The following is a 118,848-nucleotide window of genomic DNA, read 5'->3' on the forward strand; positions in this document are numbered from 1 at the left end:
TGCCTGCAGTAACGTAAGTGGGAGGGCTTCAATCACACTGTCTCCACCCAACTGTGACAATGTCTATCTGCAGCACACTGCTCTCACCCACCTGAATAGATGGAAACAACTTTCTCCAAAAATGTTCAAAAATTGTAAGACTTGCGCAATGATGAAATGAGGCACAAAGAGCAGTGATTATCCTTGCCTTGTGCCGTGAGAAGGTAAAACATTTCAATGAAGAAGCTAAAAGGCATGAATATAATATATGTGCCGTGAGAAGGTAAAACATTTCAATGAAGAAGCTAAAAGGCATGAATATAATAAGGATTACGATGAAAAAAAAAAATGAATATGGAAATAATAACTCACAAGCAAAGCTGTTCTCTACACGGGAGATGAGATGGAAGTAGATTCTATATCGCTTCTTACCTCATGGCTCAATGTGCCATCCTGCTGCATTTCTCTCTACCCAACCGTATCCTAATCCTCAGGCTCTGCCAGCAGAGGGGCAGCCTCCAACAAAAACAATAACCGCAAACTGCGGAAAAATGACTTGGGGTCAATGGGAGCTGCCTGACAGGTGAAATAGAAGGACGATAGAAGTTGTGAAGCACAAGAAAAGAGCAAGAAAGTGGAGGAGAAAAGCAAAATGAGAAGAACTAATGACGGTTGGAGAAAGCTGGGTATAGAGGGCAAAGGGTCCGAAAGAGTGAATATGGGGTCAGGTGATTCAGCAGCAAGTAGAAAATCACTCAATCTCTTCATCTGCTTTCTTTCTGTCTCTATATCTCTGTAGCACCCTCTGTGGTGTTATTATCATCAAGCTGCCTCTCTTTTTTTCCTCACCCTCCCTCCTTCTCCTAACATGTGGGGATGAGATTTTTTTTTTCTTTGTTCAGAAAAAAAACTAAAAAACCCTTAAACTACAGTATCAGACAGAATCTGTCATTTATGTTCAGACATGACAGTCACATTGTCATTTTACATTATTATTTTCATGCGAAGTATCCCATCCTCTTCCAGATGGTCCAATCACCACTAAGCTTCCCTAAACGCACTAGCCAATGGGAGTTAAGTGCACTGACCGCCGTAACCTTTTTAGACTTTAAATACAGCACGAGAACATCAACCGTTTCCCTGCACACTACTGAGGGACAGTCGCAGATCAACACAGAGGGGCCAGGATGTGTCTACTCACTTCTGCTGTGTTTTCTGTGACGACAAAACTCAGGGAAGTTGCTTTCTGGATGCTGTGAGCAAAGAAACAGATCCAATACATGCTTTTTAAAAACATTTTGGTGCTGGTAGTGACTGAACAAACTAAATTCTCTGTGTTAAATGGTGAGCTTTAAAGTGTCTGGAGCTGAGTAAGTAAGGGTGGATGTTTATCTCCGCAATCCAGTCTTTATGGTAAGCTAGGCTAATCACCACATTGATCATGGGGACAGAATGTGGTGGTGATCCTTTCGCTGAACTCCAGGAAAATAAATAAAAAAGTTCATTCTTTTTATGAACTAAGGTTGAACTATGCCCTTTAGGTGGAATTTTAGCCAAGTTGGAAAAATCTGTATATATTATGAACACTAATTAACATGTAAATATGCCCAGAAAACTGTCAATTTAAAAATTGTTTACAAGTTCATTCATTCAAAATTGCATTTCTCACTGTGAAATTGTTTTAAAAGCATAAGAAAGTCTGACATTTGCCCTTCCTAATCTGCTATTCCAAAGTCATGACGAGAAAAAGATGCATTTATATTTCATAGCTCGCTCAAAAATATTCTTCAGCCAAAGTTTAATCAGTCTTAATGTAAAGATACCAAGCACTCTAAAGGGAGTTAGGGGTGATTTAAAGACAAGATGAGAGTGACAGTAAATGTCTGATCTTTGCATGCAGAAGAGTAATTATAAATATCAGGGAAAGGCAGAGAGATGGAGAGTGGATAAAACAGAAAGGAAATGAGAAAAGAAAGAGAAAAAGAAAGGCTTGACGAACAACACCCCGGGTTTTGCCACTTGCCGGTGATCCTCGGAAGAATTCAAGGAGTAGAGGTGATTTATTGTCTCTATCTTAACTAACACAGGGCTTGTTTTATCCGCTCCTCTCACAGTGCAGCTATTGGGAATCAGACTCCCATTACAGAACCACTCGTGATTAAAAACCAGATGAAACAGATAATCATAGCCACTGTCGGCTCAGGGTAAGTCCCAGTGAGAGCACTCGTGTTTGCCTTTATCCTTCTTGTCTTGTGTTATTTGGCTTTTGAAACATTTGTTTTTTATTCTGTAACCACTCAACTGATCCAGCAGCTTTCTCAAAATGTCAATTAAATACAGTCACAACAGTTCAGAAATCGCAGTATGTAGACAAAATGAAAGAGTATCGATCAGAACTGGTGTTTGTATGAAGGTATTTTACCGTCCTGAGAGGGTTATTACGATTACAGGTCAGACCCAGGTGGAAAATTGACAAAAGCTACAAGTGCACGTCAATACTGAAATCAAAATGAAAGCGACATAAATTATGTAAGGTGTTTTCTTTCCCATTAACTCTGGAGACCTTGATATCAGTCTGGTCCTAAGTAAAACATTTCAACAACTGTTTAGACACCCATCAAATCTTGTACAGAAACCCTGGTCCCCAGAGAATGAATCCTACCACCACAGACTGAAATAGCTCCTCAAGTATTTAATTTAGCTCAGTGACTCTCAAAGAACAGGACCGGTTTTAGGTCCAAAACAAAAAAAACAAAACACCAAAATTCATATTTTGCACCTGTAGATTGCACATGACAGTGTTTCTGTCACACCTTGATAAATATTGCAGTTATCATAATGATGTACTCACTCATCATTTCCAAGAAAGGAAGTCTCCCACCATACAAGCTTCCTTGATCGCACTTCAGAAGAGACAGTGATGGAGGACTTCTTTGGGCGTGTGTCCTCGAAAGGTTTACCGCCACTGGGAGCTGTCAGAGGAGTCAGGACTTGATCAGAGCTGACTGATGTGAGGTCAGTGCTCTGGTCAAATGAGGTCCAAGAAGAGTCAGAGGAGGCAGAGGGGCTGGTGTCCAGCCTCTCCACTCGCAATATTAGGTCCATTGTGCAAGGACGACAATGGACAGAACAGGAAGATGAAGGGTATAAAAGTGGAGATTGGAGTAGAGTGAACAAGAGAAAATATGGCAAGACTTGGATGAAGATGAGTAAGAAGATAAATGTGTTGATGAAAGGCGAGCGGAAGGAAGAAAACACTTCCAAATTAGATAAATGAATGGACAGAGACATACCAGTCCACTCCTATTGGCCAAAAGCTTCTCACTCTCTTCTCTTTGGTCTAAGTTAAATACTGAGGAGAGTGAGTAGGTGAACTGAAAGGCAAAAGACCAATCAAAGGGAACATTAGACAAAAGAGACGCCGATATGGATGTGAAGGCAGGAAAAAGAAAACCCCTCAGGGACTAAAGAAGAAATGAGACATACAGATCTAAGAGTGGGAACACAGGAACTTGCGGCGCAGGCGGCGGACACGAACAAAAGAACAGCCGCATTCAGGTGAAAGGTGCAGCCAGCAGCACTTACGAGGTGATAGCTCACATCTCATTACATCCCATTTTTCCCCCACAACAATTGAATCATGCGGTAAGTTGATAGAGACGGCGCGGGGTGGGAAATCGATTCGAGATGCATGGAGAGGCTTGAACTGGTGGCTTCTGCGGCTACATGATAGCAGCGGGCAAGAGAGTGCCGTCTTGGGTTGCACTGATAAGCGGTTCATTACAAGAAGTCTGACCATGTCCAAATACAATTAAGGTGCACCACTAAAACCCATTAGAAGTGTGATATGGGGAGGTTAGCCACTGTCCCATAGGTGCAAGAGTAAACTAAGAGCATAGTTCCGCAGACAGCAGGTATAGAATACAGCAGGAAAAACGAATCTGAAATCTTTCTAATGCTCTGATACATGGCCAACTCCTCAAAATCTTGTCACATATAAGGATCCTTGTGTTGTATTAATGCTTTCATGACATGCAGGTGTGCAGCAAATAGGTTAAAGTGCATCCGAATCTTGCAAGACAACTTGCAATACATGATGTAGCATATTTTCTAAATCTTAAGGCGGTTTGGCTCGTAGAATCTGAAGGTAAAGTTTGGATAAGTAGCATGTGCTATAAGGTATAAAACATTATTACCTGAATAGCATAAAAAGAATGCAAGCTTTAGAAGAGAAGAAAGGGCTAAGATAAAGTTTCTCAGCCTTCAGATATGATTGAAATATGAAATATGTCAAGCCCAGCTAACCTTTAAGCTAAGCTAAAAGGTTCTACTGATACGGTCGTCTAACTCCGGGCAAGAAAGTGAGCCGATGAAATAGTCCAACTATTGCTACAACAGTTTTACTGGCAGGCAAAATCCTTGTTCTTGTACAGCATGGTTTTGAAATCATCTGGTACTTTTGTTCAAGGAGAAGAAACTTAAAGTCTTGAGCATGCATTAAATTAACTACAGATGTGGGTGTTTTACCTGTCAGATTAAAGACAGGGTGAAAAGTCCACATACCAAGTCTTTTAACATCTCACTTCAAATGCTGGTGCTGCAAGAGGGACCCCTCAGGATGGTAACCCTTGTGGCCTCAAACTCCTTGACTGAATAGCTACGAATACTCCAGACTCTGCAGTAATAAATGATGTATAACTGTTCCCACGACAACTTTCAAGAAAATCTCTCGATGCAGAGGTGATTCGGGACAACCAGTTATAAAAGGCCCCGATTCGGAAAACATGCCAAAAGCATCCCAACTCTTCTTAGAACAAGTACTAGAAAACAGATATTGTCAACAAATGACCAGATAATAGATAACACATTTGCTCTGCCAGTAGTCAAGTTTTCATATAAATGAGCCACAGTAAATTAAAGCATTAATTTAAAGAAGTCTAAGTCATACTACAAGAGCCATGTTGACAAAGTCTGCAGGTTCAAACCGTTAAACTGTGGCAACAAGACTATCAGGTAGCACGTTTCAATCTTCTACAGTCTGGAGACATGCAAAGGTTGATGATAAAACGCTCTTGTCTGCGCTTAACTTTTAATTGAGAACTCCGTCCAGATTCATTTGCATGCTTCCATAATTTATCTTACAGCGAACAGCACAAAAGGCAGGGCATGGTAAAAGAATGAACAGGGAGCAACCAAGATAGCACAATGAAACACAAAAAGAAAGGCAGAGTCATGGTGCCTTATGTAAATAAGCTGACAAGGTTTAGAAAAAGGTCTTTATTTAAACTATGAACAGGGCTAAAAGGAGAGAGATTATGCTGAACAAAAGCAAGAAAGCTCTGATATGTTATGCAAAAAACATGTGATTGAATTATCAGATTGCTCCAATGGCATGCAGAGAAAAATAAATAACATACCGATCAACAGATCCTTTTTATTTATTTACACTTTCAAAAATGTCATGTGTCTGCTTTATCTACAGCTGAAACGTATGCAAAAACAAAATGCATAGAGATTGTGCAGTTATTGTACAGTTAATGAACTGGTCTATTGCAATATAAAACAATATTTCACTTACTAACTACTTGTAACTTTAGACTATCTTCAGAACAAAATAGAAATTTATTATCCGAGATATTGTGGTGATATGTTGCAGACAATCGCAGGTGGCTAGAACAGGAGAAAGAGTCAAATAAAACGTTGACACTTATTTTCCCCTCAGGCATGCGCAAGACGACATCAAACACAGGACAAACAGAAGAAGAAGGAAAATCTTCCATGAACACAACACATCCTATAGATTTAATTCTAGAGAAAAATCAGGAGGAAAAACGGCTTTCCTGGACAAAGTTCTTGAAAAGTTAGTAGATTAAAATCGCTCAGCAAAAGCATCAAAGCATCTCCAGGAAAGGAAGAGCAAGTCCTGCTGTAGCTTTAGAGCGATCATATCCGGAAGGTCAGTGGCAGCGCTGCAACTGAAGCGCTTACAGGAAGACACTTCTTAGATGGGGGCAAACCTGCATAAAATGCACTCAAGCGCATACAAAATGAGTTGATTGGACATGCACTTTTTTTTTTTTAATTAAATCTGTGTCCATTTCCCCTCAAAGAACAGGACTCAAGATTGCACAACTGCGGCTATGAGGTGCAGCAAAGTCAGAGCAGGAGGGAAAAAAAAGTGGGTTTTGCCAAAAAGCACAGATTGCGCCTGCTTCATAGCCATTTTATTTTGGCCAGAGAACTTTCCAGCCTTAGCCTGGTCTTAAAAACATATGCCAGGTAATAAAAAAAAAAGCCACAATGAGGGCTTGCAGCAGCTGCGTCCCAAGATTTCAGTCTGAAACGAAAAGGTCAGCATGCCTTGCAGTAGCACACCGAAGCAAAGCAGTGCACATGCAAGGTGGTACCACAAACAAATAGAGGGCGGGTGAGGGTTAGTGGGATGAATGAAGCAAAGGGTTCCACAAGAAAGTTAAAGCAGGAATGGCAGTCCAGGGAAACACAATACAGCCGGGGAAAGTAGCGATTTCTTCGTCTAAACAGGTCAGTCTAGACAAGGCGAAGGGGTTTAGGTAAGGGAAGCAAGGGATGCAAACACAATTGCCCATGTCCCCTTCAGTAAGCCGGCCTCGGTTGTTTCATGCTGTAGTGGGCCTCTGATGCCGACACATATGCAGACTCTGGAAAAAAATCCTCATGGAACTCGGCCAGAAACCTGAGAGAGAGGGCGGGAAAGGGAGAGGGCGGGAATAGGAGGTACAAAAAAAAAAAAACAGAAATGTCGTGAGATATTCAAACTATTCAACATAAGCCGTCTGTCACATGACAAACACCACGAAGCAAAAAAACTATGACAGGAAAGCAAATGTCACGTCCCAGTTCATGCCAACTTCTGGTTTTCCTAGACATCCCAGGCTCATTCCACATAAATCCTAGACCCCTTTGCCCTCTGCCTGGAGTGTACGTTTCAGAGACAAAGCCCCCTCGTCCATCCCTATAGCATCACCACACAACCAATCACTACAACAGAAAGACAGAGAATGACCGACCAACAGTCAGAGAGGGAAAGAGTGAAAAATCCCCCCCCCCTCCTCCCATCTAATCAGTAGCGGGGAAAAACTAATCCGGAATCTTCTTAGTATCCGCTACTCGGCCAAATCCTCTAAATCTTGCCATCTCATCTTAGCTCCACCGGCCTTCCTAATCTCAATGCAAACAAATTATCCTCATCAGAGGAGAATTTAAGAACGCTTCGACAACGAATAACAAACAAGACAACCTAATGGGAGAATAAAAGTTTAAAGAACCCCACCAAGAGTGGATAAAAGGTGAGCAAGTTGGCTATTTAAAAGTTTACTTAAGTCTAATTCTACACTATAAAAGACAGAAACCTGATTGCGTAATAGTCATAAAAAGCAATAAATGTGTTTCACTAGGTATTTGTTAATCAGAACATATTTTGGGGGGGGGGGGGGGCTTCTCTGGTGCCAGAAATTCAGGCTTGTGCCAATCTTTATTGCTGCTGGATCAGTAATAACACAAGGCAAGCCGCTTTACGCATACACATTGTAAATCAGCGTAACGTGCGCATACACATGTGCACACACCCACACTTAATCATAATCATTCTTGCGGAGAAAGGGAGAGTGAGAGATAAACTGTGGCCAGATCCCAGAATGCACTGCACGTCAGTCTCCGCAACATCAATCAGATTTTGCCCGCTCTGCACAATCTGCCACAAGGCTCATTTCACTTGTTTGTTTTTTTTAAAGAAAGAATAAAGTATGTCCCAAAAGAAACTGGTGTTTTAGTTGGTGACCAGTGTCCTGCCGAGTTTCAATCGCAGTGAACATATTAGAGACCTAGAGGACATGGCAGCGTTTTCAGTATTGAAAACGATCAATCCTGTCTGAACGACTTATAGTTCATTGCGGAGGAGATTGAAACTGCAGAAGTAATTTACTTTTAAGCACTTCACTCTTTGCAACCAAGTTATTGTCCGTGCCATTTCATGGAAATAATGTCCTTTGAAAAGAAACGCACCAGTGATTTGCAAGTGCACCGCCACTGAAGTGAACCTTCTGCCTATGCTTACCCGACTACTGATGCTGCATGAGATGCTGTGCCAAGTGTAATTGGTAGTGCTTGAGGTATTGGTATTTAATTTACAGAGTGTTGTGGTCACATGCTGACAATGACATTTCTGAGCCTTTCTGTACGGCCATGAGACAAAAAAAGAAATCCGGTCAAGGCGATGCATCACGTACTTAGTTGAATGCTGTAATCCCTTCATGCTGCACACCACTCTCTTCCCACCAGATCCCACAAACTGACACAGAGCTCTAGCTATTTTCAGAGGACCACCTCAGGACTTTTGTGGCACCGGGTATTGAGCACACATTTTTGTATTTAGAAACATGCTTTGGCACAGTTGTGTAATAGGAGGTAGAGTTGGCTTTCACACCGGTTTGTTCCCGTGCCCACTCCACGGTGAGTTCAGCTGTTGCTCAACAGCACTGCTTGTTGGCAGAAGGCGGTACTGTGTGCGTTTGATTAGAGAATGAGAGGACCTAAATCCCTCAGGTTTGGGAGCGGCTGAACTGAAGATCGCTAGGGAGGATTTAAAGATTAGACTCCCGCGCTTGTGTAACGCCCACTCATCTGCCTCCCTCTAACACATGGTCTTTCTTTATCACTCCTCCTCTCCCTCCCCATTTGCTGACTGACTGGGTCATTTTGGCGTACCAATAATGTCTCGACAGTTTTTGCAGTTTTTGTTTTGCGATGCTGAACGAACAAGCGTCGGCGTACTGTGCATGCTGTATAAAGTGTATTTCTCAAAGGTGTACTTCCACATTCTGCACCTCTCTCCTTGTAAAATTAAATCTTCTTGCAGCTACTCTGAGACTTTAATGCTTAGCTGGCATAGACCCCAGTTAATGGACCATGCTGGTTATTAGCAAGGTGAATTTTAACCCAAAGTACTTCCTATTTCCTGTGTCTCATTTTTTTAATGATTTATTTAAATGATTGTACTTGCACAGTTCCTATCCACCTGACAGCAAAGGAGGAGGGGATTGGATTTCAATTTTACAGTTGAATGTTTTAATGAAGAAACTATAAGCCTTCAGGCCTGAGTGACTCCAAAACTGGTACTCATCTGCAGAGCGCAGAGAAAAAAAAAAATTGAAATCAGTACCGTGACTCCTTAACATCTTTTAATCATACTGGTCCTGCATTACCTCTGGAGAGTGACTTCTTATGCATGACTCAGATTTGATTTGAGAACAATAACTGATTACCTGAGAAAGAGTTCGAGGTGTTTGATCAGAGCTCGAAGATTCCTCTCAGGGATCTGCATTTTCCCCAGGATCTCAGGAAGCTTCACTGGAGGAAAAAGGAAGTATAGAGGTGTTAATTTTATGCCAGTGGGACAAGAATACTGAGAGAAATGCGACTTGAAAGCGAGAAACCTACCAAAGAGCCGTAAGAGGTGCTGTGATCCGTACAGGTAGGAGGGTGGAGGAGGCTGGTCAGTCAGAGGGTAGTTATCAGGAGTCAGCTTCCAGCTCAAAACCTGGTCGACAGCAGAGAGGTATTAAGATATTAAGCGGAAACCCTTAATCCTAGTTTCACTCACTTGTGAGTAAAAATTCTATGGGTTTACTTTGCTTGGCTTTATAAAATGCTTCACAAGTCTGACACAACTCAGCGCTCACATACTTAGCTTATCTTACTACAGTGAGGGAGGCCATTTACGTAACTATCCTTGTGTCCTTGTCTGAGACATTCATTTCCTTTCCTAGTAATAGCATGCCCATCACACAGTTTCATCACCTCATTAAGCTCATTGTTTCTCCGGCTCTCCAGGCCATAGAATGGCCCGCTTCGCTCTTTGCTTGGCGTCAAGGGCAACGGGGAAGATGAGCCACTGTGGACTGGGGTTTCTGAGTGGAAAAACAGAAACAAAACCAAAAATTGATTCTTTTTCTATTTGTAGTGTATTTAAATTAGGGAAAAAAAGTGTTAAGAGGACTGTTCTTTACACTTGAGAGAGGAACTAAGTAGGATACCACCACCTACTGGGCTAAACTGGTTATTACAACGACTATTAAGACTGCTTTAATGATTTATAATTTTATGACTAAGTGGTACTATGTTTAATATTTTAACAGGCTGACAACTTACTTCTATCAAGATTGAGGAACAGCTTCGGCTGTGATGAGGCGTCGATGATGCGACGTTTGAGCTGCGGGGATGCTGTGGCGCTGCCTCCACCTGGATCATCACATTTATTGTATTTATAGGTGGCAAGTCACATCAATTTTCAAGTGTGCTTCAGAGAATATAGAAAATAAGTAACTAAGCTACATAAAAATGCCTTTATATACAATATACAGACACTCAATTTCAGAATTTCATTACCTCCACTACTTCCTTCAGCTGTCCGGTCACCCCCAGACGTGCTCCTGGTGGTGCGCCTGAGCGACTGCGACTGATAGGAGATGCAGTCCATATCGGGGTGGCGCCGCCGCTTTGGGGTGGGGGCTGGAGCAGTAGGTGTGGTGGCAGAGATGTCGCTCAATGCCGGCTGGCTGTCTGTGGACTGAGGGGTAGGGGGGTTGTGTCCCGGTGGGCTCGGGCTGCGCTCCCGTTGGGTGCTTTAAAAGACAAATGAATGGAAAAGGGCTTAAAGCTTAATGGAAGCACGCAGCAGTTAAACACAGCTTACGGTGTTACTGATACAGCACTTGTGGTGTGATTTATCAGGATAAACTTACTGGCTGGAGCAGGGGGAGCCTTCATTCATTGCCAGAATGAGCCTGGAGGAGCTGACCTTTTTGAATTGAGCTTGTTCGCATGGGTAGAGGAGGATCATGGGTAAGGTGAAGTCAAAAGTGATCCTCAGGCCGTCGACCATTTCCTTACACAGTTCCTCACTTAAAATAGAAAATTGAGTGGAATTACCAATAGATCATAACAATCTGCAACTGTGAACTTGTTGTCTTCATGACAACAATGTATTCCACTATTCATCTTTTTAAGTGTATGAAGACGCACCTCTTCTCTGGAGGGATTGGCTGTGGACTGCTGCTCTGCGTGGCATTCTGCTGACGCCTGTACCGCTCATTGGCCATGAATGCTTTGTTGATAGCAAAGTGCTTGACGTAGGACTCCAGGATGTGCACGACATTTGTTTGACAAGGAACCGTCACAAGCTGGGAGAAAGAGAATCAACAAGGAATGCACACACACACATTTTGTTTATATGTTTGTCCAATTCCGAACTGCAACAAACTGCTTGTTTCGTGTTGGATGTACCTTCTTCCTCTTGTTAATGTAGAAGCAGTCATCTTCCAGTTTCTTCTTCAGAATATCCGGGATGCTGATGTCGACATGAACAACCTTCTCCTCACATTCCCTCTTTATATTAATGTCTGGCTCAACCCTCTGAAAAGGAAACAATAGACATCTTCAGGAGCGTGGCCCACAGTGGATAGTGAAAGAGTCTACACACCACTGTCACCAGCAAAAAATAGAAATGTTGCATGTTTCATTTAAAAAATACAATACTGAAGCAACAACACTGAAGAAAGAGAGAGAGAGAGAGGAAAAAACCTGACTGCGTAAGTGTGCACACCCCTGAAATAGGCTTTGATTTTATTACAGTACTCTTTGCAAAAACGTTCCAGATCTGCCAAATTGTGATCGGGCCTCTCCAGGTCCCCCCTCAGATTTTCAGGTCTTGGCTCTTACCGAGCCATTCCGAAACATTTAACTTTTTTTTTTGGTTTTTTGCTGAAGCCATTCTTATGCCAATTTTGAATGCATGCTTTAGATCTTGGTCATGCTCCCACCTCCATGCTTCTCTGTGGATATGACATTCTTTTGCTGAGGTGAACTTTTTATCATTTAATCCTGGCTCCAATCATGATTCACCTTTCGACTGAGTCCTGGGAGACTGGATACACGTTTTTGCAAAGTTTACCCGGGTTTGGAAGTGATTTTTAGTCAGAAACCTGTCCCATAGCCCAGAAAGTTGAGCAATACAGGAGAGTTGTCACCTGTAAGGAGCAACCAGTACTTGCCAGAGAGAGCTGCTGCTCCTTTACTGCTGTTTCCGGCCTCTCGATATCCTCCCTGACCAGTTTTGTCTCAGTCTTCTTGTCAACTCTGGAGGGACGTCCAGATCTTGATAATGTCACTGTTGTGCCATATTTTCTCCACTTGTTGATGACTCCCTTCACTGTGTTCCATGATATATCTAAGGCCTTGGAAATTTTTTTGTAGCCCTCACCTGAGCGATACCTTTCAACAATGAGATCCCGCTGATGTTTTGTAAGCTCTTTGTGACGCATGCCTCTTGTAGTAGCATGTAACCAAGATATCCTACAAGAACAGCTGAGATGTATTTGGAGTTAGTTACTTCAACTGAAGACAGGTGTGTACGATATCACATGAGCTTGAGGGGTTGATTCTGAACACAGCCCATAGCCGAGTAAAAAAGGGTGTGCACACTTGACGATTCTTGGATCCACTTTACCATTTTATTAATATCCTCAGAGAAAGCGCTGTCTCCACTATTTGAAGATTCAGGGTCAGTATCGTCCCCGTCGCTGCTCTCTGAAGTTGAAATCAAACCTAGAGATGAGAAAACACACAGGGCTTAACTTGACTGCTGAGTTGGACTGGGAGCAGGAGACAAGGACACAGAGAGGTCTCTCACAAGCATCATCGCTGTCGTCCTCCTTGGGTAGAGTCTTCACAGAAGATTTAGTACCAGACTGACGACGCCGCCTCTTCGCCCATCCCTTTCTCTTCCTACCCCCAAAAAGAAAATAAACGTTACGTGGATAAGTGTTGTCTATAGTCATGACAAGCACATGGAAAGACCAAATGAAAAATTTAGCTGTGTAACAATTAACCAAAAATAGTGTCCATTAACTTCTGGTGTGAACATCATATTAAGAATATGAACAGGTGTATGCTTGCTATAAAATAATTACATTAAAACAATTTAATATACTAGCTTTTATCTTTTTATTTATTTTTTTATAGTTAAATTAGACTAATAAAGCTGCCAGGTAGAGTGAACTCTTGGACTGTGCCCAATTAATGAACCTGGAGAGATGTCTGGGGCAGATTTTCACTCCTGCAACCAATCAGTTAATTGATGAAGTGCACCTGAATGAACATTTCATTAAAGCCTATCAGTAGCATTTGCCTGATTCTAAACTTCCCAACTCCCAAGTATAGGAAAAGAGTAATTTAACTGTATCACCTGACATTTTTATCATTACTTCCAAGAATGGCTATAGTGTGAACTTACATGCGACCGAGAGCTTTGCAAGCCAGCTTACGTTGCAATTTACGGTTTTCCTCAGTGTCCCTTAGGACATGATCCTCTGCAGCCCAGCGGTCCCAGCTACACAAACACAGAGGCACGGATTATAGCATCAAGAGGATATCTGACACAACAATAAACTACACGAGCATAAATCAGTTGGTGAGGGAGACTCTTTGATCATTTCCTGTTGATCAAAGCAAACAAAAATAAAGTTACCTTCTGTTCCAACCATTGAAATGAATCAAGTACTTAGGAACTCGTCTTCCATGTTCACCTGTAGCTATCAAGACATCAAGGACCTGTAATGAGAACATACACCAGTAAGTAAAGTCTTCCTTAACTCACAGTTTAGCTGATTGAGTCTATAGTCTTAATTTTATCCTTCCATCGGTAGCAAGTGTGAGTTACTTTTATAAATATTTATTTTTATTTAACATGATTTTAGTAGAAACAAAATAGCAACTCGGTCTGTATCAGTGTATTACTAATGGAAAGCCAATGACAGCCTCGTGAAATATGAAATAAAATAGCACGAATAAACTTTAAATTACACAATAGCTATTGCAACATTAATTTAGTAACATTTACCTTTATTTACGGCGTAGAAAACCCACAAACATGTACTTTCACAGCAGTCAATGCTAACTGCTAGCTATGCTAGCTTTATGTAAACATACTCTGGATAGCTCATTTAGCGTTAGCTTGTGCTAGCAGCGCGCGACAACAACACCGCGCACAATAAAACAATACTCATACTCCGTTACTCACTTATGTCTCCGTCTTCTTGAAACACCAAACGTGCTATCTTATTGTTTCTATATAAAACTTAGATTACAGCGACTCTACAATGGTTAGCGTTGTGCAAGTTAGCAGGCCTGGTGTTAAGGTGCGTTTGTTTATTACGTAGGGCGATGACAATAAATCGAGTTGGACAATAGACGTAACCGCCGAGCTCTTACCTTACTGTTGTATATAAGTGTTTTGTTTTGGTTTTTTTTTATCGTTAATTTATATTAGGATAATGTGTGCATTAGCTTGAATTGGACATGGCTGAAAATCCACATCAAGCAAACTGGTAACGTTCAAACAAAATCTAAGTAAACTCGAATTTTTAAATCATGACTTTCAGCAACGAACGTGTAAATCAAACGTACCCGGAAATCACGAAGGAAAGACAAGAATAACAAATTAACAGGTAACGTTGTTTTTCTTGTGTCCCAAGTGGCCTTCACAGCCATTCATAGTCCCACATCTTACAGAAACAATCCTGCTTCCCCTCTATGAATGCATATTGTGTGCACAATTTCAAAAAATGAAAGGCTAGCTTGGATGAAACGTTACCTTAGCGTCATACAACACTTTAGCCTTGGTGGGGTCTGGTTCAAAGCACAGGACTCGTTCTCCTTTGTGAAACTGATATTTAATTCCCCGCGAATTCATTTGTTCATGGCGACGTGTGAGAGAGGGGGCATCGATCTGAACCTAATATACTCCTTAACCCTTTCCTTGCCAGACCCTTTCCTGTGAGGGGTCTCCAAAACAGACTGTGGAAGGATGGCGCTGTTGTGGGATAATGCAAGCTTCCTGGTGATGCCTTCAAGGACTCTTTGTAATATCCCCGTGTCAAGGCTACGTGGTTCTGGGTAAGTTGCACACTCACTGTAGTTGCATGCAGTCGAATCGACCAATGCCAAGTGGAATAAACGGTAGGTTAGAAAATAATATTTTTTTTCCACGCACGTTACTTACAAAACTACGCTTAACGAAATTAAGCACCGCGCACGCAACTTCAGTGAATCGTCACATTTTCTAACTGAGCATTTCAGTTAACAGTGAAGGCAGCATGAAAAACCGCAATTTGATCATTGGAACTGATCTTTCACGGACACCGTAGTAAGGGTGCAGTTTTTTAAAATGGCCAATAGATGTCAGTATATAAGCATAAAACTTATTTGTGGCAGTTTTAAATAATTTTAAAGAAACACATGCGTTGACATTAATGGCGTGGACTTTAATCGATTTGTACATATTTATATTCACATCCATATGAATAACTGGTCCCATAAAGGATAAGATCTCTAAGATTTATCTTATTTTTTTTATTTTATTTTTTTATTTTTACCTTATTTATGATGCTTGAGTACTAGAGAGGAAGGTGCCGGAGTCAAATTCCTTGTATGTGTCATACTTGGCCAATAAAGCTGATTCTGATTCTGATTCTGATTCTGATTCTGATTCTGATCTCAATAAGCCGAGAGTCCATTTGTTTTCATTCATAAAACATGAAAATAACCTCTGGGTAATATATTGCCCCATTGCAAACAACCCAAACTACTACTTGGTTGTTTTGGTTTTCACAATTTTCCTTTTCCTTGAGGCAAAATATAGAAAGAGAACATTCACCGTGTCTACAATAATCTAATATTCCTCTACTGGAACAATATGGTGGTTCTTAAATAGTACAGTATGGGTATGGTAACGTGCAACCAGAAACATGTGAAATCCTCTGTTGCACTTACATTGCTCTGGGGTACAAACGCTGTGTGAATGTGTGTGTAAATTTGCTGACATATTCAATCAAAGTCAGATTTTAATCACGCAGAGATATGTTGTTTATATTTAGTAGTATTGCAGCTGGATGAATATTTTACTTTCTATAACTTAACAATAAAAACCAGACCTAGTCTCTATTGTTTCACGTGTTATATGAGGGTTTTAATTAGATTTCTTTTGTTCCCTGACCTTGTAGCCTTCTCACTCAGGCCTACATCTTGCACAATGAAATGCACACTGATCCCCGGCACAGGAAGCCGTGTCTCTGCAGCTGTTGCTGAATCCGCGCTCATTTTGCTTAAAATGGTTTCAGACAACGCTGCCGTACTATTGTATACCAAATATGGACAGTGTGTTTGTAACACTCGGCATGACTGGCTCAAGTGTAGCATTGCTGATTTACTCGGCTTCCCTTTGACCCTGAATGCATCTGATACATTTTGACAGTCATGTCAAATGACTTTCCATGGCTATGCATTAGTAACCAGATTGTTTAAATGAATCTGGAAGGCGGCAAAATGAAAAGTCAAGGTCTATTCTTTCTAAATGTGTCATATGGCATATCTTATGTATCTCTTTTCAGTGGTGCATATTACTTCTGGCCCCAAAATGCAGGCACTCTTTAGTCTTTTCTTCTCAACAGCTGCAGTGTTTTCTTCTAATTCAGTGTTTTCAGTCTGCGTCTCATTCTTCTTCTGCCACTTGCACTGTTTTTAGAAGGGTCAGATCTATCTCAGCTGTTATCATGTCGTGCTGTGTTGTGTGTATGTGCGAGTGTGTCACGCAGCGCGGCTTCATAAGCTCCTTTATCAGCCGACCGGCACCCTCCTCTCCAGACTCCTGCTGTGTCTTTTCATTTTCCCCATACTTTCACACACTGGGCCACACATGCTCCTGCTCTTTCTCCACGCACACCGTGTAAATGCAGTGAAATGGCTGAAAACCTCTGTGAGCATCTGTGTAAACAAGTACCTTCCATGCAGCTTCATGCACAGGTGTGTGCAGAAAGGCTATTAATCCCACGGCTAGATTATTGTTTAGCTAATAATAGCACACAGCAGGGTTCACTGATAGGCCTATTATTTCCAGACAGTGGTGGATTAATAGGAGAGCAGGATTAATACTCCTATTTTCATCCCTGGCTAAATCATGTCTGTCTCTACGCATGACCTTCTGCCTGTCTGATTATTGTGGCTATACTTGGCTAATTATCCTCATGAAAATGTGCTTCCTAATTATAGAAACTCATCTCATCCATGTCTGTGTTGTTAATGCGATCTCACTGAGGAGGAAATTAGACTTCTCTGGGTGGACTTTGGCGGATGAAGTCAGGGATCAACCACTGATAATCATCTGGAGGTGACACAGCTGTAGTAGTTTGCTTTGCAGAGTTTAAATTAGTAACTACAGAGACTGTTGTGTTTAGTAATCAGAAAATATAGCGTGCTGGCATTCATCTAAAGTTTTTTGAACCCCACCCCCTCAACACTCTCGCTCCACTCCAGTATAGGAATGACCACATGAACACAGCAGGGGAAAGAGAGACGTGCTACTTCTCCACTTTGCAGCCAAATGCAACACTTTCCAGCTCCTCATCACCTTTAATGGAACAACACTGAACGCGTGCGTTACAACTGTAGCTTTAGAAGGACATACTGAGCAGCGCCGATGTGAGATTCACAATACGGAGACATGTCAGCCGCTCAAGGACTTCTCAACAGCGTCTTCTCCTGCTCATCTCCTGCCTCAAAAGCCATAAACAAACGCAGACTACGGCAGACCCGTAGCCTGGACCCTGCTATCATAAGACATTGTGGCACTGGGACCGATGGAGCGAGCGGCGCGCTGTTTCCTGGAGCGGCGACTCCGGGCGCAGGTGCGTCTCCGGAGCGCCCGGCTCCGAAACCGGCTTTACGCACCAAGATCCCCACACTCAAGGAACCCATAACCCCTTCCATCTCCTCTCCTTCGATACCCCTGGATGTTTCTCCATCCTCCAACTTCCACTTCGACTATGACATAGTGAAGCGTGCCAAAAGGAATACAGCCGGGGATATACCGTTTTTGGTGAGGGCACCCGGCGCGGCGCCGTCCGGAAGCACCGGCACGCTGTTCTCTCCGCGGAGGTGGCTCCAGAGGAAGGTGCAGCCGTCCAGCTCTCACTCCTACGTCGTGTGGAAGTCAGAGGTAAATTGTGCTTTGCGTTTTCTTTTTCTGTGGTTTTAATGCGCAAAGACATGGAAGGCATTTGATGCCAGAATGCAGTCTTCACAAATAAACAAAAAAACTGTTTTCAACTTACATGAATGTAGATGATGATGCATGATGATGCTATAGGCATCCAACTCCATCTCTTGATTTAAACTACATTATAGCAAGTCAATATAACACCTAAACGGCACTCTTTCTCATGGTTATTTCTTCTAGAAGCACAATGATGACGCACTGTTAAAAGTTATTTCTAAGTCTTTGTATATTGAGCTGGACATCAGGACCTGAGGTGTGATGAAAGTAGCAGATTTATGGGTTCTGAAGAGGGAACGTTGACCTGAGACTGACCTGAGCACCTGGAAGCCACACAGTATCAAACCAGTGAGAGCATTGCAGCCTATAAACAGCACTTTTCTTAGTCTGGCCCAAGGGCTCGTGGGCAATTAAATGGGGGATGAGTCCACCTCTCCCTCCTGGATTTCTTTTTTCTTTTAACCCGGCTGGTCACTACTGCATTTCCACTTCTTGTGAGTCCTGTGAGAGTCACATCTTGTGCTTGTGGAGATTCTAAGGGTTAAATTATTGCAACAAAATGTGCAGTGAAGTAAACATGGAGTAGTTTTCACCACTACTGTTGTCATAATTGGATTCGTTGGAGTTTGGTGTTCATATAGACTTGTAAATGAGCAGCCCACATATGAAATCCTTACCAAAGCATACTTGAGAGAATTATTTTTCGTGTGTATGTGGGTGGGGCTGGGCTTTATAGTCTGCATAGTTGGCACCATTCCACATGCACTGGTGGAAAGGTATGATAATTTTCCAGCTTCTTTTGAGGGTCCTTTCTCTGCGTAAGTAGCATTTTGCTTGAATTTAGCACTGATCTGTTAGTGCGTGTGTGTGTACGTGCAGCAGCGCGTGTTTGTGCTGATGCAAGGGTCTTAAGGACACATGGCCGAGGACTCGGTTCTCACGACTGGATGCGGTCACAGGGTCAGAGCCGTGCGGCCCTCAAACAGCTCTCCCATCATTCCCTATTACGAGGAACAGCTCCAGCTTCACTCTCCGTTTCACTTTCTTGAAGACTTTCTTTCTCTCACACACACACACACACACACGGGCACGCATCCACACTCTGTTTTCCTCCCTCACGTCCTATCTGAGATGTCTACGAGCCCTCACTCAGCAGAGTTTCCCACCGCTGTAACTCAATTTTCCATGCTGCCCCCCCGATACGGCCCACCAAGGCAAGCATGAGGCCATCAGTATGGAGTCATTAGTGCAATCTGGACCATGAAGTTATTGCACCTCAGAGTGTTTGTAAAAATACAGAGCCAAGAAGTGTTACTGGTCTGCTGGGATGTGTCACACACTGTTGGGTGTGAAGTAAAAGCCTGAAATGACGTGTAAACAAAGACATTATGTTAAGAATGTAGCAGAATGTACACTGATTTGGATCGGTAGCTGTTTTTTCCCCCCCTCCAAAATCGAATGAAAGAAACTGAAATGATCTGTTTTTCCGCAGATGGCACATGCATGGTCAGTTCAGGAAAAAGAACGTCCTCTCCTGCTACGAGCAGGAGGTGTCAGATACAGTTGAGATCCACAATCCGGCATTGTTTTCAGCTCTGACGGAGCCCGCTCTCTCACTCCTGATGAATGATCTCAAGTGTCTATTCATCAGAAGGAGCCAAATCAGAGGGATAGCAAGGGAATGAGTGGGCACTCTTTATCCCTGGCTTTAATCACTTGTATTTTTCTCTTTGCTGGGAAAAAAATAGCAGACATTTAGTGGTTTCTGTTAGTCAAGGAACTGTGAAACAGCGATACAAGCTTTAGAAATATGTTGCTTCTTAATTTCCACAGCAGCCAGCTCCTATGAACACATAGGGTGTACCAGTTCTGCTTACTGAAGTTTTTCGTTGCTTCATCATGTAAATAGTCCCATCGTTACATTTATTTTAAAGACGTGAGGGTCTAGACCGAAATGTCACAAATTTCAGATCGTGGGCTAATAAAAATCATAGTAAAACTACTTTTGAAATGTTTCTGAACAAGACCTGGGTCTCAAAATAAAAGAGACAGCCGCCATTTGTCCGGAACTACTGCAAAACAAACAGACAGGATTCGAATGTAGGAGCGAGTCCAAGCATTTGTTCAGCTCGAGATCACGCTTTAAATCATTTGCATGTGCAAGACGGAAAAGTGTGGCTATAGGAGAACCCGTGCAGATCTGGTCTGGTGCTATGCCTTTTTAAGGAGGGAGATATAGAGGCAGAGTGAGAAAGAGTAGAAGGGATAAACAGAGACAAAGTGCAGATGTAAGGTTTATACAAAAAGCAATGTCTGACAGTTATATTGGCCTTGATTGCTTTATAGCTGCTTTTTTGTTTCCACGGGCAGGTTGTGGATGTTGAAAGGACAGTGATGCAGGGAAAGTACATTTTGTGTTCTTGAGGAGTGATTGGCTCCAAAGCTGAGCATCATATCAGCTCCTGCGTGTTCTTGCAAAACAGCACGAGCATAAAAACAGTGTCGGTTTTTATGGGCGACGTCGACACAGTGGATTCTGTAACTTCAGCGCGTGAAACATAAACTGAGCCTACACAGTGCCTCGCCTTCTCATACCATACTTTGCTCGTGTATGTTGCGCACACAAAGCCTCAGAGAGGAAACAGTGGTCCGCTAATTTAATCCTGGTTGTTTATGGGGCGCCAGAATGTTGACATTGCGCAGTCTATTTTTAGACCCACTTACCCTAATGCTTTAAAAGAGTGATGAAAATGGTTCCAAAATGAAATCCCCAACATTGAAAAAAGCGGCTACTACATGATTGATTTAGAGCTATTTAGCAACGGGCCTTTGAGGTCAGAGTTTCGTTTTCCGGTGCCGCATTCATTAGTAACCACAGAAAAAATGTTACGCCCACAACTGCAGACTGAGATACAAACACATAGCAGAGTTCTGAGTGTCTGAGAGTCTGCTTTTTGTATCCTAATCAAGTAAGACAATCAAAAGTAATCACAAACTTTGCTCTTAAGGCTGTAAGTGTGGAATTAGCACAAAAATATACACAATTATAGGTGGTTAAATCGATCAAAGCCCAATTTCCTATGGTTGACACTTGGTTTTGACAACTTGAGAATTCCCATTTGGAAATGCTACAAGAATGGAAATATGAAAGTGTCTTTTAAAGTGCGTTCAAAAATAATTTGGGGTCACAGATGTGGCCAAATGGAAAAAGAAATAAAATATGCGAAGTGAAGAAACAAACTCAGTTTCCTTGTTTGTTAGTGTGTCGTTGTATTTTACCCCTTGAGCCTTTTCTGGACCACAACATTTAAAAATTACGATTGCTTGCATTCTCTGAAGCTTGATTTGTGTATATGCACCAAAACTCTGCTACGTCAAAGTTTCTCAAGAGGTGGAGGAACACACTTTTAGAAACACTAAACAGCCAATTGCTTGATTTAGTAGGATCATTAAATCGGCCTTGATTTTCTTTTTGCTGTTGGCTCTGTTTGGCGATGCCGTGGCTCTGTTTGGCAGTGCCGGCTGCACTTTTGGTCTGCAGCTTCAGGGTCAAACCAATGTCATTCTGGAGGCTGATGCATTGAGAGCCAGTCCACCACAGGGCTAACACAAAGAGGCAAACAACGACGAGAGCAAACGCATACAGCCCAGTTGTGCATAGACAACTTTATAGTGATAATAATGTCATTTGCTGAGTGAAATTTTCTCAAGAGGTGGTAAGTGTTGCGTTTAGCTGAGGTTTTTGCCACCTGCCAAAGTGGTGCATTGAGCATTTACCGTGGTTTGCTGCAAGGTGATTGGCTCTGAGGCTCATGAACCAAGCCAGATCTCTGTGGTTGGGAAAGCCCCATCGCAGAGTGGCTGACTGGGCCGTCAACTCTAGAACCACACCGAGATGTTTATGTTGTCTTGTTGAATGCACCTATGATGGGTGGTTTCCTGTTGAGAGTAAAAAACAAATATATATTTCTGCAATTCTTATTCATTCCTGTTACAAAATAAAATCGTTAAGTTGTTAAGTTACATGGAAGAACTGCTTATTTAATCTAATGTCCACTCACCTTGACCAAAATAAGGTAGATGCTTCAGTTAACAATCAGCTTCAGTGAAGCTAAAATAAAATCATGTGCTTCCAACAACCGATGGAGGACGAGTGAAAACCTTTCCTTTAAAGGAAACATTTACAACATCTCTCTAATGTTAACAATTAAACACAACTATCACCAGGAGCCCAGATTGACTCGAGACAGTTTGTTGGCGATGCGGCAGAATTTCCCCGTGAAACATCACTGTGATGTGTTTTTATAGAATCCCCCCTCAAAGTATGTGAAATATCTAATGAAAAACATTCGTGCTGCATGTTTTCTGAAGCATTTCAGTAAGAACTGCTGCACATGATTGCAATTGCTCACGCTGTGAACCATGCAGGCTGAGGAGTTGACACCGGTCATGGCTCTGTGCCAGGAGTCAGCGGTCCTTTTTTTCTTTCTCTCTTTTTTTTTAAGTGGTACACGCTGAACAACAATAACACATGGTTTTAGGATTTGAGGGAAATGATAAAGCAAAGCCTCTAATCAGGAACTGGAGGAGAGCTTTTGAACTTAATGGTGTAAACTATCATAGTCTGCTCCAAGATCAATAAAAGGCTAGTCATATTCCCAAAAGGAATGTTTGGGGTATCACCAAAGCATATTTAACCATATTCAACCATATTACTTAGCTCAGCAGCTCTACTGAAAACCTAAACTAAAAAAGCAACGTGGTGATGACACAGACATCCATTTATTAGCCACTGATACAGTATATTTGAAACGTAGACATGTAGCATCCCCTGAGCGAACACATTTTTTCTTGGACACGATCTGAGAAACAGAGAGGCTTGAACTTGTGAACCTGACTGCTATCCGTTTTGCCTTTCCTCCCTAAGTTCCCTCAAAATTATGAGGCTGCGTCGGAGGAACAAGACCTCGGTGCTTGGGCATCTTTGGAATGCTAAAAAAATAGTGTACATGCAAAAACTAAATTCACACAACTCTGGGCAGTTGAGATTTTAGCGCCAGTGGATCGGAGTGTAAATCAAGGAGTCAAATAGGGGATGTCATCACACTGTTGCAAGAGCCTCCATCAAAACACTGAAGCTGTGATGAAATACAGGTTGATTTTCTTGGCTCGCTGCTGCGGGCTCTGGAACAGTTCACAGTCGTGTTACAGCCACAGACTGATCTCACAGCATCTTGAATCGGGGTTAAAGGACTTACTGTGTGTCAGATGTTTTTTGTTTATATTGGATTTAAAGACGGTCTCCACACAGAAAAATATGCTTTACATATGAGATAAGATAAGAATGAGTGACACATGTGGCCATAGCACGAGTTACAATATTTAGATTGGTAGGATGGCTGCAGACTAAACTACGTACATTTCAGCTCAAACTGAATAAAAATTCTTCTCAATCAGAATGACCAAACTGCTTTTTAACCAGTTAACAGTTGAAACCTTTTCATGATATGATCAGTAGAAACAGTCAACCATGTAAACCACTTAACCTGATTACTTTCTGTCTGTGTTACTTATGTACCTGCCCTCTGTTGTACGTAAATGCATGGGGAGATACAGTCAATGGCGGCTTTTTAGCAGATCCAGTATGTTGAATCATACGGCGACGCGATGAGTCAGTGAGAGAGATCACTTTGATTGGCTGCTCAGATTAGAGGACCCGTGCAAGAGAAACAGTAAATAAGAGGACGAAGCTGAGAGGGCACACACAGGAGGCTCTTATCGGAACACTCAGATCCACAAATGACACGATCATCTAAAATTAATTAAATATAGACCAGCTGATTGGCATGATTGAGGAGAGCCCAGCTCTATGCAATGGTATGTAACTCTTCCCAGCTCTCTAGCCTCCCATCTAATAATAGTAGTAGTGTAATAGTCTCTTCCAATTTCCTCTTTTCAATTGACAAATGCATACTACTGCCACCTCTTATTAAGAGTTCATTCTTTTGCACACAGGTGCATACTGTATATGCCATGCTGACCATTGTAGTCTTTGTGATGTGTTCAAGTGCAATTTTTTGGTCCCTTTACATGCAACACGAGGCAATGTCACGGTTGGTCTAAGTTGTCACTTGTTCTTTGGTGTCGGTTTTGTGTGTCCACATCTTAAGGAAGACGAAATGAAATGCTTACTACCAGTCTGCATTAAATCCCATTCCATCTTCAATCATGGCTTGCATCAGAATGAGTTACATCTGATGAAACTATGAGTTTCTGCAGAATGAACTAAGGCGGCCGTCAAGAATATTCCTGGTTATGATATAGAAGACTTCTGCAGCTTGTTTTCATACAGTTCCCCCCATGGGAGAAGCTCTGGATGTATGCATGTCCGTCTGCGAAGGAGCTGTAGTTTGATTAGGACCCCTATTAAGTTTAATGGGCCTGGTTGTAAACATCCTGCACCAGGCTGTTGTGAGTATTCAAGTGAGATAATAGCAATCCTGTAGAACATTTCAGCTTTTCCAGCAAAATCCTCGCTCACGGCTGACATTGCAGGATGGATCTCGTAAAATCGCTCTTTGTGATTTTCTTGTTTTTGGCAAATGTTGAATCTTTCCTAATCGGGAACGGGATAGGAAGATAAAAGCGAGTGACTCAAAGTTTCCCATGCGTGGGGTTTGTGAAGCTAATAAATGACCGTCCAAGTAGTTGTGATAGCTTAACAAAGCACGATCGCTCCAAACAAACGGGACACCAGAGGAGACGGCTGATCGCCTCTGTCTCGCTACAATGTTAAGCCGGGTTTAAACTTTGTGAGGGGTTATGGCGAGAGGGAAATACAGTTTTAAGATTTAAAATAAAAAAATAAATAAAAATGCTCAGATATAGATCAAACAAGTACAGATTAAAATAAAAGGAAAAATAAAATAAAAAATAAAAATCAGCCTCCTTTAATTTTCTGCACGGAAACCTGATACCTCACGGGGCAATTTTTTGACAAGTTTCCATGATATTCCGTTGAGAAGAACCATATGAAACTGCGGCCCTCGCTTGGCAGTGTTTTGGTTGAGCAATCTCACGTCTCCTTTGGGATGTTTTCTCAACAATGAAGGAAAAGCGAGCAGCTTGAAATAGAGACGGCTGAAAAGTAAACATTAATTTCCGTGGCCAGAATCTCTCTGTCTGTTGCCGATTAAACCTCTCCTTCAGTGAGAAAAGCTACAGTGTTGAGTTACTTTTTTTGTGTGCGTGCATGTGCTTTCTTGTGTGTGGGAGAGAATCCTGAAGGTACCGGGTGGATGATCTAATTGTGCGCTTTCGGGACTGTAGGCAAAAATGTCTCGTCCCAAGAGTGTTCCGTGTGTGCATGTATAACAATGACCTACATGTCCACTAATGTCCTTGCTAATGTGGTTTGTCATGGGCCAGAGGGGACGCATGGATGAGATCCTCTCGCATATGCCATGGTGTGTTAAGTTTACAACTTCCCATTTATGTATTCATCTCAATCAGCATAAACTCTGGTGATATGATACTCGCACAGGGTCAAAACATGTCACAACATTTCAAACCACACCCGCTCTGTGTCTGATCATGGAACGGTTACAGAAAGATAGACGGTATAAGTTTCAGGAGTTCCAAGTAAGAAAAGTGCTGCACTGCGGCAACTTTTTATACTAGCCTGTTGGGCTTTTTAACATCTTCGGGGACTGACTTGCCTTTGGAGCCAGCCTTTAGTGGCCATTCAAGGAACTGCAGTTTTTGGCACTTGCAATAAAATACATGCTCTGGGGTCATGTGTCTCTGAGCGTTCCTTCACCACAATTTGGCAGCTATTTTTGTAAATGTTGCCTTTGCAGTGGAATAAAAAGTCTTGTCGTCTTTTAAGATTATCTAACAGCCCTTAAAGGGTGAAGTTCCAGTCACATAAACACTTAAAAGTCTTGCTGTTGACCAACAGTAAGCCAGCTAAACAATCCTGTCAACTGCACGGATGGAGAGCCAAAATGAAAGACGCTTTCACAGCCAATAAACTGTGCTGGATGCGTTCACTCTTCCCTGCTGGAATGTAAACTGCTCCTCAAAAGGGAAATGGTCAGTAAACAGTTGCGCGACAGGATTGATGAGTGGTGACAGATTTGATTATTCAAATCTGTTGTTTGAGTAAACCATGTCCCTTCAGCAACCCCTAATGAGCTTGCTAACAGAGCCAATAAGCTGTGTCATGTTCCAGGTGACCAGGCCTTCATTGTGACTTATAGCAACTTGGGTCTTACTATGGTATGGCACTAGGTATGCTTCTATCTATATGAACTTTGTACCTGGGAAATACCTGAAAATTAGCCTGGAAGTCAACCAGAAGCTTTTCTCCATCCACAAAATATTTGTCGTTCTGTTGTGAATCGATGACCCCCGGCCAATCAAATAGTTTGGGCACAACAGCGCCGTAGTCGTGCGCGTCATCCAAGCGCCGTGGAGTTAAATTTGTTTACAATTGGTTGTAATTGTAAACAAATCTATCCAAATTGCGTACAGAGCAATTTTTTTTTCTCTGTATCCGTTGAAGCTTGCCCCATAACGAAATCATAAACATAAACTTGGCAAAAACTAAAGGAAACAAACATCTTCTAACTTCAAATAAAGAGATGATACATGACAGACGAAACATCTGTCTCTGTGGACCTAGGAAGAGACTAACCCTCCACAGTTATTAAATGAAATATAAAAGATGGGGGGTTTTGGTTTGAATTGACAGTGACAGCACAGATTTATTCCATTTACGCTGCAAAATGATCAACCACAGGAATGTGCACGCACGCATTTGGTGCAAGTGCACATGTACACACAACGCACTGACTCACCGTTTGACGCTATTTTGAAAGTTTGGCACAAAAACAATCGCCATTTTTGGAACCTTTTTGCAACAACCCTACATTTTTTACCTTCTACATCTACTGGCTTGTTTACAGCCAGTCCACTCTCTTCTTACCCCATATGGCTTTTTTTGCAGTGATGTCACCCCGTTCCCAGATCTCAGCAATTACTTTGGTGAGCGCAATGTCATCCTGACCCAAAGAGCCAATGGCCAGACTACTAAAATGAGCTTTTTGGCCCTTGAATTTCTGCCAAGCGTGAGACTCAATCAGCTTGATTCTGCAGTCATTAATGCAGACATTGTGTCTTATATTAAAGAATAAGCCTGATATTTTGCTCAGAGTGGTGGATATATGTTGACTGTCTGCTTCATAAGGCATATCAAAAGGATACTGCATGTTCATATCCTGTCCCGCTGCTGAAAAATGAGCCCAAAGACATAAAATCCAATTTTGTTTTTTTGATTTTATCGAGCTCGGCTTTTTATCTGAACGTTGGACCGTGGGACTCGCTTTTGAAAACACCAAGTTCATGTTTGGATCGCTCTTACAAAGTCAGCCTCTTTCACTCTGGATGGTTTCCTTTACTCTCTCTCCTGTCTCTTCTGTGTATTTTAATTACTCGTATGTGCTGCAGAGTGTTTGACCTCAGTGTCACGCCTCCCTTTGCATGCCTGTTTATGAGATAAAACAGTATTGTGCTGTGTTTGGTGAGGATTAACTTAATGTTCCTACTCACACATGCAGGGTTTGGGCTACTCTGAGGGTTTGCGAATGAATACCTGTGCATGCATGTGTGAGTAGGTATGTGTGATTTCACTGTGCAGACTTTAGGATTGGAGAAGCTGTGCATTGTGCTTGCTTCTCTTGTGCGTGTGTCTCTTTCAGCGGAGGGGTTTAGGGAATTATTTATTTGGAATTCCAGGTCAGAGCTTCACGCCGAGGCCCTGGGGCTTCTACTGACAGAGGGCGGGCTACTAACTGAGTGACCCCCAACTTCCTCCCTTTTTTTGCCTGGTTTTATTTGTCTTCTCAGACGCTCACTCCCACCCATTCCTCCTCGCTTTATTGACTCACTTTTATAGACTCATTGCAAGCCGCTTTCCCTCTAATCTTGGGTTTTATGCTAAATGCAGCAACTAAAGCAAAACGATGAGCTCACACCCGCTCCGGTTTACTTTTAAGAAAGCAAGAACCAAGCTGGGATCGCAGCCTGAGTTTGTTGGACAGGTCCGACTTCGTCCTTCCAAAGACTACACACAAAGCATGTCGCAATTTGTTCTCTGACTTGATGGTTGCTTTGAACCATTCTGCCTGAGGAGCTGAGTGCAGCCAAATCAGTGTCCTCTTTTATACATCTGTGCAAAACTCCCCCTTTAAATAGAGCAGTTTATGTAGTTTCCACTTTCTGTCTCAAAAGCTAGCTGGCACAAAACTGTGACATACAAGCACCACATTTTTAAAGTTCTGATGATTAGTTTATCTACTGTGAGACACCAGAAACTGCTCATCCTTTAATTTGAATTCTCCAGCAGCAGCTCACACCAAAACATTCACTTCAGAGTGAGCCGTTTTCTTTCCAGCATCTTATCGCCGCTGCTCTTTCCACACTCCTCTCGTCCGGCCCTGTCAGGAGTCACCGTTATCTGCTGGGAGTTAACTCAAACAATTGGCTGAACACAATTGGAAAGCTCAGTTGCGTAACTAAACTAATGCATGCAGAGGAGAGACATTCACGATGCTGCAAAATGATCAGTTAAGTGCATCCGTCTGCTGCAAGTTTCTTTTGAGGGTCAGTAGGTTAGTAGGGTGCACGGATTAGAAGTGAAGTCATGCTAAGGCAGATGCTCAAATGACACCTACACAGATACTCTATACTTCCTGATGAATCTCTTTTTTTAACTGCCTGTCTCACCGGACCCTATGAAAGCAAATCCTTGTCACCCAAGGATACTAATCGATGACTCTAACCCCTGAAAAGCAAAGTGATTTAAACCAGAAGACCCTGTATCCCCCCCTCTCTCTCAACTCCTCGCGCCGCCCCCACAAATCTGTCAGACGGTAAGGAAGCAAAACAGAATGAGACAGCAGGCATTTACACAGCCGGAGCTCTGTGGCTATAAATAGAGAAATAGCTCAGCGGAGGAATGGCTCCGCACACTCAAGTTCCAGGAGAGGCGTTTTGGCTGCAGGTGTGTGTGGAGGACTGGTCAGCTCGTGCTCCAGTTAAACGGTGATGTGTGCCACCCTAAAGTTAGCGCAGCTTTCCTTGTGCAAAGTTTGCGGCAACAATGTGAGGAAAGGTATGCTTAAACTAGTGACGCGTTAGCTTATCAGGGAGGCATTATAACGACAACACTGAGGGAGAATCGGTATCATAGAGCCTACTGCCATCTAGTGGACACTTTTATTAAAACGCTATACAAATGCCAAACAGATTACAAACCTTGAGGTTCTACTTACTTGAGGTTGATGGGATTTGGTAGAAACAGCTGGAGGATCTGTTCGTACGTTTGCAATGAAAGCAGTTAAAATATGAAATGAAGCAGTTAAAAAACACAGATGTGCATTGCATTCACCAAAAGAAGAAAAAACAGAGACCTCGTCTGAAGTTCCTCAGGTTTGATCACGTATCTTTCTAATAATTATGTGTGTGACTTTACCAGTCGCGTGTGTCTGTGTGCAGCTGGTCATACATCTCTTATCATCCTTCCACGACTTTAAAAGAACACACATATAGTTTATATAGTTTATAAGCGTTCCTTGGGACTCATTGGTCATTTGTAAAATGAATATAACTAGTTTAGCAGGACTTAAATACGTCTGTACTCCTACTGAAACAAATGCATGAACTGGCTGTATCTAAGCTTTAACACAACATGCTTCCTACATTAGAGCAAAGGGTGGGTTTTCTTTAGGTGCTCCAGCTTCCTCCCACAGTTTCTTGCTGGGATAGGCTACAGCAACCCTTGCAACCCTCCAACACATAAGTGGTTATAGTTAATAAACGGATGAATGAATTTCCTAGATGAGATCAAATTTCCCAGCTTCATCCTCAGCTGTAGCCTTTACATGTAAAGCTACCAAAGATTTTGTGTCGCTGCAGCTGTAAATGAAATGTAGAGAGTTGTTCTGTCAGCAGAGGGTGCCAGTAAGCTTCTTATGAATCTGGAGGAACTTGACTCCCTCGCGCAAACATATGCGTGCACAAATGATGAATCGCAGCAAAAATGTGGGTGGGCTGCTCCATGGCCAGTCACAGCTGCACACATCTGTCTCCTCGGCCTCTCCGTGTCATAAGTATCTTGCAAAAACATTACAATAGCCGATACCAGCTGCGGTCGGGGGATGTTTCACAGAGCTGGGGCCAAATAAAACTATTTAAAATGCGTCGCAGAAAAACCCAACAATTTGATCCCAGTTCCTGAAACGTGTTAACTTCATAAGAATATTTTACAGCCCTTAAACCTTTAAACCTTTTGTGGATATAGATACACTTTACTTTACCTGTTAAAAGCTGCAGGGTATTTATATAATCAACAACCACCTACTTACTGTTAAAGCTATTTAACTAATAAAATATTCTGGTAAATGTGGGCTGGTATTGTTATTATTACACAGCTGACTCGTATTCTCTTAAGACATTGCAGTGGAGTTGTTTGTACTGTCACCAGCACCCACATGTCCACGCACACACTCGCACACACAAACATAACAATGTGTGTTTGTACTGCTTTAGCAGGGAACAGCATCACTTCCAAGCAGAGATCATATTCTCTCCTGCAGCGTAATGTTCCCAGAACATCCACGTGTGTGTCTTTGAGAAAGGGGGAGTGTGTGCGTGTGGGTGTGTGTGTGCTATATTACTTTTTGAGAACCAGCAGTCCTCCAGAAAATTCCCAAACTGTCTGCCTACTTTTTAGACGTGGAGAGAAGGATTTTGAATTTGAGCAAAATGAAGATCAAGCCTGCAATTAACCAACTTTTCCAAATAAACAAACTGTCCCTTTGCTATTGTGTGTGAGTGATTGCTCTAGCACATGAGAAAGTTCATGCTGATGATGCAGCCTAGGAAGAGATTTGGCGTCAAGTAGGTCTTTCCTGGAAGAAATCCACTGGTGCAGGAAGTGATGCGTTTTACATTTTCATCTGCAGAAACAGAGGTTTGTTCGAGATAAACAGCAGAATAAGAGAGTGGTTAAGAAAACAAAGCTTAGTAATATGCGTCATTCATCTTTTCTTCTTGTATCCTCTCACTCTCCTCACTTCATCACTCTGTCTATTTTATTGCCCCATTGTCAGTGTGCATCACCTCTCAGCCTCATTACTCACCTGAATAGAAAGCAGATGCGTTGTCTTTTAGTTTCACAGCTCACCTGCCTGTTCTTGTCTCTCAGTCTTAAACACTTGGACACACCAATCCAAAGAAATTGCGTCAATGAAGGCCCTCACCTCACCTCACCTGTGTCTGTGCCAAAACGTTAATCTTGGACGCGCTGCAAAGACTACAGCCAACTGTCAACTAGCACCTACTGCAGAAGGTTCTGCACGGGTGTGAGAGGATATAGTCTCCATACAAGCAGGTGGCAGTAGTCTGCAGTCTTCTCCTGGACTATGCTGTTCACTTGGTCTACATTCTGAAAATATTTGCATTGCAGAACGTTCAGATGACAGCCCAAGAGATGAAGATAAAAAAACAAAACAAGGCAATGCATCTGTTTGTGCACTCCCCCGTTTGCTTTCTTTCATCTCTTCCATTTGTCTTCTTGTGTGCTGGTTTGCTTAGCTGAACGGGCAATCAGAGTCTTGTACCAAAGCTTTCAACTGCTCATCCAACACACTCCAACAAACCAAGACGGCGATTTTCCAGCGGTTGGGCTGTCAGTCCCAGTTTTGGCAGTGTGCCGTGTTAGCAATACACCGATCGCTTTTGGTGGCTTTTCAGCCGATTCAACATGTTTAATCCTCGGCAGAACGAGTTGGTGAGGGAGAAGTTGACCAGTTGACAGTGTTTTGCTCCTCTGTGGACCAGGCTTGTTCCAGTGCAGCCCACAGATACTTGATCAGTTTGGGATGTAGTGAATTTGGAGGCCAGGTCAACTTCTTGTGCTGTTCTTCGTGTTTTTTGAGTTGTTCCTAAACCATTTTTGTGTGTGTGCCTTTGTCAGGCTGCATCCTGCTGAGGATGGCTGGTCCCATCATGGAGTGTTATTGATATGGAGTGGTGGGTGCCTGGTCTGGTCTAGGTGGGTGGTACATGTCTAAGTAACATCCACATGAATGAATGCCAGGTCCAAAAGTTTCCCAGCAGAACATTCTTATTTACTTCTTCTGTCAGTGGTTTTAATGTTGTGGCCGATTGGTGTATCTGACAGCTGGCTGTTGACTTTAGTCTCTGTATGCTGAAATGCAACCCATTGGTCAAGACACAGGGGAGTGAGTCACAGTCGGACATCTGTGTCGGTAGATCTTTGACATTTGTTTGGTGTTTCCATACTTTAAAAAGACAAGGGTCTGACTAGCAGCAACAGCAAAACTTTAAATCATCAGCAGCTGGGCATCTGCCAGTGGCTGACCCTTGGCTTAGTGTGTCACATCCCTTAAAGACTAACCCTGAAAAAATGTAATGGATGGCCGTTGCAGGACAGATTCCTGTTAGCACATGAGACACACACTGGGAAGAATCAATGGGGGCTGATGTGACAATAAAAGGAGACAAATCATTTCAGAAAGGTAAACTGTCTCCTCCAGTCAGTAGGTGAGATGATTGTGTTTTTATAATACTAACCTTTAGGTGTGTCAGTCTGCTGCTTCCCGCTGAGAGATGCAATTTGCCATAATTTGACCTAATTGGAGGAGGTTTTGCCATCACAGAGGTGCCCAGTTTAACGTGAGAGCGTGGGAAAAGGAGACTTTAGCTGGAGCACAGATATGAAGCACGTCCAGAGATCTGGAGGGATAGAGTAAAAGCAGAGGGTGAGAAAGAGAAAGGCCAAGAGAACGAGGGGGCTGTGGAGGGATGAGGTGAACACACTCGCAAAACACACACACACCTGGGTTGGATTAGCTCGGGCTAGCAGGGAGGCTGCGTGTTAATGGAGATTTAATAGCCTCTGAAATGACTTACCGCAGTCATTCAGCATGTGTGTGTGCAGATGTGCGCTTGTATTTTATTATTATTTTTTTTAAACGTTTCCCGGCATGCTTTTTGGGTTTATGAAGTTATTAAAATTTTCCATTTTGCTTTCTGTTGACAGTGGAGACGTTCAGCTAGTGAAGAAGCCAACATGCTGGGCAATCAAAACAACACAAAATTGGTGTTTAGATTTGCTTCATAGGCTCTGTTTATGGAATTGAGAGGGGGAATCTCCACTGGACTCATCATCACTACATTCCGACTGATGCTGGATCTTTGAGGCTTATGGTTTTGCGAAAGATTATCTCCGCGGGCCACTGTGCAGTCAAACTGTGACGTTTATTGTCTGTAAAAATGGCGGCTCTTTTTAAAACCTTCTGCTCCTTATCTGAGTGTGTTACTTTACTATTTCAAAAGTCAGGTTTTCATGCTCGCCGCCCCTTGAAAACAATTTCTTTTGAATAACGTATAAAGTTACTCCATTGATCTCTATAGATATGTGCCTTTTAAAGGGATAGTTGTGTTTCTTAGAAGTATAGTTTTTTAAAGCACTTATCCATAGTCAATGTACTGCATTACTTACAGTAGATGGCTGTTATATTCTTTAATGACACCAGGGTCCATTGACAAAAACAGTAATTTTAGCTCTCAGGACATGGTAGTTCCTGGTCTAGCAAACTTGTTCAAACTTCGATTTCAAAGACTCACATTTGCACAGCAAAACTGTATAAACCAACCGATGCAGAAGTCAGCAAGCAATTCTTGTGTTCTGCAATGTGAAATTACTGTTTTTGTCAGTGGAGTCTGGTGTCTTTCAAGAGATCAACATATTTGGCTCCAGTCTGCCTCGGAAAAAGCTGGATCCAAAACCAAACTGTAAGTGTGCCAACTGTACACTGAATATAGATAAGTACCTCATCCAACCCCACTCCGAGGAAACTGAACTATCCCTTTAATTTGAAAACACAACATATATTAGGAAAAGCATCTGAGAAGAATTCTCCGTGCACAAAGTTATGCGCCACGAAGACTGCCGTCTGCATAACATATTACACCGTGTACAAACTGCACATAACCTGTTCCTGTTTTGCTCTTCTTCCATTTTATTATTCGAGGATTTCTAAATGTAACTCTGCAGACTCTCCCCTTCCTGACAGTGAGGGTCTGTCTGTTGCCGCGGCAACGACTCGGTGATGTAAACAGTGGCGCTGACCCTGGCTGTAGGAGTGAGAACAAAGACAGCATCTTTCTCCAGCGTAAGCATTAAGAGATAGTTTATATGTCCAAAGGCTCTGACGCAGTCCCTGCCAGGTCTCTGCAACGGAAAAAATCAGGCGCCAGAAGTTTGGCTGAAATTATAAAATGAATAGAAAACAGCAATAAAGATGTTGATAAGTGCGGGACGTCATATACCTTAGACATCCTTCATACCTATCCTGACATTATGGCAGCTTAATGTTATGCACAGGAGTGATTGAGAGTGGTACTTACAGGAAACATTTACATTTCTGAGAAACTCTGCAGCACATGATGGCAGTGATGTCCATGCAAAATATGATACATCTGTACTATACGTCCTCTACGGTAACTCATAAAACACTGTAGACATCATCTTCAGTTGGAAAAAAATCACCATGACTATTACTTTTCTTTAACTTTTATTCACCATGAATGGGTAACAACAATGTTTTAAATACGGAGGCTCAATTTTGAACTCCATAAAGAAAATTGAGAAATTAAGAATGATTCGTGATGACGTGCTTTTCCTTGACTTAAAGTCAGTTTTTGAACATATGTAATTTTAAAAATGTATATGTTACTCAATGATGGAAAGTAACTTTAGTACACTGTCCCTAACTACAATTTCAAGTATTTTGAATGGGTGTTATTTGTTATCAGTGCAGCATTGCCATGAACAAATCTTGTTTTATATTCATGTGACAGACATAAACCCACTAAAAAGTCATCTTTCCTCTTTGAAACATGTATAAAATCCTTCCAATAAACTTTTGAATGGCAACCAATAGCTGAAGTCTCGTTAACAACCTGGCAACCATTGACTTGCTGATAGTGGACAAGTACTCCCTCTCCAGCACGAGCACACACACAACAGAAGGAGTGTGCTTTGAGCTACATATCAGCTGGACAGGTTAGAACAGGCAATCGCTTATTTCTTGGTTAGAATGACCCAACAGGGGGAATAACTAGTGCAAGCCCATGTGTATGTATGTGTGTGTGACATGATACGAGGTGGTGGGAGTGTGGGTGGAGCCAACAGGGGAGTTGAGCTCGGATTCCTGCTGCATTCCAGACACAGAAAATGGGATGGGATGGATCCGTCAACCTCCCCCCACCACCACCACCTCATGTCTTTCTTCCATTTCATTCTTCCTCTCGTTCTACGCCTCCACCCAAACACACAAGTCTGCCTGCTGAAGCTCATGTTAAACCACATGACAATACTGTCTGGGAAATTAAAAACCTCCTCAGGACACAAAAAAAACCGTCCTGTGTGTGCTTAAAAATCTTGAGTTTATGCGGCTCGTCCAAACTGAAATGTTTCAGTGGTCCAATCGGGAATCAGACAAAGTAAATGTTTAAAGTGATTGTAGACAAGTTCTATTGGATGAGTTCTTTTAGGACAAATTGTTAAAGTGGCTGGACAGTTTACAAGTGGAGCATACCAAGCGCGGCAAGAGTAATGGGAAAAACCCTTAGATTTTAAAGTTTGAAAGTTTCTGTCTTGTAGGTGAAGAGTTTTGTTATTTTTGAAGAATCACACATACATTAAATACTAAAACCAATTATGGAGTAATCACGCTATACTGTCGTTTCAGCCAAATATATTTTATCCATCTATGCCTCTGAGCTCCATTTCCCGCTGCTGTAAATGCATTCTGCAGCTGAAAATAGTCCATAACACTTTTTTGTTGAAGTAATATTTGCTAAATTGCCTAGCTGTTTTAAGGAAGTCCTTTTTTAAACTAACATCTGTGGCTAATTGTTAAACATTCATATCTTAAAGAATGAACAATGATAATAGCTCAAGTATCATATACTGGGTGACACCTCAACCTTTGCCGACGTGCTAACGCTTAAAACATGCATAAAATAGACAGTTTTGACACTGAAAATCATTTTATGATCTAATAAGCCTTTCTCAAGCGCCCTCTTTCATCCTTCAAGCATCTATTTCAGTGCAACGCTTTGGATGCCATCCAGGACACTGTCTATATCTATATCTGGTGAGACAACACGTCATATTACGTTGGCTGTTAGCTGTAAAGGGCTCCCACAGTTCAGGACTTCTACATACCTGCAGAAGGAAGAGCTTTAGAGCTGCTATTGATTCCCATTTCATCACTGAAAAGACACTCCACTAATATTACACTGAGACATAGGCTGTCTCGTATAAATTATAGGTGGGGATTATAGCATGGAGATGATACCTGCAATGGATGTTTCTTTGTCTTTCTTAGTACTTGTGCCAGAATTTTACCTTAAACCAGAGTCCTCTGTTGAACTTGTCATTTTTCTGCAAATCTTCCCTCAACCATATCTTTGGCAAAGTCTGATAATTTGCTGACAGTAAGCAGTGTCGCTTCACAGATATGCGTGTTGCATATTTGGACGAATCAACAGTTTTGCCTTCCACCCATATTATCAGCAGAAGGTTAAAAAGAGCCGCCGGCGTCGGTGCGCGGAGCATTCCTAGAAGGCCGCTGTGTTTATGCTGCAGACTAAATATTTATACCTTGAGCTGAGAAGAAGCGAGGCTGCTCATTCTGACACCGGTAAAGGTTTGATATGATTCAGGCCAGGTGACTTACATGATGCATAAATCACGCGCATCCGCATTCATTCGCTGTGGTGTGGATACAGCTATACAAACACAGAAGATATCTGCAGGTTCTATAAGCACCCATACATAGCAGTAAAAAAAATACTAAGATTGGAAAAATCGTAGGAATCTAACTACACACAAACAGGCACATTCTCATAAACATAGATGAACGGTATGTCCTCGTAGTCACTTGTGCTCATTTGTTTTGGGTATAAAGGTTCATCTGAGTTCATAGTCCACTGAAGGAAGGACCAAAGTAAGATTCATGTTCTAAAAATGTATGCGTTAGAGCGTTAAATGAAAGAAGGATTGTCAGTAGGATCGAGGTGAACTGGGGTAAAGGGTGGGATGTTCCAAAACCCCAACCCCTAAAGAGAGCGGAAAGAAACACGAGTTCAAATCCAAAGAAAGAAAAAGGAAGGCGTGGCGGAGAAACAGATATGACTCCAGGGAGGAAGAGGGAAAAAAGGGCAGAGGTTCAAGGAAATATTTTTATCCCAACGAGCCTTCAGATCTCGCGTCTGCACAATACTACATTTTCTGCTGCGGCTGACCTTATTGCATTATTATGAGTACAAAAAAATGCTGTGTCCTGTGCTTGCACCAAGCAACACCTGACACCTGCAAAATTCATGAGGCGAGGTTGATTTGCATGGGAAACAAGTGCAATGGTGACCAGATCGAGCTGATTATCATAGAAAACAAGAGAAGCCACGTATGTTACTCTCAGCCATTCAGTTCCCAATTGTTTACGCTTCTGTATGTAGTGCATTTGTGATTTAATTCCAATTGGAATTAAAAAAACACTAGACAAACAGCTGGAAACACTAAGCAGAATGATTTGCATGCAAGCAGGTGAATGGCGCTCACGTCATCAAGGTACACTGATCAGTTGCTGTGAATTTATGCAGAATTACCCCAAACTGATGACAGTACTCTCCACTTATATTTCCTAATATAGAGGCGTTGGCTGACGAGGTCATTTAGCAACTATTGACAAATGTTTGAGTCCATTGTGTAAAAGGGATTTTAAATGTTTTCCTATTAGAGTGTTAAAGCTTAATTCGTAATCTCCACTGAGACGTTAATTACATCTGCTCCCACTAACATTAGCATTAGTGGGTAAAAGCTTCTAGTAGGCCCTTTCAAGAGGAAATTTTCTTCATTCCTTCGTTTGGTCTCCGTGCATTAAAGATAACGCTATAGTTGGTTTTCTTAGCTTAGCACAAGCATTTAAAATAAGATGAAAAACAGGTAGTTTTGATTAGTTTTGAGGCTTATTTCTTAGCTCCAGGCAGTTTCAGGGCAGCTAGACACCAGGAAATTACTGCTTACTGATGTTAAACTGCTCTGAAATAAAAACTAAAATTGCAAAATGTGTGTAATCCCAGTTTTGATCCAGGACTTTAAAAAACAGACAATTATGTAGCCTCCACCAAAGATCCACCGACGCGCAATGATTCTTACGCAGTTTCTGGCGTTTCCTCGTTGGTAGATGAGCCTGGGTCAATTTCAAACCAGCAGGAGAGTCTTATATGTGTGAGTTTAACTGAAACAAGCTCAAACACAGTACCAGAATGGTTCTCTAACACCCATAATGGCAGATTCATACACACAAATGCCACACACCCGTCAGTCACTGAACATTTTATTGTAGTATTCAAGCTATTCCAAACCCTCCTCTCGGGTGCGTCCCTGGAGATTCGCTCCCCGGGGAGACTCTCGTCAATGGCTGTTGCTTCAGTTTACTCAAGAGGAGGTCTAAACCCTCCACGTCAGGCAGAACTGTGTCAGCGAAACGATAGAAGACACAGTGAAAAGGAGTTTTTTTTGTTGTTGTGAATCTCTTGACGTCTCCTAGCGGGCGTGAAGCAGGTGTTTTCTTAAGTACTGCCATCCTTCATTAAAGAAAAATGTCTGAATTTGTGGGAAAGAAAGAGAAGATAAACGGGGCTTGGCTCTAGGTACATTTCGCAATCAGATACAGGAATGTTTTCTTCTTTTTAAGCTTGCAAGATATTTTGACCCACTGTTGTGTTGTTTTCAGAATATCTGCACATCTTAGATATATTTAAGAAATATTAAGTATCCAAGACAACCCTATCATTTCTTTTATTCTGAAACTAAGCTCATGTTGATGTCACATCGCTGTCCTATGATGACCCAGACGCTTGTGCTGTGGTGCTATGGCAACAAGTCTGGGTTATTTTCTGTGTGCCTGCGAAATGCGTCGCACAGGACAAAAATACAGAAATCCCAGCAATTATTTTCCCACGGTGTTGTTGCCATGTTTTCTCAGCAGTTCAGCTTCATAAGCAGATCACGTTACTGGGTCTGAGATGCACCGTTAGACTACATTAGCACGTCATAATAAACGCTGACATGTGGTTATATTAACACATTCTACGCATACGCACTATCTCGGAAATACACACGTCCTTGTTATTGTGCTGTCCGACACAGCGGGCAAGCTCAGACGCCATGGCAACTGCTGTGGCAGAAAACATTAAGGAGGCGTGGGAGGCGGAGGACGGTGTGTTTGTGTGTGCGTGTGCACGTGCGCATTAAGGTGGAGGAGCTGTATCTGAAAGACAAGGTGTCCGTATGTGGGGAAGCAGCCTTTATTATACGGACAATGATGCCATTCAGGGGCCCTTGAGGAGCAAACAAACTCATTATATGAAAAAAATATACATATATATAAACTGAAAACACACAGCACCAATATAAAACTAATTATGCTACTTTTACATGCAGTTTTATTGAAATTTAATGTATTATTCAATTATACCTGTGATCATCGGATGCCTATAGGTATAAATAGAAAAAAAATTAATTGCTTAAGTATTAGGACGTCTGTGGCCCTATCTTTAAAACTGCTTATGCTAATAATGTGAATTTGATTTATTATCTTTGCGGCAATTCATTTTATGTCGGTGGCAATTGGTGATACAAATCAAAAATAAGGAGAAATTCATTATTTATCTGCAAAACCCACTTACAAGATCTTTACCTGCAACATGAGTCAAATCATTCAAGATGCAACTGAGAAACTCCTGAGGAGCAAACTGGTGGTTACACCTAGGTGGACAGCTAGCCCTGTGTTGGATCTAATACTAATGATATTACATTGTCAGGTGACTTTAACTGTATTGTGTAGTAATGAAAGGAAATCAAAGGATTTAAACATTACAAAAGCAAAGACGTGTGCATGCTCCATTAATGTCTCCAACACCTAACCAACATTACTTAGAGAGTGACAGGAGGAAAGCTGCCCACCAACCAGTCGGGCAAACACGCTGACAGAAGCAGAAAGATGGATGGATGGATGGATGGATAGAAGGGTGGGAGGTCAGATCAGCAGATGTTTACATCAGCAAAGACACAGATAAACATATCCAGAGATGAGTGAGGAGATTGAGACGCAGGCGCCCCGCTAACAAAAAGACATATATATATATATATATATATATATTTTTTTTTTTTCTTTCTGCAATGACGTCATTAAAGTCAGGCAATGACAACACCCTGGCTCAGAGGTATGCCCGCTGACATGAATAACACCCGCACCCACACACTGAAACATTCAGAAACACGTGCTGGATTCCATTTGTCTTTAGAACAAAAAAAAAAAACACGTTTGCACTTTGACCCGTCAACTTGCTCTGACATTGACGTATAGAAGTGTTTTTTTGTGGCATTTTCTTAAGTGAAAACCAAGGTGCATGAAAGGCTCTTTGCAACCCCTGCATGAATCTCTTCACTCAAGGTGTAGTCCTGGCCTTAAATGAACTTTTGAAAGGTTATTACATGTGGAGCAATCCATCAGTCCACTTGCCTGGTGACAGAGTCAACAATACTGGATTTCAAAAGAGAAACTTTCAAGTGGGATAAGATCGTTCATTCACAGTCTTTAATCTGTGTACAAATAGGAAAGATTAACTTGTTAACATTAGGATTTCTCATGGAATACCAAGAATGTTTGGAAAATATGGAATACGCCAACGCAGATTCAGGAAAACAAAAGCATTTCTAATAACACAGTGGATGTTGGCACGTGATAGCGAAGATGTTCTGAGAGCGAGGTGAAATGAAATCTGCTATGGACGAACAAGAGTCAAACTACGACTAGAAAGCGTATGAGAAAATTGGACACCCAAAAATCTGCAAGTCAAATTGCTCTCTGAGTGTCTAGTGTCTAATTATAGCCCCATTCTGAGCGCCCAAGTGGTCCTTTGTCAGGTGTAGAGTTGTCAGACAGAGTCGGGTCCGTGTCGTTGATTAAACAGACCCAGCCCCAGCCCGCAGGTGTGGCTTTAGTCATGTGGGATGGAAGTGCGACCCAAGTTTGACTCAGGATCATTCCATATTTTGTTTCTACACTGCTACATTTGTTTGACAGCTTTTATTACTTTTCAGATACAACATGTTAATGATTAAACCAGTGGTTTCCAATCTTTGTGGCTTCTGATTCTCAGTCAAGAAAACAGTCATTTTTAAACCTCTCACATGGTTTTAATTTTGATAAATGTTTGCAAATATTCAAATGATTTTGCAGAAAATAAACAGATAAACCCTCATTGCCCCTCAGATTTAATATAAAACTATGCACTGATGCTTCGGTATTTATTATATAATGATCAATCAACCAAAGGGACCTGCAAATACTTTCATGCAAGACTTGCAATGTAATTTATGCTTTAACTGACGTAAAGGATGTAAATACATCTTCCACCTCTGTATATACACAGGAAATGTGCTTAAAGGTCATGTAAAACTCCACAAATATGTTGAAAATTCAAATATGCACCAAAGAATAAGGTCTAAACATTGCTATTCGCAGTTGTTTGGTCACTCTCTGCTTTATTTAATGAGCCAATTTGCAGAGATGCCCGTGTCTACCAGTTGCTTTTCAGATAAACTGATAAACTGCACAATGCCATCCATCAGTAATTCTACACTAGATAAAGTATGCTGGTGGGGAGTGTTTCTAAATGTATCCCGTTGCATTTTATATTTCTCTATTTCCTCTATATTTCAAGCAGAGCAGTCCTGACCCACCAGCCGCTTTAAGCATGGTCTAATGGAGGTGGTATGGAGATGAAAGCTATATAGCAACGCAGGCCTAGTACCCCAAATTCTTTACTTAACACCCCTGCCTGCCCCTTCTCTCCCCTTTTCTCTGTCTATAGGCCCTCAGGATGGAGTATGGAGATTTAGGACAAGTGGGCTGGCCTGTTGATAGAAGCATCCAGATTGAATCCAGACCCATGCCGTCGTCACTTTGTGTGCGTGCATGTGTGTGTGTGTGTGTCCTTCGTTTGGTAGCTGTTGAGTGATGGGTTCCTCTAAAAAAACATCTTTTCTGCGAGACAAAGGCCGTCTCCGGAGTTCGATTGCGGTCTAAGATCTCTTAACACAGGCATAATTTGTTAGTTTGTTTGCGTGGCTCAGCTATTTACCTCCCAAGTGCAGGGGTGAACCCACGCTGCTGGAAAAGCACTGTCTTCTTCTTCTCTCTCTCTCTCTTTTTTACACACACATGCATTCCCCAGTTCTGAGGTCATCCCCCAGAGCTGCTTTGTGCAGCTCCTGCTGTAAATTCGTTTATATGTGCCCAGTTTTTACCACCAACCCCCCGCCTCACCCTCTCCCCTTACTCTTACTCTTGGCTGTTTTTGAAACCAAGGTCAAAGTTCAACATCTGAAAGAAAGAGGGATAAAAGACCACTAGTTAATAAGCAGGCATACAAGTGCAACTTTTTAATTTAGATTTTTAATCAGCACAGACTTTTTTTTTCGGTAATTTGATCAGCTTTGTCTAATTTGATTCTTTCAAGTCAAATCCTTTTCCTGAGGGGCACCCTCTGCAACATCCTCTGCACCCAAATCTTCAATTCAAATAAGGGTTAACTCCACCGTCAATACGAAAACCATTTTGAAAGTGTGCAGAAAAGCAACACAGACCATCAACATGATTGATTGTTGTTACTCCTCTGCTCCACCTCTGGCCGTGCAGTGGCATTGCAAGTGTCCCCAGTGGGTGCATGGGTTTCATTGTCTGAAGCAGTCACACCTGAGTGGGTGTACATAGGAGTCACCACTCTTCTGTCAAGGCATGTCGCCTATTCTTGCCTTTTTTTTAAGTCACTTTGTTGAGATAAACCCTTTACTTATGTAAAATACTGTCCCAACTCTATGTCGAGGCCCACGAAACATATGCTGTCTTTAAATGGAACTCATGGGCTTGCGGATGTGTTTTTTTTTGTTCTTTGCGTGTCAGGGAACCACACAAGTTGTGATCATCATGTGTGTGGCTATACATAAGCGGTTGATCAGGTTCCTGAATTTTATGGATTTCACAACTTGTGTACGTGACCATTTTAGTGTTACTGTAGTAGCTATTTCAAATGTAGGGGAATCCATTCTTGCTTGTCTTCAAAGATTACACAGTATTGCAGAGGCTGTTTGTTGCTTATTGTGCGATCGGAAAGGACATCCTACAACTTACCAGCATTACTAGAGGAAAAGGCCATGCCTCTCCCAGCGCACCACCATGGAGAAAAATACCAAGGAAGTCAAGTTTTGTGTCCTAAAATACACATTTGTCCAATAAGAGCATGTTGTGGTCTAAGATTGTGAAAAAGCATAGTCAGAAAGAACACAACCCAAAACTTCATAACGTGACATCATAACATTATCTCTCTCCACAACTTAACTTATAAATTTATCTTTCATTTGACCAACATCATATGCTCCAGATGTTTAGTTACACTGGACCATCTGGGAAGTTGGCCTCGGTAACAGTTTGGAAAGGAAAGGCTCTTGGCAGGTGATTGGATGAAGCATCTCTGGGTTAACTCCCTCTATATAGTAGTTAGAAGAATCAATACAGGAAGATTAGCGCATAAATGCCAAAGAAGTGGCCAACGTCAAACCTAACCATGCACTAAATTTTTGGGTAGTCCCTCACTGGAACCTCGTTGGTCTACCTTTGTGTATCAGCCAGAAAATGCGTAGCTTGAATTCTTGCAAGATGGATTAAGACAACATTAGCAGTGGTGCTGTGAAAAAATAAGATTGTAACAGTAGCTGATCACCATCAGTGTGACAAAACAAGGGAGCGTAATGAGCAATCCCTTTGTTTATTGATTTTGGATTGATACAGGGGTTACATGATCGGCACGTAGTAAAGCGGAGAATTCATGTAGGTATTTGGAACAAGTGGTAGATCACATACTCAGAATAAGCCTTCCAGCTGTTTATGAGCGATAATGACATTCCTGACCCTCGGCACAGATTTCAGCCAGCATCCTCTGAGTGCAAGGCGAGATCGCGTCCATGATGCAAGACAAATACCTCCGTGTTGCGACATCTATTTTGCGAGTGTTTAATAAACAGATCGAAAGCTCTCGCAGGATTTTTCTCTGTCATTTACTGGATCGTCTTAAAGCACTTTAACAGAATACTTTCCACTGGATGGAGTGATTTCACAACTCAGGCATTCAGCTTTTGGAGGCAGGGTGCTGTACATCGTGACTGAATGATGTAAACATCGCAGCTCGCCTTTACCATACAGCCCTGGGATTATAGGTTGGCCTCATGTGGTGCCTGTAAAAAATAATATAGTAATCTCAAGATGTTCATTTAAATGAGGGGATTTCAGCAAAATGGCTCCAAGGTATTCACGGTGTTTCGTTGTTTAAGAAAATATGTGCACAGAAATTGTGATCGAGATCTAAATCGCTGTAAACACTCTTCACTGTCACTTCTCTTGCCCAAAAATCCAAGCTGCTTTTTCTCCAGATTGACATTTAATAGCAGGGATGTGATGTATCAACACAAACGATCCAGGCCAAATTCAACAGTGGAAAATCCAGCTTTGAAATTGATATACGGTCGTACGGGGCCTCATTTCAGCATCATTTTAACAGTTTCAAGATGATACGAGGAGTGACGGCCCGCTCCAGGGATGTGCAGAGTCGAGGCTTGCTTTGCAGTGGCCTTCACAAACAATTTAGTCGTGCTCTAACATGCAGAAGGAGTTGGCCCCTGCCAAATGAAACATGCTCTATCCATACATTAATGTCTGTCTGTTTCTCCTCTTGTTGCGTCTCTTACCTTGAGCTCTCTCCCCTTCCGCCTCCCCTCCCTCTAATCACAGGCTCTGTGCATGTTTGTGAGCCATGGGACCATCGAGACACCATTTTAGGAGACAACAGGCTCCTCCTACAGGACCTTAAAACACAGCTTACAGCTAACCTCACCACTGAACTTCTCTGTTTTTAAAGAGGAAAAAAAATAGGTTTTACGTCAGAAACCGCTTACGGCACATAGTCAAGGCTGATCGATGCGTGTTTATTGCGTCATGCACCGAAGTCCCTCACCACTGGAACATTTGTTTTGCTAAATTCCACAGTGCAGAACCTTTGTCTCCCACTAATGGCAGTCTGAGTAATCACGCATACACTGCTGACATATCTACAAGTTCCTTTTTTTTATCTGGAGCAGCAGAAACTTTGGTTGGACTCTTCCAATATTCTGTTTTATTCATTCATAGAACCCAAGTTACATCTGTAACACTTCCCCTACCCTAAGTTACTATTCTCTGTTGTTCGGGTTGCTTCCTTCCCTTGTTACAAACACTCACTTCGAGTTGACTTGAGATGCATCACTACCAACGTAATGTCACCACAGACACCAGATTTAAAACTCTAGTATACTTTGAAATGCTGAATTTAACTGCGATCTCAGTAACCATTATGTAAACCATTTTAGCAAGGGGTTTTAATGTAAAGGATGTCCTTCGATATGTCAAAGTTCTGCACTAACACTTTCACGCTACTATACTTGATGATAAATCCACAGTGTGACTTTAAGTCTTATTTATTTTTTTAGGACATCTATGTGGTAACTTTATCAGAGGAAAAAAAGGCAAAATATTTGGACTAGCCTTTGCTTTCTGATAGTGAGTCATTTGTTTAGTCATTTTTATTCATTTTAAATACCAAATTACTTGCAGCTGCCGATTATGTAACTGCACCGAAAATTGAGTGTGCAAACAAGAAAAAAAAAAAAATAACATGATTGCGTTTTCCTCCTGTTTTCTTGGAATTTTTTTCCTCATTCCAAACACATGTAAGTCAGGAGATCTGAATGCAGATAGAAATGTGTGTGTGTGTGTGTGTGTGTGTGTGTGTACCTCTGCTATGCATGCCAAGATATGTCCCGGCTCCTCTGTGACTGCAGCCATCTAACAGTGGACAAACGGTTAAATAGTCCAACTCCCCAAATTTAATTAAAACGCCACCTTCTGTTCCCATTTCAGTGAATCCAGAAAGATCATTTTGTTTTCTCTACTCACCAAACACACCTCAAAAGTTAAGATTTGCAAAGTAATTTAGCCAGAATCTGATAAGCAGCAACCCATTCTCCACAAGAACAGGTTTTCTTACCCTTGTAACTTTATAACACTGCTGTGTTTTGATGATGCCTGCGCGAGATACATACCACTGTATAGTTCGGCACCTAGTTTATGGCTGAGTCAGTCACCAGGAGTTTATCTGTTATCTCTAACTTACGTTTAAAGTAAGTGTTCCTTTTAACTTCTCGGCATTCTTTGAATGGTCACGCCTCTACATGATAAGCAGAGAGGAATCCAGTTTATTTTTCTCGCTCGCCTACTCATTCCCACCTTCTGTATATAAAATTAAAGAACCTGCTATGTTTATCTAGAAAACCACTCCAGATAGTTTCCATTAAATCTCACTGTGTATGCATAAGTCCAGCGTGTATTTTTTAGTCACCATCTCCTTGATAAAAGTGGGTTGTACTCTATTTGTTTTGCATTACTTCTGTTGTTTTTTTGTTTTGTTTTTTTTTTGAGGTTGGATGTAAGTGGAGTCTTTTGACACGGATTGCCCAACGCTGGTTCCACATCAAGTGTTACACAAACCGAGGCAAGTCAGTCCGTCCTGTTTATTCTCTCCCAGTGGTGGACTGGCCTTTCATGGTCGCTCTTAAGAGCATATTTGAACTGGGGAATGCTCATAAATTAAAAATTACTACAGATTTTTACTATGGAAGCAGTTGATCACAGTTCTGCGGTTAGACTGGTAAATTCTCTCCATGGTGATTTATTTCCTGTGGTAATCAGCCTTAAAGCAAGCTATTTGTCACTGCTGGAAGAAATTGTGGATATCCAAGATATTACCTTCCGAGAAACCAGGATAAATGGGTTTGTTTTTTTAGGTATTTCCAATAAGGATGGCAGAAATGACTCAACTCTCGATAGATTTAGTGCTTCTAAGCAGCCCCTCGAAGGCCTGTTTTGTTCTTTTTCTTCTTCATGTGGCCTTCAGATTAGCTCAAGAACAGTGCGTAGAGAGCTTCATGGAATGGGTTTCCATGGCCGAGCAGCTGCATCCAAGCCACACATCACCAAGTGCAATGCAAAGCGTCGGATGCAGTGGTGTAAAGCATGCCACCACTAGACTCCAGAGCAGTGGAGACGCGTTCTCTGGAGTGATGAATCGCGCTTCTCTATCCGGCAATCTGATGGACGAATCTGGGTTTGGCTTTTGCCAGAAGAACCGTACTTGTCTGACTGCATTGTGCCAAATGTGAAGTTTGGTGGAGAGGGGATTATGGTATAGGGTTGTTTTTCAGGAGCTGGGCTTGGGCCCCCTAGTTCCACTGAAAAAAAACTCTGATGCTTCAGCGTACCAAGAGATTTTGGACAATTCCGTGCTCCCAACTTTGTGGGAACAGTTTGGGGATGGCCCCTTCCTGTTCCAACATGACTGCGCACCAGTGCACAAAGCAAGGTCCATAAAGACATGGACGAGCTAGTTTGGTGTGGAAGAACTTGACTGGCCTGCAGATGTAGAGTCATGACCTCAACCCGATAGAAACACCTTTGGGATGAATTAGAGCGAAGACTGCGAGCCAGGCCTTCTTGTCTAACATCAGGGTCTGACCTCACAAATGCGCTTCTGGAAGAATGGTCAAAAATTTTCATAAACACACGCCTTCCCAGAAGAGTTGAAGCTGTTATAGCGGCAAAGGGTGGGCCGACGTCATATAAAGCCCTACGGATTAAGAATGGGATGTCACTTAAGTTCATATGCGAGTAAAAGGCAGATGGGCGAACACTTTTGGCAATATAGTGTCTATTTATTGGTTTCCCATAAGCTCAGTCATCGTCTTGTCACCTCTTAGATGGCAGTAATTTAACACACTTTTATCAAAATGAGTGTAAAACTGCTGCTTTAAAAGGACTGTATTCATATGGATTCCTAATGCAAATGAAGTATTACATTTCACTACATTTCCTGTCTGTCTCTGTGTGTAATTCATGTGACTGCGTACTATTTTCTCCTGACCTACTGCAATAACTGTTATAGATCCGTCCCAAAAACATGACACAAACTAAGACCTCCCTGTATGGGGTTTCTTCAGTCTAATCATATCAACCGTGGAGCTCCACTTGTGGGTCACTGACATGAAAACATTTGAGCAGCCCTGCTGTTGATAATCAAAGCTTCTTCCACTGCTGGTCCTCCTCCTCCTCCTTCAGCGCCCCGCCCACCCCTCTCTAGCGCCCTTTCGTTCACTGTCACTCGCCTAGAGACACTTTAAAGAAGATCAGGAGTAGGTTACTATGCCTTCAAAATAAAAGCATGTATTTATCAACCATAATAAGAGGCACTCTGATCAAAATACAGCTGTTATATATTAAATAGAACAGCATGCTTAAGTATTCAGTTCACTCATCCAAGTGTAATATTATAATTTTGTATTAATACAATTTGGTCATCAAGATTCTTATAATGGGATGTGGGGAAAACCAAGCTGTTTAAGGCTAACATCTAGTTTGTTGTGGGATAACCCAGAGCTGTGTGAATTATGTTAGTCACATTTATAGATAACAGTCCTATCTCTTGAGAATGTCTCAAGTAATATAACGTTTGTAGGAGTTTTTCCCCACTAAAATACTTTGTGCGTGACAAAACATTTTATTTTGAAAATCTACACCGGAAAACGATGTCCGAGTGGTGCCGACTTAACGGTGGCCTCTCTGCCTCTCCGCGTTTTGCTTCAGCATCTGTCTTCACCAGAGTCCACGGGGCGCGCAGTATGGATCGGTTACGCATTACGCGCTATGGTGTCCTTTCTGGCACAGATGGGTTTCTGGCGCACGTTTCTGACTGGTGTAGAGACATCAGCTCTTAGAAGAGACTCTGCTGTGATCTACAGTTAAAGTAAATTGTTTCTGATTAGTGTAGAAATAGGAGAAGACACATTCGTGGAGACTTTTTCTTCTGCGGTCCGTTCAGAGGCGCACACGGACGCGTTTATATTTTTGGACATAGGATATAATTTATTGCAAAGCTTTTTTTTTTTTTTTTTTTTGGGTGTTTACTTTATGTGGATACTTTTGCGGGACGATGGGAGACTCCGTGTTCCTCGACAGGCAAAATTCCTACCTTGTAAGTACTCGGTTTATTAGTTATGAATTGATTAAAATCACTTGAACGTGCACTGACGATGCTTGAGGGCTTGACTGTTTGCCAGTACGCACGGTGTGTTTTAGCGCTTCTGTGAGAAACGGAAAGAGAAGATGTTTATTTCCTGCATGAATGTGACAGATTCTGAAGCCTCTGTCTCTGTGTAAAAGGTTTCTTTTTTTTTTTTTTCACTTTAGTGAGCAATTATCATTGTATCCCCAGGAAGTAAAAACCTAATTTTCATTGTAATTTGGGATTATTTGCAGAAGATGCATACGGTATTTTTATGATTGTAACAAATTAAGTCTTTTCTTGTGAAACATCAGTGACAAACAGAAGCAGAAATTTGAAACTGAGCAGAGCACAGGGGGCCTCAACATGCAAAAACTTCCTGTGACTGAACGTTTTAAATGACATGTGGTGCACAGAGCAGTGCCACACAAGACCACACGTTTCCTGGTTTTGAAGAAAATATTGTTGCCTTGAAAGCGACACGGCAAAGTCAGAAACCTGTGGCTGACAGACTGTAGAGAGCCACAGGTGTTGTGTTTGACACTCTACACCTCAAAGCTCAGTGGAGAGATGAAGGCAAAACACACAGATATGGGTCAAGGCCGTGAGGAACGCTGTGGGTTCTGATGAGAACTGCACCATCAAAATAAAACCCTCAGCATTTTGCAGCTCATATTTGACTACTGGGCATATTCCTGACAAAGACTGGAAAGTACTGTGGAGGTACAACGTGTTCCTTGCTGAACAGGTTCATTGAAATGTGGGTTTTGAGCTGGTATTTGCAATAAATACAGATTTAAAAATGCACACATGCCAGTATTTTATCAGCAACCCTTTCTCTCTCCCTCCATCCCCTCCTTCTGTTTCCATCTCTCCCCCTTCTCCCCCTCCTCTCCAGTGGTGAGGAATCCTCTGCTGACTGCTCCAGCGGTCTGTCTGCTCTTTATGAGCAATGTTTCTGTGGCTGGAAGCCCTCATAAAGCAACACGCATTGATTGGAAAACAATACAATTTTCTTTGGCTCAGCTGGCACCATGCTGCGGTCTGGATTAGAGCTTTGTAGCAGGGCTATGTGGTGTGAAAGCCGTTGCCACACGGCCCACAGTAATGAATCTAAAATGCATCCAACAATTCTGATGAAGCTTTAGTGCACTGACCAAATTGTTTTTGATCTAATGCTCCACCATGTCATCTTTTGAGAGACATGGAATCTAATGTGTCTTACTTGGTTACTGAGAAGCTGGCCTCCATTTGAATCTAATAATACATTGTGGGAAATCATACGGAAAGCCATTACATTGGCTTATCTGATTGGACTTGGAGCAAAACTAAGTGCACTAGATGCCCTTATAGGATCTGTAAATTAATTCAGAAATGTTGTCCCCATTTAAAATCGAATTTGATTTAAGATACAAGCATCTGAAATGCGTTTTCTTATCTGGATGTCGAGCATTACCCTCGGGGTTTGGGTGATTGGCTCAGACATACCGACGGTTGTGCCACTTGAGGTTGTAGTATCTAGGTGTAAGTTTCTTCCCTGTTCTGCCTGAGGGTCGGCCCTAGGACGGAACAGGAAGCTGGGCTTCTTCTTTTTGGAATTCAGCAGACCACTCCTTCACCGTGCTGTAATAAGCGGCACCCTCCCCCAGTGTTTCCACCATGGACCTCCTTGAGTGATAAGCCCTTGAGACCGAGATAGCAGGTGACTGTACGAAGCCCAGTGTTATCCATTTCTTCAGCTGTGACTTTTCAACTCCCTGAAAAAGAAATGTCACAAAAGTTACTAACTTCAAACCTTTTGCGTAGTTAGAGTTTTGAACTTCATGTGCATTCAGCGAAACTTCTCTCCTCCTACCTTACCCGCCCAAATTTACAGTGCGTGCCTTAAGCCAAATAAACAAGAGGTTTTGTGTCTCATGTAGAAATTTAGAAATTTAAAATTGAAGTACGTTATTATTTTCTTGACTGATCATACAATGAGTCATTGGGTTCACAAAGGTTACATATTCTCTTTGTTTAATCCAGCTAACAGTTCCTAACCCTAAAAGATATGGCGATAAACAGCAAATATTGACACCTTTAAAGCAGAGGCGAACAAAGTTCTTGTCAATTCTGCTTGAAAAATTATGTAAACAAATGACAACCTGACACGTAACTAGTTGTGGATTCCTTTACCGTTGCTCATTGCTTCTGGTCTGCGTCACCAGCTCAATGTTTAGTCAGCATTCTCGTGATTATGGCAGGAAATGTGTCAGTATGCTGTAGATTTTCGGCTTTACCTCGAGACAGCGTTGCAGTTCTTTGATTTTTTCAGTTCTAAATCGGAGGAGTGCATGGATTTGTTGGGGTCAGATGAGCACTTCTGGCAACTTTTCAGACGATGCTCTACACTTGGTGAGCAAGCTGTAAAAACACCAGTAAAGTAATCCGACAAAGCGAGTCTGGAGTGCGGCACACCAGCTTTGCCAAGTTGTAAAAGTGAATATAGTTTGTATTGGAAAATGTGTCTAAACTGTTTATTTTGGGAAGGCTTTATAAGGTAAGAAATTCATTCAGACAGCATCTATTGATTGTAAACATATTAAATCTTTCCACTTGAAACCTTAAACCATCGCTTTATTCCAAAAAGCAGCTGGTAAAGACATAAGAGTTATGTCCTGACGATGCATCACAATCAAATAGTGCGTGTTCAGCCAGGCTGCGCTTCGTCGCTTCATAAATCCTCACCACTTACTTGAACTCGGTATGAGAAGGACTCTAAAATATGACAAATTTTTGCATTCGCGTTAATGGAGGATCATGCCCCTTAGAGCTGCTCTTCATCCACTGATGATAAACAAATGTGGGTTTTCGTCATACATGCCAGAGTAGATAAATATTTCAGATTCTAGGTTACCAGACTGGAAGCACACCATGGGATGGAGCCAGAAAGCGAGTGAGAGAGATACGTAACAGCACCTCACGGTTGCCAGTGCGTAAACGTTTAATCCCCCCTTGAGGCAGCCGTGCATTTGTTCCACTTGTACTGACGTGCGATGCGTTCTCCTTATGGCGTCAAGGCATTGTACTAATGGAATACCATCAGGGATAACATTTAACAGTCTGGATTGATCACTCGGCTCGTGCCTTGGAAGGAATTCGTTCTGCAGTATTGCAGATTACAGGTTTATATGGATTATTAGAATGACACACAGGCAACCCTTTTAGTCAACGTAAGCAATATTCATCACCTGCAAAGACCCTAAATATGTCAAGATTCCTATTGGAGTCATTCATCTGACTGCTCGTATGTCTTTTCATTCTAGCAAGACTCTAAAAACCAAAAAATGTTTAGCAGCAGGTTGAGATTACACAAGATGCTCCTGAATGCATTTCACATATGTTCAACGTAAGAAGGCCATTGCTTAAAAATGCGCGTCTGGTGTTCTTGTCTCTGCAATGGCCAACAAAAGCTCTTGGCTAAATCCTCTCTGTAGCCACACTCACCTGCATGCAATTGAACCTTCTGAATAAAAGAATCCCCCTCGCCCCCGCCGGCCGAGCGGCTAAACTGTTTATTCGCTGCAGCTTTTGCACATGTGCTATTTACTCATTTGTTTAGCAACCAAACAAATTCTGATTCTTCCCATTAGGTCGGGTGGGAAATTTAAGTCATGTACGGCACGAGAGCATTATCACTTGATCCAAACGGACGCTAATCATATTTGGAAGAAAGTGGTTTTTATTTAGCTGGGGTTTTTCCTCTTGAATTGATTATTCCTTCACCTGCAACAAAAGTGGGTTTTACCCTTATTTCTAAGCTGAGGTCATGTGCACCATGAAGGACTGCATTGTCTGGATGTCACATCGCGACAACAGATAAATGAATGAACAAGGAAGCTTTAGAAGATGAGTTTGAGCTAATACTGGAAAGCGGCCAGATAGCGCCGATGCTTTGCCAATAGTCAAATAATGATCGTCTTTGTCTTGAAACCTCGGTTTGTGCTCACAAGTGTTGGCAAATGGTTACAAGTTGTACACCTTAGTCATTCAAATGAAGGATCTGTTTAGGAATCCAGTGCAGGCTGTGGTTTTAGGGCTGGAAAAGACAAAACGTTGAGTCTCAAGGACCTTGAGGAAGAAATGGATTTTTAATCAGCCCAAACTACCCTAAAAAGAAAATTGGTGCCCTTGCTGTGTTTGAGATGGAAGCAGACAGAGAGCAACACAAAGCAAGTATTGATGGAATGATTGATTACCCTCCTCCGCTATCGCTTGTTTCATCGTCAGCTCTATCGCTTTTGTGAGTTTAAATGTTGAACGCAAACATTTTCCGCACACTATCCTCTTACCTGCTGATGTGTGACCTTGTTCTACTGCAGTAGGTGTGTTTGTTTTGCTCCCCTGCCACTCCCAGTACAAACAGTCCTGGCAGAAATAGCCACAAAGCCTCCACTCTTGATGTTTAACAGAAGGTTTTACATAGTGAATGGATTATTATTCATTTAAAGTCGTATCCAGAAGAGAATATTTGGGAATGCCCTTCCTTGGTATTGTAGTGAGTGTCACGAACAGCTGTGCGCGTGCACGTTTGTGTGCGCACGAGTTGTAGCAAACATCCTTGCGGTTCTGTTGTCATCAGTGCAGTTTATTTACATTGATCACAAGTTTTCCAAGGCACACACTGACCCAGGAGGTTAACTTGGCAGGAGTGGACGTTTTGTTCACATGAAGGAATGAGCACGTTTTTGCTTTCAATAACCTGTCCGTCAATTTTCAGGCTGGGGGGAACTTTCAGAGTGGGTGCTTTCCATAAAATATGCATCACATATGCCACTGCAGTGGCGTGCATTCAATAACCTGGCACTTTTCATGCTTTGGTGTTGCGTGAGTTGCACCGTTCCAGCATGGCAGGAAGAGAAGCCACAAAGGCAGAAACTGCCTCTGCGCGTTCCTCAGTCGTCACATTTGGCTCGTCATGACAACACCGTTCGTCCCCCGTTTTTCTTTCTAGACCCTGTCAGGGAGAGGCACTTGTTTTATTATCAACAGCGAAGGAGAAGTCCGCCCTCTTCAAGACTTGTCTTTTTATGGAGACGGCCGAAGGCTGGGGGGGGGGGGGGGGGGGGACAGAGCAGAGGAGAAACTTCTGGCAAGATCTGATCCACTGTTTGTGGAGGCAGATGTGCTTCCAGAGACAGGAGTCTGTCTCTGAGCCTGAAGAAAATAAGCGTTTGCATGTTTTAAGGAGCTTGATTTACAGCTGACGCTCTTGCCCTGCTTTCTTCTTTAGTTCATCCAGAGGTGTTTCTTTCCTCAGGCAGATTTCAGGGAGTTGGTCAGTAGGCTCTAAAAAAAGGGTTTGACATGTTTCCTGGCTGTTAGTGTAAGAACCAAGAAGGCATGATGTCAATCACCGTGTTGCTGTGTGAACTGAAGTCTTACATCATGGGTCGGGAATTTAAAGGACCATAACAGCATGTTTTCCTACATTTGCCTGCGCCGCAAAAATGATGTAATAAACTGGAATCAAGACAGAACTGATTGTAACGGGTTTTAAGAAGCGCTTCAAAGCAGATGCTAAATAATAAGAACAGATTGTGCTGTCCTGTAGAGAAATCCCCTGCTCATAATTTTAACACCTCACACAGCTGTTGCTCCCCAGATGACCCTAGCAACGCGGCCGTGCCAAATGTAGCCAAAGCTGTTAAATCTCAGCAGGATATATTTCACCGCTTCACACATTTTTCAGTCAGTAACCCGTCTATTTGCATAGCAGCCCGATGAGGATAAGTCTGCAGTCAGAAATGTCTCGCCGAAGAGATTCATAGAAGTCTTAAAGGTCAGGTTAGTATCACTGTAGAATGACGACATCAAGCATCAAGTCGTCGGTTTAGCAGCGTCAGGGTGCCTCTGAAGGTCACGGAGCCCAGGGAAAGTATGTGTTTTTGCTCTAACAAGGTGCATATGGTTTCCTTTACATGTAAGCTGTGGCATATACTGCATGACCTCAGAGTGGACATAATAAATAAAATAATCCATGAGATACAGTACACTAATGAAGGTTGGCTAATTATCATTCATATGGACTGATGAGAGCGGATGCGTTGGCTGCTCCTTCATCGCTTCATTAGCTTTCCTCAGTTACTCTTTGTTTGTCTCCATATAAGATAAATTGTCCCCTTCAACAGCAACTTATTATAATTTGGATTCTGGGAAATGCAGTTCATTTAGCAGCTGCTAAAAACCTAACTATTAAATACAGCTTATATCCACACAAATTAAGGGAATTGTGGATCATATAGCAGAGGAAGGTCATGTTTCAAGGTTTGTTTTGTGCTGATCATCCTCACTGCAGTCGTGTTTCCATATCATTCTGATGTTGTTTCGGAGAACAGTTTTGAAATGTTGCAAAAAGGATTTAAAAGCTCGAGCTAGGTCTGGTTGTTAGATAAAAACCTTTTGTGTTGTAGTTACAAGGCTGTATTAAAATCAGTCAACCCGGCCATTGTGACTGGGTTTTTCTCTTTTTAATGAGGGAAGTTGCAATTATGCTTTTGATGTCGGCTAGTATTGTCCAGAGATAAAGAAAAATAAATGGAGTGATTTTTATGCACGCGATGTTTGGCTCCATACACGAATGAGAGATTCTTCATCTGCAGATGCTGAAGCAGCTGATTAGTCACAAGTCTCTATGCTGTGTATGTTTCTATCTCCCATTAAGTGCATTTAATATTTTAAGTCAAAAGCCACATTTAAGCAAGTGTAAAAAAAATGCAGTATTTCAAAATGTGCTTGGAAACGGTCTATGGAAACACAACTTCTGAAAGAGAACTTTAACGTGAAACTCTCCAACAAATTCCTACTAAACTATTTCCTCAATTGTGTGGAGAAAGGACAATTGCACTGTTCTGAAAGTTGGCTCACAATGCTCCCTGCTCAGTTCAAGAAACAAAGCCGAGCTAATGCCGTGGAAAGATGTGCAAATAACCTTTAGAGGCACACACGCACACACACACCTTGTGCCAACGATGCCTCCGTGACACCAACACCGCATTCACAAACTAGCTCTTCTAGTTTGGTGGACTATAGGTCAGGTAGTTATGACACCGTAAGGACTGAGGCCCCCAAATAATGATGTAATAGGAAACTTGCATTGGAATTATCATTCTTTGCAAACTGGTTTGCTTTCGTTTGCATGTATTATGTTAAGTTTCTATGTAGAGCCGAGGGTGACACTAGTCTGTTACTGCCATTCACCCACCTCTGACAAGAATGTATACTGTGGTGTGAAAGTTTTGAAGCACAGTGAGGCAGCAGATAAACAGGGTCAGATTATATAGATAGCACAATGCAGCATATGTTGAAGGATGTGGTTTTTGGAGCCAGCCCATCGAGATACTTTTAAAAATGAGCGTCAACAAGTGTTGAAAAAGCAGCATATTTAGAGAATGAACCTCAATCTCTTTGCTGCCAGATGATCGTCTACGTGACTTGCCCTCATGCACTCACTCAACTGATCATCAGTGATTTTGTTCGCTAAGTATGTAGAGCAAAAAAAAACAAACAAGAAAAATACTGTGACATGTGGAATTAGAATGAATCAGACTGGATGATAGACAGGAAAGACAGATTTTCAGCCAGGTAACACCTCAGAGACTCGACGGTGGAAATATTCCAAGTCAGGCGAGGAGAAACGCAGACGATGCCAGGGATAAGGCAGGTTTTAGAGACAAATATAACACCCACATTTGGTGCATCGGAGATGCCGCATGCTTGCAGTGGGTGTGTGCATCTGTCGTGTTTGGCATGCGGGGACAAATGACAGCCACCTGTGATGTGTGTGCCCATGCATTTAACTTGTGTGCGGGCCGGTTAGAAGGGCGACCCAGGAGTTCAAGGGGCCTTTTGCTAAGACTGGATTAGCCGCTCTCAAGGCGGCCACTGGAATGTGAGGTTAAACACGTCTGTTGTTGCAGTGCGCGTTCAAACATCACACACACGTCCATTCCAGCTCACTCATTTACCTTCCGACCTATTACTCCATTAATGCACTTCCACTCCGCCTTGGCTCCTTCCTCTCTCTTTTCTCCCTGGGAGTTTAGCTGAAATTGGATTTTGAGAAACCAGCGCCAGTGTCACGAGGAAGTAATTGTCTATTTTTATCACTTACATTACTGTGTGGATACAAATGAAGATTAATTGTGTTTCCATTGTTGGGAAAAGTGCAAAAGAAGCTTTGATTTTGCTCTTTTCAAAACAAAAATGCACACAGAATATACAGTACAAATTGACTACAAATAGTTGAGTGGAGACGTGCTTACTGATGGATAAGTGGATAAATTGCTCAATCAGGAAGTGTTGGTTCGTGTCGGACCTTCGCATGGCTGCATCTTTTCTCATTCATGTGCTCGCAGTCGGTCACTTATGTCAGTGATACTTTGTCTTACGGTAAAATTCAAAACACGTTTGGCATCCAGGTCCTGAATTTTTCTTTACATGCTCGAGTAATCTTCTTGTAAACAAAGTATTAATGACAACACAGCCATTGTGAGTTTACCCCGTCTGGCCCTGAAGGTGATATTTAAGACAAATAACACTCCCATGTTTGTGGTGAGGAAAAGAACAGAACAACCAGGCTGCTAAAGGTAAAGAAAGGTTTTTGGTTTCCTTTTTATCTCCTCGCAATCTGGTTTGAAGGTCGAAGTCATGCTGGACAAGGAAACGCAGTCAGCAGCAAATGTTCCAGGAACCACCATCTCCATTTCATTTAGTCCTTTTCCCATGTCTTTTTAGCTTGCGGAGCAATGACACTGGATAAGAATTATTAGCGTGAGTTGGTCAGAAAAAGTAAAGAAGATAAAGGGAAAGATAATAATATTTCTAGGAATTTTAAAGAAAACATATGAAATCCAGCCACCCCTCCTCACCACAATAACAGTCCCATATTTGTCCGTGTTCTTGCTTTATCTCGTCTGCAAGAGGCCGCGGAGCAACTTTTTTGGAGCGGATCTTATTTAAAACCATGCGGTAAATGCTTTGTTGATCTAGTTTCTCACCTCTCACCACTAATCAAACCTACACTAAACAGACCCAGTGGGAAACACACTTTGGTTGAGCTTGGACGCCTATCACAGAGCAGTGCCAGTGGGAAGGTGATAAGTAGTTTACCGTGTTCATTAAACAGCCCATTAGCACTTATCAGTCTCTGTTTAAAGTGTTCTACACCTCGTCATTACTGTTAACACTTTATGGCGTTCTTTACTGGCACACATTCATACACACACACACATGTTTCGGTCAGTTGAAGGTTGGCTGGTGCGTAGGGCCGGACGGCAGCTCTGGTGTGCTGTGTTCGTTCTCTTTCCGCCAGGAAATCAATAATAGACTAGCTGACCTGGTGATGACCTGTGTTACACTTGCACAGATGCATGCACAGATAGACACATGTACTGTCACAGCCACTGTGCAGGGAGAACAAAGCATCGCTGGGCTGTGACGGGTGTGGCCTGGGTCTCCAGGAAGTTACACTTGGCTAAAACTTCCTGACTGAAACAAGGCTGATGCTTCTAAATGGTGGATTTAATTGCTTTTGAAGTGTTTTCTCCTTCATGCGTGGTTCATCGCAATTCTGATCATTATGTTAACCAGTCAGTTCAAAGCAGTACTTCTCCAGTTTTGTTTAAAGTGAACTTTTTTTTTTTTTTTTTTAACATTCTTTCTCTGTATTTTAATGGAAACTTCCATCCTTTAGCTTTTTGCACATGGATTTTGTTTCTCAGTGCAGCCAAACATTTTGTGGTTTTAGCTTCAAGTGGACACTGACCCCTAGATCGCAATCGAGATAGATCGCCTTGTGTGAGAATAGCCCAGAATATCTCCTGTTTATTAAGAGGAAGACTGCTGCCTAAAAAGGAACATAGAGGCTGCTTTGCAAATAATTTTCTTGTTTATCCAGACAGACAGATTCCCTGTTGTTCTTGCACAGAAGACCAAACATGGACGCCAATTATAGCTGAGGTGAAATGGTTTAAAGCGTTTAGGGAGAATTATGGGAGCGCCAGTGGTGGTATACAGAACAGCATTATTCATCTGTGCGTAATTGTCCAGTAAACAGACACCAAATGTCCAGTTATCTGCATGAATTTACATATTATTTGACATTTTAGAGTAGTAGAGTAGAATGGATGGACGTATGGAAATATGTCTGAAACCCATTAGTCTTGGTCACAAGAAGCCAAGCAGAATGCTCAGTAGTTGTTTAGCTATCAGTACCCCTGGGGGCTGAAATCTGCTTTGTCTCAGCCTGGTCATACATTCCAGGCAAGTCATGGAAGACTCCAAGTCTCCATCGGAAAACTGCAAAGTCAGTCCGGACTCCACCTCTTCCTGCAGGAAGAGCCCTGGGGTAAAACAAAAAAAAAATGAAAAAACGGGGCCCTGAAGTTGTCTGGGGTCAAAGATAAAGAGGAACACATTGATCACATTGTCCATGAAAACACAAGAAGACCGACATTCACGAGACTGTTTTACGTTTGCAGTTTTTCATGGCGGCAGCTGCGTTAAAGTATTCAAAGCATGTGTGCACATTGCTTTACATACATGGCATTTCCCCACATCTATTCACATGTTGCGTACATGTGCAATCTTCCGAACATACGTGCAACTGCATGCGTAGCTGCTGCACACACACGTTGCATTTAAGCCGTAAACGCTGCCATGTGTTTCATTAAGTGAACACAGCTCTGTCATCTCCATCATCAACATCATCCGGATTCTGAGGAGCAGACCGTAATCCATGCTCTTTAACTATCTCGCAGGATTAACTGGGAGGAGTGGGGTGGGGGCTTGGGGGGTCTGGCACCCACGTGGAAAATAAAGACTCTTATGGAGACTTTATTCTGATCCTACTGTGTTAAATGGACACGGTGGAAGGAGGCATGGAGAGGGAAAACTGAGAGAATTATGAGCTGGCTGTACTTGGAGCAGCTTAGGCTCTTGCCACTGGTGCGAAAAATAAACCAGCTATTCCCAAATAGGATCAGCAAATAATCATGCACACATCCACAAAAATAAAGACTGAGGTGCTAAGTAAATGCACTCACACTCTAATCTGTGAAAAAAGGAGGCGTTTGTGTCTACACGCAGGCTTGAAAACCGCATTTATCAATGTCCTTTTGTTCTGAGAGAAGTTATCTCTAAAGACAGTCGGAACCTCACTTCCTCAAAAGAAAACAAACAAAAAAAACAGATCTTACGAGTAAAAGTTTATTTGCTTAGACGTGTAGGACGTGAGGAAATCATCTCTGGCAAGGAGGAGGCCCGGTCTATGGTTGCAAAACCAACCTTCAACTGAAACCTCTACCGCCAAACCGTGTGAAATCGAGGGGAAAAAAATGTCAGGCTCTTGACAGGACAAAAAAAAAAAAAAGTGTTCAGGAGACGGCAGCTGTTATGAAAATGACAGATTAACAGCACTAGCTGCTCAGAATTAGAAATTAATTGCCAGAAATTCTTTGCACAATTTATCATGTGCCTCTGGAAAACGTAACACTGGTGGTGTGATCGAGTGAAGTCATGCTTTTTTTTTTTTCATTCAGTCATCATTGCTGTCATGTGTCTGACTGGACAGAACGAAGGGTATCAGTTTGCTAGGTTTTGGAATAATCCAGCAGTTGATTGTCAAAAGTTTCTTGGCAGGCTAGAAGGTGTTTACAACGTGTGTTAATGTGCATAAGGAGGAAACCTGAGTAGCCATGACTGCCGGCCTAAGTATCCTGGTATGCTGGATTTTGCTCCTCACAGATGTGGCCAAAAAAAGAAAATGCAAGTTGGGGCCGCGCAATTTGGATTCCTGCTTTACATCTGAGGCCCGACACGTTACAGCTCCTTGGCACACATGCCAGTACTAATCTCTGCATCTATTATTATTTTTATTTATTTATTTATTTTTTTTGAGGACATTCCAGGATTGATGGAGTGATGCATTATTTCTCAGGGAGTGGTTTCTGTGAGGCCTGTGCCCGTGTTTGTGTGCAAGAGATCCTGTTCTCACGGTGCTGGCATAGGAGAACGCTCAGACCGCAACAAGTTCGATGGGAACCTAATGCCCATGGGTCCACTTACGCAACTATTTTGACTGATTGACTTATAAATTGTACACACACATTCAGACACACTATGTACACATTATACGTATTGGTGGTCTGCTTTAATAGAGGCAAATTGAACTAAACAATTATCCTCCAGTCTGTTTATATCAAGTTAAGTCTTGATCTTAACTGCGTATTTATTGAGTCACAGTTTTGCACAAAAGTACATGCATTGGTGCCAGAAATAGATGATAAATTTAGCCAACTCACACGAAGAATTCCATGCATGGGTTTGAATTAAATAAGACTGCACTCTTTGTGCCTCTGGCTCTGTCGCAAGTAAAATATGAGAACGGACCTCGGTTAATCACCAAATTTGGGAATCAATTCACCTTTTTAAGCAAATGTGCCCAAAAGTGCATCAGAGCACTGTTGTGTTTTATGAAGGTTACCTTAATATCTTTGGAGTTTTTGGACTATTAGTCAGACATATCGAGTTACTGTATGTTAACATGGCCTCTGAAACCTGTGATGAAGATTTTTCACTGTGTTCGGACATTTTTCACCCAGTGATTGTGAAAATATCAGGCAGGCTAACTGAGTCCATTAGTTGCGGTCCTATTGCCAAGTGGAAAATAATGATATATGCAGCAAGTAACTAGATTTGAGGACCAGAAGTCTTTGCAGTATTGACCAAGCTTTAGTTGCATGTAGGTAAACTAGCAAAAGAAGCAGATTGCCCTCTCATACCCTGTCAGCGAGCAAGCTAACCTGTCCTTTTTGCAAGCAAATATCACATTTCAGGGCTTAACTTTTAAGCGTGTTTCAATATTTGGTATATTATGCATCATGTATTTTCAGCTCAGGCTAAATAAAGGCTTTAAACTGACACTTATGCATGGCTGGGAAGCCAGTGAAGCATTGTATTCTTGTTACTAGAGAAGGATTATTGAAAAGCAGGGACAAAGAAGCAACTACACACTTGAACACCGAAGAGGGGCTCTATAAATGTCTGTTGTCTCTTTGCACAGAGTTCCCCAGAGTCTGGGATCGCCACTGGTCGTTGGCTCGGTTCTGTTTGGCAGTGGCTAGGTTACAGCCGAGCAATTTTGAGTCTCACATCACTCCATATACACACATGCATGCACGCAGGTCAATGACTGCTGATGGGTCTGACCATCCCCGTCGCCATCGTACCACTATTTCTTTGTCTGCACCTTTACGCTTAATTATGCTAAAACACACATGATCCCCCAGTGCCCCCCTTCTCTCAATGTGCACACAAACGCACGCTCTGTCACTAAAAATGCTCCACTCTTCACGCTGGATTAGTAATGATTAACCAGCTTTATTAGCTCAGCTGGCTAGTTGGGAGAGAAGAGGAGAATTTACTGACTTGTAGGGCATACAGTTGAGATTACACGCAGTGAGATTACACACATTCCTTGGATAGGGCTGCATTTGTGTGTGACCAACAAGGATGTGCTGGAGGGAAAACAACTGGAGGTGAAAACGGGTCAATGGATAATAGATATTGACAAGGATGTAGACGATGGGATTTGCTTCCTTCATTTGAAGACATGTATTAGGGGAGCCAAAAGTTTTAAAGAGGCAAAATATAGGGTAATTTTATCAACTCAGATCTTGCTTCATATGGATCACAGTTGGCAGGAATAAACCCTCATCCGCCTATGAAGCAATTTGTTCGTTTCCCCATATGCAGCTGACAGTTGGTCACTAACAGACGTTCTAGGCTCTTGTTGCTTAGGTAACCCTCTTGTATATTTCCCTGTCCAAATGCTTCCACTGAAACAACCAGAACATAAAAAATACTGCTAGTATATTCTATTACCACTCCATTAGGGTTAGGGTTATTTTCCTGTGATACACATTTGGGAATTTCTGTAGCAATTGCTATGATTGGCCTTAATTGCATCCTGATCAAAGTTTAGACCACTTCAACGTGTTATCCGCATGCTTTCTTGTCACGACAGGTCTAAGACAGGTATTGTGAAGCTCCGCTTACTCAAATTGCGTCTTTGTATACAGAAACAATTGCTCAAATGAGATAAAGTAGGGCAGTGAATTTAAATATCCATTGTTTATAGCCTAGCACAAGCAGTTTGACGGTTTCCCAACACACCTTGCAAACAAATGAGCGCTTTGCAAGGCAAAGTAGCAGTGAGGTCCAATCCTTAGCATCTGAAGAGCAGCTGCACACTCATCTTGGTGCACAGTGTCATTAAAGGCCTTTCTTGCTGAGCAGTGACTCATTAAAATACGACGAAAGAAAGGCCTGAATTGTTGGGGAAATTTAAATGTGCATCTTCGCACTCAAGCTGTGATGTTTCACGTCCCACAATGCTCATGTATACAGAAAGAAGAGTGTAGCATTACGGCATAGAGAGGAGGCTTTTGCCACACATGCAAAAGGCCAAAAAAACAAGCATGACAATTATGTAATTTCACTGTCAGAACCGAGGGAAAGGTTGCAAGCTTGTGTACAAAAAACACAAACCAACACAAAGGTGAAGTAATTGGGGTTATTATGTGTACATTTTCAGGCTGCAAACATGAGTATAATGTTTCCACCATAACCCAGTCTGCCAAAGACAGCTGATAGAGTAACACGCTGACAGATTTTGGATATAATCTGTGGTCAGTCTGCTATCCGCAGATTGGTTTGAGCCAATACCACACACACACTCATACACACACACATTACCTCAGCTTCTCCTTCCACTAACAACTGTAGTGTTGATACAATACCTGATTTCCTTTGCTTTTCCTTATGTAACCATTATGCAAGACCGTAATTCTTCAAGGTCGGCTCTCATTATAGCTGCAGGCTCTTCACATTAATCTGTCTTTAAAATGTTTGAAGTGCACCTCAGGCTTCAGATGTGCTTGCCAGTGATTAGGGGGGAAAATCTGGAGCACACACTCCCAGTTGCTCATTCTTGTCGCCGAGGCAGCAGGGCCTTATTAAATGCAAAGGAAAGACAAAAAATAATGTGCAGTGAAAGCTGATACCCAAGTGCTTTTAAGAGAAATCTTAAATCCTCTATTTGCTTGTGCAGTGGCCCCTCAGAGCCAGGAAAAATGTCATTAAAATGAATCATTTTGTGCTCATAAAATAACCTTCAACGCTGCATTTAAACTGTTAATTATGACTGACGTTTGTTGGCAGGGGATCTAGTTATTTAAGAAAAAGTCATGATTCCTGCTCCTTAAAGTGCATGCAGTATAAAACTGCAGAATTTACAAAGGTCTTATAAATTCAATCAAGCTGTGCAGAGAAACGCGCTGGAATAGTTCCACGTAATCAAGAACATTAAGTGTGGAAGTCAACATAAGAAAAAAACAAAAAAAAAAAACTGTTTTGACAGTTGTACCCGGCCAAGTTTTGCATTTCGCTTCATCTTAGAAAATAAGATAAAGTAGGTCTGCAACCAGCTGAAGTAAACACCGCTTTGGTTGTCAGAATGTGATTCTCACGGGAAACCGTTGGACAGACTGTCCTTTTCTGCGTGCTGAAAAGAACAAAACTGCCTTGAAGTTGTGTAACTTTGCTAATTTGAAGAAGTATTTTGTTCTCTTGTGGTTTTATAGAAGTGTATTTCATTATAGTACGCTCCACTAAATGTCACATAAATTCAACTGGACCTATGGCAGTTCTATATTCTCTATATTCAAGGAGTGAATTTGATGCATGTTGCTATAAATAAGCATGTCTGGAAGGCCAGCACTTATCAAATCAATATGTTTTGGTTTTTTAAAAGGAATGCTAGTGATGAAGAGGGGCTTGTCAGAGTCTGGAAACAAACTTTCGACACGTTATCTGATAGTTTAGAATTGTTTTCCACCATGTGATTTCTTTTACGACAATGATCACTGTTGGCTTCGAGCTACTATCTCTGATATAAACGTTCCATCAGGAAAACAAGTGAAATCACAGCCGTCCCATTTTTTTGGTCGTCTTTCTCTGACAAGTCAGTACAATTTAAGACCATAGCGTGATGTCTGAAGCGTAAGTCCTGTCCCCTTGGGGGACAACGTCGGGCTTGAACTGAACCACGAATTTCATGCATGTCGTTTGTCAGTTTTATCAAGAAAATCTGTCAAGTCAAGAAAGGTGCAGTTTGTTGTAAAGATAAGAAATGCTGTTTAGTTTTGTGTGAAATTGCAGCCTTCCGACAGCCTTATGAAACCTTTTACGACTCGCCGTTTACTACAGTCAACATTTTTTCTGACATAAGATGCCCTTGGTGGTGTACTGGAATGTGACGGGACTTTGCCTCTCTATTCGATAAACCAGAAAGTTCTCTCAATTAAGGAGCAGGAAGTTTGACATTTCTGCTTATCAATTAATTAATCTTGTATGAAAGCATCCTTAACTTCTTGTTACTTTATATAGTAATCCTTTCAACATTGGTTAGCATACAAGGATTTCCGCTACAACTGCATATAGACACAACCGTCGCATCTAAATCACTGCAGAAGACCATGTTTCGCAATGGAAAAGATAGAATGATGATCACATTTACAGCCATAGCACGCTGTTGTCATCACATAATGCTTCATCGGCATGACTTTCCATTCTGGAGGCTGATAACTGAACATTTTACAGCTAATGATAAGCCTGATGATGCTAAACGGCTTTCACATTGGGGGTTATGTAACTCGTGTATGGATTGCAGGGATCTGTAATTCAGTAGTTATTTTCCCTCAGGCGAGCTTCATGGCCAACCCAAAACAGGTGGAAAAGCATATTAATTGTTAGTGTGTGACAGGTACATCTGCAAACACGCGCGCACACACTAATAGCACCGGCTCACAAGCGAGGTTGGTCAGTAATTACAAGCAGATGTGAACCTTGAGGAGGTTCCAGGTCAGCGAAAGCAATGCATTACATGCATGCGTGAAGCCAACCTATGAAAGACACAGAAGAAGAAGAAAAAAAGAAGTGCAGAGAAATACGTGTGCATTCCTCTGGTTCAGTGTCGTGGCACAGAATCTCTGCTCAAGGGTCATTTTGAGTCAGCTGAAGGGAAAGAAAACAAAGCAGAAGTACAATGTGACAAATTTAGGAATGTTCTTTCTCGTGTTTTTGTGTTCACCCTAAGTGATCGCTTCTGCCTTTGAGGAGTATCGCTACACGTCATCCTTCATGATAGTTTGCACAAAACCCCCCAGAGTGGGTTCAGTTTTACAGATGTGTTGTCGAGATTGTAAAGACTGGGTTGTGTGCAGTCAGTTTGAACTGGGGAAGTCAGACTCTCTGAAGTTTTCAAGAAGGAAATTTTAACTGGAAGGCCCCCACAAGTCAGATTTCCTCCTCATAACGTCACCAGCCTCAGTGAAAAATCCAAGATGGCTTCTCCAGGCAGCAACACAAGAGAAAGCTGCAGTAATGTAATGTTTATTAGAATGTCTGTCGTACACGCAGTACTGTCCAATTTCTACTGGTGGACATGTTGCTACGGTGTTTGTACACAAAATATAAATTGCAATTTCTCACAATGGATAACAACATCATCTTTGTTATACGACTTGAATTGGAATGTGGTCAGCTGAGGTGAAATGTCAGTCCAATGACTGAAGTAGTGTTTTTTTGAAAAATGCTCCCATCTGGGAAAGAACCACGTAAACACGACCCCAAGGTGGACAGCAACTTGGAAAGCCTGCAAAACTGTAGAAGCGTGGTGGATGTGGACATGGCAGACATATTCCAAATGTTAGTTTTGTCATTTGTGGGCACGCAGCTTGCAGAGCCACACTTTGGAGCAAATACAGATGTTTGTTTATGATTAGCACGCACATGTTTGAAATGAATCACGTCACAACACTCCTGATCCATTTCTTTCACTCTCTGTTGTCATGCAAATAATGGGAACAGATATCAATATGTCCCTTAATACCTTCAGCCACAAAGTAACACACACTGGCTCTTGTTGTTTTCTAATGTAAGTGTCTCAGGACATTATATAATCCAAGGACCATGTTAAATAGCTAATTATTGGAGATTGGCACATTTATCATTCAGCTTTTCGTCAAGGTTAAAACTCTGCAAGATTTTCACCCTGGTAACTGGGCTTTGTCAAAACGTCTCCTCCAGTAGAAGCAGAGCGGCACAAGAGCATGTGTCTCTGTTTACTGCTGTAAAAGCCTCAATTGCACTTGAGGGCATGTTTATGCATACATTTGTCTGATGACACGCAGGAGACACGCAGACAGTCATGGAGTCCCATGCATGTAGCATAGGAAACCAATAACAGCAACAGTTTTGTCAATGTGTTGCTATGGCGCCCCAGGCCAGGCATGATTACGCTGATATCTGTGTGGTTTTGGAATATCGAGCGAGGTAGGGCATGTAGCATGTCAATAATGCATCAAGGACAAAGAAATGGTGTATAGCTTTAATCATGTGTTTTATGAAGGCACATTAGCAGCGCTGTCGTTACAACTGGAGGTTCATCTAAAGGTTTACGCAGTGCGTCATAGCAGCAAGTGTCCCACTGTGCATGTGTGTGTGTGTGTATGTCTTCAAGGTGCGTTACCATCGTAATATTTCTCTCACTTCCTGGCCCTTTACATTTTCTGTATATATCTGTTGCCACAGAAACTGACATTCTTTACTCCAGTGGCTTTAGCGCCATTTGTCTGAAGCGGAACAGAAACCAAATAATGTCCAAACAGCATTAGTCATCTAACTGCACGGTTCCGGTCCAGACAGCGAAGCCGTTCATCTTTCCTCTGCAACATCTGTCGGCTGCGAGCACAAGGCAGCAGTGGCAGCACAACGTTCAGCGAAGCCAAATGCACTAAGGCCTTAGATAATATTTCACGCAACGTACACGTCTCATCAAGCCGTTTGCTTTTTGGCTTTGATGAGCTGCACATTCTTTTACCCGACGTATCCGATCCTCTTTCATCCTTCTTCCAATTCTTGATTTACGTTGATTCTATCTCTGCGGATGCAGAATTGGATTAAGCGTAGCAAAGTGGCAGAAAATATAATTTGCTAAACTTTATATCTGATTAGATCTGCAGTAGATTGCAGCAAACATCATTCAAGGGGGTCTGAGAGTTCTATTAAACACAGAGGAAACACAGAAGATGGAAATGCTCAACTAATATCTATATTGCAGAGCCAGTGCAAGATTAAAGATCGTGACTACAAGCCATTTGAACAAAACCTAGGCATTCATCCAATACTGAGAACTGAGATAATGCTAGGTTTATTATTCAGTGTAATGCTTGACATTAGTGGGATGACCAGAATACATGAGCTGTAAATGGATATAAGGATGGATATTAAACCTGATTTATGGCTCAGTAACATGTGACCTCATTAACCTCAAATGAGTCAATGAGTATAATATGAGAACATCATGACCATGCTTGTTTACTTTGCAGCTCATTAGCTCCACTAATGCGACCATCCTAATGACCATCCACTAAGGATAATGTGTATAAAATAGCGGCTGGCTGTCATGTCTTCAAGAGAGAGAAAATTGAGGCCGTTGTCAGTTCGTAGCTGTGAGTGTAAGCTTCTGTCCGAGGACTGAACTATGAGCGCAAAGTGACTTTCAGCACGGCAATCAGCTTTTGCATTCACGTCATTGGATGTGTGACTAGGTAAACTTGGCCCTAGACGAGTACATTTCCAAGGCCAGAATGGATCCTAAATCACTGCTGTGGTGCAGACGAGTGCTTTGGGATTTAGTGACCTGCATGGAGTTGAGTACATGGATATTTTATTGGCAGGGTTCAGTATGTTTAGACTTGGATACTTAATGTTACTCCCTTTCAGTGTTATTCCATTGTGGAGAATATGGGTTAAATATCATCCCATGGTTCAAAGCTGCGTATTCAATCATTTGATAATTAACAAATCAGTTGATTTTCTCCATTTCATAGCGAGCCACTACTAATTTCACTGAGCAAATATCAAGCAATGTACAGACTAAATAATATATCATCCAACGTTTGTGTGCTTATTTAGTTTAAACATACTGTTTGTCTTCAGACCATCTCGGTTTGTAAATTTGAATGGGTGTCCCTGCAAGTCACACACACACATCCAGCTCGTTGTTTTGGCAGGATCCAGCAGTGATACCGGGATCCAGTCTCCCCTCTTTGCTCCTTGGTCAGCATTCCACTGGGTTTTGTAGGTTGACACTTAAGAACTGAAGCTCATCCATCCCCTTCAGGAATCCTGCTGAGCAGAACCAGCTCGACGGAGCGGAGGCCTCTTATTTAACTTTTCCAACTGTTTGTCTTTTCTTATGCGCTATGTGTCTGCATGTATGGCTGCGTACCGGCATGTGTGTGTGTGCCCTATCAAGCTGTGTGTGAGGTCAGGCTGGAGGGAAAAGTGTTCAGTGATAAGGAACGGCATACATAGGCGTACGAAAACACACAAAACAGCAGTGGTGGATAAAATGCTTTATTAAGGGGCGACACATGCAACTTGCTCAGTTGGACGCGCACACATTCAGGTGGCCCTCCAGGTTCCCTATGTCCACATGTTTGGATTGATGGCTGAGTGATGGCTCTGTTGACTCAGTGCAGTTAAAAAATGGGAGTGGGGTTAAAAAACAGGAGAGCTGACAGCAGGAGTCTTCAAGAAAATATTGTTGATAGAGGCACGAATGTAAAAAGTCAGGTCTTGACTTATAGCGTGTCTAAGACTCTCCCGTTTTTTCTGGAGTACTTAAAAGTAAACATCATCCAAGAGAGGGAATTTTATTTTTTCAAGAAATAAAACCAAGATTTAAAGGACTTCCTGTCCGCTTGCAGCGGAGCAAAAATAAAAAGCACATAAACACAGACACATTAGAGCGCACTTGTAAGCCCTCTGTCTGGATAAGGCATTAGATAAATTGCCGCAATGTCTCCTCTCTTTCTTTCCCCCCACTTTCTTAACCTTTCCTCCTTCCTGACCTGCTCTCTTAGCAGACGCAGAGGAATGCATGACCGCTAATGTTCATCAAAGCCAAAGCTGCCTTCTTTTTTTTTTTTTTTTTTTTCCTCCAACAATTCATTACCATTCACTTCGCTTCAATTCCTCCTTGACCGCAGCTTAAGAAGAAAGTGAACATGTGTGTTTCTGGACACTGAGGGCGAAGCATTTGATATGCTCTCACCCTATACTTGCAACATCGCCTCCTCCACATGCATTTGCAGTGCATACTTATGGAGAGCATATTGCAAAGCCATCAGTGCAAGGCCACTTAGAAAACTAAGATGTACAAGGTGATCCTTAGAGAAAGAGAACTTTTCTTTGTGCGTGTATGTCTGTGTGGACGACATCAATTTTATACATTCATTAAAAAAAAAAAAAGATCGCTCCAAACTGATTAGGCCTACCTTTGCAAGCATGCAGGTGAATCTATGGTGGCCACCAGGTGCCACTAGCTACTAGCTATAATCCTAAGAGTAGTTGTTTTACTATTTCATATTTAATATAGCAGGTGCCCATGCCGCATTAATTTGTCACTCAAAATTCATTTTGTGTTGCATTGGAAGGTTTTCTAACATAACTATAACACCCAGCATCCTCATCACACAGAATCAGCCCTACGGCTCGATCGTCTTATCTCACTCTTTTGTTTTAACTTCTGTTTTGCTTTTCCCTCCCAGGGTGATTTCACCTGGAGCAGCCTGTCGGGACGGAGCGTGCGTCTCATGCCAGTTGCCATCCAGAGCCTGTCGGAGCTGGAGAGGGCCCGGCTGCAGGAAGTGGCCTACACCCGTTTACACCAGGACTATGACCTGGGATGTCAGATAACCATGCCAAAAGGTGGGAGTATGTATGGGTTTTTAATTGAATGCCTGCTTGTGAGCTGTGGATGGATGGGATTTACCGCTTTAACATGCTTCAGATAACGTGTGTGTGACTGTTAACTGGGACAAAATACATCTGTTATTTACCCCCCAACTTTTGTATGTTGCATGCACTACTCATTTGATAGCTTTAACAGAAGGGTGTGCAGAAGTGTCCCATAAAGTAAAACCAACGCTCAAGCCTCTCACCACATCCTCCTAACATCCTTCAAGCGTACTTAAGGGAAGTCGTGTCATGGTCTATGTTTGGGGAAGTTGTGACAACACATGAATTTAGATGTAAACCATACTTCACATAGGGATTGGGTGCTTCCTGTTTGACCCCGTCTCCTCGAAATGACACGCGACTCCCTTTCCGCCGTGGCTGAGTGCAGTCAGTCAGAGCACTAGACACCACGTACACAGTGAATGTTGCAAAAACAGGCTATATTTGACCCATGCACTCGTAAACTTAAAAACTAAACGATTAAGCTCTAGGAAAATTACAACAACTCAATTCAAATCTAGAAAACTCGGGCAGAGCACTGCAGAGAAACGGCTGCTGTTGGTGGTTTCCCACTGGGCCCACCCATGCTATAAATGTCCATGTGCATCACAGTTTATAGATAGAGTGAAAATATACATAATCGCACTCAATAAAAAAAAAGAAAGAAAGAAATTGGCAAAGCATAGTAAATAAATAGCAGTGAGTGGATAACAAACGCAGTGCAGTTATTAAAAAAATAACTTCTGACAGGACACCGGCAAGGTCCACAAAAATGGACTTGGCTCGTTGTGTCACGGCCTTTTGACTATTTGCTCAAGTAAACTCCTACATTGCCCATAATGCAACTCAAACATATCTTGCATCGGTTTTGCTGTTCTCAGATGCCCAATTTATTCAAAATCCTTAAACTGCACATAACTCAGGCTTGTTATTTTTTCTTCTTTTTCTTTAAATGTCTTTTGAATTGCTTAGATTTACTTAAATATTCCTATGGGTTCTTGTATTTCAAATAAAACAGATTATACACCTGTAGTTGCACGGGCTCAGATGTGCACCATGCACAGCGAGGGCTGTATTTGTTTCACTGTATGGCCGTGGAGTGGGTGCCATAGCAGCAGTATAGTGCAGCCAGTGGATTATCCAGGGCCTTGCATTCCAGCAGAAGGTTAAACCACTCCCCACCATGATTTAATACGTACTTGTCTGTGTTGCTTATGAATTCCAGAGCCCCTGACGGCCGCCATGTGCTAGCAAGGGAGATATTTCAACTGTGTAAGAGAGCGAGTGTGCGTGCGTGTATGTGTGTGCTTTCAGCGCTTCTAATGTGTGTTTTCCAGCCCCACCGTTTCTAATATTTATCCCAGCACCAGGGGTCATGTGTCTAGTGTTTCGTAAAGAACGAAAAGCAGATTAAAGATGGAGAAGAAAACGAGGGATGGGATGAGGGTGTGATGAGATGGAAAGGTTTGGCGGACAGTTTCACAACTGGTCGGGAGTTGGGTGCGTGGAGGTTTGGGGGATTTCCATACGGCTTTGGGAGCCATCTGTCAAAAATCTAAACCATTTCCTATCTCTCTTCTCTCTTTCTCGCTGCCCTCCGTCTCCATCGTTCTGCTTTCTTTCTCCTCGTATCTTACACCCCATCTTCACTGTTTCTCATCTATTTATCTCGTATCCAACCAAAGATTTCCCATCTTCTCCTGCGCCCAAAACCTCTGACTCCTTTACAGCTTGCAGACTTCTGTAAAGATACACATATCAGCAGAGTGGCAATAAATTGATTATTGAGGAAGAGCTGCTTGTTCAGATTTGTCAGATGCCCGGAGAACCTGCTTTTCTTGCGTAAGCTGCTAGCTCTACCATCAAGTGTGTTGTGGGAGTTGGATAAAATTTCCTGAGCACCACAAATGACTCATTCGATACCGCTGAAGGGAACATCTGGGGTTCAAACTGAGGTTGCTAAACCAGCGGATCAAGGCGAAGACGCCAGTCCAAAAAAGATCCAATGCGTGACGGGGTTGTATATGAAAGAAATAGCAGAGTGACAGAATGATTGCGTTGAAAGTTGCTGAGGTTTCCGCAAATCCTGGATCCCGCCCAAAAACGAGGAAGACTTCAAAGTTGCACGTGTCATTTCCACAGTTTCCTAATCATTAATCAGCAAATTCGGGAGTCATTCATCACGTTGACAGCTGACGGTTGCCTCCTCCTCTCACGGCATTCCACCAATACCTGGATTTTAAGCTCTCTGCATAAATGTCCTTCACAGAGCACGTAATGTGATTGTTTGCTATAACACAGCTGTTTTTCGTTGGATTCCCTCGGCACTTGTAGCACATCAAATGTATGTGTAGTATGCAAAGTACACTAACACCCTTCCAAACCAAGGCGAGACTAGCAGCGGGGGCTTGCAATAATTATTTTCTTTGGGAAGTATGAAAAAACGCTTGGCTTCTCTTATTCCTCTTTTTCTTATTATGTGACGAATTATTACTTTACATTTATTTTAGTCATCTTTAATCAATCAGGGAAATGCTAAGATTAAGGGAAACCAGGCCAAGGAAAATCCTCACACATATTGGCCCGTTTAGATAAACAGCATAAGCGATTAAATGTGTTTTGATAGTAATTTTTTGTGCAGACTACTACTGTCTGACGGCTCAGTTAAATGGAGTTCACGAACGGCTTCCCCCCTTGCGGTTAATTTATGTCTGCATTCCTGACATAAGCTTATTAAATATAATAAGGGAGACGAGATACAGCAGATAAGGGAGCCATTTGTTTCAGATGATTTATTCACTTGTGGGTTTTTTTCTTCTGACTCAGATGGACAGAAGAGGAAAAAGTCACTGAGAAGGAAGTTGGACTCGCTCGCAAAGGAGAAGAGCAAAGACAAAGGTATGCCAAGTTCTTTTAATAACCGCTCTGAGATCTTGCCAGTTGACAGGGTTCTCTGTTCCGTCTCTCCTCTTTTCAGTCGTTCTTTGACACGACTCTCTCCATCTCGCATCTCCTGCCAGAGCGGGACAGAGGGGCCAGTCTGTGGTCTCCGCCCCTCGGGCAGGTGAAGAGCGAGGTTATGAAAACAGCGTTTCTGTTTACTGGGCTTCGACAGTTTATATTTGGCTTAAGTGGAGGGACTCCTTGTAAGGGGACTGGCTCTGAGGAGCAGGCACTCTGCTGCACTAAGCAAACTCTGCATATTTGGCAGAAAGAGGAAGGGATCTTCGTGAAAGAAGATGGAGCAAGAATCAACATATAAAAATAAATGGTGAAACTGTGGAGTCTGTCTCATCCACATGTTTCTGTTTGCCCTCCTTGCTTCAACCACTGCAGGTTTTGCATCTCCTGCAGTTATGATTGTGTAATAGTGTGTTTAGAAGAATCTAATAGGTTTTTTATACAGTTTTAGTATGAATAAAGCTAATGATGTTTTGTTGTTGCTGTTCTTTGCTGCCACACGATGTTCATGCAACATTATGGTTGGTGCATTTTTCTTCTGCAAACAAACTGGGACATCAAAACAGTGTCATCATTTTTTATGCTGGTGCTTGAGGTGCTTTTTCTACTAGCTGCCATAACAGAGTATAAACAACAGATGTGCCAATTGCACGTTGATGCTGCACCAATGGGCGAAGAGTTGCGTGCATAGGGGCGACGGCAACAGGCACAAACTTAGCTCAAAGCTCCAAAAACACTTGATGAGTACCCATAATGCAACTGAACTGCGTGTTTCGTTGGACCCTTCATTTCCGGTCGATCCTGTTAGTAAAGTTAAATTGCAATTATAGTTTTGGCTTGGCGCAAACCTGATTGCACCTATATAGTCATCTAACTCTATTTTCCGTAATCGGTTACTAAAACTGTTTGCAAATAGTTTGGAAATGAAGCCATTTGTGGATGCTACGTACCTTTTTTGTTTGCTCTGCAATCTCTTACCGCTGTGTGGTCTGAAAATGATGCTTTGGCCATGGGAGTGTTGTTGATGAAAGCTGCGTCGTTTGTACACACATTGTTGAGTCGGAGCTGATGTGAAAAAGAATCATGTTGTTCTGCAGTTATTTGTGTACATTTACAGTAAAACTGTGAGGGTAAACCGAGTGAGGTTTTCTCCTCCACTGCATGCCTGTCTCTTCCCCTCCAGAGCCCCTGAGGCTCAGTTGTACCTGTGGTCTAAACTGCCAAAGGATTCTAAGTTTAATTTTCTCCTGGGGTTTCTAAATACCAGCCCTGCCTTTCACTTTGAAGCAGGCTCAGCCTTTTCTCTGCAAGAGAGACACGCACACACACAGAGAAAAGGAAAATGCTGCTGCAGAAATATGAGCTGTAGGTATGTTCTGACCAGCCAAACTGTAATTGCAAATATAGTTTAATAGCTGTTAAAACATGCTTCGAGTGCTGCTTAAGGCAGAGTTTTTACCTCGGAGAATATCAAACAAGTTGTCAATCACAGCAAAGCTTTACTAATTGGTCTCAAATACTTCTTGGCACTTTCACCGTGTTGCGCTGGGAGGTGGAGGTGAACTCCACCCATCTGTACACAACTTTCCCGAGGCTGTGACGTGATTGAGCGGAGAGATCCAGTTGATTTAAACACACTACATGAACATGAATAAGAAAACCGAGGGCTGAAGACCAAGACTGCTGCTCCTAAGATACTGTAGGCCTGGAAAATGTAGATTTATGAAAATCCGACATGACTTGATAAATGTGGTTTGGCCGTTGATGCTCTGTGAAAGGGTTTACACTGGCAAAGCCCTGTACATTCAGCAAATCAGATTGCGTATATACTCACATCTGTGTGTGTGTGTGTGTGTGTGTGGGTTATGTAAGCCCCGTTGCGAGGCTGCAGAGCGAATTCGTTGTGTCACAGCGTTAGTGGTCATGTTGTTCATGAACCACAGCCCTACACTTGCGGTTGTGGAATGCATTTCGCTGTCTCTCTCCGTCCTCCTATGCCTGTTCCTTTACACTCACGCTGCACATCTGGACAGTTTTTGCTTCAGCTGTTGGCTCAGGCTTCGGGATTGTGTATAATGGAATATAAAGCCTGTGATGGCCCTGTATGACATCATTCTACTCCGAAGCGAGCCCCACGCAAAATTCTGCGCTTGCATGTGTACACCCATCAGTGGTGCAACACCAATTTTCATTAAATCCAAAGTTAATTATCGTGGTTTTGCGTTTTCTGCCTGGAATACGTCTCTTGCCAAAAAAAACTCCGTGCAGCCTTTCCCCCACTTTAGAATTAGGGAAAACGGAACAAAGGAATAAGATGTTATTTAGTGTTGAACAGCTTCTAAAAATGAGCCTGCACGGAGAACATGACATTGCTTGTGGCTGAGAGAAATCCCAGTTGTTATTTTGGTCAAAGGCACTAGAATTAGTGGGCTGTCGTTGCTGGACTCATGCTGGCATTCAGTCTGTGATGTCTTATTTTGGAAAACAGATGCAGTAGTTTGAGCATGCTTTTATTGAATGTGTTGCAACAGAAACGATCAAGTTTAATATAACTGGAGATTAGTCTGTTGCTAAAAAAAAGTTTAATGATCTCTTTCTTCACAGAGTGCATACCCCAGGCCTTCAGCATACCCCTCTCGCAGGTCATTACCAATGACAGAGCACACAGGCAGCGTCAGGATGGTTATCGTCAAGACCCGCCACCGAGGGAGGAGCACAAAGACTCCTCCGACCTCGTCTCCTCCATTTTGCAGGTCAGTCAACCTGTCCTTAGGCTCAAAGAAATCCTTTTCCCAGTTTGAGGAATGGGTGGAGGAAGAAGCCTAATCAAATTCTTGGCTCATGTGTCCTGCAGTTTGCCACCAAGCGGCCATCCAACAAGGAGTTATCCAGCAGCAACTCCTCCTTGAGTTCCACATCAGAGACGGCCAACGAGTCGACGTCACCCAACACCCCTGAAGCTGCTCCACGAGCCCGCCGGAGGGTGAGTAATTAAAATTCTTCCCACTCTGACAGGTATTTCTTTGCGTGCCCATTTTGTTTCAACCAAATGCATGATTACCCTCCAGGGAGGCATGTCTGTGGACTCCATCACAGACCTAGACGACAACCAGTCCCGCCTGCTCGAGGCGCTGCAGCTCTCCCTGCCGGCCGAGACGCCGAGCAAGAAGGAGAAACACCGGGACAAAAGGTTGAGCCTCAATCCCATTTACCGGCAGGTTCCCAGGGTGGTCGACAGCTGTTGTCAGCACATCGAAAAATACGGTGGGTAACTTTTTAACTACTGTGACCGTCTTATCTCCACCTCCAATATTTCCTCATATTCTGCTCTGTTTATACTTGAATCATTGAAGTTGTTCCTCTTTTCCACTCAGGTTTGCAGACTGTGGGGATCTTTCGGGTGGGAAGCTCCAAGAAGAGAGTCCGACAAGTGGGTATTCTTCAGTTTTTCGTGCAAAATAACCAATAGTTGACAAATTTATGCTACCAAATGTTCTCCTGTTGCATCGTATTAATCCTTCGTTTCAGAGCAAAACACACGTACAAATACACATTTACTGAATATGCCTTAAAATGACTCATATCCAACAGAGCACCTGATGTTGTACTTGTTATTCCCCTTACTCCCACACCTTTCATTATTTGTCGCCTTTGACTCCAGTAAAATGCATGAATGTGGATTAAGCTTAATGGAGCAATCAGTGTGGGCGGTATGTTTGCACAATCTTTGGCGAAATTCGTAGCAGGTGGATAGAATAAGAGCCCCTCATTGGTTATGGAAGGGAGGGAAGGTTATTCATTCAGTAACCACCACAGAGCACTATGACCTTCAGGTCTGCACTATGGCAGGGCTAACACAGAGAGACAGACAACCATTCACACTCACACCTACGGCCAATTTAGAATCACCAATTAACCTAAGAGCATGTCTTTGGATGGTTGCTGTGAGGCATCAGTGCTAACCACCACACCACTGTGCCGCCCACACCACTGGCATCAATTAATACATTTTTCACTTATTATAATATAGGAGCAGACTCGGATCAGTTTATATGTATGACTGGATGACTTCCTCTTCCATTTATTTAAAACAGAAATCATTTTCTCTTGCGTTTGCCCTTCACTGCTTTGAAGGGGATCTCCTTCACGCTTTGCAACAACGATTTCACGACTCATCTCCATCAGTTCAGATCAATAAATTACAGCTGTCTGGTCATGATGAAAGATGAGTTCACCTCGCGTCATCGCATAATTTATTTAATCATTTCGTTCCATTTAACACATTGATCTGCTGTATTCTGTCAATGCTCACAGTATTGTTCAGCTGACTGGAAACAACATTTAAAGGATGGGGAAGGGGATGCAAATAGAAGAGAATAAAATCAAATTATGTATTAAAATCAGTTATTTTTTAATTTATAATCACACTTGGGTTTAACTCTAATAAACTGCGCCCATCGTTAAATGTTCTATAAGAGGGACCACTCTTCATCTGTGCTTGTTTATAAGACCCTGTCTTTATTATACACTCACTAAATGAAATGGTTTGTATTCACACATCTGTATAATGTGTATGACAAGTGTAAGTCTCCTTGCGTTCTCTGCAGCCATGTGTTGATACTATTCAGTGTTGGGTGAAATGTATTTACTCCACTTACTGTGAATGTAATGTGAGGACTGCTACATAAGCGAATATGCAGATGTGTATCCATCGTTGTGACCAAGAATAGGCTTTGTAATTCTCTGGAAGTCACCCAACGGTCAGATGGCAAAGATAACAATCCTGGTAAAACTAGTATGAACAGAGAAACTACCAGGTCCCTTGGAGGACCAACAGGAAGCGAGCGTGTGTGGGTGTGTGCACTACCTAGAATATAATGTCTATTGTTATGTGAAGAGGATGTTTTTGAATCCCCCCTCCTCTTCCTTTCTTTCTCCCTTGCTTTCTCCTTCAGCTACGTGAGGAGTTTGATCGCGGTGTTGACGTCCAGCTGGATGAGGAGCACAGCGTCCATGACGTGGCTGCTCTTCTGAAAGAGTTCCTCAGGGACATGCCGGACCCGCTTCTAACCAAGGAGCTCTACACGGCTTTCATTAACACCACATGTGAGTGCCGTTCCCCCCTCTTAACCCCTTCTTCATCTTCAGCTGCGTATCCTTTTCCTCACCGCTCTAATCCGTGCCGCAGTGGTGGACACGCTCGAGGATCAGAGTGTCACTCAGCTTCTGATCTACCTGCTCCCGGCGTGCAACAGCGACACTCTTCACCGCCTCCTGGAGTTCCTGTCCACCGTGGCTGCCCATGCCAACGACCAGCGCGACAAAGACGGACAGGAGGTGAGCGCCAAACCGTTTCCAAACCATCCAAATGTAGTTGCTCCACGTTCCATGTAAACATGTCCAAACAGCTTGTGGGCAGCTTTGTTTCCACCTCATTGGGAGGAAATTACCAAATAATTGATAAGGAGCAGTTTGAGAGGGTGGATTGTGTGTGTATATATATATATATATATATATCTTGCAGTGACTATGACATCCATAACAAAACAGAGCTAAGACAGAGCTGGCATTCGGTTCTTGGACTACTACCGGCTTTACAATGTACGAGGAAGGCACAACTCTTAATGCCAGAAAACACCTCATCTTGGGGGATGTGTGATAAATATTTTTCCATCTTCCTTAATAACCAGGAGCACAATGGGGATATTTAAATATTCTCTGGTGCTGCTCAGAGCGATTGCAATCTTAAACTAATTCTTCAGGGATATAATCAAACTATGAGTCAGCCCTGGCAGACAATACCGTAGGTGTTACTAAAGTGCAGACAGGGGAAGCCAGAGCCTTCCTTCAGGGAGATTTATAATGGATCACTATCATGGTTTGCTCTGAGCCTCTTAGGGAATCTTTGTGCCACAACACACAATGATATATTAGACAACCACTTAAGGCTCCAGGAAGGTGGTGTTAAATAGAGCTTTGGAAACGCAGGCTATTCGTGTCCATGTTGGTGCTGTCCTTGGTTCTTTAGCCGTGCCCCTTGCCTGGGACAAAGTAAGTCTTTGTAGTGGAGGGAAACTGAGTGCTACCAAGTGAAACCATGTTTTAATTTGTTGCTGTTGTCTGAGCCTCTCGTTGTCCGTGCTTTGTTCTTTTGTTTTGCGGTCTTTGTGGTGAACCCTGCTTTGTTTGTTCCCCGTTCAAGCCGACCTTTCAGCCAATTTGATCCGCGCATTGCGATATCGCCCAGGGGCTGTTGGCTTGTTGGCGGAGCACACAAGCGTAGCTCCTGCGCTGGCTGAACACTCATAATTCTTCACCTTGTGGAGACGGAGAGCTACATAAATAGACACCCATGACGAATTGGATGTTTTGGTCCGTAAAATGTTTTTCTGAGTTTGCTATGGAAGAATTTGCCAGGGTCTTGACGTCAACCTAGTAAGGCTCTTTTTGAACTTCATCACCCAAGATTATTGCCCAACCTCACTAAAGCTCCTGTGGCCCATCAGTGAGAAAAGCAACTTTCTGCATAAGGGTTTCAAAATCTGGATATCAGGTGTCCACATGCTTTGTTCCACATTACATAAACACATTATACAGTAGAGAGAGAGTTTATTTTGCATGAGAAACGGAGACTGTTTTTGTCATGTGTGTGCACAGATGGAAGATGGTGTGTCTCTCCCTTCTCAGCAGTATCTGTATCTGAGACTCTGACAGGAAGTCCGATGGTTTCACACTTGGCTGGGACAACGCGTCAGTACTTTTTGGCCGCTTGTTGCTTCCATCTCCCCGTTGGGACAGGGAGTGGAAAGGGAGGAAACTGGGCTAGAGGCTGAAAATGAATTTATAGCTCCAGACGTTCTCCAAGATTTGGAGGGGTTGTAATTTTAGATGCTAACTGTGTCACAGGCTCATCACCCGAAGCTATCAGAAACTGAGACAGTGCGTTTAGCGTTAACAAACCCTGTGATGTCCATGTTTAGCTCGAAGTGACAAAAACAGAGAGGGGGATGTGATAAGAAGTACAGAAGTTGGGCGGGAGAGGTGGGAAGTTGAAAGGATGGATGGGAACTGGAGGAGAAAGGAGAGAGAGAGAGACACGAGGGGAGGGGAAGAAATTACTCCAGAGTAATCACAGAAACAAAGTGATATCATTTCATCACTTGTCATGTTTCTTATTAAAGTTCTACTCAAAGGGAGAGAATTGGTTCCTGATATCTCTGGCAGACTTTACAAAACATATGCGTCAGTGGTACTGTTTCTTTTTTTTCCTTTGGAGTAAAACTTTTGCATCATAAATATTTGTCCACTGACTAATCAGCCTCAGTTGTACGTTTTGCTTTTGCACACTATACTTGGAGTCAACACTTAGCTGTACTTCATTCTGCCTTGCCTATTCTGCTACGAGAATGCTAAGTCTTGTTTTGGGGTTTGTTGCATGTTGTAATCAGTGCACCTCCATCCTGATGTGTAATGAGTTGTTAGATGCCATCATAATATGCATCTCAATTATGCAAATGTAAAATCTTTTTTGCTATATTTTCTACCCATTTATTTGGTTTGGAACGAATGTTGAAAAGTAATCAGTAGTTCCGAAGAAGAAACATTAACAAAGATCTTCGTTTGTGCGTCTGAATTTCAGATCACAGGGAACAAGATGACATCTTTAAACCTAGCCACCATCTTTGGGCCCAACCTGCTCCACAAACAGAAGAACTCAGACAAGGAGTTCAGCGTCCAGAGCTCAGCCAGGGCCGAGGAGAGCATGGCCGTCATCGCCGTTCTGCAGAGGATGATCGCGACCTACCAGACGCTCTTCATGGTCAGGCTTTCATCCGTCTCAACACAGCCTCACATTCACTCATGCACACTTTCCCGCTTGCATTCCTCTGCAGGCTTAAAGTAAGACAATCCTCCCTGGCTTTGCAGACAATGGTTGTGGCTTAGATAGTAAAAACAGAGCCTTGCTTGGTTTAGTAGCGAGAAACAGAAAAAGACACTTTAAAGGGCGAAGGTGAGAGATGGACGAGGAGTGTTCCCGGTCAGAATATCTCCCACGAGAGAGTAAGAGCCAGAACTTTTCATCCAGATACTTGAACTTGTTCTTTCCAAAATAAAAACAGAACATTGGAGCATGAAATCCTTTATGTGCTGTCAAAAGGGGTCACGCTTTTGCACAGATTACTGCCTCATCAGTTGCTTTTGTTCTTTTCTGTCCCTCAGACAGGCAGACAGGCAGATCGGGTCATTTCAGGTCCGAAACTTTAAACCGTGATGTTTTGTAATCTGCCACTGCCGTTCCCCGGAGGCTTACATTCCTGCAGTAAGCCAATGAAGAGCTATTAATCGCATACAATGAATCGAGACTGACTTGCTCAGTCTTATTGAGTAGAAACAGATTTGTTAGCAGCTCGTGTTCTATGAATGACATCTGAAAGCTGTTTTGTAACCTGCTTATGCCTGAGTTAGGAGTTTGGAGTTCTGGTAACATTTGAGCAAGGAAATCATCCCTCAATGTGTTTCTGGACGGTGTTCTTTCCACATGTCTGACAAACATAAAGTTCTGCTAATTTGAGGATCAGATGACTGTGAGGTCTTGAACAAGCAAATCACTGGCTATTTTTGCTGAAAGGGGAAAAATAAATGGACGGAAAGGTATCTCATTTAAATTAGGAAAACAAAGAAATGCCAAAGGAGAGCCATGTTTTCATGCGGCAGGCCTTTCATGTACTAGAAATCATGTATATATCTTTGGTATTTAGGCTATTATAGGCAAGAAAACTGACATTCACACTCTTTTAAAGTGTAAATGCAAACATATGGCAAAAGATTTGAGGATTCTAGGTTAATTTGCTTATAATGTTCACTCCAATAATTGCTGTTGTTGTTGCAGGTGTCTCCTGATCTGCAAAATGAGGTGTTGATGAGCCTTTTGGAGACTGATCCAGACGTGGTTGACTACCTTCTGAGGAGAAAAGCCTCACAGTGAGTTCCACATACAGCAGCATTTAGTCCTTCCATTTTCCACTCTTTTATCTTGATGTTTTCCCCCCCTCTTCCTTCGCCACAGGAGTCCCGACCTGTTACAGTCAGAGGAGCCTTTCACCCTGAGCGAGCGCCGTTCCTCCAGTGACTCCAACAAGGTGTCCAGCGGCGAACTGTCCCCGTATGACAACAACTCCCCGGTCTTGAGCGAGCGCAGAGGGGAACCGGGCAGCCCGGGCAGCGAGCAGCCCTTCTGCGTCCCAGCGCAGTACTCTCTGGTGAGGCAGGTGGCCGGCTGGAGCAGAGAGTCCGGAGCTGACACATGGGGATCTAAAGGTGAGCTGCACGGGGCCTTGCAGTGACTTGCATTGATAATTTAGAATCACTCTTAATGTGCCAATTCCTCTTCGCACCAAATGTGTGGTGAAGGCAGGAATTTGACCGCTCTTTTGCTTCTTTCAGAGGAGCATGCTAACATTTGGGGCACGTGGCACACTACTCTGAAACCAGCACTCAAGAACCAAACATATACAGGTGAATAATATTAAACGATCGCAGGCTTTTGCAGATTTTTGGCACAGAGCAGTATGGGGGAAACAAATGCCTGAACCTTTGTGTAGACTTATGACTAAAATTCTGTCTATACACTTTTATTATTCACAACTATAAAGCTGTGCGCACACATGGTCGCATTTTAGGAATCTGAATCATCTCGCACAAGCCAGATTTCCTCTCATCTTTTGCCACTGATGGATGTAGACACTCCACTCGACTGGGACTTGCATATAAATCCACTGTATGCACCAGAAGATGTAGCAAAAAATTGAATGTGGCAGATCTTAAAGGATGAGAGGAACTGCATGGTTTCTGGGTCTGGTTCTCTCAAAGCCAGACCCACCTCCTCAAAGAAATCGGCCCCATGCTTGAGCCAGAAAATCGGCCTTTTGTTTCACGTTAAGTTTTGTCTCGCCTTATTTCTAAGTGCACGAGGTCCACGAGGTATGCGCATAAATTCCAGTTTATGTGTGGGAAAACGCATACACATGAGTACATCTTGTTTATACATCTGTCCCCCGGTGTTGGAAATAAACCGTCCGAGAGGAGCAAAAAAAAATCAAGCAGCAGCACTGACTTTAAACTCGCTGCACCCTCTGTGGTTTTCATTGCTGGTCATCTGAATAAACACAGTTCTATTCTAAAGTAAGCTGCAATCCAGCAGTACTTTCATACAGGAATGAACAGCTGCGGTGGTTCACTTATTGTGCAAGAAAAATGTGAATATTAACAAACAAAACTGTAATTCTTTTTTGATTATTTATGTTCGTCAGGAATGATCTTCTCCTCAAAGAATTTTAAAAATCTTTTGCACACTTATCCTGCTGCTGATGTGTGTCCCACTTCTAACAATAATTTATTCCACTGATGTAGTGATGCTCTGTTTCTAGGTTCCCATGGCAACATGTCAGAGGGAAGCTCCCGCAGCTCGCAGGAAGGTCTTGATGGACTCCATGGTGACGGCAAGCAGCAGACGACGGTACTACGGACTCAGACGGTGCCCGGCACCGCCGAGTGCAGACCCCACCCACCGGTCACCAGGGTGTGCACCGGCCCTCGCGCGCAGACGGGGCGGCCACGCCTGCAGCTAAACATCCACCCCTCTGTGAATTCTCACCTCAACAGCACGCAGGGTCTCCAGCGAGTGAGCGGAGTTAACGCCTCATCTCAAGGTGGGTTGAACACGTGCGAAGGCGGCTCCTCTCGGCTTAACGACAGCCGCTCCCCTCCCCCTTATAACGCCCATCACCGACTGGCCGGCTCGCAAAGTTCCCCTCAGCTGGCCCGGCAGCCTCCTCTGCAGCGCGGGAGGCCGAGTGCGGCGCAGAGTAACTCAACGACGGAGGCTCAAGTGGTGCCACAGAGCCCTGAGTGGCAGGACTGGCAGAGGGACCGGTGGCAGATCTGGCAACTGCTGTCCTCGGACAATGCCGACACGCTGCCAGAAACGCTGGTGTGATAACAGACTGTAAACGCCAGCTCGGTCTCCATAGAGATTCTGCTCTGGTGGCCAAATAAAGTCATGATCAAACCCCTCCAATGACAATCTTTTCTCTTGGCTTGCCAATCCATGGATTTCCCCCTTTTCCATGAACCTTCTCCTGCATCTTCGCGCCACGGCGTTGTTGTTTACGTGTGCAGCTGCTGCCTCATCCAGACTTTTACATCCAAGAGCCACTAGTATTTCCTGATGTTTGTATGGATGTTAAAAAGTTGCTTCTGTCCCCACCTCCTTTTCTTTTCCCATCATGAGTTATAGGAGCATTAAAGAAAAATGCCCGCCAGAAATACCTCAAAAACGATCCTTTCAATTTATTTTTATTCCGAGTGAGTCTTCATGTCTCAGTGAGGCAACGTTAGGAAACTGTCTTTTGTCCGTCATCCTTACTTTTCTTCACCATGACGACACTAAGATGTACGCGTTAGTAACTGCTGCTAAATGTAGATGTTTTGTCTAAATGTAATTCAGACTCATCTTTCTAAAAAAGATCAAATGTTGAATTACTTTTCTATGTCAGATACCATTTGACTGTATATATATGTGTATACACAAATTGTTGACACACGCATAAACGATATATGTACATTGATATGTAAAGTATATAATTAATTTGCCTAAAAGTATCTACCTAAAAGTAAGTCAGCCCCTTAACTGGCAGCCAAGGTGTCGTCAGGCTGCTGTTTGTCTTTTAATGTTGAATGTAAAATGCTTCACTTATGGAAAAAATGCTTAGACCTAATTATAAAGCACTCGGCTGTAAGTTTGCTTGTCCTTCATGTGCTAACGCCACCTGCTGCACTGCAGGAACAATGTGCCAAAGTTTTATTTTTATTTTTTCTAACTGCAGAATATTTGCCATGCATCTGTGTATATTTAATCCAGTTGTTCATTTCTGAACAAAAAACATAGTATAGAGCTAGGACATTGGCAAGAGTTTGTCAAGAATTTTAGCATAGGAGCAGGGGAGTAATAACATCCATATTTCCAGTTATTTGACAGAAAACCTTTCTAGCCCTTGTGATAAATATCCACAGTGTTGTTAAAGGCCAGTTAATGTGTAATGATTCAAAATAGCAGCATTAAAGAAAGAGCTCAGTTTCTTTAAAGTGGGGATGGATGAGGCACTTCTCCATAGTTGGTCATTAACTGATAATTAAAACTCTCTTCAAAGGCACCAGACTCCATTGACAAAAACTGCAATTTAACCTCAAAGAGCATGGGAGTTGCAGGCCTAACACCACCGGTTAGTTTGTGTGTGTCATATTGTGTGACCTCAGTGTGCTTACATATTAGTTTGGATCCAAGTTAAGTTGTTAAAACACCAAAGTCACGCCAGGACCAGCGACTCTCTTATATAACAGTAATACAATGACTCCTACGACCCCACTTACAAATAACTGGATACATGGCAACAGTATTAAGTTCAGTGTCAAGTAATTCTACTTTTTAAATCATGTGAGTATTGAGTCTGGAGAACAATGTTTAATTTGGTGTAGGAAATATTTGCTACACATTTTTGGAATATATTTCCACAGATTGTAAAAGAAAAAAAAAAGTGAGTATTATTTGAATATATTATTTGGTCTAAATCTGGTACATCACTTTAAATAGTATTATAAACTATGCATGTTGCTCAGATCATATCTAGATATGAAAAATCAGCTTGACGCTCACTGACCATAGTGATAACCACACTAATCTGTCTGTATGAATGACACTTTGGCCGGTCTATGTTATTATACTTCCCACAATAGATTGATTATAACAACAATTGTCTTTTATTTTTTTCTAAGAATGCTAAAACAACTTTTTTGTGTATTAGTTCTATTAAATATCTACACCAACTCCTCTCAAATGTCACGTGAGTATTTGCTGGCAAATATTTCCCACTTTTTTTCCCCCCAGCTTCTGCATTAAACGTATAATTTGACATCTTTGACCCGTCACATTGAGAAGTGGATCCGGTAGCAGAATCAGAAGTGTTATGGCGCCACCTATTGTCAGAACATGCGCAACAGCATGTCGCTGCTCCCCGACAGCTTCCATGGGAATTCACCTGTGCTCAGTTTAGAATCAAAGCTTGTGATTTTAAGCACCTTTTTCGTGAAAATGTGTTCTTAAGAGTTTCCATGCATTGCTCGAGGTTCATGTTTTGTGAATTTTTGACTTTGTTTTATGTCGAGTGTTGTTATATATAAATTCAATATAGCATTTTTTTTTTAAATTTTCTTTGAAAAAAAGAGTAATCCTCAAGGTCCTGGCTTTCCCCAAATCAAGATGTTGATGTTTGTCTTGTTGACTTCACTATGAAACTTACTGCTATGGTGTTTATTTCTTCTTTTCTTTTCTTTTTTGTTTTCATATTTTGGTGGGGTTTACTGGGTCCAAGATGTAAAGGAATGTCTGGTAAATGCTTTTGTACTGTGTGTCATCATCAATATGCTACAATGGAATTAAATATGATAAAGTTTACACCTGGTGGTGGAGTCAGTGCTGTGAAGGATGACTAATCTTGTTGGCCGTGCCACTGAACAACCCCACACAGCAGAGGTGGAACAGGTCAGAGTGAATTAAATGCAGTTCCTGTATCGCAGACTACATTTACATATGGTGAAGTATGACATGCATACAGTTGTGTGTGTTTTAATGCAAGGTGTTCTGCAGATCTTTTCAGATGCACGTCCAAATGTTGGAGCTGTCCGCTGCCACCTAATTGCAGGGTGGCCCAATAACTCACTTGGCTGAGCACATGTCCAAACTGAGGTGAGCGAGGACTTAAAGCAGTGGCACAGATTCAGTCCGTGCCAGCCTCCTTTACTGCGTGCCGTCACCTCTCTCTCACCCCATTACTTCCTGTCACGCTCCTCTACTACCTATCAAAATAAATGCATAAAAAAATAGACTGTAGTGGAGTGAAACCAGGTTTTAATATGTTGCAGTTGTGCCTCTGCGCTGCTTTCTTTTCTCTTTCAACCGAGCAGCATTCAGCCTGCGCAAAGGGTCGTCGCCCTGTGGTGATGCACTCACTGCACACAAGTGTGTCTTTGTGAATCAGCCTTAGTACGGCGTGATGACATATTCCATCAAACCTGTCTGTCATCCATCACATGACTTCTGTAACACTTGCTGCATCATTTATGCTGTTTAGCTCTAAATGCAGCTATTGACTTTTTAGCACGGTCCCTCATTTTTGTCTGATTTCCATTCAATGGAACAGCTGTCCATTATTATGAGTTGGCACAGTAAACAGAATGCACCAGTCCTATTAAATGAGGATGTTCTAGTTTTCAAACCATTCTTCTTAATTCTTGTTAAAACCAAATTATTTTACAATAATATGGTGCATATGGTTGTATGGGTACATGTTACACAGCCTTACATTACCACTATGCCTTGTCTCTGTGCATGCAGGAGAAAGCTCTGTCTGGTGGCTTACTATTATTGTTCCTTAGTGGTCCACACACACATAGCTCTCACACAAAGTGCACTTGATTTCACAAATGGAACCTTACTTGCTCGAGATGGCTTTCATTGCACGCTGGAGAGATGTGTTTTTTTTTTCATTTTGAAGAATTAAAAACCCTATGAAAGCAAATTAGACTTTTCCATTTTAAGCTGGGGAGAAACTCACCCGATCAAGGTTGAAAAATGGAGGACACAAAGCTACAGTGCTGAGATTGATGCCGCGTCGCTATTATTTTGGCAGCTTTTGGCTTGAAGGGGAGATCAAAGCGACACAGCAATATAGGGGCTGCGGATTGTTAGGCGCTATGAGATAGATGTCAGCCACGACGGCTCTTCAAATAGCCAGCAGAACTGTAACAAAGGCAACGTGAGCCAGGAAGTCCCAGAGAAAGATGTCATCCTCATCCTCCTCATGTGTGAGTGACAGCCCTGCTTCTGGTCTGAGATGGGAAGACAAACAAAGAACAAAAAAAAAAAAAAAAGCCTCTGTGAGTCACTGGACTGTAAATGTCAAACTGAGGCGTGAGCAGGCAGACTTAAAGTCTCACCTTCAAAAAGTTGACAGAGCGCGCTTCGGCTATAAACCCCCTATTACACTGGAAAAATACACGTCTGTGAGTGAAGTGGTGCCAGGAATAAAGATGGCGGTCTGGTGAGCAATGGGGAATGTCAGATGGTTTGATGGGTCATCTCTCAGATGGCAGAAAAATATCTGCAGGGCTCCGGCCAAAGCCACTCAACAAGTCTGACAGAAGACATTTGATGGCTGATAAAATGTTTGACAGTGAATGTGCATGTTAATAAGCTAATGATTTTGGTGCATATAAGATCTCAAGCTTTGAGGAAATGGTGTCGTAATGCTGGTGTGGCATTTTCCATCCAAACTGGATGGAAGCCACTGTTCTGCAGGGAATCCCCAGTGTTTATAGAGAACAAAATTAGCTTCCAATCTGAAAGAGTTTATGTTTAAATTTGTTTAACTTTCCTGGTTCTGAATCTGTGCAGCTGTTGTTTTGTTTGATGTAGTTCCCCAAAGCTGCCACGAGAGGTCGGTCAAGAGCCTCGAATCGATTTTAAAAGCAGGTTGCACGTTTTCCTGAGCCATCTCTCAGGGCACCATTAACTACTTTTCTTTTATTTCCCATCACCAACTGCTGATTAAGAATACAATTACACAATGCTGCTTTAAGAAGGTGACGAATGGGGATACGTCCGAGCTAAAAACAAACTAAAGGGACAAACGCGAGACCAGGTGTTTAATAGTTTTGCGGTGGAAAGAGAAAAGGGAACTGGGAGGAGATTAAAAAGATTTCATGGCTTTTGGTTTCAATTTTCCTTAGCCCTGGCTGATAGCATATTAAATCACCTTACAGAGCCCCCGAGAAGAGAAATTAACTGCTAGCAGAGCGTTAGACACATAGAGAAAGGTAATGGATGAGCATTTGGGCGTTTAAAGAATGTGTGTGAAGGGACTGACAGATGGGCATGAGGCAATAATTGAAACACTTGCTGCCTGGTATTCCTCTTAATGAACTTTGGGAATAATGAGAATAAAGTCTCTAGTTGAATTTCTGAAGAAACGCTGAGACTTTCACTTATCCTCAATTCCATTAGCTCTCTTGCAGGTTATCAGGAGTTGTGATCAAGTTTGGAAACCTTAGAAAGTTTTGGTTTTCCTACACCAACCCACAAGAATAACCTTTTTATTTGTTGCATATTTCTTCTTTTTCTCAGGTGTAACTTTTGAGATAACTCCTGCTTACTTCATAGAGGAAATGTGCTCTCATTCCAGTGTCCACTGCTCACAGCTGAAGCCCTGTAAAGGCTTTTGTGTGCCAGTGATGTCTGAAATGAGCATGTCATGTGCTGCCCAAAGAGGTTCTCGTTAATTGTGATCAGGGAACGCACAGAAGATACTGTACTCTGAGCTCGCGTCTCCTCCTGTTTTCTTCTGCCCCTCGTTTTTGTCAGTTTCTGGAAGGGAGCCTGGTTTTAAATAGAATTTTGTCGACCATGACAACAAAACAAAGCTGCTTTATTTCAGCCGCTAATGACTTGGCCCCCGAGTTAACGTTATCCAGTTGGCCGAGCTGGAAAACAATTTGCCGGAAAAATACACATGCGCAAATAGGTATGCATGAACTCATTCACACAGAGACACTTGTAATTGCCAGCACAATAGTTCAAGCCCTGCTCCTGGAGGGAGTTAAGAATTTGTGCATGCCAACGAAACCAAATGTGGATTTCACTTCGTTTTATCACATTTCTGAGGGGGCATGCAAGGTGGTGCGCGCTTTAGGAGCACAATCATTTCAGCAGTGCATGTGCAACGCTTTTGCACATGCACGACACACGGGAACACACGATTAAACACACACATGCTGAAAGGAATTTGTACCCACAAGGTCCTCATTAGCGGGCACAGTGGGCTCATTCTCGTCATGTGTTGCTTCGGAAGGTCCAAAAACTTTGCTGAAGACAGAAATGTGAAACTGCAAAAAAAAAAAAATAAATAAAAAATTCAACATGCATTCTACCACTACAGGACATTCTCTCTCATTTATCACCAGATGGTGGCTTTTTATCAGTGGCCTTAAAAGTACTGCAACATCAGATGTCACCAAAGTAAAGCCCTGTAAAGTAAAGAAGTACTAATGTGGGGTTCTTGGCAAGCGTGATATAAATTGTGTAGGAAGCAGACTAATCAAACTTTGTTCAGTTCACGCCATGAGTGATTTATTTAATGTATGTCATCCGTTTCCGCCTAAGAGACAAAATACAGCCGTTAAACAGCAGGAGCCAACCCCGTAACCTTCCTGAAGCAGATAAAGTTATTCAATCTGACCACCTTCTACTTAAAAATACACTTTTATTTATAATGTAGCATGCTTTTCATCACATGTGAAATGCAATAAATAGCTCTTAAAGTGAACTCTTTCTTTGTGTTGTACCCCCTCACACATGGTCTTTCTCAGTGACATCACCGATGATGTCACTTCCAGGATGTGAAGGGGCAGCTCCTCCTTTTGCCCCTGCACCACATGGTAGGTATGGAGTATGGTAAGTTGTAAAATATTCTGGGAACTTGTGAGTCACGGCAACAAACAATCCTTGGAAAAGTTTTGGTTGAAACAAACTTCCCAAGCAAGCATCAGCATGTAGTCTGTCAGAAATGTGGACAAATGGTGCCCCTATCATATTTCATATTAAGTAGTGCAGTTTGGGAAATTCTCTCTGAAATGTTGCAATACAGTCCAAAACCAACAATACTTGTATGCATCTGTGAAGCAGCAATCCCATTCTTTCCTACCAAAGATAGGATATTTTGGTTTACCAGAATAAATATAATTTGATTGCAAACATTTTTCTAGCACACCCTGACAAGGCCGCAGGCCCACCATCCAAATGATAATCACAAACATCATTTAAAATACTGTGTATTTAACTAAAAATATTTAAACTGTTTGCTGAAGTAAAGGCCGACTCTATAACCTTTCAGAAATGTTGCAGTGAAGACCCGATGGGCACCTTTTTTTCCAGTCCTGTACAGGCTGAAGGCCCTGATGGCGAGGCTGAAGGACCTGATGGCGAGGCTCGAGTCAAGGGAACAGACAACCAAAGAACAATGAAGTCTGCTGCCATCCACTGGCCCAGTGATGAGTACTCTTACATTTAGGAATGCATATAGGTATAAAAATGCAGGCCACCTACAACTGTACTCAAACAAGATGTGATTACTTCATTGTACGCTCAACCAGTGCAGTATTATTATTATTATTATTAACATTGTCCTTTGAGACCACTGAGTTTGAGCAATGCACCTCTGATGAACTCTGGGAAAGGGTCAGGGATAAACTAGACTATTGGTGTAGTAGAAGTGAGGATTGAGGGAAAATGGAGGAAGAGATGATCCTTTTCCTAAAGTCTATTAAGCAATGAGTGGTAGGCTAATAGTGCAATGCACATGAGATGTAGCAAAGGTCTAACACAATAGCTTTTCATTGACATTTATTGCACCAGTGCAGGTGTTGTACATTGTTTTGGAGTTGTAAAGAACCACCAAGCTCAGTATGAGACATAAAAAGCCTGGGGTTCTGCACTGGAAACGGCTTGTACAGCACTCTGGCAGCTTATCTCTTCAAATAAAATCAACAGCGACAATATTATTAATGGCCAACGTGCAGTATGTTACGTTCAAAGAGCAGTTGCACACTAAAAAAAGCAGCAGGTAGGCGCAGCACTCAGATATATTTAAGTTCTGGTATCTATGCAGACGAGTCAAAATGACATTTCTAAAAATTATACAGAAATGATGCAACAGCTTGAAAAATAATTGAGAACCAGCTTTGCAAGAGGCTCGACCTCGTGGTTCAAACCTCCTGTGGCTACAGCTGAGCTACTGCGAGGCAGTTTATTCTTAGCAGTGTGCGTTCATGAGTGTGACTACTGTAGCCATGTGACAGGAGGGCACAGTCCAACCAACCATGAGCTGCCTTCAGGAGAGGAAACGCACGGGCATGCTGCACACATGTCCGCGCACACACATCAGCATGCACACATCAACACCCACACACCGAGCCTTTCTCTGCGGCTTATACTCACTGAAGGCAACGGGTCAATCCATTGACTGTGTGGCCCACTTCGGATAAATTGCCACAGTCTATTTGTTTTCCTTTCAGTCAACTGGGTTCCTAACAGGGTCATGCTTCGTCGTTTTCTGTGCAGACGAGCACCAGTCTGGCCTCTATTAGTAAATACTGCATCTGGAGTGGGCAGCTTCAATTCTGGGTAATGTTACTGGCACGTATGAACACAAAGGGCAAGAAATAAGGTTATGTAGCAGGTAGAGCAGAAGTTTAAAATAGTTCCTATTATTTTTTTTAGCTTTAAAAATAGGATTTTTAAGATGACTAAATGAATTCAAATGGTTTTATTTTAAAAAACATTAATATTTAAACTAAAATAGAGATAAAATGTGCAGCTCCACTTCAGCCAGGTATGTCAAAGCTTAGTATTATCTAACTTTAAATAGACATTGTACAATAGGTTTCAACCGATTTGAACTCTCTTGAGCATGAACTCTCAATTTGGAACAAATTATCTTAAATCAGTGTCCTCCTCGCAGCCTTTTTAATCCGACCCAATGGTTCTGAGTTGCAGAATTTGGATGAGTTTTGTTCAGTGGACAGTTATGATTAAAACCTCTGGAGCAGTCCAGTGAGGGGAGTTGAGGGAAGTCTCTGTACTCGTGCTACTTATTCCAAACTACCATTTAAGGAATAGGTATGTCTCAGGTTTTTCCTGAGAAAAGAGTGCCAGACTTGATGTCAGAATCCCTTAAAGCAGGATTTTTCAATTTTGAGAAACTTTTGTTTGCCATAGCTTTGATTAAACCAAATTTGCTTTTTGCATTGAAGCCTTAGACACATGTATATTACTTATACACTGAAAAAGAAGAACCTATGCAGATGTGAAGGACACCGCCCTGAAACTCTGCTGTCGATGTCCCATAAATCTGTGATTCATACTGCAGGCATGTGTGTGTAGGAGGTGAATGATCTTTGTTGGTCATTCATAAATTTCCCGGAATAAATTATAGCAGCTGAAGTGAACATCTGAATTATGAATTGAAGAAGAGTTCACTCTGGAGGGGGGCTGTTAAATTAGTCTGCCAGGTCAGTGGATCGTAAATGCCTGATAAACGAGTGGAAGCCACAGCATTTAAAAGCCTTAAATTTTATTTTGAAAGGGTTCCTGTTCCAGATGATGGGATGATGTTTGTATAGCATGTCATCTAAATTCCAATGGACACAGTTTAGGAGTAAGCTGGGAATTTTAGTGTTTTTGAGCCACATGAAGGCGACACGCTACATCTTTTATGCTGCTGTATGTAGATTTTAGCAAAACTGACATTCCTCTTCCATTACAGCAAGGCAACATCAATGAACCGAGGTATGTGCGTTTGATTTTCTCACATATTTCTTTCATCCCTTTTTAATCTGCTGTAAAAATGTGACTTTACAATCTCCAAAAGCATATCTTGAAGATCTCAGTGTGCTTTTAACACATATGCTTTTTAAGTGCTGGTGCCAGATGGTTTCCGATGTGTCCTCGGCGGCGCAGTGTGCAGAGCAGTGACAAGATCCCCTCTGAAGTTGGCACGTCAACTCAGCTGACGATTCAAGTTTGACTCATTCCCCGTCCTCTGGTATGGGCCAATCGGTTATCTTCACCTTCCTTTCACCTGGTAGGTTAAAAAGCATAATGCAGTTGCACTGAGAGGCAGCACTGACTGGTTGGGAGTTGGACTGTATCCTCTTTGATTCTCTTTAAGTTATTTATCAGTGGAGGAGGTTTATTTCTCATGAGTGATTCCTGTTCATAGCTCAAGGCAACAGTGTAGAGCATTCACCAGTAGTTAAGCCTGAAGTGTTTCAGTAGCTGTGCGAGGAGATGAGAAAAAGAACTGCATCTGTGCTATGATATTAATTCTTTGGATTCCTCTTGCACTCCCTTTCCATTAGTGCAAACCAGGAGATTGTTCTGTCTGGGCTGTTTCTGCTTCACAACTGGTTCATGAACATTTTGAGGACCGGTTGGCTTTTCTGTGAGCTAGTTGTGACTCTTAGCTGTTAGCAATCTTTATTATAGAATTCTTTTGATCATATAAAATACGTCATTTGCTCAAAAGTATGATGTTAGGTGTTGGACATGTAGCTTTGTCAAAACATTCTGAGTGGTTTTCCGACTTGGCCGGTGTTTACTTAAATGCTTTCCAGGCAGGAACTTATTGTCCCAGTTGTTTACATCACATGGAAGCTTTCTTTCTTAGGCGTTTTGTGTTGCACGTTCACCATTCACCTGAGCTGGTTTGAGGTTGACACTTTCAAAGAGTAGTGAGGTTTTGTGATCCCGACCACGGCAAACTTGAGAGCACCATGATAATGGGTTAATTTTAGTGGCAGGCTTGAAGGGGCCCTCGTCCATTGACAAAGACCTCCTCTGCAGTCCTCTCTTCCTGCTCTTTAAAGTCATTTTGGATGCTGCGATTCACATCCACCGCCTTCATTCACTTATAATCAATGGGCAACCATGCCCACATCTAATTCAGAGGCTAATAAGAAGCCCGCTTCAGTAATGGTCAGAGGCGGAGATGATGCACTGATTGAGACTGATCCTCATCTCCTCTGTTAGGAACCTTTACACGCACACGTTATTTAAAGTCTGTGCCTAATTACACGTTATGAAAAGACATTAGGGGAGACCTACTGAAAGCTGTGAAGCATTAAATGTCAAGTTCATTAAAACCAGTATTTGAGCCATTTTGTAATAGAGCTACGGTCATGGATACTTGCTTATTGGATAGTTAGATTTAATGGCCATTGGAGTACTTCTAAATATAGATATGTGATTATGTTACATTTAAGATGGACTCACGTGATGCACCCCGTGTACACGTGTGCAGGGATATTACTTTCTAAAATTAATTTGAAAAAAATAAATTTAGTTTGCTTCAGTCATTGTAATTCAGTCAAACCAAAGGACGTGTGGCCCAAGATACAAATCAGCGATGCATTATTCAACGTGGTTAACATTATTAGGAATAGTGAGAGATGACCTGAAAATCCCACAGAGATTCGGGGATGGAGAGGCAGATGTTTTGAAAGGTTTTCTCATCTGAAGTTTAGTTGGGGGAAAGTTGAATCCCTTGTGATTTCAGGGTCTGAGCGGACAGAATGAGTGAGGGATGAATAATGCAGGTCAGGATCCTATTGTTTGGTGAGGGCCCTCTGCAGCCCAGGGCGCGGCGGCATAGGGGAGTTTGTAAAATATTGATTCACCACTTAAAAGTTGCGCGGTTGTTGTTGGGCTTCTAGAAGGTGAATTTTCATTGGCTCTTATTTTCAGGATGGACGGAAGAGCAAAAAACATTAAGATTAACACTTGGAAGTTGATTTGGATTTTACAATTTCAGCTTTACAGTATTTTAAGTTCCAGGAAAACTGCCCTCTTAGCACAAATTTACTTTGATATTTTCCTTGTGTGAGCAGTTGTGGGTGACAAAACAGCAATCCTCTTACGGTATGACGATGCACTTGGCGCGCAGGGTGAGTTCACAGGCGAGGCTTTCCCATGGGGGAGGAGGGGAAGGCAACAGGAAGAGCGGTATGGAAATGACAGATTACAGGGCAAGAGGAGAGAGAATGCATGTGAGGAGGGAGAGAGAGGCGGTGATTGTCGGGAGGATGTGAGAGGTTGGGGTTAAGGAGGAGGACTGACAGGAGGTGAGGAGAAGAGGAAGCGATGGCAGAGCTGTAATTATGGGATATGTGAACCTGGCTGTCACTTCTGCTCTTCTTTTAGCATGGCGCTACTATTCTCTGCTACACCTCCTCACTCTTCCGCTCTTCTTTTAAAGTTAGCTTCAGTGTCCTGGTCACTGTCCTCACAGAGCCTCCATTATGGTGCTGCATATTGTCTTTCCCTTTTCCCATTCTTTATATCTTTGATAGTGGAAACTCTGGGGAAATGTCAGTCTGAGGTTGCTAAACAAAGTGATGCTTTTCAATTCAAGTCCAATATCAACATGAAATGATTATAGTTCAGAATAAGTCATTTCATCATTCTCAAAGGATAAAGAGGCACTGATAACAAAGCTTCGTCAGTTAACCATATGGCTCATGCTTATCTTTGCTGTACGCCTCTATTTCTGCTACTCAATACCACCACCCTCCTCCTCCTCCAGCGTTATCCTCATTCACGCCTGCCAATTCCTCCCACTCTCTGCGCCGAGCGTTTGAGAAATTTGAGAAAAGCGCCACAAAACGCTCAACATTCCAGCGCAGGACTGTTGAATTCACTGCTGGTTTCCAGCGGCAAGCGTCTGCTTTTGCTTTTCTTCTGAGGGGAAACTTACTGACGTTTTCATTGTCCCGCAGCCAGCCGCCCCCCCCGTGTTTATGAAGTCTGAGGAAATTACACAAAAATGTACATGCCTGCAGTAAAAATGTGTTTGTGAGAATGCATTTGACCGATTCACGCGGTACGAGCACGGTTCAGTTTTTTTTAAGACAGAAAATGAGTCTGACAGAGGAGTGCAGAGCAGCCCATGCCATACGCAGTGGGCACATTAATGTTTCATTGCTGAGCTGTGTGTCGACTGTTCTCTGCTTTTTCCATTTTCTTTCCTTCGTCTTTTCCAACCTCCACATTTCCTTTTAATTTTCTTCTTCTTAAAGTGTCTCCCTCCACTTTCTCACTGAACAGAAGAAAAGGATTCCTCATGAATTACTTAACTAACACATAGAGGCCACAGAGGCTTCTAATCTACTGTAGAGCTGTTTGGGATTTCCCACTTTGGGATGTAATCTCTTTATACGATGCTTTGTTGTGTTATTTTTGGTTAGGATAGTGGTGAATCTGTTGGCTAGTCTGTCTATTAATCCAACTTTCGTCCCACACTTTCCTTAAAAATGTGTCTTAATTGCAGGAGACTCTGCAGAGCACTATTAACATCCAGAGACGTGCCTTGGATACAGCAAAGCAATACTTCTACTAGGCTGTGCAGGTGAGTGTAGCATTTTGAAAACCCGATATTGTAACCCATCTCCATCCAGCAGTTAATGTTGGCCTCCTTTTAGCTTTAGAACACCAGAATGGAATTCTGGCAAAACTCCATCTACTTCTAAGGTGCACGGAGAGGAACAGCTCCAGCAGGACGTTTGGTAGCGCTGCCGGTGATGTTGCTAAAGTGGAAAGAGGTATGTAAGCAGGAAGACTGCTGCACTCGAGGATGGTTTAACCTAAAATGTCGCTTGAATGTACTGTGTGCATACCGCTTCGGGATTCCCGGCCTCCTCACTGTGAAGCAAGTCCAGAATCCATCTTGATCTAGAGGCTGTTTTAAAAGTAGTGATTAACAAGAAGACTTGATTGAAAGTAGCTGTTAATGGTGATCATTATTATTCTAGAAACGTACAAATGTAATAGTAACAGTAAAAATTGTGAGCGTGTGAGTTGTAACATAGAAACTTACTTGCATTGAGGGTATCATCTAAGAACACGGGAACAGGCCAAGGCATGACTCCCTGCTATCGCTACACATTTTGTGGTTTCGGTGCACCATTTCACACCGTGGAGTCTGCATGAAAGCCCCTGCCAGCCCCTCTCCACGGCCGCAACCCCTAACGCCGTTTAACGTGTCGTTTAACGCTGTAAAATGACACGCGAAAAGCTTAGAAAGCTCACGCAATGTGAAAGCGGAGCGCTATTTATGAGCCATTCTGTGCTACCACAAAGCTTCTGCGCGATGAAGCCTTTTTCACACAAACGCTCCTCATCTGCACAGACGGCGTGTTGCATGTTTCCTGTCCTGCGTTTAGCATTAACGAGGAAGACCAAGGACAACAGATGACACAAGCCCGTGGCAGTGGATTCCCGAGGACAAGGTCGGGTAAAGTGAATCTGAAAACAAGTTGTTTTTCCTGCTGCACGGTGAAGCTTTTATTCTAAGCAGTAAACAGCATATTTCAGTTAAAACATGAATGGCTGCTTCCACACAAGGGTGTCATTTATACAGCAATTTCACAAAAGTCTCAGAATTAATTACTATCTATGTTTAATGTCACAATCAAATACATCCTGCAGCTTGACTCCAACTACTTTTTTTTTTTTTTAATTTTCAAGAAGCATCTGGTCTCACCCCTCCTCTTGTATTCTCTTTTACAGCTTTACAGAAAATATCTCAACAGAACCTGAAGGATCAAATGTTGACTGCAATATATTTGGATTATGGAGCTTAAAGGAGTTGAAGACGTGTCCAAGGCTGATGGAGGATGACAGCGTTTATTTTATGTCTTGACATGATCCTCGGGTGCAACATTTCACCTTTGAATGACATGAAAGCAGAACTGATTTAAATAGGTTAGCCTGTTGTATCAGTGTCCAGTTTGCTAAAGGCAATGTCGGTAGACACTGTTGTCTACTTTCTATTCAAGCAAACACTGTCAAAAACATTCATTCTGTTTTCCCCTGTAGCAGTCCAGTTAAAATTCTTCATGTCCTCAGTGAGTGGAAATATCCAGTGTGTGGTTTATAGCAGGGTGTGTCAGTCCACATCTGTGGTCTTTCACCAAGTCAGAAACGACTGCATCAGCATCCAGTCCTCTGCATTTCCCAGACCGAGAGCTACCGTCTCATTGTTTTCAGAGACCACGGTCATACGTTACTGTATCTTTGAGTATGTCAAACATTCAGACTGCCGGTTGCTAATGGAAATTTAAAGTGATCATTTGGTGAAAATTTCAGAGAGTAGACCACATGTTTCATGTCACAGCTGCCATACATTTGTGTCCATGCCCCCCCCCGTGTCATTCTTTGTATCTTTTTGAAGCGCTAACAATAAATGACAAATTGCTTTTGTAGGTTCAGAGTGTGCAATTTCATGCAAATGTTATTGTTTTTGTAATTTTCCTGTGACAGGCCAAGCTTTTACCTGCCAGAATTGGAGATCCTGAGAAAACCAACCTTAGATAGAATTACAGTTTCCTGTTTTCTAGTTTATGCTCTATGAATCTTAGTTCAGACACGGACAGCATATTTTACTGTTGACTTTGAGCTCTGATACAGAACTATAATTATGTGGTCATTCTGAATGCACTTTAAACTCTCTTTAGCTCTTGTTTCCTCAAGACCGACTAAAGACTAGCACTAAACTTAACATATGCAACTGGGAGTGTGAGTCATTACACAAACGCTGCTGGGTTGCAGCTGCAACCTGTCGCAACAGTTGTTCCCCTCTTCATGTAACAGACATTTATTTACATCCATGTAAAAGTGCCAGCTGGTCAGGCCAGCCAGCATTTTTATGGAAGCTGTCTCTTTCAAATGTGCTGTTAAAAGCCATTAGTGACTTTTAGGTGTAAGAGATGTAACAATTGGTCATCCCAAGCCGATATTGTCATGGTATGGTGTTTTTATTATTTTCTGCGACCCTGTTTGGTTTTCCTAGTCAAGTTGTCTGTGATGTTACCCCGTTTGTCTTGCTGTTCAGTCCTTAGTGTTCTCATATTGGTTTTTGGTCTTCACCAGTTTCTTTTGGGTTTGTTTCTGGATCCCTGCAGCAGCTCAAGTTAATTTTCTTTAGAGTTTTTATTAAAGTAATTTTGTTGCCTGTTCCTACCTCCCCTTAGCATCTTGCGTTTGTGTCCTCCCTCCCTTGCTGCTATTCGTGACAGATATATAAGAGTCTTTTGGAAGCAGCATGAGGATTGTTTGGCTTTAGACTCACCAGACTAGCCAGAAAGCAGCTCAAGACAGCCACAGGCTCCTTGAAATCGAGTGGAAAGAGTGACTAAGGTGGGGCGTGTACGTACCCTTGCCCAAAGAACCACATATCTGAATCCCATTTGAGGATTATGACCTTGTGAGCATTAGTATCTGGTCTAATGGATGGTTTCACTGAAAGATTTGTACTATTCTTTTGTAGTTTATTTTCACTCATCTTTCAATAATGAGTGAAGAAAAGTCTGCCGTGTGATCCTCTGTGTTGTGGGCCCACATGCTTCACAGGAGCACAGAGGTGGTATTTTGTTGGTGCGACAAATGTATTCCCTCTTCACAGAGAGATCTGAACATCATTTCCACATTTACCTCCAGCAGGCCCCCCTCTTTCATTTACATGTGCAAACATGCCCGCATATGGGTGTCTCATCTTAATCAACGGCAAAAACAGCATGTTGTACTTTCTCTGGGCATGAATGTCCTCAGTAACAGAACAACGTGTTCAGGGTGTACCATCTGCCAAAGACATTTTCCCACTGAGGGCAACAGCACAAAATATAACCTTATTAAATCAGCACTTGCAAGAGGATTTTCAGCAACTTTGCGGTACAACTAATTTGAGCACGGGTTTGCAGACGTTGCCCTTCAGATGACCTGTCAGTCAGATATGTTTAGGTATTTCAAAAGATTCACTAATATTGCATGATTCCACACATATCATGGAAACCTGTTGATAAAGAATTTAAAAGAGTTGGGAAACCCGTTATGGACAATGCGGACAGTCATTCCTTTATGCTAATGTGACCAAAATATGATGCTCTGATCTGCTGACCTCTCTCTCTCTGATTTTGTGTATGTCTGCTTATGTGCGTGGTTAATTGCAGGATTAGAGACAGGTGGATTTGAAGGCAGGGCTTAGACTCATTAGCTGTAGTGTTCTGCTCTGCCATCTACTTACGGCAAGAACGTAGGCTCAGCTCACGCGGTCAGTCAAGAGTTCTAACCTTCTAACCAAAGACTCATTACGCCGCCTGTCTGGCCAAAGAGTACAGGCAGTTAGACGACTGCTTGGCAGTCTGGAAGTCATGGGTTCAAATCTTACGAGAGTCAGTGCCTTTTGAAGTCCAACACCCAGTGAAGAGCCAAATGTGCAAGAAATCAGTGAGCTATTTGTCTGGAGCAACAGCGCGGGCTGTTAGAAGACTGCTTGGCAGTCTAGAAGTCATGGGTTCAAATCTTACGAGAGTCAGTGCCTTTTGAAGTCCAACACCCAGTGAAGAGCCAAATGTGCAAGAAATCAGTGAGCTACTTGTGTGGAGCAACAGCGCGGGCTGTTAGAAGACTGCTTGGCAGTCTAGAAGTCATGGGTTCAAATCTTACGAGAGTCAGTGCCTTTTGAAGTCCACATTCCAAAGTGGAGACTTAAAAGCGTTCAGAAAGAAGGTTCAAGTGTGAAGGGTTCTCGGTGGCGTGGTGGGTTTCAACCGCGACTGGAAGTCGCAAGAGATTGGTTCGATTCCCATCCGTTGTCGGGGGCCTGGATCATCCAGACAGGGAGGAGTGAGGAAGGAAGGAAGGAAGGAAGGAAGGAAGGAAGGGGGGAGTGAGGAAGGAAGGAAGGAAGGGGGGAGTGAGGAAGGAAGGAAGGAAGGGGGGAGTGAGGAAGGAAGGAAGGAAGGGGGGAGTGAGGAAGGAAGGAAGGAAGGGGGGAGTGAGGAAGGAAGGGGGGAGTGAGGAAGGAAGGAAGGAAGGGGGGAGTGAGGAAGGAAGGAAGGAAGGAAGGAAGGGAGGGGAGGAGTCAGGGAGAGGAGTGAGGGAGGAGTCAGGGAAGGGGAGAGGAGTGAGGGAGGAGTCAGGGAGGAGATGAGGGGTGAGTGAGGAAGGAGATGAGGGGTGAGTGAGGAAGGAGAGGAGGAGTAGGGGAGGAGTGAGTAGGGGAGGAGTGAGTAGGGGAGGAGTGAGGGAAGAGAGGAGTCAGAGGGAGGAGAGGAGGAGGAGTCAGAGGGGAGGAGGAGTGAGGGAGGAGAGGAGTGAGGGAGGACAGGAGGAAGGAAGGAAGGGAGGGGAGGAGTCAGGGAGAGGAGTGAGGGAGGAGTCAGGAAGGGGGGAGGAGTCAGGGAGAGGAGTGAGGGAGGAGTCAGGGAGGAGATGAGGGGTGAGTGAGGAAGGAGAGGAGGAGTCAGGGAGAGGAGGAGTGAGTAGGGGAGGAGTGAGTAGGGAGGAGTCAGAGGGAGGAGAGGAGGAGGAGTGAGAGGGGAGGAGGAGGAAGGGAGGAGAGGGGGTGAGTGAGGGAGGACAGGAGGAAGGGGGAGGAGTCAGAGGGGAGAGGAGAGGAAAAGAAAAGAGGGATGTTACCCCTTTGTCTTGCTGTTCAGTCCTTAGTGTTCTCATCTTGGTTTTTGGTCTCCACCAGTTTCTTTTGGGTTTGTCTCACTCCTCCTCCGACTCCTGACCTCCTGACCTCCCTCCTCCCTCTCTCCCTCCCTCCCTCCCTCCCTCCTCCTCTCTGACTCCTCCCCTCTTCCTCACTCCTCCTCTCCCCCCTCACTCACTCCTCTCGACCTCCCTCACTCACTCCTCCCCTCTGACTCCTCCCCTCTTCCTCACTCCTCCCCTCCCCTCTGACTCCTCCTCCTGACTCCTCCCCTCTTCCTCACTCCTCCTCTCCCCCCTCACTCACTCCTCTCGACCTCCCTCACTCACACCTCCCCTCTGACTCCTCCCCTCTTCCTCACTCCTCCCCTCCCCTCTGACTCCTCCTGACTCCTCCCCTCTTCCTCACTCCTCCCTCTCCCCCCTCACTCACTCCTCCCCTCTGACTCCTCCCCTCTTCCTCACTCCTCCTCTCCCACCTGACTCCTCCCCTCCCCCTCTGACTCCTGACCTCCCTCCTCCTCCTGACTCCTCCCCTCTTCTCCCCCCTGACTCCTCCTCTCCTTCCTCACTCCTGACCTCCCTCCCTCACTCCTCCTCCCCTCCCCTCTGACTCCTCCCCTCCCCCCTGACTCCTCCTCTCCTTCCTCACTCACTCCTCCTCTCCTCCCTGACTCCTCCTCCTCCTCTCCTCCGTCCCTGACTCCTCCCCTCCCCTCTGACTCCTAACCTCCCTCCCTCACTCCTCCTCCTGACTCCTCCCCTCTTCCTCACTCCTCTCCTCCCTCACTCACTCACTCCTCCTCTCCTCCCTGACTCCTCCCCCCCCTTCCTTCCTTCCTTCCTTCCTTCCTTCCTTCCTCCCTCCCTCACTCCCCCCTTCCTCCCCCCTTCCTTCCTTCCTCACTCCCTCCTCACTCCCCCCTTCCTTCTTCCTTCCTTCCTTCCTTCCTTCCTCACTCCCCCCTTCCTTCCTTCCTTCCTCACTCCTCCCTGTCTGGATGATCCAGGCCCCCGACAACGGATGGGAATCGAACCAATCTCTTGCGACTTCCAGTCGCGGTTGAAACCCACCACGCCACCGAGAACCCTTCACACTTGAACCTTCTTTCTGAACGCTTTTAAGTCTCCACTTTGGAATGTGGACTTCAAAAGGCACTGACTCTCGTAAGATTTGAACCCATGACTTCTAGACTGCCAAGCAGTCTTCTAACAGCCCGCGCTGTTGCTCCACACAAGTAGCTCACTGATTTCTTGCACATTTGGCTCTTCACTGGGTGTTAGACTTCAAAAGGCACTGACTCTCGTAAGATTTGAACCCATGACTTCTAGACTGCCAAGCAGTCTTCTAACAGCCCGCGCTGTTGCTCCAGACAAATAGCTCACTGATTTCTTGCACATTTGGCTCTTCACTGGGTGTTGGACTTCAAAAGGCACTGACTCTCGTAAGATTTGAACCCATGACTTCCAGACTGCCAAGCAGTCGTCTAACTGCCTGTACTCTTTGGCCAGACAGGCGGCGTAATGAGTCTTTGGTTAGAAGGTTAGAACTCTTGACTGACCGCGTGAGCTGAGCCTACGTTCTTGCCGTAAGTAGATGGCAGAGCAGAACACTACAGCTAATGAGTCTAAGCCCTGCCTTCAAATCCACCTGTCTCTAATCCTGCAATTAACCACGCACATAAGCAATACACAAAATCAGAGAGAGAGAGGTCAGCAGATCAGAGCATCATATTTTGGTCACATTAGCATGAAGGAATGACTGTCCGCATTGTCCATAACGGGTTTCCCAACTCTTTTAAATTCTTTATCAACAGGTTTCCATGATATGTGTGGAATCATGCAATATTAGTGAATCTTTTGAAATACCTAAACATATCTGACTGACAGGTCATCTGAAGGGCAACGTCTGCAAACCCGTGCTCAAATTAGTTGTACCGCAAAGTTGCTGAAAATCCTCTTGCAAGTGCTGATTTAATAAGGTTATATTTTGTGCTGTTGCCCTCAGTGGGAAAATGTCTTTGGCAGATGGTACACCCTGAACACGTTGTTCTGTTACTGAGGACATTCATGCCCAGAGAAAGTACAACATGCTGTTTTTGCCGTTGATTAAGATGAGACACCCATATGCGGGCATGTTTGCACATGTAAATGACAGAGGGGGGCCTGCTGGAGGTAAATGTGGAAATGATGTTCAGATCTCTCTGTGAAGAGGGAATACATTCGCACCAACAAAAATACCACCTCTGCGCTCCTGTGAAGCATGTGGGCCCACAACACAGAGGATCACACGGCAGACTTTTCTTCACTCATTATTGAAAGATGAGTAAAATAAACTACAAAAGAATAGTACAAATCTTTCAGTGAAACCATCCATTAGACCAGATACTAATGCTCACAAGGTCATAATCCTCAAATGGGATTCAGATATGTGGTTCTTTGGGCAAGGGTACGTACACGCCCCACCTTAGTCACTCTTTTCCACTCGATTTCAAGGAGCCTGTGGCTGTCTTGAGCTGCTTTCTGGCTAGTCTGGTGAGTCTAAAGCCAAACAATCCTCATGCTGCTTCATAAATGAAGTATTTAAAACTTCTTGTAAAATGTTGATTTTAGAACAACATTTTTAAAACAGTCGTAAAATATCTATCCTATCCTTGAACCCCTGACTTCTTGACTACCAAGCAGTCTTCTAACAGCCTGCGCTATTGCCCTAGCCAAAAAGTTGTGCTCTTCACTCTGTGTTGGACTTCACTTCAATCCAATCCAATCCAATCCAATCCTTCCCTTCCCTTCCAGGGGAGGAGTCAGAGACCAGGAAGAGGAGGAGTCAGAGACAAGGATCCTATCCTACCCTTGCAAGCTTGCAGTCGGAAATAACCCAGTACAGCAAACATTCATTTGATGCTCAAATATGTATAGTATTTAGTCGTATATAAATCATCACTAGAACCCCCTCCATAAGTCACATAACACCAGCCCTGCAGCAACTCCACTGGCTTCCTGTCAAATTCCGTATCAACTACAAAATCCTACTTCTCACCTTCAAGGCATTAAACAACCTCGCCCCTCAGTACCTCACTAACCAGCTCCAAATAAACATTCCTGCCCGCACTCATAGGTCATCCTCATCACAACAACTCACCATCCCACCTGCTCGCTTGACCACCATGGGGTTCAGAGCCTTCTCCCATTCAGCCACAGCTGAAACAAAGTGCTGTACACAATAAAACAGTAAAAGTAATAAAAAACAATAAAACAGTAAAAACAATAAAAGCACTAAACAAAAGCAGAAAAAACAGAGTCTCATGCTGGGTTAAAGGCCAAGGAATAAAAATGGGTTTTAAGACAAGTTTTAAAAATGGACAGTGAGGAGGCTTGTCTGATTTGGAGTGGTAGGTCATTCCACAATTTCGGAGCAGCAACAGAAAAAGCTCTGTCCCCTCTGAGCTTCCGTTTAGAAGCTCAGAGGGATTATAAATAATTTTAAGATAATACGTTAAGTAATTTAAGTTAGATTATAAAACAGCTTGGGTCAGTTTCATTTCATGCCAAACAAACCCAGCTGTGGATGACAGGAGCAATATTGCATATATAGTGCTATACAGGGCCCTTTAGAGTAGAGGCACTTTTTTTTCCAGGTCACCTCACATATTTGTTTCTCACAGCTGAGTCTCGTGTCCCAAGGACTTGAGGCATAGCCTGGGTTGTGGAAAGAGGCAGAAGCACACTCAGTAATAAGGAGTGTTACCACTTATCTTACCTTTTTGATTCTTTTGAGGAGAGTGTCCAAGACTTCCAAGATGTTGATCAAAAGGATCAGGCAGACCAAAAACAAGTTGTGCTCTTTTCCATGAGGCCCCAGAATGATGACTGGCCAATGGACCCATTGTCAGACTGCACAGGTGGATACCAATCAGGATGACTGCACATGGAAAGCAGGGTGAAGCAGGAAAGTGTATGTGTGTCATTGATTCCCTTCTGGTGCAGGGCAAACTCAGTAATTCAACTTAAAACACCAAAAACACAGTTTATGACAGGATGAATTAGATCTCAGATTTACTGAATGATTCCAGGAACAGAGGTACGAGTCTGAGCAAATCTGGGCCGCAACCCCAGTCAAATAACTGGTGACAGCATGTACTTCTGTCATACATTTCTGCACATCAACACATCAGTCATGAGTTTTTAATTTTTGAAAAGTTGAAAGCACCCAAGTACGAGAATATGCAGTGTGATATAAATCCACATATATACAGACAAGGTGTTATAGGAGAGCCAACTTGCTGGATATCGTCTCCTGCCTCTCCATCCATCTGCTCTGGATCAAACACAGAAGGGGCCAAAAAGCTCAATGTTCCACGTAATGGAAGCCTGAGTTTCCCAACCGCTGGACAAAGCTCTTGGAGCGCCGTTTTCCTCAGCCCAGCTTCACGCTTCCCTGGGCTTGAACACATGACAAGTAAAGCCCGGAGGCTTGGGTTGGTGGTGGTGGGGGCAAAGCTGAACACGGGGAGGGGGAGGAGAAAGAGGAGGAGGGGGAGGAGAGAGGCAAGGAAAGATCCTAAGTGTTTTGATTTGTGTACTCCGAGTGTGTGGATGCATGAATCCGCATCTTCTCCTTCCCACATTGCTTTTCCATCACTGTCTCTCTTTTCCCCTCACTTTCCCTACCCCCTCTCTCTGTCTCTCTCTCTCCCTTCAAGGTTACTCACTATTGTTTTCTCAGACCGGAATCATTTCCCGCTTCTCTTCTTTTCTGTCGGAGGACCATGTGAGGCTCTTGAATGTAAGTGCCTCCTTTGTTGCTTAATTCACTTCCGCATCCAATAGATTTTTTTTTTTTTTAACCTCGTATCACTTCACAGTAGGATGCCATACATCGGAGGAGAGTGGAGTGGAGCAGGGTGGGATGTTTAGGGGGCTTGACTGCTCCATGTGGTCCAAGTGTGGCAGCTGAATGCACGTGCATGCTGTTGTCATTGTCTCATAGAAGCTTGCCGCATGTGCACATTGAATTGTTGTTAAAATGCCTTACTATACATCTACATATGAACATATATACATCCTTTAAATGGAATTCCACATTTTGAACTTTTACTTTGAGTATTGCATATTCTGTCTTCTGCAAAGATTAAAAACCACAGCTCAACTTCAAGTACTTGGTCTAGGTCTGTGTGAATTGCTGTTAGATTTAAGCATTAAACACCATCAGATGCTTCACTGCAACGCAATGTGTGTGAAGTAAATTGCAACCGACATGACCAATGAATAATACAAATAGTGTATATACTCTGTTATAAATTATGGACAACTTCCCTAAGCTGAGTTCCGAACATTGAGGTCTATGGTGAACTGTATTTGTGTTTACCTGCATTAATCTTAAAGAGATTAAATTACCCTGCTTTAAACATCACTAATGACTTCCTTCAGTCCTTTAAAGACCGGCACACAACACATAGAGCAATAAATATTGAATAACACTGTAAGATGCATTTAGTTTCTAGTGCTGCCAGTGGGATTTTTCTGTGGCTGACTGAGCAGCATGAATTTACAACCTACCGTATTGCAAGATAAATGAAACACATCTTTGCTGTGGACGAGAACATGTCAGATAGGTTTCTCACGAAATTTGTCTTTCAGATGTTCATCTTGGCCATACATGTTTTCCTTCATGTCGTTTTGAGATGGCTTGGACGAAGGTTGACCTTCTGCTTCAGCATGGGTGAAAAGTGTCATTCTTCATTTCTCGTGATTGTGAGGCAGCCATTACTGCGGTGTTTTTAGACGTAGGTAACGACATTCCCAGTAGTTAGTATTGCTGCTTATGCTAACTACTCATTTCTTTGAGTCTATATTCCATAACAAAGGGACATTGGTTGATTTTGGTTTAAAAATATTTCTTCTTTGAAGTCTTAAAATTATTGTCAGGTTTAACACCGTCTTTGCCATATTTGGAGCCCAGCGGGATCTCGAGCTAGGGGGCCTTGGCATCAACTACTGCCAGCGAGTCCAGTCTTTTTCATGCCCAGCCAAACGCCCCACATTCCAGCTTTAAAATCCCATCCATCTTGGCATTTGTGTTTCAGCTCCCCAACAGCCCGACGCTGGCTCCCAGCCACCTCCTTGTCTTGTAGCCCAAGAAAATGAGTTTGAATAGGGGGAAAAGACAGAGGGGTGATTTTGGAGAGAAGTAGGGGGGACTTGTAAAAGAAGTAGAGGCATTTTATTTGCAGTGGCACCCTTTTTTTGGAAGATGTGAATGGGCTGGTTTGTTCCACGGGTGACCAAACATGACACTTGAGTGTTTATCCACATAATGACAAAGCTTGAGAGAGCCAAAGACACTTGGTGATGAGATGGACTGTGGACTAGTCAAGTGCCGTGCTGTGTTCCGTCTCCTTAGAACACACAGCTCGACGACAGCTTTGGCTGTGTTGGCAATTCTCACAATGCATTGTGAATGTGTGCCAGCCTGTAGAGGACAATAGTGGAGTCTTAAATATTGTTAAATGTGCTGGGAAACTTGTTCAGATGGCACTGCCTCCACAAGAGACTCCAGTGAAAGTAACAATAATCTTACACAGAATGGAACACAGTACAAAGATAATAATACAGAGTCACTGATACTGATACATATATTAACATGGATGCAACAAATGAAGATTTACAAAGTTGATGTACTCCAACTTGGCCTATCAATATGCCAACTTCAAGGCAATGGAAAACAAGGAAAAAATGATTGCAAAAAAAATAAATAAACTCTGGATACATTAATTCCATCTTGCCAAGCTAATAGCTATGCAATTGCTATGCAATTGTGGCTGAATCGCACTAAAGAGAGACTTTTGTTTTCCTTACAAAAAGAAAAAGCAATGCTAAATCCATTGCTGTGGTTGAATTTCAACACTCCCCATACTTGTCCACGTGTTTGTCTAATCATCTACAAAGTATTTTTCCATGAGCGACTTCACAAATGTCAGGCTGCTTGTAAATTCACAGATGGAACATAATAGCAGTATATTTTCACAATTGTTGGATTCAACAAACCTTGGTCAGTTCAACAGAAGAGCAAACGATAGAGGTAACCTCCTAGAAACCAGTGGAAGGTAATTCAGACAAGATATTTCTCAATACAGTCATATCTGCTCTAGTTTACAAAGTCTTTGTGCATGTGCAGCTTAGTATGCAATTGATTAACCCTGCAGATCGGTTTGCATGCAACTGCCTGCATTAATTGGCTCTTTGATTAGCTGAAGCTCTGAATCAATGTCTGGCCTACAAGCAGAGGTGGATCGATGTGTCCTCGTAGAGAATAGAGAATTCATAAACTGTGCTTACAACAGTGCTTGAAAGCTGGAAGAGTCTAGTTCAACAGTAGAGTGCACAGTTGTGATTTGTAAGCAAAACCTCAAAGTACACCACTATGCTCTCATTCAATACAACTACATGTTTGGGGAAGAAAACAAGACTCTGAACTAGACATTCACTGCTAAGTCAAGTCGTTTTCACTGTAAAGCCTGATGCAAATCCTATGCAGAGGGCTCAGATGCGTCATTGTGTCATCATTTCATTGAGCAGCTTTTATAATGAACATCCTTTGATCGTTAAAATTCTCACAACAGTGTGGTGGTTATTTTTGGAAAACACGCGCTTGAGAGCAGGCAAATGTGACCTTTCATGTCACGTTATTGCTTATTTGCTTCATTTTGATCAATCCAACATGTAAATTTTGCCTTCAGCAAAATGCATCGCAGCTTTGCATTTGTAAGGATTTGTAACATTTCTACAATATCTTATAAAGCCTAATAAGGACCGGTACAGCCCATGTGATAAAGAAAGTAGCAGTCTTATTTAGTTCTTTGTCATTGTGCTGACTATGCATGATAAAGGTGACACGTTGTACATGTGTGCATCTGACATTGAAGGTCCCACGATGGCGCAGTGACCCTCAGTTGACAAGCCTGTCCAGCATTAGCTTTCTTCATGAGCTTCTGCATCTGATTTGTGCAACGTCCTCCAAGGAAGGGTCAAACACCTGAAGAAAACACTTTCTATCAGCTCCGCTCTCAAGAACAGATTGGTTTGTGAAAACAGATACAATATGCTGAGATCTACAAACCTGTGAATTCCAAGGGATGTAGCGCCGCTAATGGTCTTAGAGAGTGCCATGTTTGTTTTGGAAGAGCAGCAACAAAACACACACATATACAGTCCCACCATGTCTCTCTCTAAGCTTTGGAAAAGTGCTGTAGGTGGTTTATTGATTAAAACTCGGGGGTCGGAGTGTGTGTTTGTGTGGTTGGCCGTATTTATCTGTGCTGATGTAAGAAGAATAGAGACGAGGTGTTGGCTCAGCCTGAGGGGACAGCTCGAACTCGATAGAGAAACAAGACACGTAGAGAGGGCAAGCAACCATGTTGGAAGCAAATGTCATTCGCTTTAAGAAGCTTTGTCCCCTGGGATGCCTCTCTGTGTGCCAGCTAAACTGCCTGCCTGTCTCCCTACCTATCTGTCTGTCTAAAAACTGCATCAGAAGTGACATGGATATATATATATTTTTTTTATCAGCATCTATCCAGGTTTATTTCCATAAAGCGTTACTGAACAACTGAAAATCCATGGGTTCAAATTCACTAACCAACTGCAGCAACCCCAGATCACAGCACTGCCCCCACAGGCTTGTACAGCAGGCACTCGCATGATGGGTGCATCACTTCATCTGCCTCTCTTCTTACCCTGATGCCCCCATCACTCTGGAACAGGGTAAATCTGGACTCATCAGACCACATGACCTTCTTCCATTGCTCCAGAGTCCAATCTTTATGGTCCCTAACAAATTGAAGCATTTTTTCCAGTTAGCCTCACTGATTAGTGGTTTTCTTAAGGCTACGCAGCTGTTCAGTCCCAACCCCTTGAGTTCCCTTCACAATGTACGTGTGGAAATGCTCTTACTTTCACGATTAAACATAGCCCTGAGTTCTACTGTTGTTTTTCTTAGATTTGATTTCGCCAAACGTTTAAGTGATCACAGCTCACGATCAATCAGGATTTCTTTCCGACCACATTTCTACCTCAAAGACGATGGTTCCCCGCTGTCCTTCCAGTTTTTAATATTGTGTTGGACAGTTCTTAACCCAGTTTTAGTAGTTTCTACAGTCTCCTTAGATGTTTTCTCTGCTTGATGCATGCCAGTGATTTGACCCTTTTCAAACAGACTAACATCTTTTCCACAACCACGGGATGTGTCTTTAGACATGGTTGTTCAAGAAATGAGAAGCTACTCATTGCATCAGTTGGGGTTAAATAACTTGTTGCCAGCTGAAAGATAATCACCCATGCAGTAATTATCCAATAGGAGGCTCGTACCTATTTGCTTAGTTAAATCCAGGTGGCGACTTTTTTTTTGTTTTGTGCAGGCAGTGTATCTACAAGAGTTTCCTTTAGTTTTCTTATATAAAGAGCCACCATAACGTCACCCACAGAAGGTCAGTGTGGCTGCTCCGGCCATCGCCATCTTGGCATTGCCTACACTGTGGTAGCTTCCAACAGTTCCCCACTAAAGTGCCCACACTCTTAAATTAAGCATGACCTTAATTAAAGAGGTTATATATAAAGTTACACCCTATCTAGTCATGTAAACTTTAACATGGTCATCTAGGAGCTGCAGTTTTTGGAACTAATAAAGGTGACTGAGGACTCAATAACACCTGAGCCCAATAGATCTGTTTAATAATTCAAACCGTTAATGATCCAACTGAGACTATTACTTATTCAGGTTATAATTAATCACTTGTACAGCTGTCACACAGTATAATGCCCCCTGCCCACCCTCATACAAAATACATGTTCTTCGATTAATGTTTCACCTTTTTATTCCTCTCCCTAACTAGTACTCCATTTTAAAGTCATCTTCATCACCAACTAGCTTTGCTGATTGTTTTATGACCACAGAGTTTTTATATCCACTATGAGCAAAGTGAGATGTTCGTTGTGTGGGCGTGTATGTCCGCGCACTCGCTGTCACCGGTGATGGCAGGCCCATAAATCAGAATATTTTCCGAATGTTGGACGGACTATAGTACATTAACCATCACATTACATTAACCACCACCCACACTTATACACACACAGAGCTGCACTACACTGCAGGGACCAGAGCAGGGGGAGGTTGCAGAGCCTGAGTTTCACTTATAACTTATTCATGCTTCACGCCATCATTTGCCACACCTGGGTAAAAGTCAATTTATTTCCACAGCGGGAAGCCTCAGCTAAAGCAGCATATGACTTTAAAATAACAACATTCTCTTCCAACATCTCCACATAGAGTTTCCACCTTTAGAACTTCAAGTGACACTTGATTTTGCACCCAAACTACTCTGTGTATTTTTGTGCCTGCAGTAGAAATCTGGTCCCAGCTGGAGTGGTTTCATACTCGGCTGACTGAGTCACTGGCGGTGGATTTGAGAGAGTCATCTCAAAAGGTCACAAGAGCACGATATGAGATGGAACTTCCAGTCAGCCTGTTGGATTAATTCATTTCATTGCAATTTAGGACATCAATTCTTTTTGAGCTAGTTGTTAAGCCAGTTCAGATTGCATGTTCATCAGCTAATGGTGCTCGCTGTCGGTCGTGAACTGAGCTCGACTTCCATTAAAGAGAATTGCAGGGACAATTGATGAGGGGATCGGATACAAAATACAAGCAAATCTTTGTGGCGTGGTATGTTGATAGTCTTATTGTAGGGTTTCACATTGGGGGCAATTTAGATCTTAATCTGAAAAGCTGAGGTTTATATGACAAGTGAATGATGCTGGATTCAGACACGCTGCAAACCACCGCCAACCATTATCCAATTCCTTTCTGTGCCATTGTTAACTAACGGGGCTGTTCAGTCAATCTAACATTAGTGGACACACTGGAATGCAGGAACTTTGAATGAACATTTCTGTTACAAAACCACTATCTCTCTCTTTGAGCTTAAAATAAAACAACATGCTGGGGTTAGGGAGAAAACTCCTGTCTGTCACCCTAAGCGCCAAACCAGGCATGAATAAAGCACTTCCTTGACATATTAGTATTACGTAAGTGTAACTGCTGGGGGATTGCATGAGCACATATTCATTAAAAAGCCGCAGCAGTTTCCTTGCTGTTGCATCAATCGTCATTCATGCAGAAGTGCAGTGATTGTTATATTTCTGTTATTCAAAACTACTGCTTAACAAGTATGAGTAATACAGTAAAGCCTCTCTTTAACATGTACACTATGTATAGCATGTACTCCTAAATACGCATGTTGGAGGAGATTACTGATTTACTACTTCTATGAACCAAGACAACAGAGCTGAAGGCCACAAAACTAAAAATTCCCATGAGATGAGCTAAAAGAAAGTGCATTTATCTTACAATTGAGTTGACTATGTTTTTACACAAGTAAAATTCAGTAGGTATATATATGTTGACTTGCTTTTTATTTTTAGATGCTAATGCAGCCTTTTTCTGGAGGACTTTAAGATTGAGACCGTTTTTGGTGGGATTATATGATGTTGTGATCGTGTACCAGCTGGTGTTGGTTTGGGTTGAGGGCGAGCAGCGTGAACGCACCTCCTTCCGTGACAGTTTGGGGACACACTGGGTCCACTGACAGCTAATGATGATGCTGCCTGACACTTGTACGTATGCGCGGGCGCTTCTGCGCGTATGTGTTCATCTGCGTTTGTCCTTGCGTGCACGTTTGTGTGTGTGTGCTCACCTTTGTGCATATTTGCAGCCTGGGAATGTTGCAGTGAATTTCTTTGGTGTGACAGAGGATAACCTTGAGCTGTTGCCGATGGTGAACGCATCAAATTCAAGCGATAGATCCAGACGTTTGTGTACATAAGGCACTCTCAACTTCATCTAAATGCTAAAATCCAACAGGGAATCTTTCTTTATCACTGTTTGTGTTGTGTTTAATCACGTCCGCTTTGATGTCATGGTTGAAAGGAGCCGGCAGGGGTAAGATGTTCACAAATGCTGTCGATTTTGAGTTTATTATTACTCACTCTGGCCTCAGTTTGCCTCACGCTTCTTATTAGGGACATACAAACTGCAGCGAATCTAAATATTTCCATTGCTTGTATGACCTCAGTTTGTTTCTGTGACTCACAATGGTTTTTGAAGGGAGACATAATTTGTGCCTTGCTTTGTTTGAAGAAGTTCTGTCTGTTTTTGTTGGATGTCAGGGATGACACAGACCTCCAGGCTACAACTTTTTTATCACAACTATAAGGTGTTCACATTTGGGTACTGGCCGCTTATTAATAATAATAATACAGTTCTCACATGTTACGGGCGTACTGATCGCCCCTCTGTAGTGGTGCCTATGTTTGACAAATATCTATATATCAAAACAGAGAAAATAATATTTAATGTGATAGTTTGACATTATCACAATGTCATTGTTTGACCCATATATTCCCAGATGGCATTCCTACAATGATGATAAACAGTACTGCTGGAGGCTTTTTATGGGCTAATTTGGCTGCACACGAATGTCTTCTAGCCGGTAGTAGGCCGATGCGTTCCTTAAGCCAAAAGACCCTTGTTAACAGCCACTAATCTGAGCCTTCTGCCACCCACCCAGCTGACGTTGGGTATATATTGTAACTCTAGATTCTACGAGTGCAGGCATATTGCGCTGTTTCTCAAATACAAGCATGAAGACTGATATCTGTACTTGTCCCTAGTGATATTTTCCCCGCCCTTCATATTGTTTCATTTCTCATTCCCCCTTTGGTTTACTTTACTGCGATGCATCCACAAAAAGTCTTTTTCAGGGAAAATAGCACTTATCAGCTCAACTTTTTTTTTTTATTGCGAGCACTCCCCACCCTTCTCCCTCAATATCTCTTAATCTGTCTGTCTTGCTCCCGCTGGCCTTCTGTTACTTTTTGAAAATGTGTTTTCAGGGCTTTTTTAGTTCCTCTCTGATTAAATCTGTTTACTCACAGAAGTCACTTGACAGAGACAAATAGCTCACAGCCTTTAGAATAATATCTCCTCAACAAAACATAAAATGCTGAAACCCTGAATACTACAATACTGCAATGTTTTTTTTTTTTTTGCGACTTTCCTTCCCTAATCCCAAACTGTGCTTCAAAGCAGACTTTGTCTCTGCCCTGGTGCTACCAGCTGTATGCCTTCCCCCTCGCTGATTAAAACCAGTCCTGCACTGACCGCATGTGAACTCGCGCTTAACCAGGCCAGAGGTCAGCTTGAGGAGAAACAAGGTTGGCATTTTACAAAAAGGCTTTAACTGTGACAACCGAGATGCTCTTTAAAAACAAAAAAAAAGGTCAGAGGCAAGACGCTTTTGCACTTTGCAAAAGCAAATGTATGTAAAAACGGCTCGACAGAATATCTCCAAAGCCTCTCATGAGTCATGCAATATGAATGACTATCTATGTACTGTTAAAGATAGCGATCAGGGGAAGGAGGGAGGTTTTAAAAGGCTCCATATCCAAGTCATAAAAATGCCTGCGGAGGATGATTTGCAGATGTGTTTGGTATTTATCTGTAGGTTCTTGCGTGAAAGGATGCTGACCTGAATAGCCTATTTTCTATTTGCATCTCCTCTACCTGAGAGGCTGACCACGAGCCACACGCCACATTTAAACTTCGTGTCCATTTGCACATGTGTAATGTAAATCCTACAAATCCTAGACTACCCACTGCGTTGGCGCCCTCCGTAAAGGTCTTGGTCATAACCCTGTCGTTCTTTATCCCTGTAATGGTCTCACCCCGAGAGAGGAGATGGACTCGCTGCATTCCGCTCATTCCTGGCTGTTAAACATAAGACCTCTTTAAACTCTGAGTAGAGGCCACCTTTCCTAAATTGAGAGTGCTGTCATGGGAAGGCTGAAAATAAAAGACACAATGTTGATTTTGCTTTTCATGGCAGCGCTTTTACTGCCACAGCCTCTAATCTCGTGTTTGCTTAAAACTCAGAACAAAACCACATGCAGGAATAGGACACAACGGACATCTGACTTCTCTCCACCTTTGCCTGTATTGCAACAGACATCTGAAGCTTTTCTAAAGGCACAAACATATTCAGTAGGAAGTTTCTACTGAAAACAAACAAAAAAAAACCTCATCTTACATATCACATACGTGCCTCTAGAATTAAGTCTTTGTGCTTTTCTTAATATTCGGTACCCTCAATGTCTATTTGCACAATGTCATTTGAAACACAATCATAATCTCACTCGCGACACAAGAACAAAGATGGTCGTTCAAGGTGAAAAACAGCGGTATTGCATAGAAGCATAGGACGCTCGACAAAGCTTCAGCTTCTGTGTCTACTGAGAGATTGTATGGATCAAGAGTGCTTGTGTGTGTGTGTGGGCTTTAATTCTGAAGAGTGCTGTTGGACAACTTCCAAGGGAACAGAGAATCTGTCACTGCAATGACTATACAGCATCTTTATAGTCTCAACATTGTGGCATCGGTGAAATAATACAGTCTTAATCTGTGTCCTTGTCTTGACAACTCAAGACATTTTGGATTCAAAAGAAAGTAAACTTCCTTTCCACAGTGGTCCAGACATCTCAGCACAATGAAACCAAAAGACCACTGGAGGCTAAACAGATGGGGATGAAGAAACAGGTCCAATTTGACAAGATATTCAATATTTAGAGAAAAAAAAAAAGCTTTAAAGAAATTCATCAAGGCCAAATTAGGACAAAAAGCTGCAAGCGCAGACAACATAACTGAAAGGTTACACGTCCAAGGAGACAGCTAAACTGTGCATGCAGGGCTGTATTTTTTATTGTCTCAAGAAATGTTATAATTTTGAATATTTTCCATTTTGTGGTCGCCCAACATGTCAACCAATCCCTTTGTTTTTGAGCATTTATAGTAGTGGCTTAGAAACAGAGCAGCTGAATCGCTGTAAACCTGAAAGCTTGCTTCAACTATTGTCGCTCCTCTGTACACGTAAAACTAATGAAAATGAAATTGCAAGCATTTAAAGTCTTATTAAGCGTTAAAAGAAAAGTACTTTATTTTTGCTTGAATGTTTTACCTGCAGTGCAACATTCTTTCAGATTTTATTTCGAAACTATTTCCACACTGCTAACTATATTTGTGCCTGTTTTTACCCCTCTTGCTGTTTCGAAGGAGCATTTCAGTGTCCCGGTGAACTGCTAGGCTGCGTTTGGAAAGCTTTTGTCCCGAGAAGTGACCCGAGATGGAAACTCTTTCCTTGTCCTTTTCCAGAAAAGCATTCTTTAGCAGCAGCCTCACCCCGACTGATCCCCCTCCAGCCGCCAGATTCCACAC

The 118,848-nt window shown here is 42.6% G+C and overlaps 2 protein-coding genes and 1 long non-coding RNA gene across 7 annotated transcripts; 2 read left to right on the forward strand and 1 right to left on the reverse strand.

Annotated features, from left to right (window-relative positions):
* Nucleotides 1-4,882: 4,882 nt before the first annotated feature.
* On the reverse strand, nt 4,883-14,899 carry LOC311509382 (MSL complex subunit 3-like). 3 transcript variants are annotated; one of them, XM_084574571.1, is made up of 14 exons: nt 14,669-14,899; nt 13,544-13,626; nt 13,310-13,405; nt 12,707-12,801; nt 12,524-12,621; nt 11,302-11,430; nt 11,041-11,198; nt 10,761-10,919; nt 10,405-10,640; nt 10,168-10,257; nt 9,817-9,926; nt 9,457-9,556; nt 9,282-9,366; nt 4,883-6,694 (listed from the first exon to the last, which is right to left on the reverse strand). In XM_084574571.1, exons 1-14 carry the CDS (start codon nt 14,765-14,767, stop codon nt 6,595-6,597), a joined length of 1,638 nt encoding a protein of 545 aa, XP_084430697.1. In that variant the 5' UTR covers nt 14,768-14,899; the 3' UTR covers nt 4,883-6,594. The 3 variants fall into 3 exon arrangements, with proteins under 3 accessions (XP_084430697.1, XP_084430699.1, XP_084430698.1); XM_084574573.1 differs by lacking the exons at nt 12,707-12,801; nt 13,310-13,405; nt 13,544-13,626; nt 14,669-14,899 and adding an exon at nt 12,069-12,381 and having other exon boundaries at nt 12,524-12,587; XM_084574572.1 differs by lacking the exons at nt 12,524-12,621; nt 12,707-12,801; nt 13,310-13,405; nt 13,544-13,626; nt 14,669-14,899 and adding an exon at nt 12,069-12,517.
* A 10-nt stretch (nt 14,900-14,909) lies between these two features.
* LOC311509381 (rho GTPase-activating protein 6-like) lies at nt 14,910-88,708 on the forward strand. Its single transcript, XM_084574570.1, has 15 exons — nt 14,910-14,970; nt 17,122-18,067; nt 71,218-71,377; nt 74,234-74,305; nt 76,973-77,121; nt 77,223-77,351; nt 77,437-77,632; nt 77,743-77,798; nt 79,324-79,474; nt 79,557-79,705; nt 82,008-82,187; nt 83,259-83,350; nt 83,436-83,686; nt 83,813-83,884; nt 84,796-88,708. Exons 2-15 carry the CDS (start codon nt 17,573-17,575, stop codon nt 85,362-85,364), a joined length of 2,721 nt encoding a protein of 906 aa, XP_084430696.1. The 5' UTR covers nt 14,910-14,970; nt 17,122-17,572; the 3' UTR covers nt 85,365-88,708.
* A 3,203-nt stretch (nt 88,709-91,911) lies between these two features.
* LOC311509497 lies at nt 91,912-100,240 on the forward strand. 3 transcript variants are annotated; one of them, XR_014699840.1, is made up of 8 exons: nt 91,912-91,931; nt 92,371-92,559; nt 94,801-94,823; nt 94,953-95,118; nt 98,362-98,439; nt 98,513-98,632; nt 99,220-99,324; nt 99,600-100,240. It is a non-coding gene; the product is annotated as an uncharacterized lncRNA (long non-coding RNA). The 3 variants fall into 3 exon arrangements; XR_014699841.1 differs by having other exon boundaries at nt 99,220-99,319; XR_014699842.1 differs by having other exon boundaries at nt 94,953-95,079.
* The last annotated feature ends 18,608 nt before the right edge of the window (nt 100,241-118,848 follow it).

This window comes from Chelon labrosus, assembly GCF_963514085.1.
Source record: "Chelon labrosus genome assembly, chromosome: 24".
Taxonomy (NCBI): domain Eukaryota; kingdom Metazoa; phylum Chordata; class Actinopteri; order Mugiliformes; family Mugilidae; genus Chelon; species Chelon labrosus.

Excerpts from the sequence above, each read along its gene's own strand:
- LOC311509382 (XM_084574571.1), bottom strand. The coding sequence starts at position 14,767 with ATGAATTCGCGGGGAATTAAATATCAGTTTCACAAAGGAGAACGAGTC. Across the intron at positions 11,199-11,301 it reads ACATTAACAAGAGGAAGAAG|CTTGTGACGGTTCCTTGTCA; the intron begins GTACATCCAACA and ends TCTTTCTCCCAG. Across the intron at positions 9,927-10,167 it reads GTTCCTCAATCTTGATAGAA|AAACCCCAGTCCACAGTGGC; the intron begins GTAAGTTGTCAG and ends TTTTCCACTCAG.
- LOC311509381 (XM_084574570.1), top strand. The coding sequence starts at position 17,573 with ATGTCAGCCGCTCAAGGACTTCTCAACAGCGTCTTCTCCTGCTCATCT. Across the intron at positions 83,687-83,812 it reads TGACACATGGGGATCTAAAG|AGGAGCATGCTAACATTTGG; the intron begins GTGAGCTGCACG and ends TGCTTCTTTCAG. Across the intron at positions 83,885-84,795 it reads CAAGAACCAAACATATACAG|GTTCCCATGGCAACATGTCA; the intron begins GTGAATAATATT and ends CTCTGTTTCTAG.